This window comes from Xenopus tropicalis, chromosome 3 (genome assembly GCF_000004195.4).
Source record: "Xenopus tropicalis strain Nigerian chromosome 3, UCB_Xtro_10.0, whole genome shotgun sequence".
Taxonomy (NCBI): Eukaryota; Metazoa; Chordata; class Amphibia; order Anura; family Pipidae; genus Xenopus; species Xenopus tropicalis.
Genome location: NC_030679.2, coordinates 139,738,554 through 139,882,732, shown reverse-complemented (window position 1 = coordinate 139,882,732; position 144,179 = coordinate 139,738,554). Strand labels below are relative to the sequence as shown.

At 47.0% G+C, this 144,179-nt stretch overlaps 6 protein-coding genes and 1 pseudogene across 11 annotated transcripts in view; 4 read left to right on the top strand and 3 right to left on the bottom strand.

Annotated features, from left to right (window-relative positions):
- The first annotated feature begins 6,891 nt into the window (after window positions 1-6,891).
- LOC116409566 lies at window positions 6,892-7,599 on the top strand (annotated as a pseudogene).
- Window positions 7,600-12,242: 4,643 nt separating this feature from the next.
- On the top strand, window positions 12,243-12,915 carry LOC116409503. Its single transcript, XM_031898163.1, has one exon. The coding sequence runs from the start codon at window positions 12,343-12,345 to the stop codon at window positions 12,913-12,915; it is 573 nt and encodes a 190-aa protein (XP_031754023.1). The 5' UTR covers window positions 12,243-12,342.
- Window positions 12,916-43,675: 30,760 nt separating this feature from the next.
- lgals9 (galectin 9) lies at window positions 43,676-105,871 on the bottom strand. 2 transcript variants are annotated; one of them, NM_001127078.1, is given in 12 exon segments: window positions 43,676-44,127; window positions 45,520-45,715; window positions 48,883-48,971; window positions 49,824-49,871; window positions 50,434-50,553; window positions 50,842-51,037; window positions 52,321-52,409; window positions 53,757-53,807; window positions 54,286-54,405; window positions 54,983-55,175; window positions 55,593-55,681; window positions 105,789-105,871. In NM_001127078.1, coding segments are annotated over 11 exon segments (1,308 nt in total). In that variant the 5' UTR covers window positions 55,679-55,681; window positions 105,789-105,871; the 3' UTR covers window positions 43,676-44,007.
- Window positions 94,270-104,046, top strand: LOC105945375 (galectin-9). The gene is made up of 4 exons (XM_031899440.1): window positions 94,270-94,363; window positions 97,918-98,006; window positions 100,351-100,546; window positions 103,370-104,046. Exons 1-4 carry the CDS (start codon window positions 94,340-94,342, stop codon window positions 103,481-103,483), a joined length of 423 nt encoding a protein of 140 aa, XP_031755300.1. The 5' UTR covers window positions 94,270-94,339; the 3' UTR covers window positions 103,484-104,046.
- A 5,391-nt stretch (window positions 105,872-111,262) lies between the features above and the next one.
- Window positions 111,263-120,216, top strand: gcdh (glutaryl-CoA dehydrogenase). Of its 3 annotated transcripts, none has more exons than XM_012953159.3 (12): window positions 111,263-111,401; window positions 113,340-113,444; window positions 113,538-113,573; window positions 114,443-114,583; window positions 115,148-115,210; window positions 115,491-115,661; window positions 115,762-115,891; window positions 117,365-117,581; window positions 117,791-117,894; window positions 118,055-118,180; window positions 119,088-119,248; window positions 119,347-120,216. In XM_012953159.3, exons 1-12 carry the CDS (start codon window positions 111,278-111,280, stop codon window positions 119,418-119,420), a joined length of 1,452 nt encoding a protein of 483 aa, XP_012808613.1. In that variant the 5' UTR covers window positions 111,263-111,277; the 3' UTR covers window positions 119,421-120,216.
- Window positions 120,217-121,061: 845 nt separating this feature from the next.
- Window positions 121,062-127,306, bottom strand: syce2 (synaptonemal complex central element protein 2). The gene is made up of 4 exons (XM_018092692.2): window positions 127,186-127,306; window positions 124,626-124,722; window positions 124,049-124,256; window positions 121,062-121,434 (listed from the first exon to the last, which is right to left on the bottom strand). Exons 1-4 carry the CDS (start codon window positions 127,235-127,237, stop codon window positions 121,240-121,242), a joined length of 552 nt encoding a protein of 183 aa, XP_017948181.2. The 5' UTR covers window positions 127,238-127,306; the 3' UTR covers window positions 121,062-121,239.
- A 10,153-nt stretch (window positions 127,307-137,459) lies between these two features.
- Window positions 137,460-144,179, bottom strand: part of farsa (phenylalanyl-tRNA synthetase subunit alpha) — a 9,829-nt gene continuing 3,109 nt past the window's right edge. For 2 of the 3 annotated variants that reach the window (XM_012953178.3, XM_012953179.3), the window contains 9 exons: window positions 143,652-143,744; window positions 142,685-142,813; window positions 141,559-141,674; window positions 141,374-141,458; window positions 140,562-140,661; window positions 139,826-139,994; window positions 138,782-138,859; window positions 138,224-138,338; window positions 137,460-137,820 (listed from right to left, as the gene is read on the bottom strand). In XM_012953178.3, the coding sequence (XP_012808632.1) occupies window positions 137,715-137,820; window positions 138,224-138,338; window positions 138,782-138,859; window positions 139,826-139,994; window positions 140,562-140,661; window positions 141,374-141,458; window positions 141,559-141,674; window positions 142,685-142,813; window positions 143,652-143,744 (991 nt within the window). In that variant the 3' untranslated portion in view covers window positions 137,460-137,714. 3 annotated transcript variants of the gene reach the window in all.

The following is a 144,179-nucleotide window of genomic DNA, read 5'->3' as shown; positions in this document are numbered from 1 at the left end:
CGTGCACTGAGACTGTCTACTGGGCTGTCAGGAATATGTTACAGCAGGCTGTTACGGCTTCTTAACTAATGAGAAAATGCGACCTCATCCGTTATATCTCTTAACGTTGTCTCTATAGCTACTGCAAAACAAATACATCCATTGAAAGGAACTCTGTGACTATTGCCTAATAAACAAAAACCCTTAATTTTATGTGTGTGCAGTTTTTTATTTGTATATATTAAAAATGATGGAGACATTGTAACGAAGGAGCCTTTAGGAACAGAGACAGTGTAACGAAGGAGCCTTTAGGAACAGAGACAGTGTAACGAAGGAGCCTTTAGGAACAGAGACAGTGTAACGAAGGAGCCTTTAGGAACAGAGACAGTGTAACGAAGGAGCCTTTAGGAACAGAGACAGTGTAACGAAGGAAATTCTCTGCAAATCCATGCCTGCCAAAAAATTTGCTCATTACTACCCATTGTTTTTAGTACTTGATATGGCCCCTCCCAATTGGCTTCCCATGGTCCTGTTTTGTTAAAAGTATTTATGATACACCATGTTTCTGAGGTGTAGGTAAGAAAGGTTCATGAGAAAATGTCACCCTGTAATCAACTGAAAAGGAATATATTGGGTAGAAGACAAGGTTGTACATCTCATACTCATCAGAACTGCTGGTAATGCCTCTACCCAAGTGTTCCCTTTGTCAAGGAGCATCTTGATTGTAATGTTCTATTTATTCGTTCAACAATTCCCAAAGACTGTTGATGATACGCACAGTGGAATCGCTGTTGACTTTATAGAAGGGCACACGTTGCTTTCAATACATCCACAACCACTAATGCATCAATCTAACCATAACTCCCTCACGGTTCAGCCCTAAATGCAGATTTTGCTCTGGTGCCTTCAACACCGCCCGATCAAGATCTTTTGTCCTGTCCAATCAACAAGACGACCAATATCCCTTTTGCCATATCAGTCGTCTCATCGATCCACCGTGCAGAATATCGTAGAAAGCCTCGTCTGGTTGTTGGCAAATATTGGTGGCCCCACCCATGGGGTGGAGCTCTAGCCTATAAAACTGGACATGCACTCATAGCCAGGTAAAATTATAATATTTGCATTTGCAATAACTGCCGTACCGACTGTGACCAATCAAAATACAGACGGAACAAACTGCCTGTAAACGAATCATCCGCGGTACCAATGGCACCAGGAGAGATAAACTGCCTAGCGCCACTCGCCGTGGCCACAACTATTCTCTACTTGCTCGTACGGCCATCAAGCGCTACTTCCCAAGAATGCCGTTGGCCTGATAAAAAAGGAGAGAATATTGACAATGAAATACTCAAAGTCTTTGATAACTTGCAGCTCTACAAAGAGATTGAAGATGATTGTCATTTTGAAGTTCATGATATCGGCTTAATTAACGTCAGCTCTCCGGGGGAAGCTGCAGCCATGGTGCTCACAATCTTCAGGGAAACCAAGAACTTTTATCAGAAAAAAACACAACGTTTCAGACTACCTGAGGAAGATCGTAACTGGTTGCTATATCTTTTGACAGAAGAAATAGACCAGCTGGCTCCATGTGTAACAGACAAAGCCCAATATAAGGCTGTTACAGAACCCATCTCCAGAGAATACAGAGAACTACTGAAGAAAGCCTGGGAATGGGGTAACACTGCGTGCACTGAGACTGTCAACTGGGCTGTCAGGAATATTGTACAGCAGGGTGTTACGGTTTCTTCTCAAAGGAGAAAACTCGACCTCATCCGTAATATCTCTTAACGTTGTCTGTATAGCTACTGCTAAACAAATACATTCATTGAAAGAAACTCTGTGACTTTTACCTAATAAACAGAAACCCTTAATTTTATGTGTGTGCAGTTTTTTATTTGTATATATTAAAAATGATGGAGATATTGTAACGAAGGTGCCTCTAGTAACAGAGACAGTGTAACGAAGGTGCCTTTAGTAACAGAGACATTGTAACGAAGGTGCCTTTAGTAACAGAGACAGTGTAACGAAGGAGCCTTTAGTAACAGAGACATTGTAACGAAGGAGCCTTTAGTAACAGAGACATTGTAACGAAGGAGCCTTTAGTAACAGAGACATTGTAACGAAGGTGCCTTTAGTAACAGAGACATTGTAACGAAGGAGCCTTTAGTAACAGAGACATTGTAACGAAGGAGCCTTTAGTAACAGAGACATTGTAACGAAGGAGCCTTTAGAAACAGAGACAGTGTAACGAAGGAGCCTTTAGGAACAGAGACAGTGTAACGAAGGAGCCTTTTTTAATATAGGTTGCTCATCTCTTATCACATGCGCAAAAACACCTTCTCGTAAATGAGACCTCCTGAGTTGGCTACTTCAAAGATGAATTAAAGAAGGATACTGATATAACAATTCGCAGTTTACCACCTGTCACCTCAATGCCAAGGCCACCTCGCAAACTCTCCAGATCAACCATGGGCTGGAGACTTTCCATTAGGCGGTACCGCATCCCTTCCAGAGCGCTGACTCTAGCGCCAAACATCTTTAGAAAGCTCTTACCCAAGGTCTCATCTCTTCTGAAGTTCCTGCTGAAGCCTTTACTTGTCTGTATAACAATAATAAAGGAAAACCCAATAAAGATCTAACCAGAATAAGTGTCACTCACTGAATCAGGTTTTCATTTCTGACCGAACTATTATAAAGCTGGCCCACAAGCAGGGTAATAACACATGGACCTGGGACATTGTGTTATCTGCCATCACTGAGAATTTTCAACTAACAGAAGAATGGGCTCTGTTCATGGAAAACACAGTGGGGAACAAATATATAAGGGAAGGCACATCCAGATGGTACCTTCGACTAAAACGGCAGGGTAACGTCGCTTGTGTTCGTATATCGCTTGGTGTGTCAACAGCACGAATTTACGCTGTGTTGCTCATCTCTTAAAGTGCTTGCGAAAACCTTCTGAGTTGGCTACTTCCAAGACAAAGAAATGAACGATATGGATACCATGATTCTTGGTTTATTGCCTGGCACCTCAACGTGAAGGCCGCTTCGCAATCTCCCCAGAGAAACCATGCGCTCAAGCCTTTCCATTTGGCCCCACTGCATCGCTTCCAGAGGGCCGTCTCTGGCCTCAAATCCCTTTTAAAAGGGCTCGGCTGAATCTTACAAAAGCCAAGTTCTTGTCTGTTCTGAATATCCTGCTGAAGTCGCATACTGCCGATAGTTATTCGACTTACAAAAATATAGAAAAAATCTATTAAAGATCTAACGTAACACGGTGCCCCTCACTGAATCTGGTTTTCATTTCTGACCTATTATGCTACTGTATTATTATTTACGTTGGGGATTATTAATTAATGTTGGGGATCATGCATGGGAAACATTGTCTGGTGAATGAGCTGCTATAAAGGGGTTGCGTCGCTGCCCCTCAGCTCACTTTCTGAAAAGAAAAGGATTACTTACACGTCTGCCGGCAGGAGTATTGTTTACTGAGGTGCCTTCCCACTGAGTGGAAATTGCAAAGGGACCCGAAAGCGTGGGGTAAGGACATACGAGCCCAGGACATCACTTGGACTGCCATCGCTGAGGGTTTACACGACGGGCTGCCAAAGTGCTTTGAATTTCTCAACAAACAGGGATTACTAACACTACTCTCGGTAGAAGTAGTGCTCACCAACGTGCCTTTCCGCTGAGCAGAAATCGCCAATGGACATCATGAGCCGCACTCTGTCACTGATTCTTCTCATGGTACCGTTGCTTCTGGTACTGTCCAGTGGTGGCTCTCATGGGTGCCCACTTCTTAAGAAGGGCGGAGAGCATCTGCTAAATGAAATGCTGTCGACGAATGACCGTTTGGTGCTAGAGGAAATACACGAATGCTTTCCTAGGCTTCCTCGTATCAGCTGGGCCTTTGACACATACCAGGTGGAAGCTGCGGTTGGGGCAGCAATTCAATTCTTTAATGAAACCTTTCGCTTTTACAACGAAAACTTTGAGGCACTGGGATTGTCGCAGGAGCTTTGTCATGAGCAGTTACAGCTTCTACAGCGGCTAATAGAAGAATGGGCTCCGTGCGTTACCGACACAAAAGCGAATAAAGACGTCAGCCGAGGCATATCCAGATTCTACAGGCGGCTAAGAAAGCTGGTCCGAAAGCAGGGTAACGCTGCATGTGTTCTGAGTGTGATCAGCGAGAATTTATATCAGGTTGCTCATCTCTTATCACGTGTGCGAAAACACCTTCTCATAAATGAGAAAGGACATGACACGACAATTCTCAGTTTACCACCTGTCGCTTCAATGCCAAGGCCACCTCACAAACTCCCCATAGGAATTTCCATTGGTCGGTACCGCATCCCTTCCAAAAGCGCTGACTCTAGCACAAAACATTTTTCGAAAGCTCTTACCCAAATCTTGCAATAACCAAGCTCTCTCCTATTCTTAAGTTCCTGCCGAAACTTTACCTGTCTGCATAACAATAATAAAGAAAAACCAAATAAAGATCTAACCTAACAAAGTCTCACTCAATGAATCACAATGGCACCAGGAGAGATAAACTGCCTAGCGTAGATTGCCGTGGCCATGACTATTCTTTACTTGCTCGTACAGCCATCGAGTGCTAGTTCCCATGCCGTTGGCCTGATAAAAAAGGAGAGACTATTGACAATGAAATACTCAAAGTCTTTGATAACTTGCAGCTCTACAAAGAGATCGAAGATGATTGTCATTTTGAAGTTCATGATATCGGCTTTATTAACGTCAGCTCTCCGGGGGAAGCTGCAGCCATGGTGCTCACAATCTTCTGGGAAACCAAGAACTTTTATCAGAAAAAAACACAATGTTTCAGACTACCTGAGGAAGATCGTAACTGGTTGCTTTATCTTTTGACAGAAGAAATAGACCAGCTGGCTCCATGTGTAACAGACAAAGCCCAATATAAGGCTGTTACAGAACCCATCTCCAGAGAATACAGAGAACTACTGAAGAAAGCCTGGGAATGGGGTAACACTGCATGCACTGAGACTGTCAACTGGGCTGTCAGGAATATTGTACAGCAGGGTGTTACGGTTTCTTCTCAAAGGAGAAAACTCGACCTCATCCGTAATATCTCTTAACGTTGTCTGTATAGCTACTGCTAAACAAATACATTCATTGAAAGAAACTCTGTGACTTTTGCCTAATAAACAGAAACGCTAAATTGTATGTGTGTGCAGTTTTTTATTTGTATATATTAAAAATGATGGAGATATTGTAACGAAGGTGCCTATAGGAACAGAGACAGTGTAACGAAGGTGCCTTTAGTAACAGAGACAGTGTAACGAAGGTGCCTTTAGTAACAGAGACAGTGTAACGAAGGAGCCTTTAGTAACAGAGACAGTGTAACGAAGGAGCCTTTAGTAACAGAGACATTGTAACGAAGGAGCCTTTAGAAATAGAGACAGTGTAACGAAGGAGCCTTTAGGAACAGAGACAGTGTAACGAAGGAGCCTTTTTTAATATAGGTTGCTCATCTCTTATCACATGCGCGAAAACACCTTCTCGTAAATGAGACCTCCTGAGTGGGCTACTTCAAAGATGAATTAAAGAAGGATACTGATATAACAATTCTCAGTTTACCACCTGTCACCTCAATGCCAAGGCCACCTCGCAAACTCCCCAGATCAGCCATGGGCTGGAGACTTTCCATTAGGCGGTACCGCATCCCTTCCAGAGCGCTGACTCTAGCGCCAAACATCTTTAGAAAGCTCTTACCCAAGGTCTCATCTCTTCTGAAGTTCCTGCTGAAGTATTTACTTGTCTGTATAACAATAATAAAGGAAAACCCAATAAAGATCTAACCAGAATAAGTGTCACTCACTGAATAAGGTTTTCATTTCTGACCGAACTATTATAAAGCTGGCCCACAAGCAGGTTAATAACACATGGACCTGGGACATTGTGTGATCTGCCATCACTGAGAATTTTCAACTAACAGAAGAATGGGCTCTGTTCATGGAAAACACAGTGGAGAACAAAGATATAAGGTAAGGCACATCCAGATGGTACCTTCGACTAAAACGGCAGGGTAACGTCGCTTGTGTTCGTATATCGCTTGGTGTGTCAACAGCACGAATTTACGCTGTGTTGCTCATCTCTTAAAGTGCTTGCGAAAACCTTCTGAGTTGGCTACTTCCAAGACAAAGAAATGAACGATATGGATACCATGATTCTTGGTTTATTGCCTGGCACCTCAATGTGAAGGCCGCTTCGCAATCTCCCCAGAGAAACCATGCGCTCAAGCCTTTCCATTTGGCCCCACTGCATCGCTTCCAGAGGGCCGTCTCTGGCCTCAAATCCCTTTTAAAAGGGCTCGGCTGAATCTTACAAAAGCCAAGTTCTTGTCTGTTCTGAATATCCTGCTGAAGTCGCCTACTGCCGATAGTTATTCGACTTACAAAAATATAGAAAAAATCTATTAAAGATCTAACGTAACACGGTGCCCCTCACTGAATCTGGTTTTCATTTCTGACCTATTATGCTACTGTATTATTATTTACGTTGGGGATTATTAATTAACGTTGGGGATCATGCATGGGAAACATTGTCTGGTGAATGAGCTGCTATAAAGGGGTTGCGTCGCTGCCCCTCAGCTCACTTTCTGAAAAGAAAAGGATTACTAACACGTCTGCCGGCAGGAGTATTGTTTACTGAGGTGCCTTCCCACTGAGTGGAAATTGCAAAGGGACCCGAAAGCGTGGGGTAAGGACATACGAGCCCAGGACATCACTTGGACTGCCATCGCTGAGGGTTTACACGACGGGCTGCCAAAGTGCTTTGAATTTCTCAACAAACAGGGATTACTAACACTACTCTCGGTAGAAGTAGTGCTCACCAACGTGCCTTTCCGCTGAGCAGAAATCGCCAATGGACATCATGAGCCGCACTCTGTCACTGATTCTTCTCATGGTACCGTTGCTTCTGGTACTGTCCAGTGGTGGCTCTCATGGGTGCCCACTTCTTAAGAAGGGCGGAGAGCATCTGCTAAATGAAATGCTGTCGACGAATGACCGTTTGGTGCTAGAGGAAATACACGAATGCTTTCCTAGGCTTCCTCGTATCAGCTGGGCCTTTGGCACATACCAGGTGGAAGCTGCGGTTGGGGCAGCAATTCAATTCTTTAATGAAACCTTTCGCTTTACAACGAAAACTTTGAGGCACTGGGATTGTCGCAGGAGCTTTGTCATGAGCAGTTACAGCTTCTACAGCGGCTAATAGAAGAATGGGCTCCGTGCGTTACCGACACAAAAGCGAATAAAGACGTCAGCCGAGGCATATCCAGATTCTACAGGCGGCTAAGAAAGCTGGTCCGAAAGCAGGGGTAACGCTGCATGTGTTCTGAGTGTGATCAGCGAGAATTTATATCAGGTTGCTCATCTCTTATCACGTGTGCGAAAACACCTTCTCATAAATGAGAAAGGACATGACAGGACAATTCTCAGTTTACCACCTGTCGCTTCAATGCCAAGGCCACCTCACAAACTCCCCATAGGAATTTCCATTGGTCGGTACCGCATCCCTTCCAAAAGCGCTGACTCTAGCACAAAACATTTTTCGAAAGCTCTTACCCAAATCTTGCAATAACCAAGCTCTCTCCTATTCTTAAGTTCCTGCCGAAACTTTACCTGTCTGCATAACAATAATAAAGAAAAACCAAATAAAGATCTAACCTAACAAAGTCTCACTCAATGAATCACAATGGCACCAGGAGAGATAAACTGCCTAGCGTAGATTGCCGTGGCCATGACTATTCTTTACTTGCTCGTACAGCCATCGAGTGCTAGTTCCCATGCCGTTGGCCTGATAAAAAAGGAGAGACTATTGACAATGAAATACTCAAAGTCTTTGATAACTTGCAGCTCTACAAAGAGATCGAAGATGATTGTCATTTTGAAGTTCATGATATCGGCTTTATTAACGTCAGCTCTCCGGGGGAAGCTGCAGCCATGGTGCTCACAATCTTCTGGGAAACCAAGAACTTTTATCAGAAAAAAACACAATGTTTCAGACTACCTGAGGAAGATCGTAACTGGTTGCTTTATCTTTTGACAGAAGAAATAGACCAGCTGGCTCCATGTGTAACAGACAAAGCCCAATATAAGGCTGTTACAGAACCCATCTCCAGAGAATACAGAGAACTACTGAAGAAAGCCTGGGAATGGGGTAACACCGCATGCACTGAGACTGTCAACTGGGCTGTCAGGAATATTGTACTGCAGGGTGTTACGGTTTCTTCTCAAAGGAGAAAACTCGACCTCATCCGTAATATCTCTTAACGTTGTCTGTATAGCTACTGCAAAACAAATACATTCATTAAAAGAAACTCTGTGACTATTGCTTAATAAACAGAAACCCTAAATTTTATGTGTGTGCAGTTTTTTATTTGTATATATTAAAAATGATGGAGATATTGTAACGAAGGAGCCTTTAGGAACAGAGACAGTGTAACGAAGGAGCCATTAGGAACAGAGACAGTGTAACGAAGGAGCCTTTAGGAACAGAGACAGTGTAACGAAGGAGCCTTTAGGAACAGAGACAATGTAACGAAGGAGCCTTTTTTATACAGGCTGCTCATCTCTTATCACATGCGCGAAAACACCTTCTCGTAAATGAGACCTCCTGAGTGGGCTACTTCAAAGATGAATTAATTAAGGATACTGATATAACAATTCTCAGTTTACCACCTGTCGCCTCAATGCCAAGGCCACCTCGCAAACTCCCCAGATCAACCATGGGCTGGAGACTTTTCATTAGGTGGTACCGCATCCCTTCCAGAGCGCTGACTCTAGCGCCAAACATCTTTAGAAAGCTCTTACCCAAGGTCTCATCTCTTCTGAAGTTCCTGCTGAAGCATTTACTTGTCTGTATAACAATAATAAAGGAAAACCCAATAAAGATCTAACCTAACAAAGTGTCACTCACTGAATCAGGTTTTCATTTCTGACCGAACTATTATAAAGCTGGCCCACAAGCAGGGTAATAACACATGGACCTGGGACATTGTGTGATCTGCCATCACTGAGAATTATCAACTAACAGAAGAATGGGCTCTGTTCATGGAAAACACAGTGGGGAACAAAGATATAAGGGAAGGCACATCCAGATGGTACCTTCGACTAAAAAAGCAGGGTAACGTCGCTTGTGTTCATATATCGCTTGGTGTGTCAACAGCACGAATTTACGCTGTGTTGCTCATCTCTTAAAGCTACTTCCAAGACAAAGAAATGAACGATACGGATACCATGATTCTTGGTTTATTGCCTGGCACCTCAACGCGAAGGCTGCTTCGCAATCTCCCCAGAGAAACCACACGCTCAAGCCTTTCCATTTGGCCTCATTGCATCGCTTCCAGAGGGCCGTCTCTGGCACCAAATCCCTTTTAAAAGGGCTCGGCTGAATCTTACAAAAGCCAAGTTCTTGTCTGTTCTGAATATCCTGCCGAAGTCACCTACTGCTGACAGTTATTCGCCTTATAAAGATGAAGAAAAAATCCATTAAAGATGTAACGTAACACGGTGTCACTCACTGAATCCAGTTTGCCTTTCAGATTGCGTTATGGCCTCTTACACTACTTGCAGCTGAGCACGGTCTCACTAACGGAATCCTGAGTGAGACGGAACATCGTGCACTCTGTCTTTGATTCTACGTCCCCATGCCGGTCCCAGAATCCACAATGAGCAGCTCTCCTGGATGCCTGATGATCACTGCTGCCTCTGTTGCCGTGAGTGCTGCTTACCAGCGTGCCTTCTCGCTGAGTCGAAATGTATTGAGAACATCATAAGTTTCACTCTGTCCCTGATCTCCTGGTCGACCACAAATGGCTCCCCGGGATGCCCGATGATCACTGCTGCCTCTGTCGCCAGTAGTGCTCCTTACCAGCGTGCCTTCCCACTGAGTTAAGATAATGTCGGAACATCATGAGCTGCACTCTGTGCCTGATTCTCCTTGATAGCGACAAACAGCTCTCCGATATTGTGAAGAAGGAGCCTGTACGACAGTGACACTGTAACGGTTGAGCCTTACGAATACAGACTTAGTAACGAAGGAGCCGCAACTGATAGAGCCTTGTGACTATGGAACCATTATGGACTGAATACTGTAACAGAGGAGCCCAATGTTATGGGTGGAGTCTTATGATGGGAGGGTGTGACTCTGGGATGGAGCTTTTCTCTATAAAAATGGACTTGCATGCAAAAATCAGGTGCATTTATGCTATTTGCATTTGCTATATCTTAAGCTCTGACTGGGTCCAAATAACATTGCTTGGACATTGCCAGGACATTGCTTGGACTGCCAATGCTGAGGATTTATACGACGGGCGGCTAAAGTGCTTTGAATCTCTCAACAAACAGGGATTACTAACACTACTCTCGGTAGAAGTAGTGCTCACCAACGTGCCTTTCCGCTTAGCAGACATCGCCAATGGACATCATGAGCCGCACTTTGTCACTGATTCTTCTCATGGTACCGCTGCTGCTGGTACTGTCCAGTGGTGGCTCTCATGCGTACCCGCTTCTTAAGAAGGGTGGAGACCATCTGCTAAATGAAATGCTGATGAAGAATGACTGTTTGGCACCGGAGAAAATACACGAATGCTTTCCTAGGCTTCCTCGTATCAGCTGGGCCTTTAACACATACCAGGTGGAAGCTGCGGTTGGGGCAGCAATTCAATTCCTCCGTGGAACCTTTCGCTTCTACAACGAAAACTTTGAGGCACTGGGATTGTCGCAGGAGCTTGGTCATGAGCTTTTACAGCTTCTAGATCGGCTAATAGAAGAATGGGCTCCGTACGTGACCGACACAACATTGAATGAAGACGTCAGCCAAGGCATATCCGAATTCTACAGACAGCTAATAAAGCTTGTCCGAAAGGAGGGTAACGCTGCATGTGTTCTGAGTGTGATCAGCGAGAATTTATATCAGGTTGCTCATCTCTTATCACGTGTGCGAAAACACCTTCTCGTAAATGAGACCTCCAGAGTGGGCTACTTCAAAGATGAATAAAGGAAGAACATGACACGACAATTCTCAGTTTACCACATGTCGCCTCAACGCCAACGCGCAAACTCCCCATAGGAACCATGCACTGGAGACTTTCCATTGGGCGGTACCACATTCCTTCCAGAGCGCTGACTCTAGCACCAAACAAAGCTCTTACTCGAATCTTACAATAACCAAGCTCTCTCCTCTTCTAAAGTTCCTGCTGAAACCTTAACCTGTCTGCATAACAATAATAAAGAAAATCCCAATAAAGATCTACGTCAAGGCACTGGCGCTTTCTTGCGGGAGCTTTGTCAGGAACTGTTTCATATTGGGGTAACACCGCGTGCACTGAGACTGTCTACTGGTTCTACAATTCCCGCAGACTGTTGATGATACGGACATTGGAATCGCTATTGACTTTATAGAAGGGCACACGTTGCTTGCAATACATCCACAACCTCAAAGCACTTTGGCAGCTCGTCGTGTAAATCCTCAGTGATGGCAGTCCAATCAATCTAACCGTAACTCCCTGACGGTTCAGCCCTAAATGCAGTTTGGATGCATCGGATATATTAAAAACGTGTTGTTCATCTCTTATTGTGCATGTGAAAACACTGTCTCGTGAATGAAACCTTCTGAGTTTGCTACTTCAAAGACAAACAAACCAATACCATGACTCTTGGTTTATTGCCCGGCACCTCAACGTAAAGGCCGCTTTGCAATCTCCTCAGAGAAACCACGCGCTCAAGCCTTTCCATTTGGCCTCACTGCATTGCTTCCAGAGGGCTGTCTCTGGCGACAAATCCCTTTTAAAAGTGCTTGGCTGAATCTTACAAAAACCAAATTCTTGTCTGTTCTGAATATCCTGCCAAAGTCGCCTACTGCCGATAGTTATTCTAACGTTACACGGTGCCCCTCACTGAATCTGGTTTTCGTTTCTGATCTTACTATTGTATTACTGTATTTACGTTGGGGATTTTTAATTAACATTGGGGATCATGCATGGGAAACATTGTCTCGTGAATGAGCTGCTATAAAGGGGTTGTGTCGCTGCACCTCAGCTCACTTTCTTAAAAGAAAAGGATTACTAACACGTCTGCCGTCAGGAGTATTGCTTACTGAGGTGCCTTCCCACTGAGTGGAAATTGCAAAGGGACCCGAAAGCGTGGGGTAAGGACATACGAGCCCAGGACATCACTTGGACTGCCATCACTGAGGATTTACACGACGAGCTGCCAAAGTGCTTTGAATCTCTCAACAAACAGGGATTACTAACACTACTCTCGGTAGAAGTAGTGCTCACCAACGTGCCTTTCCGCTGAGCAGACATCGCCAACGGACATCATGAGCCGCACTTTGTCACTGATTCTTCTCACGGTACCGCTGCTGCTGGTATTGTCCAGTGGTGGTTATCATGGGTACCCGCTTCCTAAGAAGGGCGGAGAGCATCTGCTAAATGAAATGCTGATGAAGAATGACCGTTTGGTGCTGGAGGAAATACACGAATGCTTTCCTAGGCTTCCTCGTATCAGCTGGGCCTTTGACACATACCAGGTGGAAGCTGCGGTTGGGGCAGCAATTCAATTCTTTAATGCAACCATTTACTTCTTCAATGAAAACTTCGAAGCACTGGGATTGTCGCAGGAGCTTTGTCATGAGCTTTTACAGATTCTAGATCGGCTAATAGAAGAATGGGCTCCGTACGTGACCGACACAACAGTGAATGAAGACGTCAGCCAAGGCATATCCGAATTCTACAGACAGCTAATAAAGCTTGTCCCAAAGGAGGGTAACGCTGCATGTGTTCTGAGTGTGATCAGTGAGAATTTATATCAGGTTGCTCATCTCTTATCACGTGTGCGAAAACACCTTCTCGTAAATGAGACCTCCAGAGTGGGCTACTTCAAAGATGAATAAAGGAAGAACATGACACGACAATTCTCAGTTTACCACATGTTGCCTAAACGCCAACGCCACCTCGCAAACTCCCCAGAGGAACCATGCACTGGAGACTTTCCTTTGGGCGGTACCACATCCCTATCAGAGCGCTGACTCTAGCGCCAAACAAAGCTCTTACTCGAATCTTGCAATAACCAAGCTCTCTCCTCTTTTGAAGTTCCTGCTGAAACCTTTACCTGTCTGCATAACAATAATAAAGAAAAACCCAATAAAGATCTACGTCAAGGCACTGGTGCTTTCTTGCGGGAGCTTTGTCAGGAACTGTTTCATATTGGGGAACACCGCGTGCACTGAGACTGTCTACTGGGCTGTCAGGAATATGTTACAGCAGGCTGTTACGGCTTCTTCACTAATGAGAAAACTCGACCTCATCCGTAATATCTCTTAACGTTGTCTCTATAGCTACTGCAAAACAAATACATTCATTGAAAGAAACTCTGTGACTGTTGCCTAATAAACAGAAACCCTATATTTTATGTGTGTGCAGTTTTTTATTTGTATATATTGAAAATGATGGAGATATTGTTACGAAGGTGCCTTTAGTAACAGAGACAGTGTAACGAAGGAGCCTTTAGTAACAGAGACAGTGTAACGAAGGAGCCTTTAGGAACAGAGACAGTGTAACGAAGGAGCCTTTAGGAACAGAGACAGTGTAACGAAGGAGCCTTTAGGAACAGAGACAGTGTAACGAAGGAGCCTTTAGGAACAGAGACAGTGTAACGAAGGAGCCTTTAGGAACAGAGACAGTGTAACGAAGGAGCCTTTAGGAACAGAGATATTGTAACGAAGGAGCCTTTAGGAACAGAGACAGTGTAACGAAGGAGCCTTTAGGAACAGAGATATTGTAACGAAGGAGCCTTTAGGAACAGAGACAGTGTAACGAAGGAAATTCTCTGCAAATCCATGCCTGCCAAAAAATTTGCTCATTACTACCCATTGTTTTTAGTACCTGATATGGTCCCTCCCAATTGGCTTCCCATGGTCCTGTTTTGTGAAAATTATTTATGATACACCATGTTTCTGAGGTGTAGGTAAGAAAGGTTCATGAGAAAATGTCACCCTGTCATCAACTCAAAAGGAATATATTGGGTAGAAGACAAGGTTGTACATCTCATACTCATCAGAACTGCTGGTAATGCCTCTACCCAAGTGTTCCCTTTGTCAAGGAGCATCTTGATTGTAATGTTCTATTTATTCGTTCAACAATTCCCAAAGACTGTTGATGATACGCACAGTGGAATCGCTGTTGACTTTATAGAAGGGCACACGTTGCTTTCAATACATCCACAACCACTAATGCATCAATCTAACCATAACTCCCTCACGGTTCAGCCCTAAATGCAGATTTTGCTCTGGTGCCTTCAACACCGCCCGATCAAGATCTTTTGTCCCGTCCAATCAACAAGACGACCAATATCCCTTTTGCCATATCAGTCGTCTCATCGATCCACCGTGCAGAATATCGTAGAAAGCCTCGTCTGGTTGTTGGCAAATATTGGTGGCCCCACCCATGGGGTGGAGCTCTAGCCTATAAAACTGGACATGCACTCATAGCCAGGTAAAATTATAATATTTGCATTTGCAATAACTGCCGTACCGACTGTGACCAATCAAAATACAGACGGAACAAACTGCCTGTAAACGAATCATCCGCCTTTTTTAATATAGGTTGCTCATCTCTTATCACATGCGCAAAAACACCTTCTCGTAAATGAGACCTCCTGAGTTGGCTACTTCAAAGATGAATTAAAGAAGGATACTGATATAACAATTCTCAGTTTACCACCTGTCGCCTCAATGCCAAGGCCACCTCGCAAACTCTCCAGATCAACCATGGGCTGGAGACTTTCCATTAGGCGGTACCGCATCCCTTCCAGAGCGCTGACTCTAGCGCCAAACATCTTTAGAAAGCTCTTACCCAAGGTCTCATCTCTTCTGAAGTTCCTGCTGAAGCCTTTACTTGTCTGTATAACAATAATAAAGGAAAACCCAATAAAGATCTAACCAGAATAAGTGTCACTCACTGAATCAGGTTTTCATTTCTGACCGAACTATTATAAAGCTGGCCCACAAGCAGGGTAATAACACATGGACCTGGGACATTGTGTGATCTGCCATCACTGAGAATTTCCAACTAACAGAAGAATGGGCTCTGTTCATGGAAAACACAGTGGGGAACAAATATATAAGGTAAGGCACATCCAGATGGTACCTTCGACTAAAACGGCAGGGTAACGTCGCTTGTGTTCGTATATCGCTTGGTGTGTCAACAGCACGAATTTACGCTGTGTTGCTCATCTCTTAAAGTGCTTGCGAAAACCTTCTGAGTTGGCTACTTCCAAGACAAAGAAATGAACGATATGGATACCATGATTCTTGGTTTATTGCCTGGCACCTCAACGTGAAGGCCGCTTCGCAATCTCCCCAGAGAAACCATGCGCTCAAGCCTTTCCATTTGGCCCCACTGCATCGCTTCCAGAGGGCCGTCTCTGGCCTCAAATCCCTTTTAAAAGGGCTCGGCTGAATCTTACAAAAGCCAAGTTCTTGTCTGTTCTGAATATCCTGCTGAAGTCGCCTACTGCCGATAGTTATTCGACTTACAAAAATATAGAAAAAATCTATTAAAGATCTAACGTAACACGGTGCCCCTCACTGAATCTGGTTTTCATTTCTGACCTATTATGCTACTGTATTATTATTTACGTTGGGGATTATTAATTAATGTTGGGGATCATGCATGGGAAACATTGTCTGGTGAATGAGCTACTATAAAGGGGTTGCGTCGCTGCCCCTCAGCTCACTTTCTGAAAAGAAAAGGATTACTAACACGTCTGCCGGCAGGAGTATTGTTTACTGAGGTGCCTTCCCACTGAGTGGAAATTGCAAAGGGACCCGAAAGCGTGGGGTAAGGACATACGAGCCCAGGACATCACTTGGACTGCCATCGCTGAGGGTTTACACGACGGGCTGCCAAAGTGCTTTGAATTTCTCAACAAACAGGGATTACTAACACTACTCTCGGTAGAAGTAGTGCTCACCAACGTGCCTTTCCGCTGAGCAGAAATCGCCAATGGACATCATGAGCCACACTCTGTCACTGATTCTTCTCATGGTACCGTTGCTTCTGGTACTGTCCAGTGGTGGCTCTCATGGGTGCCCACTTCTTAAGAAGGGTGGAGAGCATCTGCTAAATGAAATGCTGTCGACGAATGACCGTTTGGTGCTAGAGGAAATACACGAATGCTTTCCTAGGCTTCCTCGTATCAGCTGGGCCTTTGGCACATACCAGGTGGAAGCTGCGGTTGGGGCAGCAATTCAATTCTTTAATGAAACCTTTCGCTTTTACAACGAAAACTTTGAGGCACTGGGATTGTCGCAGGAGCTTTGTCATGAGCAGTTACAGCTTCTACAGCGGCTAATAGAAGAATGGGCTCCGTGCGTTACCGACACAAAAGCGAATAAAGACGTCAGCCGAGGCATATCCAGATTCTACAGGCGGCTAAGAAAGCTGGTCCGAAAGCAGGGTAACGCTGCATGTGTTCTGAGTGTGATCAGCGAGAATTTATATCAGGTTGCTCATCTCTTATCACGTGTGCGAAAACACCTTCTCATAAATGAGAAAGGACATGACAGGACAATTCTCAGTTTACCACCTGTCGCTTCAATGCCAAGGCCACCTCACAAACTCACCAGAGGACTTTCCATTGGTCGGTACCGCATCCCTTCCAAAAGCGCTGACTCTAGCACAAAACATTTTTCGAAAGCTCTTACCCAAATCTTGCAATAACCAAGCTCTCTCCTATTCTTAAGTTCCTGCCGAAACTTTATCTGTCTGCATAACAATAATAAAGAAAAACCAAATAAAGATCTAACCTAACAAAGTCTCACTCAATGAATCACAATGGCACCAGGAGAGATAAACTGCCTAGCGTCGCTTGCCATGGCCACGACTATTCTTTACTTGCTCGTACGGCCATCGAGTGCTAGTTCCCATGCCGTTGGCCTGATAAAAAAGGAGAGACTATTGACAATGAAATACTCAAAGTCTTTGATAACTTGCAGCTCTACAAAGAGATCGAAGATGATTGTCATTTTGAAGTTCATGATATCGGCTTTATTAACGTCAGCTCTCCGGGGGAAGCTGCAGCCATGGTGCTCACAATCTTCTGGGAAACCAAGAACTTTTATCAGAAAAAAACACAATGTTTCAGACTACCTGAGGAAGATCGTAACTGGTTGCTTTATCTTTTGACAGAAGAAATAGACCAGCTGGCTCCATGTGTAACAGACAAAGCCCAATATAAGGCTGTTACAGAACCCATCTCCAGAGAATACAGAGAACTACTGAAGAAAGCCTGGGAATGGGGTAACACTGCATGCACTGAGACTGTCAACTGGGCTGTCAGGAATATTGTACAGCAGGGTGTTACGTTTCTTCTCAAAGGAGAAAACTCAACCTCATCCGTAATATCTCTTAACATTGTCTGTATAGCTACTGCAAAACAAATACATTCATTGAAAGAAACTCTGTGACTATTGCCTAATAAACAGAAACCCTAAATTGTATGTGTGTGCAGTTTTTTATTTGTATATATTAAAAATGATGGAGATATTGTAACGAAGGTGCCTATAGGAACAGAGACAGTGTAAGGAAGGAGCCTTTAGTAACAGAGACAGTGTAACGAAGAAGCCTTTAGGAACAGAGACAGTGTAACGAAGGAGCCTTTAGGAACAGAGACAATGTAACGAAGGAGCCTTTAGGAACAGAGACAGTGTAACGAAGGAGCCTTTAGGAACAGAGACAGTGTAACGAAGGAGCCTTTAGGAACAGAGACAGTGTAACGAAGGAGCCTTTAGGAACAGAGACAGTGTAACGAAGGAGCCTTTAGGAACAGAGACAATGTAACGAAGGAGCCTTTTTTATACAGGCTGCTCATCTCTTATCACATGCGCGAAAACACCTTCTCGTAAATGAGAACTCCTGAGTGGGCTACTTCAAAGATGAATTAATTAAGGATACTGATATAACAATTCTCAGTTTACCACCTGTCGCCTCAATGCCAAGGCCACCTCGCAAACTCCCCAGATCAGCCATGGGCTGGAGACTTTCCATTAGGCGGTACCGCATCCCTTCCAGAGCGCTGACTCTAGCGCCAAACATCTTTAGAAAGCTCTTACCCAAGGTCTCATCTCTTCTGAAGTTCCTGCTGAAGCATTTACTTGTCTGTATAACAATAATAAAGGAAAACCCAATAAAGATCTAACCTAACAAAGTGTCACACACTGAATCAGGTTTTCATTTCTGACCGAACTATTATAAAGCTGGCCCACAAGCAGGGTAATAACACATGGACCTGGGACATTGTGTGATCTGCCATCACTGAGAATTATCAACTAACAGAAGAATGGGCTCTGTTCATGGAAAACACAGTGGTGAACAAAGATATAAGGGAAGGCACATCCAGATGGTACCTTCAACTAAAAAAGCAGGGTAACGTCGCTTGTGTTCATATATCGCTTGGTGTGTCAACAGCACGAATATACGCTGTGTTGCTCATCTCTTAAAGCTACTTCCAAGACAAAGAAATGAACGATACGGATACCATGATTCTTTGTTTATTGCCTGGCACCTCAACGCGAAGGCTGCTTCGCAATCTCCCCAGAGAAACCACGCGCTCAAGCCTTTCCATTTGGCCCCACTGCATCGCTTCCAGAGGGCTGTCTCTGGCACCAAATCCCTTTTAAAAGGGCTCGGCTGAATCTTACAAAAGCCAAGTTCTTGTCTGTTCTGAAGATCCTGCCGAAGTCGCCTACTGCTGACAGTTATTCGCCTTATAAAGATGAAGAAAAAATCCATTAAAGATGTAACGTAACATGGTGTCACTCACTGAATCCAGTTTGCCTTTCAGATTGCGTTATGGCTTCTTACACTACTTGCAGCTGAGCACGGTCTCACTAACGGAATCCTGAGTGAGACGGAACATTGTTCACTCTGTCTTTGATTCTACGTCCCCATGCCGGTCCCAGAATCCACAATGAGCAGCTCTCCTGGATGCCTGATGATCACTGCTGCCTCTGTTGCCGTGAGTGCTGCTTACCAGTGTGCCTTCTCGCTGAGTCGAAATGTATTGAGAACATCATAAGTTTCACTCTGTCCCTGATCTCCTCGTCGACCACAAATGGCTCTCCGGGATGCCCGATGATCACTGCTGCCTCTGTCGCCAGTAGTGCTCCTTACCAGCGTGCCTTCCCACTGAGTTTAGATAATGTCGGAACATCATGAGCTGCACTCTGTGCCTGATTCTCCTTGATAGCGACAAACAGCTCTCCGATATTGTGAAGAAGGAGCCTGTACGACAGTGACACTGTAACGGTTGAGCCTTACGAATACAGACTTAGTAACGAAGGAGCCGCAACTGATAGAGCCTTGTGACTATGGAACCATTATGGACTGAATACTGTAACAGAGGAGCCCAATGTTATGGGTGGAGTCTTATGATGGGAGGGTGTGACTCTGGGATGGAGCTTTTCTCTATAAAAATGGACTTGCATGCAAAAATCTGGTGCATTTATGCTATTTGCATTTGCTATATCTTAAGCTCTGACTGGGTCCAAATAACATTGCTTGGACATTGCCAGGACATTGCTTGGACTGCCAATGCTGAGGATTTATACGACGGGCGGCTAAAGTGCTTTGAATCTCTCAACAAACAGGGATTACTAACACTACTCTCGGTAGAAGTAGTGCTCACCAACGTGCCTTTCCGTTTAGCAGACATCGCCAATGGACATCATGAGCCGCGCTTTGTCACTGATTCTTCTCATGGTACCGCTGCTGCTGGTACTGTCCAGTGGTGGCTCTCATGCCTACCCGCTTCTTAAGAAGGGTGGAGAGCATCTGCTAAATGAAATGCTGATGAAGAATGACTGTTTGGCGCCGGAGGAAAAACACGAATGCTTTCCTAGGCTTCCTCGTATCAGCTGGGCCTTTGACACATACCAGGTGGAAGCTGCGGTTGGGGCAGCAATTCAATTCCTCCGTGAAACCTTTCGCTTCTACAACGAAAACTTTGAGGCACTGGGATTGTCGCAGGAGCTTGGTCATGAGCTTTTACAGCTTCTAGATCGGCTAATAGAAGAATGGGCTCCGTACGTGACCGACACAACAGTGAATGAAGACGTCAGCCAAGGCATATCCGAATTCTACAGACTGCTAATAAAGCTTGTCCGAAAGGAGGGTAACGCTGCATGTGTTCTGAGTGTGATCAGCGAGAATTTATATCAGGTTGCTCATCTCTTATCACGTGTGCAAAAACACCTTCTCGTAAATGAGACCTCCAGAGTGGGCTACTTCAAAGATGAATAAAGGAAGAACATGACACGACAATTCTCAGTTTACCACATGTCGCCTCAACGCCAACGCGCAAACTCCCCATAGGAACCATGCACTGGAGACTTTCCATTGGGCGGTACCACATTCCTTCCAGAGCGCTGACTCTAGCGCCAAACAAAGCTCTTACTCGAATCTTACAATAACCAAGCTCTCTCCTCTTCTGAAGTTCCTGCTGAAACCTTAACCTGTCTGCATAACAATAATAAAGAAAAACCCAATAAAGATCTACGTCAAGGCACTGGCGCTTTCTTGCGGGAGCTTTGTCAGGAACTGTTTCATATTGGGGTAACACCGCGTGCACTGAGACTGTCTACTGGTTCTACAATTCCCGCAGACTGTTGATGATATGGACATTGGAATCGCTATTGACTTTATAGAAGGGCACACGTTGCTTGCAATACATCCACAACCACTAATGCATCAATCTAACCGTAACTCCCTGACGGTTCAGCCCTAAATGCAGTTTGGATGCATCGGATATATTAAAAACGTGTTGTTCATCTCTTATTGTGCATGTGAAAACACTGTCTCGTGAATGAAACCTTCTGAGTTTGCTACTTCAAAGACAAACAAACCAATACCATGACTCTTGGTTTATTGCCCGGCACCTCAACGTAAAGGCCGCTTTGCAATCTCCCCAGAGAAACCACGCGCTCAAGCCTTTCCATTTGGCCTCACTGCATTGCTTCCAGAGGGCCGTCTCTGGCGACAAATCCCTTTTAAAAGTGCTTGGCTGATTCTTACAAAAACCAAGTTCTTGTCTGTTCTGAATATCCTGCCGAAGTCGCCTACTGCCGATAGTTATTCTAACGTTACACGGTGCCCCTCACTGAATCTGGTTTTCGTTTCTGACCTTACTATTGTATTACTGTATTTACGTTGGGGATTTTTAATTAACGTTGGGGATCATGCATGGGAAACATTGTCTCGTGAATGAGCTGCTATAAAGGGGTTGTGTCGCTGCAACTCAGCTCACTTTCTTAAAAGAAAAGGATTACTAACACGTCTGCCGTCAGGAGTATTGCTTACTGAGGTGCCTTCCCACTGAGTGGAAATTGCAAAGGGACCCGAAAGCGTGGGGTAAGGACATATGAGCCCAGGACATCACTTGGACTGCCATCACTGAGGATTTACACGACGAGCTGCCAAAGTGCTTTGAATCTCTCAACAAACAGGAATTACTAACACTACTCTCGGTAGAAGTAGTGCTCACCAACGTGCCTTTCCGCTGAGCAGACATCGCCAACGGACATCATGAGCCGCACTTTGTCACTGATTCTTCTCACGGTACCGCTGCTGCTGGTACTGTCCAGTGGTGGCTCTCATGGGTACCCGCTTCCTAAGAAGGGCGGAGAGCATCTGCTAAATGAAATGCTGATGAAGATTGACCGTTTGGTGCTGGAGGAAATACACGAATGCTTTCCTAGGCTTCCTCGTATCAGCTGGGCCTTTGACACATACCAGGTGGAAGCTGCGGTTGGGGCAGCAATTCAATTCTTTAATGCAACCATTTACTTCTTCAATGAAAACTTCGAAGCACTGGGATTGTCGCAGGAGCTTTCTCATGAGCTTTTACAGATTCTAGATCGGCTAATAGAAGAATGGGCTCCGTACGTGACCGACACAACAGTGAATGAAGACGTCAGCCAAGGCATATCCGAATTCTACAGACAGCTAATAAAGCTTGTCCCAAAGGAGGGTAACGCTGCATGTGTTCTGAGTGTGATCAGTGAGAATTTATATCAGGTTGCTCATCTCTTATCACGTGTGCGAAAACACCTTCTCGTAAATGAGACCTCCAGAGTGGGCTACTTCTAAGATGAATAAAGGAAGAACATGACACAACAATTCTCAGTTTACCACATGTTGCCTAAACGCCAACGCCACCTCGCAAACTCCCCAGAGGAACCATGCACTGGAGACTTTCCTTTGGGCGGTACCACATCCCTATCAGAGCGCTGACTCTAGCGCCAAACAAAGCTCTTACTTGAATCTTGCAATAACCAAGCTCTCTCCTCTTCTGAAGTTCCTGCTGAAACCTTTACCTGCCTGCATAACAATAATAAAGAAAAACCCATTAAAGATCTACGTCAAGGCACTGGCGCTTTCTTGCGGGAGCTTTTTCAGGAACTGTTTCATATTGGGGAACACCGTGTGCACTGAGACTGTCTACTGGGCTGTCAGGAATATGTTACAGCAGGCTGTTACGGCTTCTTCACTAATGAGAAAACTCGACCTCATCCGTAATATCTCAATGTTGTCTGTATAGCTACTGCAAAACAAATACATTCATTGAAAGAAACTCTGTGACTATTGCCTAATAAACAGAAACCCTATATTTTATGTGTGTGCAGTTTTTTATTTGTATATATTAAAAATGATGGAGATATTGTAACGAAGGTGCCTTTAGTAACAGAGACAGTGTAACGAAGGAGCCTTTAGTAACAGAGACAGTGTAACGAAGGAGCCTTTAGGAACAGAGACAGTGTAACGAAGGAGCCTTTAGGAACAGAGACAGTGTAACGAAGGAGCCTTTAGGAACAGAGATATTGTAACGAAGGAGCCTTTAGGAACAGAGACAGTGTAACGAAGGAGCCTTTAGGAACAGAGATATTGTAACGAAGGAGCCTTTAGGAACAGAGACAGTGTAACGAAGGAAATTCTCTGCAAATCCATGCCTGCCAAAAAATTTGCTCATTACTACCCATTGTTTTTAGTACCTGATATGGTCCCTCCCAATTGGCTTCCCATGGTCCTGTTTTGTGAAAATTATTTATGATACACCATGTTTCTGAGGTGTAGGTAAGAAAGGTTCATGAGAAAATGTCACCCTGTCATCAACCCAAAAGGAATATATTGGATAGAAGACAAGGTTGTACATCTCATACTCATCAGAACTGCTGGTAATGCCTCTACCCAAGTGTTCCCTTTGTCAAGGAGCATCTTGATTGTAATGTTCTATTTATTCGTTCAACAATTCCCAAAGACTGTTGATGATACGCACAGTGGAATCGCTGTTGACTTTATAGAAGGGCACACGTTGCTTTCAATACATCCACAACCACTAATGCATCAATCTAACCGTAACTCCCTGACGGTTCAGCCCTAAATGCAGATTTTGCTCTGGTGCCTTCAACACCGCCCGATCAAGATCTTTTTTCCCGTCCAATCAACAAGACGACCAATATCCCTTTTGCCATATCAGTCGTCTCATCGATCCACCATGCAGAATATCGTAGAAAGCCTCGTTTGGTCGTTGGCAAATGTTGGTGGCCCCACCCATGGGGTGGAGCTCTTGCCTATAAAACTGGACATGCACTCATAGCCAGGTAAAATTATAATATTTGCATTTGCAATAACTGCCGTACCGACTGTGACCAATCAAAATACAGACGGAACAAACTGCCTGTAAACGAATCATCCGCGGTACCAATGGCACCAGGAGAGATAAACTGCCTAGCGCCACTCGCCGTGGCCACAACTATTCTCTACTTGCTCGTACGGCCATCGAGCGCTACTTCCCAAGAATGCCGTTGGCCTGATAAAAAAGGAGAGAATATTGACAATGAAATACTCAAAGTCTTTGATAACTTGCAACTCTACAAAGAGATTCAAGATGATTGTCATTTTGAAGTACATGATATCGGCTTTATTAACGTCAGCTCTCCGGGGGAAGCTGCAGCCATGGTGCTCACAATCTTCTGGGAAACCAAGAACTTTTATCAGAAAAAAACACAACGTTTCAGACTACCTGAGGAAGATCGTAACTGGTTGCTTTATCTTTTGACAGAAGAAATACACCAGCTGGCTCCATGTGTAACAGACAAAGTCCAATATAAGGCTGTTACAGAACCCATCTCCAGAGAATACAGAGAACTACTGAAAAAAGCCTGGGAATGGGGTAACACTGCGTGCACTGAGACTGTCAACTGGGCTGTCAGGAATATTGTACAGCAGGGTGTTACGGTTTCTTCTAAAAGGAGAAAACTCGACCTCATCCGTAATATCTCTTAACGTTGTCTGTATAGCTACTGCTAAACAAATACATTCATTGAAAGAAACTCTGTGACTTTTGCCTAATAAACAGAAACCCTAAATTGTATGTGTGTGCAGTTTTTTATTTGTATATATTAAAAATGATGGAGATATTGTAACGAAGGAGCCTTTAGTAACAGAGACAGTGTAACGAAGGTGCCTTTAGTAACAGAGACATTGTAACGAAGGAGCCTTTAGTAACAGAGACAGTGTAACGAAGGAGCCTTTAGGAACAGAGATATTGTAATGAAGGAGCCTTTAGGAACAGAGACAGTGTAACGAAGGAGCCTTTAGGAACAGAGACAGTGTAACGAAGGAGCCTTTAGGAACAGAGACAGTGTAACGAAGGAGCCTTTAGTAACAGAGACATTGTAACGAAGGAGCCTTTAGTAACAGAGACAGTGTAACGAAGGAGCCTTTAGTAACAGAGACAGCGTAACGAAGGAGCCTTTAGGAACAGAGATATTGTAACGAAGGAGCCTTTAGTAACAGAGACATTGTAACGAAGGAGCCTTTAGGAACAGAGACAGTGTAACGAAGGAGCCTTTAGTAACAGAGACAGTGTAACGAAGGAGCCTTTAGTAACAGAGACAGCGTAACGAAGGAGCCTTTAGGAACAGAGATATTGTAACGAAGGAGCCTTTAGTAACAGAGACATTGTAACGAAGGTGCCTTTAGTAACAGAGACAGTGTAGCGAAGGAGCCTTTAGTAACAGAGACAGTGTAACGAAGGAGCCTTTAGTAACAGAGACATTGTAACGAAGGAGCCTTTAGTAACAGAGACATTGTAACGAAGGTGCCTTTAGTAACAGAGACAGTGTAACGAAGGAGCCTTTAGTAACAGAGACAGTGTAACGAAGGAGCCTTTAGTAACAGACACAGTGTAACGAAGGAGCCTTTAGGAACAGAGACAGTGTAACGAAGGAGCCTTTAGTAACAGAGACAGTGTAACGAAGGAGCCTTTAGTAACAGAGACAGTGTAACGAAGGAGCCTTTAGGAACAGAGACATTGTAACGAAGGAGCCTTTAGTAACAGAGACATTGTAACAAAGGTGCCTTTAGTAACAGAGACATTGTAACGAAGGAGCCTTTAGTAACAGAGACATTGTAACGAAGGAGCCTTTAGTAACAGAGACATTGTAACGAAGGAGCCTTTAGGAACAGAGATATTGTAACGAAGCAGCCTTTAGGAACAGAGATATTGTAACGGAGGAGCCTTTAGGAACAGAGATATTGTAACGGAGGAGCCTTTAGGAACAGAGATATTGTAACGGAGGAGCCTTTAGGAACAGAGACTGTGTAATGGAGGAAATTTGCTGCAAATCCATGCCAGCCAAAAAAATTTGCTCATTACTACCCATTGTTTTTAGTACCTGATATGGTCCCTCCCAATTGGCTTCCCATGGTTCTGTTTCACGAAAAGTATTTATGATAGACCATGTTTCTGAGGTGTAGTTAAGAAAGGTTCATGAGAAAATTTCACCCTGTCATCAACTCAAAAGGAATATATTGGGTAGAAGACAAGGTTGTACATCTCATACTCATCAGAACTGCCGGTAATGCCTCTACCCAAGTGTTCCCGTTGTTAAGGAGCATCTTAAAAATTTTGGATTTTAATGTTCTATTTATCCGTTCTACTATTCACACAGAGTTTTGATGATACGGACAGTGGAATCGCTCTTGACTTTATAGAAGGGCACATGTTGCTGACAATACAGTCACAACCATTAATGCATCAATATAACCGTTACTCCCTGACAGTTCAGCCCTAAATGCAGATTTTGCTCGAGCGCCTTCAAAGGAACCCGATCAAGATCCTTTGTCCCTTTTCGATCAACAAGACTACCAATATTCAATGCTTTTGCCATAACGGCCGTTTCATTGATGCCCCATGCCGAATATCGTACAAAGCCTTGTTTACTCATTGGCAAATGTTGGTTGCCCCACCCATGGGGTGGAGCTTTTGCCTATAAAACTGGACATGCACTCATAGCCAGGTAAAAGTATATTCTTTGCATTTGCAATAACTGCCGTACCGACTGTGACCAATCAAAATACAGATGGAACAAACTGCCTGTAAACTAATCATCTGCTGTACCAATGGCACCAGGAGAGAGAAACTGCCTAGCGCCGCTCGCCGTGGCCACGACTATTCTCTACTTGCTCGTACGGCCATCGAGCGCTAGTTCCCAAGAATGCCGTTGGCCTGATAAAAAAGGAGAGTTTATTGACAATGAATTACTCAAAGACTCCATGAACTCTGGCTGGGCAGGGGATAGCCAACGCTTCAGCCCATCCTTCCCCAGGGCTCCTGGAACTCTGGCTGGGCAGAGTATTGTCAATGCTGCAGCCCGTCCTTCCCCAGGCTCCTGGAACTCTGGCTGGGCAGGGGATAGCCAACTCTGCAACCCATCCTTTCCCAGGCTCGTAGAACTCTGGCTGGGCAGGGGATAGCCAACGCTGCAGCCCGTCCTTCCCCAGGCTCCTGGAACTCTGGCTGGGCAGGGGATAGCCAACGCTGCAGCTAGTCCTTCCCCAGGCTCCTAGAACTCTGGCTGGGCAGGGGTTAGCCAACACTTCAGCCCATCCTTCCCCAGGCTCCTGGAACTCTGGCTGGGCATGAGACAGCCAGCGCCTCAGCCCATCCTTCCCCAGGCTCTTTGAACTCTGGCTGGGCAGAGGATTGTCAACGCTGCAGCCCGTCCTTCCCCAGGCTCCTGGAACTCTGGCTGGGCAGGGGATAGCCAATGCTTCAGCCCATCCTTCCCCAGGCTCCTGGAACTCTTGCTGGCAGGGGATAGCCAACGCTGCAGCTTGTCCTTCCCCAGGCTCCTGGAACTCTGGCTGGGCAGGGGATAGCCAACGCTGCAGCTTGTCCTTCCCCAGGCTCCTAGAACTCTGGCTGGGCAGGGGATAGCCAACGCTGCAGCCCGTCCTTCCCCAGGCTCCTGGAACTCTGGCTGGGCAGGGGATAGCCAACGCTTCAGCCCGTCCTTCCCCAGGCTCCTGGAACTCTGGCTGGGCAGAGGATTGTCAACGCTTCAGCCCCTCCTTCCCCAGGCTCCTGGAACTCTGGCTGGGCAGGGGATAGCAAACGCTTCAGTCTGTCCTTCCCCAGGCTCCTGGAACTCTGGCTGGGCAGAGGATTGTCAACGCTGCAGCCCGTCCTTCCCCAGGCTCCTGGAACTCTGGCTGGGCAGGGGATAGCCAACGCTGCAGCTAGTCCTTCCCCAGGCTCCTAGAAGTCTGGCTGGGCAGGGGATAGCCAACACTTCAGCCCATCCTTCCCCAGGCTCCTGGAACTCTGGCTGGGCATGAGACAGCCAGCGCCTCAGCCCGTCCTTCCCCAGGCTCCTTGAACTCTGGCTGGGCAGAGGATTGTCAACGCTGCAGCCCGTCCTTCCCCAGGCTCCTGGAACTCTGGCTGGGCAGGGGATAGCCAACGCTTCAGCCCGTCCTTCCCCAGGCTCCTGGAACTCTGGCTGGGCAGGGGATAGCAAACGCTTCAGCCTGTCCTTCCCCAGGCTCCTGGAACTCTGGCTGGGCAGGGGATAGCCAATGCTTCAGCCCATCCTTCCCCAGGCTCCTGGAACTCTTGCTGGCAGGGGATAGCCAACGCTGCAGCTTGTCCTTCCCCAGGCTCCTGGAACTCTGGGTGGGCAGGGGATAGCCAACGCTGCAGCTTGTCCTTCCCCAGGCTCCTAGAACTCTGGCTGGGCAGGGGATAGCCAACGCTTCAGCCCGTCCTTCCCCAGGCTCCTTGAACTCTGGCTGGGCAGGGGATAGCCAACGCTTCAGCCCGTCCTTCCCCAGGCTCCTGGAACTCTGGCTGGGCAGAGGATTGTCAACGCTGCAGCCCGTCCTTCCCCAGGCTCCTGGAACTCTGGCTGGGCAGGGGATAGCCAACGCTGCAGCCCGTCCTTCCCCAGGCTCCTAGAACTCTGGCTGGACAGGGGATAGCCAACGCTTCAGCCCGTCCTTCCCCAGGCTCCTGGAACTCTAGCTGGGCAGAGGATTGTCAACGCTTCAGCCCGTCCTTCCCCAGGCTCCTGGAACTCTGGCTGGGCAGGGGATAGCAAACGCTTCAGCCTGTCCTTCCCCAGGCTCCTGGAACTCTGGCTGGGCAGGGGATAGCCAACGCTGCAGCCCGTCCTTCCCCAGGCTCCTGGAACTCTGGCTTGGCAGGGGATAGCCAACGCTGCAGCTTGTCCTTCCCCAGGCTCCAAGAACTCTTGCTGGGCAGGGGATAGCCAACGCTTCAGCCCGTCCTTCCCCAGGCTCCTTGAACTCTGGCTGGGCAGAGGATTGTCAATGCTGCAGCCCGTCCTTCCCCAGGCTCCTGGAACTCTGGCTGGGCAGAGAATAGTCAACGCTGCAGCCAATCCTTCCCCAGGCTCCTGGAACTCTGGCTGGGCAGAGGATTGTCAACGCTTCAGCCCGTCCTTCCCCAGGCTCCTGGAACTCTGGCTGGGCAGGGGATAGCAAACGCTTCAGCCTGTCCTTCCCCAGGCTCCTGGAACTCTGGCTGGGCAGGGAATAGCCAATGCTGCAGCCCTTCCTTCCCCAGGCTCCTGGAACTCTGGCTGGGCAGGGGATAGCCAACGCTGCAGCCCGTCCTTCCCCAGGCTCCTGGAACTCTGGCTTGGCAGGGGATAGCCAACGCTGCAGCTTGTCCTTCCCCAGGCTCCAAGAACTCTTGCTGGGCAGGGGATAGCCAATGCTTCAGCCCGTCCTTCCCCAGGCTCCTTGAACTCTGGCTGGGCAGAGGATTGTCAATGCTGCAGCCCGTCCTTCCCCAGGCTCCTGGAACTCTGGCTGGGCAGAGAATAGTCAACGCTGCAGCCCGTCCTTCCCCAGGCTCCTGGAACTCTGGCTTGGCAGGGGATAGCCAATGCTGCAGCCCATCCTTCCCCAGGCTCCTTGAAATCTGGCTGGGCAAGGGATAGCCAACGCTTCAGCCCATCCTTCCCCAGGCTCCTTGAACTCTAGCTGGGCAGAGGATTTTCAACGCTGCAGCCCGTCCTTCCCCAGGCTCCTTGAACTCTGGCTGGGCAGAGGATAGCCAACGCTGCAGCCCGTCCTTCCCCAGGCTCCTGGAACTCTGGCTGGGCAGGGGATAGTCAACGCTGCAGCCCGTCCTTCCCCAGGTTCCTGGAACTCTGGCTGGGCAGGGGATAGCCAACGCTTCAGCCCGTCCTTCCCCAGGCTCCTGGAACTCTGGCTGGGCAGAGGATTGTCAATGCTGCAGCCTGTCCTTCCCCAGGATTCTGGAACTCTGGCTGGACAGAGGATTGTCAACGCTGCAGCCCGTCCTTCCCCAGGCTCCTGGAACTCTGGCTGGGCAAGGGATAGCCAACGCTGCAGCCCGTCCTTCCCCAGGCTCCTGGAATTCTGGCTGGGCAGGGGATAGCCAACGCTTCAGCCCGTCCTTCCCCAGGCTCCTTGAACTCTGGCTGGGCAGAGGATTGTCAACCCTGCAGCCCGTCCTTCCCCAGGCTCCTGGAACTCTGGCTGGGCAGGGATTAACCAACGCTTCAGCCCGTCCTTCCCCAGGCTCCTAGAACTCTGGCTGGGCAGAGGATTGTCAACGCTGCAGCCAGTCCTTCCCCAGGCTCCTTGAACTCTGGTTGGGCAGAAATTAACCAACGCTTCAGCCCATCCTTCCCCAGGCTCCTAGAACTCTGGCTGGGCAGAGGATTGTCAACGCTGCAGCCCGTCCTTCCCCAGGCTCCTTGAACTCTGGCTGGGCAGGGATTAACCAACGCTTCAGCCCGTCCTTCCCCAGGCTCCTAGAACTCTGGCTGGGCAGAGGATTGTCAACACTGCATCCCGTCCTTCCCCAGGCTCCTGGAACTCTGGCTGGGCAGGGGATAGCCAATGCTTTAGCCCGTCCTTCACCAGGCTCCTTGAACTACTCTGGCTGGGCAGGGATTAACCAAGGCTTCAGCCCGTCCTTCCCCAGGCTCCTAGAACTCTGGCTGGGCAGAGGATTGTCAACGCTGCAGCCAGTCCTTCCCCAGGCTCCTTGAACTCTGGTTGGGCAGAAATTAACCAACGCTTCAGCCCATCCTTCCCCAGGCTCCTAGAACTCTGGCTGGACAGAGGATTGTCAACGCTGCAGCCCGTCCTTCCCCAGGCTCCTTGAACTCTGGCTGGGCAGGGATTAACCAACGCTTCAGCCCGTCCTTCCCCAGGCTCCTAGAACTCTGGCTGGGCAGAGGATTGTCAACACTGCATCCCGTCCTTCCCCAGGCTCCTGGAACTCTGGCTGGGCAGGGGATAGCCAATGCTTTAGCCCGTCCTTCACCAGGCTCCTTGAACTCTGGCTGGGCAGAGGATTGTCACACTGCAGCCCGTCCTTCCCCAGGCTCCTGGAACTCTGGCTGGGCAGGGATTAACCAAGGCTTCAGCCCGTCCTTCCCCAGGCTCCTAGAACTCTGGCTGGGCAGAGGATTGTCAACGCTGCAGCCAGTCCTTCCCCAGGCTCCTTGAACTCTGGCTGGGCAGAAATTAACCAACGCTTCAGCCCATCCTTCCCCAGGCTCCTAGAACTCTGGCTGGGCAGAGGATTGTCAACGCTGCAGCCCGTCCTTCCCCAGGCTCCTTGAACTCTGGCTGGGCAGGGATTAACCAACGCTTCAGCCCGTCCTTCCCCAGGCTCCTAGAACTCTGGCTGGGCAGAGGATTGTCAACACTGCATCCCGTCCTTCCCCAGGCTCCTGGAACTCTGGCTGGGCAGGGGATAGCCAATGCTTTAGCCCGTCCTTCACCAGGCTCCTTGAACTCTGGCTGGGCAGAGGATTGTCAATGCTGCAGCCCGTCCTTCCCCAGGCTCCTGGAACTCTGGCTGGGCAGGGGATAGCCAACGCTTCAGCCCATTCTTCCACAGGCTCCTGGAACTCTGGCTGGGCAGGGGATAGCCAAAGCTTCAGCCCATTCTTCCACAGGCTCCTGGAACTCTGGTTGGGCAGGGAATAGCCAACGCTGCAGCCCATTCTTCCACAGGCTCCTGCGACTCTGGCTGGGCAGGGGATAGCCAATACTTCAGCCCGTTCTTCCACAGGCTCCTGGAACTCTTGCTGGGCAGGGAATATCCAACGCTTCAGCCCCTTCTTCCACAAGCTCCTGGAACTCTGGCTGGGCAGGGAATAGCCAACGCTTCAGCCCATTCTTCCACAGGCTCCTTGGACTCTGGCTGGGCAGGGGATAGCCAACGCTTCAGCCCGTTCTTCCACAGGCTCCTGGGACTCTGGCTGGGCAGGGGATAGCCAACGCTTCAGCCCATTCTTCCACAGGCTCCTGGAACTCTGGCTGGGCAGGGGATAGCCAATACTTCAGCCCGTTCTTCCACAGGCTCCTGGAACTCTAGCTGGGCAGGGAATAGCCAATGCTTCAGCCCGTTCTTCTACAGGATCCTGGAACTCTGGCTGGGCAGGGGATAACCAATGCTTCAGCCCGTTCTTCCACAGGCTCCTGGAACTCTTGCTGGGCAGGGAATATCCAACGCTTCAGCCCGTTCTTCCACAGGCTCCTGGAACTCTGGCTGGGCAGGGAATAGCCAACGCTTCAGCCCATTCTTCCACAGGCTCCTTGGACTCTGGCTGGGCAGGGGATAGCCAACGCTTCAGCCCGTTCTTCCACAGGCTCCTGGGACTCTTGCTGGGCAGGGGATAGCCAACGCTTCAGCCCATTCTTCCACAGGCTCCTGGAACTCTGGCTGGGCAGGGAATAGCCAATGCTTCAGCCCGTTCTTCCACAGGCTCCTGGAACTCTGGCTGGGCAGGGAATAGCCAACGCTTCAGCCCGTTCTTCCACAGGCTCCTGGAACTCTAGCTGGGCAGGGAATAGCCAATGCTTCAGCCCGATCTTCTACAGGCTCCTGGAACTCTGGCTGGGCTGGGAATAGCCAACGCTTCAGCCCGTTCTTCCACAGGATCCTGGAACTCTGGCTGGGCAGGGGATAGCCAACGCTTCAGCCCGTTCTTTCACAGGCTCCTGGAACTCTGGCTGGGCAGGGAATAGCCAATACTTCAGCCTGTTTTTCCACAGGATCTTGGAACTCTGGCTGGGCAGGGGATAGCCAACGCTTCAGCCCATTCTTCCACAGGTTCCTTGAACTCTTGCTGGGCAGGGGATAGCCAATGCTTCAGCCCGTTCTTCCCCAGGCTCCTGGAACTCTTGCTGGGCAGGGCATAGCCAATACTTCAGCCCGTTCTTCCACAGGCTCCTGGAACTCTTGCTGGGCAGGGAATAGCCAATGCTTCAGCCCATTCTTCCACAGGCTCCTGGGACTCTGGCTGGGGAGGGGACACCCAGCGCTGCAGCCGCTCCCTTCCCCAGGCTCCTGGAACTCTGGCTGGGCAGGGGACACCCAGCACTTCAGCCGCTCCCTTCCCCAGGCTCGTGGAACTCTGGCTGGGCATGAGACAGCCAGCGCTGCAGCCCCTCCCTTCCCAAGGCTTGTGGAACTCTGGCTGGGCATGAGACAGCCAGCACTGCAGCCGCTCCCTTCCCCAGGCTCGTGGAACTCTGGCTGGGCATGAGACAGCCAGCGCTGCAGCCCCTCCCTTCCCCAGGCTCGTGGAACTCTGGCTGGGCAGGGGACACCCAGCGCTGCAGCCCCTTCTCCCCAGGCTCCTGGAACTCTGGCTGGGCATGAGACAGCCAGCCCTGCAGCCCCTCCTCCCCAGGCTTGTGGAACTCTAGCTGGGCATGAGACACCCAGCGCTGCAGCCCCTCCTCCCCAGGCTCCTGGAACTCTGGCTGGGCAGGTCGGGCAGGTTTTGCAGGCTGACGTGCTCGGAGCTCACGAAGGCAGAGGTTTGTGATTTTTGCACTAAGTGTCAACCTCTCCTTGCTCATCTGCCGACACATGCCTGAAATACGTAGCATGGGAGTACTGTGCAGGGGGCCCTTCACCCAGGGCTGGCAGCTTCTCTCCCCAGGCTCCTGGAACTCCGGCCCGGGTGGCGCAGGCAGATTCGTTCTCATCGGGACTTCCAGGGAGGGCTTTCCGGCCAGGTTAAGCCCCCTTCCTGGGTTCCCTGGGCCCTGTTGGTCCCCGGGAAGGACTGCGGCCCCCATGCCCTTGGTCTGGCCATCCCCGCAGCGCCCCCCTGGTGGCCAGAGAGGGAATTAACCCTCAATTTCCCTTTATTAATTAATTTCCTCGATTATGTGCCCACCATTTCCCTCCCATGCCTTCTTATCTGGTGCCGGCGCCTGGGCATCCAGTTTTACACTGGGGGAGGCCAACCGTGCCCCTCCGGAGCGACCCCTGGTGGAGGAAAAAAAGTTTCTTCACATTTTTCACCCAGGATTGCCGGGCTCCCGTCGCGAGCTGCCGACCTCCTGGGCCCACAGGTGGCACCTCCGACCCCCGCACAGCGCCCCCCGGTGGAGAGAGAGAGAATTACCTTCAAATTTTTAGGCATTTCCTCATTTATTCAGTCGGTTATTTCCCAGCACTGTTGCCTGGGCGCCTGGCTTGGAGGTGGGGGAGGCTGGCTGCACTCCCTGGTGGTGGAATTTTTTTTTTATTATAAGCAATTTTTCGCACAGGACTACCGGCTTCCCTTCAGCCTCCCAGTCCTTGGGCAGCTGCCCAGCTGGGCCCCACCATGCCTGCAGCGCCCCCCATTGGAGGGGAAATTATTATTGATATTAAAGATATTTTTTTTTGTTTCTTTTCAATGTGGAAAATGCAATGGTGTAAAGTGTAACATTTGTCAGGAATACGGTGGGGGGGATACTCAAGCCACCCTCCAACCCCTCCTTCAGAGCTACCTACCCCCTGCAGCGCAGTGCAGTTTTCATGCAGCTGGAGCAGCCCAGTACCCAAACATGAACACCCCTCCCTTCCTTCCTTGGCGGTGGACCATCAGGCCCCAGGAAGGCACCGTCAGGCCCCAGGAAGACCTTGGTGTCCCTACTTGACTAACCCTTACTCGCACCTTGACACACTCTATGTGGCTCTATCCTGTCCCCATGGAAGTCTCAGTGGGTGACCTGGGAGTCCATACCCGGTCTACTACCCCCTGTTTGAGGCTGGAAGTCCCATGCGGGAGTCCCTGGGTGTCCAGAGTCCTTGGCGGTGGACCATCAGACCCAGGAAGGCACCGTCAGGCCCCAGGAAGCCATCGCTAGGCCCCAGGAAGACCTTGGTGTCCCTACTCGACTAACCCTCACTCACACCTTGACACACTCTATGTGGCTCTATCCTGTCCTCATGGAAGTCTCAGCGGGTGACCTGGCAGTCCATACCCGGTCTACCACCCCCTGTTTCAGGCTAGAAGTCCCATGCGGGAGTCCCTGGGTGTCCAGAGTCCTTGGCGGTGGACCATCAGGCCCCCAGGAAGGCACCACTAGGCCCGGGAAGACTTTGGTGTCCGTACATGGCTAACCCTCACTCACACCTGGACTCACTCTATGCGGCTCTCCCCTGTAAGCGTGGAAGTTCCGGGGGGGGACCTGGGACCAGGCTACTACCCCCTGTTCGTGGCTGGAAATCCATTGTGGGAGTCCCTGGGTGTCCACAGTGCATCAATTTTGCAGTAAGTGTCACCCCTTCCCTGATGAGCTGCCGGGACATGCCTAAAATAGGCAGCATGGGAGCACCGTGCAGGGGGCCCAAGAGGCTAGTGTTCCTCAACTCCTTCCCGAGGTCATGGAACTGCCATCAGTATAAGACATTCAAATCCGTTCTCATCGGGACTTCCATAATGGGCGTCACATGGAAGTCCCAGGGGGGTGACCTTGGCTCGGACCCCCAGTGCCATAGTAGCTGACTGCTGTCAAGTTCCAAACCCGGATGTGACGTGTATTCACTACCAGCAGGTGGAGCACTTTTGATGGGATCATAAATTTTATGATCTGCGGCAGGGAAATGGTCAATGGTTGTTTATTGCTGCAACTTTTTGCAAAATACATTGACTTGGTGAGCATGCTCAGTTCAGTTTGTCTCTGACCTGTGTAGGGGTAACATCTCTTCCCGAGAGCACAGCCCTCACTTGGATCATGGAACACAGTTTGATAATGGAACACAGTTGGATCACGGACCCTCTCTGGTTTAACTCTTTTACTGCCAACGACGTATGGGATATGTGCCGCCGCTGCAGAGAGCTTCTAACGATGACAGCCCCCCTGGGCAACGTGCCAGGGGGGCTGTCATGAGGGTCCTGTGATCGATCGTGTTACAGGACCCTCCAGGAAGCTTCCTGCTACCTTCTTCCCCCCCAGCGCCGGCCCACTGAGGAGGAGGCGATCGGGTCTTCAGGACAGGTAAGGAGTTTTTTTTTATTCTTGCATTTACACACTTACACACATTTATACACACTTACAGCACACATTTTAGCATTTTTTGTTTTTTATTTTTCACACTTTTATACACTTATTTACACTCATATACACACTTACACACTATAACACAACTTTTACACATGTACACACATGTATACACATTTTTCATTTTACCACTTTGTTTTTAGTTTCTTTTACCTAAAAACTGACTTATTTTGTTGTTTCACTGATGTGCACAATTTTTGTGGTTTTATCGCATTTTATCCCTATATAAGTGTTCCTAATCTGTTTTTAGCGTAGCTTTGCCATGTGTAACTTTGGTGTACAAAAATAACTTTGCCTATTTTGAATTCATCAGAATGTGTACTTTCCACAAATATATGGTTTTCTGGGGGTCTCTGTATAGTTGGGGGGGTTACTGCACATAATACGCTGTCAGGGGTCTCTGTGTGCAAAAGCTGAGTTGGCAGGCGAGAAATCCTTATGCTCTATTTTCATTTTGGGGTCAGTACATACCGCAGACTTTGGTATATGTATGCATATTGGGCATCAAACTGTTCAGTAGGCCTCTGGTGTTCCTATTTGGGGTGATTTGACTTTGTACACAAGAAATTGTGTGAGATAAATGCGGCAAATTGCAACATTTTTAGGCAATTTTCTGAAATGTTATAAAAACCAATAACTTTAGGAAAGCTTTGCAGATTGGTACTTTGGTGTAGAAAGGACTCTTTACCTTTGTTGGATTTGTCAGAATGTGTACTTTCCAAAAATATATGGTTTTGTGGGGGTCTCTGTATAGTTAGGGGAAGTTTCGGCACATAATACACTGACAGGGGGCTCTGTGTGCAAAAGCTGAGCTGGCAGGCGAGAAATCCTTATGCGCTATTTTCATTTTGGGGTCAGTACATACCGCAGACTTTGGTATATCTATGCATATTGGGCATCAAACTGTTCAGTAGACCATAGTTGTTCCTATATGGGGTGATTTGCCTTTATCTGATCTTTATCAAGAAATTGTGAGAGATAAATGCGGCAAATTGCAAAATTTTTATGCGATTTTCTAAATGTCATATAAATCTGCAAATTTAGGAAAGTTTTACAGCTTGGTACTTTGGAGCAAAAAGAAATGTTTACCCATTATAGATTTGGGGGAATGTGTACTTTCCAAAAATATATGGCTTTCTGGGGTGAGTGTACTTTTTTTGTAGCTTTATCCCACATAAAGGATGTAAATGTGTTGATTTTGCAGGAGCTGAAATAATACATCATATGGGGGTATGTTCCCATTGGGGCCCCTACATGCCACATACTTAGGTAAACCTATACATATTGGGCATCAAACTGTTCAGTGGGCCCCTGGCGTTCATATTTAGGGTGTTTTATCTTGGTACCTAATGCTATGTGGCATATAAGATGCTGCAAAGTGGAAGCTTTGAGGGGATTTTTGGAAATGTCATCAAAATTGCTAACTTTAGAAAGGCTCTGTGGCTTGGTACTTTGGAGTAGAAAGACATGGGTAGCCATTTTAGATTCGGGGGAATGTGTACTTTCCAAAAATATATGACTTTCTGGGATGAGCGTACTTTTTACTAGCTTTATCCCACATATAATGATGTAAATGTGTTGATTTTGCAGGAGCTGAAATGACAGAAATGACAGTACATATGGGGGTATGTTCACATTGGGGCCCCTACATGCCACATACTTAGGTAAACCTATACATATTGGGCATCAAACTGTTCAGTGGGCCCCTGGCGTTCATATTTAGGGTGTTTTATCTTGGTACCTAATGCTATGTGGCATATAAGATGCTGCAAAGTGGAAGCTTTGAGGGGATTTTTGGAAATGTCATCAAAATTGCTAACTTTAGAAAGGCTCTGTGGCTTGGTACTTTGGAGTAGAAAGACATGGGTAGCCATTTTAGATTCGGGGGAATGTGTACTTTCCAAAAATATATGACTTTCTGGGATGAGCGTACTTTTTACTAGCTTTATCCCACATATAATGATGTAAATGTGTTGATTTTGCAGGAGCTGAAATGACAGAAATGACAGTACATATGGGGGTATGTTCACATTGGGGCCCCTACATGCCACATACTTAGCTAAACCTATACATATTGGGCATCAAACTGTTCAGTGGACCCCTGGTGTTCATATATAGGGTGTACAGAGATAAGATACTATAGACTGGAAGCTTTTTTAAAAAAAATCACAAATTTTGATAAAAACCAATAATTTTAGGAAAGCATTGCGACTTGATAGTTTGGAGTAGACAGACAGTTGTGCCTATTCTGTATTCCCCAGAATCTCTTCTTTCCAAAAATGTACAATTTTCTGGGATAAACCTTCTGTTAGTGGAAATTTTGTCCTTGAAATCTAAAGTATGCAGCTTTCTGAAGCAGTGCTTTGGAAATTTGGTAGTGTACTGCTGGGAGTTTTTGACCTATACAAGTGAGAAATCTCCATAAAACTATATATATTTGGTATTGGCACGTTCAGGAGACATGGGACTTTCCAAATCAGTTGTATATTCATGCATAAAATAATTTTTGTTTCTAGTATGTGTGTTTATATTATGGAAAATTTGATTTTTTTTTGCATTTTTAGACATTTAGAAGCCTATATCTTGTTACAGAATTGGAATTACACAAAAATTCTACCATATTTTGAAAGCTTAGGTTGTTCTGAAAAAAACAATATATTGTTTTCCTGGGTAAACTAAAAGTCCCCCCGAGGAAAGGCCCCTAAAATGAAAGTGCAAAATGTTCAAAAACTGTCTGGCAATACAAGTTCCGCTTTGACCAAAACAGCTGGCAGTAAAAGGGTTAAGATGAAGTGAGCTTTAAGATCAAATCTGTGGCACTTTGTCTTGCGTAATGTCCGTCTCAATCTATGAAGCTGGGGCAGTCAGTCTCACTAACTGTCACTTCCTTCCTCCTCCATTTAGTGTGAGTGAGACAAACCCACCCGCAGTGTAAGGAGCTCTGATATCCTGAAACAGCAGCCCGTGTCTTTCCACTCTGTATGCTACTTATGTGCGTGCCTTAGGTTCCAAGACCTGGAAGAGTGCACTTCCCCAGTCTGACCTTCACCCAACCTGCACCCACAATGGTCACCCAAACTTTTACCCTGACCTGCCTGACCTAAGGGTAAACCCCCAGGTCCTGTGGGTTGTGGATCAACCTGTACATCATTAGTCTGTACAGATATCAGTGTTCCTACAACTTTTGTAGTTTGATCTTCACCCACAGTTGGGATCATAAAGGACAGTTGGTCTATGGTCCATCTATGTGATCCATTAAGTTTGTTATGAGATGTGCTCTGTCCCAGTCACAGTCCCTGTAACAAAGGGCAGTCGCTGTCACACACGGCACACTAACACCCACACTCTCTCGGGAAGAGATGTTCCCACTACACAGGTCAGAGACAAACTGAACTGAGCATGCTCACCAAGTCACGTCCCATTGGCTCAGTGAGAAACAGCAAAAGTGCCTGATCCATGAAAATGTCCAAAAAAAGCCTGAGCCCTGCAGGGTAAACCCTGTGCCCTACACCCTGTGTGCCTTGATATATGGAAATGTAACCAGTAACCCATGAAATCCATCAATACAACTAGTGGCATTACCCAAGCAGTGTCAGGGCTCGTGATGTTGGAATTTGGGGGGTTTTGTTATTTAATATAAAAAAAACCCCCACAAAAGTTCAGGTTGTGTTTCTAACACAAATATTCCAGTGAGTTTATTTGTATTATTTCCAAGAGCCATAGGGACAAAGTTAAGACAAATAGCCCTCGCTGGAAGTCCCGATGAGGGTGAATTCACTTCTTCCAGTCAGGGTAGAGGAGACCAAGGAGAGAAGCCAGCAGTCTGTGCTCTTGACCAGGCAGGCTTCCCCCACGCTCAAAAAGAAAATAAAATGCCAGCGCACATTTTGCCAGTTTACAAAAAAATCAGGTGTTAGTAGCACATATTGGATCCCCCCATGCTTGACCCACAGCCATGACCAGCAGGCAGATAGAGTTCCAATGTATGGCCACAGGGGGGCGCTAGAGTGGCATCCCCCCCCCCCCCCCCCCCCCGTGCATCACATATGCAATCCTAACACCCATATTCCCAAACCATGTTTTAGTTTCCTATTGAGTAGTGGTCTACCATACTTGTTACCTTTGGTGGGGGTGGCACTGATATAACCTACACCTGTACTATCCATACAAAGCTTAATTATTGTAGATTTTTATGCATTTATATAGTTATATTTTTGGTTTATAGTGTTCACTTTGGTTTCATGCAAAGAACATATATTAAAACTGATGGTGTATGGTTTTAAAGAAAGACATGCTTACTGTGCTACTATGTATATGGATTGTGTGATGCACAACAAGAGAACAGCGGGTCCCAGAAACTCAGTCAACATCACAGTTGAAAGATGTTGGGTCTGGGAGTGTATGGGCCGATATAAGCTGCTGTCTCTGTTGCTTATTGGACCTATGTAGGGGGTCTGTCTGACTGCTATCAGTGGGGCAGGTTTAAAAATAATGCATAGGGTGTTATTAGGCCGTTGTATAATCTGAATGCTGTTCCCTGAGCAAACAATAACAGCCCAATTAGGCCCAGTATGTAGGTAGTCACCAAATAAGTGGATTTGTACCCATTTTGGATTCCACAGAATGTTTAAAAAAATAGATGCTTTTCTTCAGCCATATTGTTATGGAGTCTTACAGCACATTAAACCCAAGGCATGCAGGGTTTTTATATTACAAAGCCCAAAATGTCAGCCATGAAAATTCATAGGCACTATTGTGATTTTTGGGTTTTTAAAATGGCACATTCTTTAGAAACCCTATACATGCTGGGCATCAAACTGTTCTGCAGGTTCCTGACATTTATATTTTGTAAAGTTTTGTCTTGGTACATAGTGACATAAAACTGTTCAAAAATTCAAAACTGCTGCTTTAACCAAAGCTTTGCTGATTACTGCAAATTTGTACTGCAATATATATACCTTACTGGGGGGGATCTCTATATGTCAAATACATTGATAATTCTATGCAAACTGCGTTTTACGTTGGTACCTAAAGGGATACTGCTATGATATTTATGGGGTTCTTTTTATTTCTAAATGACACTGTTACACAGCAAATAATTCCCTCTGCCATTTAACCTTTTATTCTTCAACCAACAAATGTATTTGTAGCTGTAATATTGGTGTGTAGGCGCCATCTCAGTGCATTGTGCCTGAGTCTGAGCTTTCAGCCAGCGCTACACATTAGAACTGCTTTCAGCTAACCTATTGTTTCTCCTACTCCCATGTAACTGGAGGAGTCCCAAGCCGGACTTGGATTTCTTACTATTGAGTGCTATTCTGATACCTACTGGGAGCTGCTATCTTGCTCCCTTCCCATTGTTCTGCTGATCGGCTGCTGGGGGTGAGGGGGGGGATATCACTCCAACTTGCAGCGCAGCAGTAAAGTGTGCCTGAGTCTGAGCTTTCAGTCAGCGCTACACATTAGACCTGCTTTCAGCTAACCTATTGTTTCTCCTACTCCCATGTAACTGGAGGAGTCCCAAGCCGGACTTGGATTTCTTACTATTGAGTGCTATTCTGATACCTACTGGGAGCTGCTATCTTGCTCCCTTCCCATTGTTCTGCTCATCGGCTGCTGGGGGGGGGGGGGTATCCCTCCAACTTGCAGCGCAGCAGTAAAGTGTGCCTGAGTCTGAGCTTTCAGCCAGCGCTACACATTAGAACTGCTTTCAGCTAACCTATTGTTTCTCCTACTCCCATGTAACTGGAGGAGTCCCAAGCTGGACTTGGATTTCTTACTATTGAGTGCTATTCTGATACCTACTGGGAGCTGCTATCTTGCTCCCTTCCCATTGTTCTGCTGATTGGCTGCTGGGGGTGAGGGGGGGGATATCACTCCAACTTGCAGCGCAGCAGTAAAGTGTGCCTGAGTCTGAGCTTTCAGAAGGAGCCAGCGCTACACATTAGAACTGCTTTCAGCTAACCTATTGTTTCTCCTACTCCCATGTAACTGGAGGAGTCCCAAGCCGGACTTGGATTTCTTACTATTGAGTGCTATTCTGATACCTACTGGGAGCTGCTATCTTGCCCCCTTCCCATTGTTCTGCAGATCGGCTGCTGGGGGGGAGGGGGGGTATCACTCCAACTTGCAGCGCAGCAGTAAAGTGTGCCTGAGTCTGAGCTTTCAGAAGGAGCCAGCGCTACACATTAGAACTGCTTTCAGCTAACCTATTGTTTCTCCTACTCCCATGTAACTGGAGGAGTCCCAAGCCGGACTTGGATTTCTTACTATTGAGTGCTATTCTGATACCTACTGGGAGCTGCTATCTTGCTCCCTTCCCATTGTTCTGCTCATCGGCTGCTGGGGGGGGGGGGGTATCCCTCCAACTTGCAGCGCAGCAGTAAAGTGTGCCTGAGTCTGAGCTTTCAGAAGGAGCCAGCGCTACACATTAGAACTGCTTTCAGCTAACCTATTGTTTCTCCTACTCCCATGTAACTGGAGGAGTCCCAAGCCGGACTTGGATTTCTTACTATTGAGTGCTATTCTGATACCTACTGGGAGCTGCTATCTTGCTCCCTTCCCATTGTTCTGCTCATCGGCTGCTGGGGGGGGGGGGGGGTATCCCTCCAACTTGCAGCGCAGTAGTAAAGTGTGACTGGAGTTTATCAGAACACAGGTTACATGGCTGTGGCACCCTGGGAAATGAAGAATACAGTATGTCTAGCCCCATGTGACATTTCAAAATGAAATATAAGTGTAGCCATTCAGCTAACATGGCTATTAAATAACTGTACAAAGTATATTCTGTGTATAATCATATTGCTGGGACTTGTAATTCTATTAATCTTCAGCACTGAAAGCTTCAGAATCTTCATAAACTGGAAGCAAACTACTTTATTACTACAGTGTGAAGGAAGCTGAGGCCGCAGTGATTGGCTGATAGTGGATCTAGTTTATTGGTAGCTTTATCATCTGCCCATATTGCAGCCCCGGCAGACTCACAGGCCCAGTTTTCAGTGAGTGATTCCTGTGGATTCTGACTTTGGCATAATCAGGCATTGCAGGGCCTTATACACCCAGTTACAGTGAGGGCTAGAGACAAGACTGTTATATGTGCTGGCCTATAATCTATTCTGAAGTGTATGGGCTTATTTAAAGAGGATTATTCATATATAGCAAATAATCCATCTTGTATCAACTGTGAAGCCTCCCACTGCAGCTTGTGGGTTACAAATACTGATATATATGAGCTCCAGCTGCCGGCCTTGCTGCTTATACTAACACAGTGTTCAGGGAACTTGATTTAAACGGTATCTGAGTGGATTAGATCAGTCTGCTTATATAGGTCCGTTATTTAAAGTGCACTCAACAAGTTATTATCATTTTCCATTGTATTCCTTTGCCACCAACGTTTGATATTGCATTGTTGATGTAACTGTATGTTCAGTCGCTATTTGTGGAAACATATTGCTGGAAGAGAGATCGTTCAATTTATCTTTATTACTGGGTCTCCAGATCTATGTGTTTCACTGGGGGTTGTGGGTGTCACCAGAGGTGGGTGAGAGCAGGACCCATATAACACAGCTACACCTATGGGTGTGCTACATAAACAAATCTGTGTCTTTAAAAAACAGATTACAGGATTCTGCTGGAGAAGCTCTATTAACTGATCTTGGGAAAAAAATGTGTTTTTTCATTACAGTATTCCTTTAAGATAGATGGGAAGTGAGTCCCTTTTCCTGAGTCTTAGCATGACTTTTGCAGTTCTACTGTTTGGCCATAAGGTGGCACTGTGTTGCAGTATAAAAGGATTAGCAGCCATGTGGGTACTAATCTTATTGAGCAAGAAACTGTTGCTAAGCCTCAGACAGTATATAAAGAGGTAAGAAAGATGTTGGCTTTGGGATTAACAGAGGAAAACCATAGTTATTGGCTAATGACAAACATGAAGCATAAACGGAGTCGTAAGATGAAAAGCAGCTTTATTGGTCAGGGCAAGAAGCCTGGCACATTGGGTCCATTGCAGACTTAATAGTGGGGATAAACATGCACTACAGCTTTATTTATATACTTAATCAGGTTTGCTTAGCCTTCTGGGCACCATAACAATAAAAGAAGGAAATGAAAATCACTGGTGCAAATGAGTTAGGCAACCCCAGGTCTGAACTGCTTTTCTGTAAAAACCTTACTGGCCCAAGGTACTTGTAGAGTTGCACCACCACCTCCATCTTCTCCAGTGCTCCCAGGTATCTGCTGCTTTGGTTACAGCCAAAATATCCGGACATGTGTGGCTTTACTCATGGCTCAGAGAAGGTAACGTTGGTAAGAGTAACATCCCCATTGATATACAGAGACTTGATGGCTTGGTAAGAGACACGGTGACGGTATTCCAAGACATTGTCTCCATTCACTGACACCTGGGAAGAAGAATGAAAAAGGTGAACGGCAGAAGGACAAGGAAAGTAAAATAGAGGTGACTGGCCAGGAACAAAGAAAGGTCACACTGGTAGCGATGAGCCAAAAGATTCGCGAAATGGCGAAAATGTTGAGCAGAAAAATTCTTGCGACAATTTTTGGACACCCGACTATTCTTGCGACAATTTTTGGACACCCGACTATTCTTGCGACTATTTTTGGACAAGAGACTATTCTTGCGACTATTTTTGGACAAGAGACTATTCTTGCGACAATTTTTGGACACCCGACTATTCTTGCAACTATTTTTGGACAAGAGACTATTCTTGCGACAATTTTTGGACACCCGACTATTCTTGCGACAATTTTTGGACACCCGACTATTCTTGCGACTATTTTTGGACAAGAGACTATTCTTGCGACAATTTTTGGACACCCGACTATTCTTGCGACTATTTTTGGACAAGAGACTATTCTTGCGACAATTTTTGGACACCCGACTATTCTTGCGACTATTTTTGGACAAGAGACTATTCTTGCAACTATTTTTCGACGTGTGACTATTCTTTTGATGCCCGGGACTATTCTTGGGACAATTTTTGGCCACGCGACTATTCTTGTGACAATTTTGGGGCGTGCGACTATTCTTGCGAAAATTTTTGGACGTGCACCTATTCTTTTGATGCCCGCGACTATTCTTGCGACAATTTTTGGCCACGCGACTATTCTTGCGACTATTTTTAGACGTGCGCCTATTCTTTTGGGTAATTGGGCCACAAGGCATAAGGGCCTAAAATAATTCACTATCCATTTCACCCTTCTGTCGTTATCATTTCAGGTAATTTCATCCATTCCTAAAATCTAACACAGGGATCCCCAACCTTTCTTACTCGTGAGCCAAAGACTTGGGGAGCAACACAAGCACCATAAAAGCTCATGGAGGAGCCAAATAAGGGCTGTGATTGGCTATTAGGGGCCTCTATGCACCCTATCAGCTTACAGGGGCTTTATTTGGTAGGGAATCTTGTTTTTATTCAACCAAAACTTGCCCCCAAGTCAGGAATTCAAAAATAACTCCCTGGTTTGGGGGCACTGAGAGCAACATCCAAGGGGTTGGGGAGCAACATGTTCCCCCCGAGCCACTGGTTGGGGATCACTGGTTTATACAAAGGGACTGTTCTGTTAATTATTAATCACAAAGGGGCAAGTTTTGGAGCCATTAATTGGGGAACATTGCACCCCCATGCCTAGAACACCTCATCCCAGAAAGAAATCATTTCATTATTTCCTCGGTCTGACCTATAGCATCCGTATACATTGTACTGAGCAGAGCAGAGAGAAATCTAGATATTTATCTATTATCTTTATTACTGGGCTGTAACAGAAAGTCTCACCTCAAACATATGCTCCAGTACGGTTATGGCTATCTGAAAGGGCTCCTCCTCGCTGAAGGGCATGTTAGGGATCCGTACTACTTTGCCCCACTTGTCGCCCAGCTTTGTGTTACATACAATAACATTGCCATCGTCAAGCCGGGGGTTAAAGTAAAAGGCGATATCATTGTTGAAGCAAAGAAAATTCACAGCAAACCTTAAAAAAAGAATAATTTTACATGAACACCCATAGCACAGAGTTACGTCTTCCTGCAACCCCTGCTCTTAGATTCATTTACTATTTAAACTATTAAAGTAGCCCACAAAATAATTCTTATTGTTCTGGTCAGTGCTATGGGTCGGTGCTATGGGTCAGTGCTATGGGTCAGCGCTATGGGTCAGCGCTATGGGTCAGCGCTATGGGTCAGTGCTATGGGTCAGTGCTATGGGTCAGCGCTATGGGTCAGCGCTATGGGTCAGTGCTATGGGTCAGTGCTATGGGTCAGTGCTATGGGTCAGTGCTATGGGTCAGTGCTATGGGTCAGTGCTATGGGTCGGTGCTATGGGTCGGTGCTATGGGTCAGTGCTATGGGTCGGTGCTATGGGTCGGTGCTATGGGTCGGTGCTATGGGTCAGTGCTATGGGTCAGTGCTATGGGTCAGTGCTATGGGTCAGTGCTATGGGTCAGTGCTATGGGTCGGTGCTATGGGTCGGTGCTATGGGTCGGTGCTATGGGTCGGTGCGTCAGTGCTATGGGTCGGTGCTATGGGTCAGTGCTATGGGTCGGTGCTATGGGTCGGTGCTATGGGTCGGTGCTATGGGTCGGTGCGTCAGTGCTATGGGTCGGTGCTATGGGTCAGTGCTATGGGTCGGTGCTATGGGTCGGTGCTATGGGTCAGTGCTATGGGTCAGTGCTATGGGTCAGTGCTATGGGTCGGTGCTATGGGTCAGTGCGTCAGTGCTATGGGTCGGTGCTATGGGTCAGTGCTATGGGTCGGTGCTATGGGTCGGTGCTATGGGTCAGTGCTATGGGTCAGTGCTATGGGTCAGTGCTATGGGTCAGTGCTATGGGTCAGTGCTATGGGTCAGTGCTATGGGTCGGTGCTATGGGTCAGTGCTATGGGTCGGTGCTATGGGTCGGTGCTATGGGTCGGTGCTATGGGTCAGTGCTATGGGTCAGTGCTATGGGTCAGTGCTATGGGTCAGTGCGTCAGTGCTATGGGTCGGTGCTATGGGTCTGCTATGGGTCGGTGCTATGGGTCGGTGCTATGGGTCGGTGCTATGGGTCGGTGCTATGGGTCGGTGCTATGGGTCGGTGCTATGGGTCGGTGCTATGGGTCGGTGCTATGGGTCGGTGCTATGGGTCGGTGCTATGGGTCGGTGCTATGGGTCGGTGCTATGGGTCGGTGCTATGGGTCGGTGCTATGAGTCGGTGCTATGGGTCAGAGCTATGGGTCGGTGCTATGGGTCGGTGCTATGGGTCGGTGCTATGGGTCGGTGCTATGGTCGGTGCTATGGGTCGGTGCTATGGGTCGGTGCTATGGGTCGGTGCTATGGGTCAGAGCTATGGGTCGGTGCTATGGGTCGGTGCTATGGGTCGGTGCTATGGGTCGGTGCTATGGGTCAGTGCTATGGGTCAGAGCTATGGGTCAGAGCTATGGGTCAGTGCTATGGGTCAGTGCTATGGGTCAGTGCTATGGCTCAGCGGGTCAGTGCTATGGCTCAGTGGGTCAGTGCTATGGGTCAGTGTTATGGGTCAGTGCTATGGTCAGTGCTATGGCTCAGTGGGTCAGTGTTATGGGTCAGTGCTATGGTCAGTGCTATAGGTCAGGGCTATGGGTCAGTGCTATGGGTCAGTGGGTCAGTGCTATGGGTCGGTGCTATGGGTCAGTGCTATGGGTCAGTGCTATGGGTCAGTGCTATGGGTCAGTGCTATGGGTCAGTGCTATGGGTCAGTGCGTCAGTGCTATGGGTCGGTGCTATGGGTCAGTGCTATGGGTCGGTGCTATGGGTCGGTGCTATGGGTCGGTGCTATGGGTCGGTGCTATGGGTCGGTGCTATGGGTCGGTGCTATGAGTCAGTGCTATGGGTCAGAGCTATGGGTCGGTGCTATGGGTCGGTGCTATGGGTCGGTGCTATGGGTCGGTGCTATGGGTCGGTGCTATGGGTCGGTGCTATGGGTCGGTGCTATGGGTCGGTGCTATGGGTCGGTGCTATGGGTCAGAGCTATGGGTCGGTGCTATGGGTCGGTGCTATGGGTCGGTGCTATGGGTCGGTGCTATGGGTCAGTGCTATGGGTCAGAGCTATGGGTCAGTGCTATGGGTCAGTGCTATGGGTCAGTGCTATGGCTCAGCGGGTCAGTGCTATGGCTCAGTGGGTCAGTGCTATGGGTCAGTGTTATGGGTCAGTGCTATGGTCAGTGCTATGGCTCAGTGGGTCAGTGTTATGGGTCAGTGCTATGGTCAGTGCTATAGGTCAGGGCTATGGCTCAGTGCTATGGCTCAGTGGGTCAGTGCTATGGGTCAGTGCTATGGGTCAGTGCTATGGGTCAGTGCTATGGGTCAGTGCTATGGCTCAGTGGGTCAGTGCTATGGGTCAGTGCTATGGGTCAGTGCTATGGGTCAGTGCTATGGCTCAGTGGGTCAGTGCTATGGGTCAGTGCTATGGGTCAGTGCTATGGGTCAGTGGGTCAGTGCTATGGGTCGGTGCTATGGGTCAGTGCTATGGGTCAGTGCTATGAGTCAGTGCTATGGGTCAGTGCTATGGGTCAGTGCTATGGGTCAGTGGGTCAGTGCTATGGGTCAGAGCTATGGGTCAGTGCTATGAGTCAGTGCTATGGGTCAGTGCTATGGGTCAGTGCTATGAGTCAGTGCTATGGGTCAGTGCTATGGCTCAGTGCTATGGGTCAGTGCTATGGCTCAGTGGGTCAGTGCTATGGCTCAGTGGGTCAGTGCTATGGCTCAGTGGGTCAGTGCTATGGCTCAGTGGGTCAGTGCTATGGGTCAGTGGGTCAGTGCTATGGCTCAGTGGGTCAGTGCTATGGGTCAGTGCTATGGGTCGGTGCTATGGGTCGGTGCTATGGGTCGGTGCTATGGGTCGGTGCTATGGGTCGGTGCTATGGGTCGGTGCTATGGGTCGGTGCTATGGGTCGGTGCTATGGGTCGGTGCTATGGGTCAGTGCTATGGAAGGTTTGTGAGTTCATTCTATTTAAGCATAAATACAAATATCACTTAAGTAAGATGAAGACCAATAGTAGTCTATAATGGATGTCCCTCATACAACACTCATTATTCTTCAAGAGAAAAGGACCTCTAGACTGTCACTTTTATTTCTCCTTCCCTAATTCCCCATGTATCTTTCCCTCTTTCCTTTGGTCACTTACCTTTTACAGCCGCTGTGTACCAGCCCCTCAATAGTCACTGTCTTGCCATCACTAATGCCCCCAAGTATGGCACACTGGAAGGGCTTGAGCTAAGAAGAAACCACGGGACAGTAATAAGTTAATGGATGATTAAAGTGTTGGATTATATCTAGAATACCGAACCTCTTCTATATCTGGTGCATTGTAAGGAGGACTATATAATCTCCACCATTCTTAAGGGCTCATACACTCACACTGGTCTGATTGCAGTTGAACTATTTATAAACTTAGCCCATCCATTGGCTTTTATCGGAGCTGAGTATCGGACTGGCCAACCAGGATACCAGGAAGTCTCCCGGTGGGCTCAGGTGTCAGTGGCCCCTCTTGCTTCTATCTATTTAGCCTATTGCATGGTCATTCCCTATTTCTGTATGGCAGGGATCCCCAACCTTTTTTACCCGTGAACAACATTCAAATGTAAAAAGAGTTGGGGAGCAACCCAAGCATGGGCTATAATTGGCTATTTGTTAGCCCCTATGGGGACTGGCAGCCTATAGAAGGCTCTGTTTGGCTTTACACTGGGTTTTATGCAACCAGGACTTGCCTTCAAGCCAAGTATTCAAAAAATAAGCGCTTGCTTTGAGGCCCCTGGGAGCAACACCCAAGGGGTTGGGGAGCAACATGTTCCCCTCGAGCCACTGGTTGGGGATCACTGCTGTATGGGAACAAGGAAGCTCGATAGATGGAAGAATAGAATATAGTATGTAGAGAAAAGAGATTAGGATAATAAAGAGTTTGATGGAGGAGAGGGGGAATTAGAGTTTTAAGAGTGTTCCATATTAAAAAAAACATGCTCTTCCTAAACTCTCTCTCTTATCTCTATAATTCTATATTATAAATGGATCCAAAGACAAGGAAAAGGCAAAACAGAATTCCCAGCGCAGGGTCAGGGCCGTACTTACATGACTTGGGGTGACTGAATATGGCGACAGCACCGGTGACTCTTGGGCCTGGAATTGTAATAAAAAGAGCATTAATGAAATCTGCAGGCATTGTATATATATATATAGTAGGTAATTTATATATTAGGTTACTGTCGGGGATCAAACAGGCTAAATACAGCAACTTTACAGTTAGAATTTGACCACACAAGATGGTGCTTCTCCAGCAGAATCCTGCATTGTAATCTGTTTTTCCCTTGGGCCTAGCCATATTCTTCATTTCCCAGGGTGCCACAGCCATGTGACCTGTGCTCTGATAAACTTCAGTCATACTTTACTGCTGCGCTGCAAGTTGGAGTGATATCACCCCCCACCGCCAGCAGCCAATCAGCAGAACAATGGGAAGGGAGCAAGATAGCAGCTCCCAGTAGGTATCAGAATAGCACTCAATAGTAAGAAATCCAAGTCCGGCTTGGGACTCCTCCAGTTACATGGGAGTAGGAGAAACAATAGGTTAGCTGAAAGCAGTTCTAATGTGTAGCGCTGGCTCCTTCTGAAAGCTCAGACTATTTTAGCTCTTCTAGGGGTCAGAATTCAGACTCTATTGCTTTATGCTTAGTACTTCACTTACCGGGGGTTCCGAGAAGGTAACGTTAAGAAGAGTAATATCACCCTTGACAAGGACTGACTGGATGCCTTGGTAAGAAACACGATGGTGGTATTCCAAGATACGCTTTCTATTCACTGAGACCTGGGTACAATGGAGCAGAAAAGCCAAGGTAAGAAAGGGCAGGACAAAAGAAAGGAACAGGGGTACAATAAAGGTAATTGGGGGCAATAAGATGAACAGAGTGGAAACACTGGTGAGTTATACTAAAGTATTATCCCCCCTTCCCCTTCTTCCAGAAAGAGATTCTTCCACCACCTCCTTGGTCCGACCTGAAAAGCTGGCACCCATATATGAACCAAAGGCAGCACCCACACACCTACATATTCCTATATTACTGATACAGACACCTGGCCTCAACAAATGTCTCACCTGAAAGACGTGTTCCATTATAATTATGATTATCTCAAAGGAGTCGTCCTTCTCGAAGGGCATGAGTTGTGTCCGTTCCACCGAGCCCCACTTGTTGTCCAGCTTTGTGTTACACACAATGGTATTGTCTTCATCAAACCGGGGGTTAAAGTGAAAGGCAGTATCATTGTTGAAGCAAAGAAAATTCACGGTGAACCTATAGAAAAGAATAACTTTGTGTCTTTCCTTGGCAGTGTTCATATCTTCCCACAGCCCCCTGTCTTTGCAGAAGGCCATAAAAACATTTCAGTTGTTGCTCCATTCAGTGCTATGGGTTAGTGGATTGGAGCAGAATTGTTCCCCAATACAGAACGATCCCATAGGGAGATATATGAGTGCCTCTGTATGAGAATGTCCATGTAACCATGAGTAGTGCATATGAGAATTCCATCATGTCTGGGGATGGGCTCCATCACTGATTTCAGTATAGCTTCTTATACATTACAATAAAATGATGCGGGTAAATTCTGTTTGGAGAAACATTTGAAAGGTCATAAAGGTGCCTTATCTCCTCTGCTAAATGGTATGGCTGTATCTCTTCTCCCTGCTACCCCTACTCCACCACTTACTTGGAAAGGCAGGCTTTAATAACTTCTTTATTTACAACTCTCTCCTTCCCTAAAGGTGCCCATACACGTGAAGATCCGCTCGCTTGGCGAGGTCGCCAAGCGAGCAGATCTTCTCCCGATATCCCCCATCTACGGGTGGGCAATATGGGGGGAAATGTAGGTTAATTCGATCGTTTGGCCCTGGGGCCAAATGATCGAATTATATTGGTGGCAAAAGGGCAGTCGGTTCGGGGACTGCATAAACGAGCTGATGGGGTCCTCGATCCTCGATCTTCTAACCTGCCCGATTGATATCTGGCAAAATTCAGGCCAGATATCGGTCAGCCAGGACCCTCTTTCCTGCCCCTACACGGGCCAATAAGCTGCAAAATTGGACCCATATCGGCAGGGCCGGAACTAGGGGTAGAGGTAGAGGCAGCTGCCTAGGGAGCAATGATTAGGGGGTGCCAGGCAGAAGCCTCTGCTGCTTACCACTAGTTCCCCTACTTTGCCATTGCCCCCGCCGCTAATGACAAGCGGCGGGGGCAATGACCCACGGCATCGCACCCCCCCCTCCCGAACTGCGCATGTGCGCCAACGGAGGGGGCGGGGCAGGAGAGGTGGCCGGCCGGGTTGCCTAGGCAGCTACAATCGGCCCGTTTATGGGGACCTTAACCCTTCATAGACTCTTCCTAGGACTGAGACTGCTTTTGTCCATTTGTCAGGTTCTTCATCGGGACATTTGGCCAGTGGACTGGGGGGGGTGAATTTTGGTTGTAAGTTGAAATTATTGGCCGGCATATCGGTCTGAGTTATGTTAATTCTTTCTTGTGAAGTTTTTACTAAAAACCCTTATCCCCCATGTATTACACCCTTTCCTTTTGCCACTTACCTGTTACAGTCGCTGTGTACCAGCCCCTCAATAGTCACCGTTTTGCCGTCACTAATTCTCCCAGGTATTGCGCTCTGGAAAGGAATGCTCTACAAGGAAACCATAGGACAAACCTTTATAGTTTAGCAATCAATCATATAGACACAAGCTGGGCAGACCTGAAATACTAGACTTCCACTATATATCTGTTAATAGAGTAAGTACCTTGGCCTGTGTTATAACCATCATTCTTCAGGGCTCACAAAAAAATTAAGGTCTGGTCAGAGGTTGGACTCAATCAGACAAAGAGCCCAACCCTTGGCTTCTGTGGCAGTTGGATGCATTTCAAGCTCTGTTCCGTCTAAGCCAAATACAGATACTTTGTAGTCACAAACACAAGGCTCGTGCACTGTGGGTATGAGGCTAGTACTGGAGCGTTAGAGGTGCAATACTGTGCTCCTTAGTGCCCCATACATTAGGCATTAGCCAATACTACAGTAGGGGTCACATCCACAGGCTTATTTATTGGCACTTTGGGTCTACTGATCCAACTGGCAGATGTGTTACAATTCTTCTGTGTTACCATTCATAGTTATTAGCAACAAAGTGGTTATCCTTATCTATCAGTTCTTACACATGGAACTTTCCCTACTTTACCCAACTGGAGAAAAAATATAAATACAGGTATGGGATCCCTTATCCGGAAACTCGTTATCCAGAAAGCTCCAAAGGCCCGTCTCCCATAGACTCCATTTTAATCAAATAATTCAGAATTTTAAAACTGATTACCTTTTTCTCTGTAATAATAAAACAGTACCTGTACTTAATCCCAACTAAGATATAATTACCCCTTATTGGGGCAGAACAGCCCTATTGGGTTTATTTCATGGTTAAATGATTCCCTTTTCTCTGTAATAATAAAACAGTACCTGTACTTGATCCCAACTAAGATATAATTACCCCTTATTGGGGGCAGAACAGCCCTATTGGGTTTATTTCATGGTTAAATGATTCCCTTTTCTCTGTAATAATAAAACAGTACCTGTACTTGATCCCAACTAAGATATAATTACCCCTTATTGGGGGCAGAACAGCCCTATTGGGTTTATTTCATGGTTAAATGATTCCCTTTTCTCTGTAATAATAAAACAGTACCTGTACTTGATCCCAACTAAGATATAATTACCCCTTATTGGGGCAGAACAGCCCTATTGGGTTTAATTTATGTTTTATTGATATTTTAGTAGACTTAAGGTATGGAGATCCAAATTACGGAAATACCCCTTATCTGGAATACTCTTGGTCCCAAACATTCTGGATAATGGGTCCTATACCTGAATATCTAATAATATGATCTTGGCATTTTTCAGAAGCCATAACTAATCCACATTGAGTCCCGATAGGAATCGTATTCTAAATGAATCCAAAGCAGAATAACAAACCCGCACCGTACTTACATAGTTTGGGGCCACTGAAAGTTGTTTTTCTGGGGCCGTCGAAATTTGGCTCTGAAATTATAATGAAAAGAGCAGGTATTGCATTTGGTCCAATATTTTATTCAAGAAGCTAATTGAGACGAGGTCATTGATGAGATTATAGTTTACTGCAAGGAATTCAGCTTTTTATGTGTAGGTGACAGTTCCCCTTTAATAGCTATCCATTAATGCCAACTAGATGTACTGTTCCTGGGAAAATAGTGGCCCCCCCATTCAATACACTGTAAAAAACATAAGGCCAACATTTTGGAGGCCATTGTGCACATCTCAAATTTTAGCCAATGATGTCCTCAAATATTCACATCTACCTTCTCAGCCGAACTCTCTGGGTCATGGTCTCCAAACAAACAAACCCCTCCCCCATTGTTCACCAGTGAAAGCGTTCATAGTAATCTTTCCCCCATAAAATCTGCAGTCTGAAGAAGAACATCAAGCTCCTATGGGGGTCACCAATCAAATTGTAATGTTTTACATGTAGTACATCACTTACTGGTGGATCAGAGAAGGTGACCTTGTTCAGAGTGATGTCTCCATTGAGCTGGAGGGACTGGATGCCTTGGTAGGAGATACGATGGCGGTATTCCAAGATATGGTCTCCATTCACTGACACCTGGGTACAATGGGGCAAGAACGAACAATAGACAAGGTAAACTGGGGTGCTTTTGCCTTGAGCTTTGCCTCAGGTGGGGGCAGTAAAAAGCCACCCATGGTAACCTGAAGATCAAAATGTCTGTAATTGTTTTTTTTTTTCAACTGGGAATTCTTCTCCTTTTAAGGGCAATTGTGCTCTCCTAACTTAAGGTGGCCATACACCTTCAGATCCGCTCGCTTGGCGAGGTGGCCAAGCGAGAGGATCTTCTCCCGAATGCAGGCTAATTCGGTCATTTGGTCCTGGGGCCAAATGATCGAATTAGAACGATGATGATAGGCAAATTCGGATTGGGGACCGCATCAACGAGCCGCTGCGGTCCCCAATCCGACTACATTTTTTAACCTGCCCGATTGAGATCTGCCCGATTTCAGGCCAGATATCGGTTGAACAGGCCCATCGGTAGTGCCCATACACAGGCCGATTAGCTGCTGAATCTGTCTAAGGGATCCATATCAGCAGCTACAATCGGCCCGTGTATAGTTGGACCAACCAGAAATCTAGATCTTACTCATCCCCCTTCAATGCAACGTCTCACCTTAAAGGCGCTTCTCAGCACAGTTATGGTTATCTCAAAGGCCTCGTTGTGACCGAAGAGCATGTGATCCGTCCGTTCCTCTAGGCCCCATTGGTTGCTCAGCTTGGTGTTGCAGGCAATGTTGTCTTTGTCGAACCGGGGGTTAAAGTGAAACGCAACATCGTTGTTGAAGCAAATAAAATTCACAGCAAATCTGAATGAAATAAAAAAATAGCCAGTTTACTATTTAAACTATTGCAGTTCCCCGAAAAAAAACATCATTTTCGTTCATTATTCTATTTGGGGCTATGGGTTACTATACGGCTCCCTATAAACGATCCCAACCTTTTATTCTTCATGGAGACAGAAAGGCTGCTGGGAGATGTGTGTGCATAGCCACTCTCCTTTATTATTAACATTTATTTATAAAGCGCCAACATACCCCGCAGCGCTGTACAATAAGTGGGTTTCATACATTGGACATACAGAGTAACATATAAAGCAATCAATAACCGATACAGGAGGGGAAGAGAGCCCTGCCCAAAAGAGCTTACACTCTACTCTCCTTTCCTAATTCCCCCCATGTGTAACATTCCCACATACTTATCTATTATTTCCCTCTGCCACTTACCTTTTACAGTCGTTATGTACCAGCCCCTCAATAGTCAGTGTCTTCCCTTCACTCAGTCCCCCCGGTATTGCGCTCTGGAAGGGCATAAGCTACAAAGAAACCATAGTGGTCAATACATGGCACCTGTACAGTGTTATCATTCATTTCTCATACAGACCAGGGTCAGACTGGGGGGTGCAGGGCCCCCACCCGACGTCCTCCCCAAGCACGTATAAATTCAACGCATCAGGGGAGGAACAGTCAGAAGGGAGAGCGACGGCAAAGGTCGGACTGGGCCACCGGGGCCCACCGGAATTGTTCCCGGCGGCCCAGTCCGACCCTGATACAGACCCAAGCTGGCCAAGGTTACAATACTAGACCTTTGCTGTAAATGACAAGTCCATGTTGCTAGGGCGTCTCGCTGATCAAGCTGTGAACTTGTGCAAACTCACCCCATAACCAATGCATTTATTCAGTCCAACATAGGCAGCAATTAAACTGGCTGCAGGGGGGCCTAGGAAATCACAGGGCCACGAAAGAGTCCTGATTGAGTTATAATCTCAATATATACCATTGATATTATGTAAAGATGGCACAAGTTCCTGTATAAGTAGAATGGCGCCACTATCTAGGCCAGGGATCCCCAACCAGTGGCTTAGGGACAACATGTTGCTCACCAACCCCTTGGATGTTGCTCTCAGTGCTCCCAAACCAGGGAGTTATTTTTGAATTCCTGACTTGGGGGCAAGTTTTGGTTGAATAAAAACAAGATTTCCTACCAAATAAAGCCCCTGTAAGCTGATAGGGTGCATAGAGGCCCCTAATAGCCAATCTTAGCCCTTATTTGGCTCCTCCATGAACGTTTATGGTGCTTGTGTTGCTCCCCAAGTCTTTTTACATTAGACTGTGGCTCCCGAGTAAGAAAGGTTGGGGGGCCCTGCTCTAGGCTATGAAGGTTCTCTCAGCCAACTTGGGTGAGAAGGTATTCCCACTGGAGAATTCTTTTTGGAAACATTTTACAAAGACAATAAGTTTTCCACTCCATCACCTGTGTACCTGTGTGATCTTTGGGTTGCCTGTTCCTAACACATCTATCCACCCTTCTTGGGCAGCTGACTACAAGTGTAAAATATCTCCTTTAGGGCCTGTACCCATCAGTTCTGAATGCAGAAAGAAATAAGCATGACCTTACTTTAAAGGGGAACTTAACTCACCATGGTTTTTTAAATGTTTGACACAGCGCACAGTACTCCCTTCCCAACTGCATCACCTCTATTACCCCAAGTAAACTTTGTGTTGGGGCTTGGAGAGGGGTTATACCTACCTGAAGTCTTCCACCAATCAGCTGTGGGGAGCCTTTTGCACTTGTTGTCTAAGCACAGGTTTTGTTTGAAGAATTGGGGTTTTGTGGAAAGCTTTTTTCAATCAGTCGGTGAGTTTCAGCTATCAGTTAGTATTTGACCTTGGCCTGTCCAACATTGATTTGTGGTGACCCTTGGGTGCCACGTTGTCAAGTTATTGGTTACGACCTGGTTCTGTTCTAGTTTCTGCCCCTGGTACGTTGCTATTGGTTCCCCCCTGTGCAGGATCCGTCTAGCCTCCAGACTATGCTCCTGTCTCACCCATAGTACCATTGCTCCCCCTTGTGTATGAATAGGCCCGTCTGCCCATTTCTTCACTCCAGCTATACTCACAAGGAGCTGGTTAATATAATTCCTGGCTCTGTTGTGGGAATATATATCTAATAAGAACCTTGAGTTTCTAGGTTCCCATATTCTATTCTGATATTACAGGCTCAGCCCCTGGGATCAGGGTCAGACTGGGCCACAGGAGCACCGGGAAAAAACCCAGTGGGCCCCAGCCAAGTGGGCCTTGGCAGGTAAGACCCAATCCCTGCAGGGTGCTCCCCCAAGCTGCCAGTCTCCCTCAGAGGAGGGGGTCAGATGGGTAATGGGGGCCCTTGCTGAGGTGTGAAGGCCATGGCTGGGGCCCTTTGGGGGGGTGCAGGGGCCCCTAAGACAGTAGCCCCTGTGGACCCTGCCTGGGCTTCAGCACTTAGTGCCTTAAACCCTAACACTTTGCCCCTGTACCTGCTCCTGAACTATTGATCTGCATAGTGACATTGGCGGTGGTCAAGCTGAGCAGTGGTGTTGGCACAGGGCAAATGCTCTTGTCCACATCTTGCAACTTAGCAATGGTAGGGATGCTGCCAACAGTGCTTTTAGAGCTAACAGTTAAAAATTGATATGGCAGGTTACCCCATGTCCATGGCTAATTCTCCTTTGCTTAGTTAAACACTGTCAGGAAATGTTTACAGAACATGTAGCAGTATTTCTGTGTGTTGGTATTCCCACTATTAAATCATGCAGTGCCCTTACTGTCCATGGGAGGGAGCGAGAGAGCCAGCGGAGCAGTGTACATGATACACCGGGCCGGGGACCAGTGCCGGGCCGTGGGCTGTGCTGAACTGGGCCACCTCTGGTCCTACATACCTGATATGTCAATTCTCCAATGTGTTACACAGCCATGACAACAGCAATGTGAAGCCCTGGAAGCTTTCTACTGATCGCGACAAGGGCCAAAGTACTTAAAGTTCCATACTAAGCATCAGAGGATGTCAGCACTTACGTGGGAGTAAGAAATGCAAGGGTGCTGGGCGCATCTAGTTGCAGGGAAACAAGCTCAGGTCACCCACTCAGTTTGCATTATGATGAGCTGTATTATATTTTATAATATAATAATAATAATAATAATAATAATAATAATAATAATAATAAATTAAAGTTCAATAATAATTATATTTACATCATATATGTAATAATTCAATTATATACTATGCATTGGCTGCGCCAACCCCCCAACCACAACCCCGGTCCTTGGAAAAATTGACTTGCTTGAAACTGGTCCGTGGTGCAAAAAAGCTTGGGGATCACTGTGATACAGGTCTACAGAGGAGCAAAGCTGCCCACATTATGTCCATTATCTCCCTCTAGTGTCCATGTATGGTTACTGCCATCTCTTTTCATGGGAGTGTTAGTTGGAAAGAATATAGAGCAAAGCAAACAATACATTATTTTTAATCACTTGCGGATGTTTAATGTTTTTTAATATTAAGTATAAAAAACATTTAGTTTTCACTTTTCTGCCTATTTTAGAGCACAAAACAAATCACATATCACATCACACTGGTTCATAGCTAATACGAACCAGTGTACTTTAGTGTAGCTGCAAGTCTGATCCCTGCCCAAAGCCCAGCCCAGCAAGGCAGAAAGCCCGGGAGCATGCTTGGGATGAGATTCAAAGCACTGAAAGCACTGAATGGCCCAAGCTGCCTCATACAGGCCCAGTATAAAGTTGTGCTCTGTGGCAGCTTGCAGCAGCCCTTGTGCCATTTGCCAGTCTGGGCCTGGGGCAGTTAGGGTTGGTACAGCCTGGCAAGGGGTGACAATGACCAACAGCTAAATTACACAAAATGAAAGGTAGCTGGGAATCACAAGTTGGAAGGAAGGAGTTAAGACAGGAGAAGACTTTACTGGAGGGGAGGAATCAGTTAAGACAGAAGAAGACTTTACTGGAGGGGGGGGGAAGAGGTTAAGACAGGGGAAGACTTTACTGGAGGGGAGGAAGAGGTTAAGACAGGAGAAGACTTTACTGGAGGGGAGGAAGAGGTTAAGACAGGAGAAGACTTTACTGGAGGGGGGGGGAAGAGGTTAAGACAGGAGAAGACTTTACTGGAGGGGAGGAATCAGTTAAGACAGAAGAAGACTTTACTGGAGGGGGGGGGAAGAGGTTAAGACAGGGGAAGACTTTACTGGAGGGGAGGAAGAGGTTAAGACAGGAGAAGACTTTACTGGAGGGGAGGAAGAGGTTAAGACAGGAGAAGACTTTACTGGAGGGGAGGAAGAGGTTAAGACAGGAGAAGACTTTACTGGAGGGAAGGAAGGAGTTAAAAAGGGGTTAAGAGAAGACTACTGGAGGATAAAGGAAGATGAGGAAAAGAGATGATATTAGAGAAAGGTTGGGCCTTTTTTCTTGGCATGGCAGTTTCTATAATGTGTTTTTTCATTTGAGCATAAATGGAAAGAACCCCCCCCCCCCATGATATAGTGATCTGCCCATCTGCTTCTTGTTATTGCAGTGTAAGTGTTAGGGGCCAAGTGGCCAATCCTGCCAGTTCTGGGAATGCCCGTGTGATGCCAACCTGGATTGGAACTGATCCGCGTGTATCTTGGCCCTGCCTGCCCCCAGCGCACCCCAAACATTCCCCCCATTGCACCCCAGCGCACCCCAAACATTCCCCCCATTGCACCCCAGCGCACCCCAAACATTCCCCCATTGCACCCCAGCGCACCCCAAACATTCCCCCATTGCACCCCAGCGCACCCCAAACATTCCCCCATTGCACCCCAGCGCACCCCAAACATTCCCCCATTGCACCCCAGCGCACCCCAAACATTCCCCCCATTGCACCCCAGCGCACCCCAAACATTCCCCCCATTGCACCCCAGCGCACCCCAAACATTCCCCCCATTGCACCCCAGCGCACCCCAAACATTCCCCCATTGCACCCCAGCGCACCCCAAACATTCCCCCATTGCACCCCAAACATTCCCCCATTGCACCCCAGCGCACCCCAAACATTCCCCCATTGCACCCCAGCGCACCCCAAACATTCCCCCCATTGCACCCCAGCCCTGGGATGCTCTCTAGGTACATTCCCCAAACAGTAATGCAACTTATATACATTTGTTAAAGCTGTTTATGGAACACCCAGCGGCACTTACCATATGGGATTAGACAGAGCTGTTATTATACATCAGTTTATGCACTTTAGGAGTAAACTACATTACACACAGGGCTGCTGGCTAATAGGATGAACATGACCTTCACTGGGATTTGCTATGGCCCCCATGGGAATCGGGTTGGTAGGAATAGACACAGGGCAGTTAGTGTTGGAGAGAGGGGCACTTACCGGATTGCAGATAGAAGCTGAGCCGGCCATGTTATCCCTGCTGGGAGCCCTGTGCTGCTGATGCTGCTGGCACCCTGCTCATTCAGGATAGAATCAAAGGGAGGGGCAGGGAGTTGCATTGCAGTATAGAAGCACATGACAGAGGCTGCATCAAGACCCCACCCAGTACCACTCCCCGCACCCAGTAACCTTCCCCTCACCCAGTATCCTTCCCCTCACCCAGTACCCCCTCCCCTCACCCAGTACCACTCCCCTCACCCAGTACCCCCTCCCCACACCCAGTACCACTCCCCGCACCCAGTAACCTTCCCCTCACCCAGTACCCCTCCCTGCACCCAGTACCCCCTCCCCTCACCCAGTACCCCTCCCCGCACCCAGTACCCCCTTATCCCCAGTATCACAGGCACAGACTTATTGGGATAAAAAGTGCACTTTAATAAAGGGCAAATAAAGTTATTATAAAATGTGTTACATAGTAACATAGTAACATAGTAAGTTGGGTTGAAAAAAGACATACATCCATCAAGTTCAACCATAATGCCTATATATAACCTGCCTAACTACTAGTTGATCCAGAGGAAGGCAAAAACCCCATCTGAAGCCTCTCTAATTTATCACCGTACATATATGAGAATAAACTTAGCCCAACATAACAAAAAAGTTTTAAGTTCTTCATCATATAGCCATACACGCAAACAACCAAAATTGTGCAACAAACTGCCATACTGGCCTAGAACCATCTTCCTCCCCAGGGTTGGAGCGGCCCCTGGATACCAGGAAAAAATCCAATGGGTCTGCCCCCCCCCCCCAGGTCTACCACTGTCCATTCACCATTCACTGGTAGCCACACGTTTGGGGACCACCTTGGTGCAACATGAGGCATGGAGAGGATCTGTGACATGATGCCACGGTCAGGTCCCTGGTGGGCCCAAGTTACTCAGTCCCACACTGTTCCACCCCAGTCTCTTCTGTTTCCTTGGATGTCTACTTACCCCTGCCAGCTTCCAATTAATTCTGCAAGTCCCCTACTCACATACCCACCGGGTCCCCGTCCCCTGATCAATAACCAGTCTCCTTAAATAGGTAGGGGGGTGGGATACTAGACTAAGCTGTCTAAAATAGAATGGGAAGAAGCCCACAGAAACCAATATCCCTTTAACTGTCCAAACACGCGCCCACTTCCATTCCCCACAGATGGCTTATTCACTCACATCTCTGTTTCACTTTAGCCCAGCGACTGCCAACCTGTCTGTCTGGGGTAGAGCAGCCATGCTTAAACTCTTGCCCACCTTCCAGGCTCAGGTCCAATGGTGGTTTATGTCAGTTCAAAGCAGGTAGTGTAGTGTGTGACAATTGCAACCTGTTGCCCATCCTCCACCAAGGCTGACTGGCCCACGTGCCTTGCTTTACACATGTTCTCAAGTTCACGGTGCAGCACTTTTTGAAAAGCTACCCGGTGTTGGGCGATGTGTTGGAGAATGTGTGTAGGGTATTCAGCAACGTCAGCAGGTCTCCCCACCACCGGCATGTCTTTGGCTCAGATGCACCACCAACTGCCACCCTACCGGCTGAGTTGTGACTCTACACATGGAGTATCTTGTAAAGTAGCACTAGGGGGTCAGCAAATACCTGCTGGGGCACAATGCCAGGGGTACCTGAGATGCACACTTGGAGAGCAGCTGGGCAGATGAGGCAGTTATAAGCACCACAACCCCTCTTTGGTGTATTTTGTACTCCTGTGGGACATATGTGGTTGTAGCACTAGTTCCATTCAATTTCTGGCTGAATGGTAAAGGGTTAACTAACTCCCTGCACCCTGACTATGGGGTTCCCTATATGGGTCTTTGTTCTACAGGTGGAACCCTAGCTCCCTATTTGTACAGATCCACAGGAACACTCACAGGAATCTCAGGCAGCTCTCAGTAGTATTAGGCCATGTTTTTCTTCTATTCCTCTACCTGGAAAAAATCTGCCTCACTTTCATATCTTTTTGGTTCCAAAAACTCTTTCAGGGACATCACAAGTGTAGGGGAAGGAAGTGAGGAGGAGGAGCCCCCACCCTCTGTGTGAGCCGACAGGAAGGAAGTGAGGAGGAGGAGCCCCCACCCTCTGTGTGAGCCGACAGGAAGGAAGTGAGGAGGAGGAGCCCCCACCCTCTGTGTGAGCCGACAGGAAGGAAGTGAGGAGGAGGAGCCCCCACCCTCTGTGTGAGCCGACAGGAAGGAAGTGAAGAGGAGGAGCCCCCACCCTCTGTGTGAGCCGACAGGAAGGAAGTGAGGAGGAGGAGCCCCCACCCTCTGTGTGAGCCGACAGGAAGGAAGTGAGGAGGAGGAGCCCCCACCCTCTGTGTGAGCCGACAGGAAGGAAGTGAGGAGGAGGTGCTGCTGGGAACAAGGAAGCAGAGAGACAAGCAAGGTGCTGGGAGCTCACACAGTGTTCTGTATAAGAAAGTAATTGGGAACCCCCCAGTGGCAGAAAGCGCGCTCTCTTAGGGTGCGGAAGGAAAGGGGGTCCTGTACAGGGCTCTGAAGAACAAAGCTCTTCAAAGGGAGTTCTTCTCAAAACTCTGAAGCACTTGCCCCATAAGTTGGGGATTCCCCTCAGCAGTTCAGAAAGTACCAGCTATGTTATGTGAGTCAAGTTGCCCCTGGCTGGCAGGCTGTATCTATCTCTGCTAATTTAAAGGTATAGCGTCCTGCCAATAAATCCATCAACCTTTCCTGTGTGTGTTGTGGATCAGAGAAGTTTCCCAGGGAGGGTACCGCAGTCCAACCTGCCCTGACCCTGGGTGGAGGCACGTCAGTTTATAGAGTACCTGCTCTTCCATATAGAGGGGGCACAGGGCTCCTGTAGCGCCACACGCAGGTGAATGTGTGCTAGATCCCATGCAGCAGTGAAAGAGGGCTACACAAGGTCAGACGGCAATTCCTACTGCTGATTGGGCCAGACTGGGAACTGTCCCTTTGTAGTACAGTCAGCAGCCATGTTTTAGAAGAGGCTGAGTGCAGTGAATACAAAAGAAGCCCCATAAGGGCTGTGTGGGTAATAGGCCGGATGAAATCAGTCTGGGGGGGTTTATTAACTGATGCACAATGGGTGATGGGAAATAAGAGGCTGTGTGCAGTGTCTGCAAAAGAAGCCCCATAAGGGCTGTGTGGGTAAGCTATCAGAAGTGGGCTCTGTGGGGGCTTTTTGTTGATTAAAAAAGAATAGGTTGCTGGTAAGGCACTAAAATAGGGAAACTAGTCTGGGGGGTAATTTTGTTGATTAGAAAACAATAGGCCCCTGGGGGAGCACTAAAACAATCAGATTAGTCTGGGAGGTTAACTTTGTTGAGTAGGAAACAATAGGCCTCTGGAAAGGCACTAAAGCAATCAGACTAGTCCGGGAGGTTTTTTAACAATAGGCTGTTTAGCAGGTGGGGAAAAATCTGGGGGAGGGATTTGGTGTATCAAGGGTACGTAAAGTGGTGGCACACAGAAAGGGATCATAACTAAGTTGTGTTTTTTCTCCCACCCTCCCTCCCTAAGTTTTTCTAGGTTGATATAAACATGAAATACTGCTTAGCCGCAGGAGAGAGGCAGAAATGCGGGCCCCATATGGTGGTTGGCAGGCCCTGTGTGGGGGCAACCGCTGGGAATCCACCTGGCACGGATTCTGCTTTCTGGCCTTGGGGATAAACCAAGAAAAGCCCATATTTAACGGAGGGGCAACCACTGAGGGGCTCACTGGCACTGGCTCTGCTTCCAGGCAGGAGCAATCCGTACAGGAGAAGCCCAAATGTGTTTTTGGAGGGGCAACCACTGAGGGGCTCACTGGCACTGGCTCTGCTTCCAGGCAGGAATCCCTACAGGAGAAGCCCATATATGTCTCCTATGATAACTGGTGGTGGGCCTGCCCATTTGCAACGGTGCAAATTGTGTTCTCCCTTAAATGGGAATGATTTGGGGCCCGCATTTTTTTCGGTCAAAATTTTTAATAAACATGACCTCCCCGTTTTTTCCAAAAACTAATTATGTTGTCTGAAACGCAGAAATTCACCATTGTCTAATTAAAGGTCAGAGTCACATCAAAATAGGCGCAGTCGTGCATATGTCAAAAAGTTTGCCCGCGATTACCGGCCTCCCGTCGTGAGCCACCAACCTCCCGGGTCCGTGGGCAGCCGCCGGCGTCCTGCCGGCAATAATGGAAATCGCCGGTGGGATGGCAGACGTGTTGCTACAATTTGCCGACTGCTACAGTCGCTGCCTCAATCTTATTTGCAATTTTCTAGGAAAGTGAAAAGTGCTTGATGCGCTGCTCATGTGTAAAACCGCCTGACCTTGTGCCTGTGCCTATTGCAAAAATATAAATAAACTCATTGGAATTATTGCCTCAAACACAAAACCTGAACTTGTGTGTGTGTTTTGTATTATTTGTGTGTATTAAATAACTGAATGCCCCAAATGTCAGCATCACGAGCCCTGACACTGCTTGGGTAATGCTACTAGTTGTATTGATGGATTTCATGGGTTACTGGTTACATTTCCATATATCAAGGCACACAGGGTGTAGCACACAGGGCTCAGGAGTTGCGGCCAACTACTTTTATGATTGCAAAGTGTAGGGGTAACATCTATACACAAGGAAGGAGGAGAAGGAAGTTCAGAATAAATAAAAGTTGTGACAGTTTTATTTCTGTACGGGTGAATGGCCCCAAAGCTGGGTTTGTAGCGACTCTGTCTGTCTGAAATGTGTTCTTCCCGGCTCCTCTATAAACTGAACCCAAGAACAAACGGCCCAATGAGCTACAGCCCCCGGCACTGAAACAGCAGCCCTGCCGGCCTTACGGCATTTTTAGCTCCAGTCATTGTTACAGATTGTCAGTTCCTCCCCCATTTAGTGCGAGTGAGACAAACCCGCCCGCAGTGTAAGGAGCTCCGATCCCCGGCACTGAAACAGCAGCCCGGCCGCTCACACAGCAATTTGGACATTTTGCTCTGTCCCAGTCACAGTCCCTGTAACAAAGGGCAGTCGCTGTCACACACGGCACTCTAACACCCACACTCTCTCGGGAAGAGATGTTACCCCTACACAGGTCAGAGACAAACTGAACTGAGAGACAGTAAAAGCCTGTGGCCCGCGGCAAAGTTCTGAGTACATGGATCAGGCACTTTTGCTGTTTCTCACTGAGCCAATGGGACGTGACTTGGTGAGCATGCTCAGTTCAGTTTGTCTCTGACCCGTGTAGGGGTAACATCTCTTCCCGAGAGAGCGTGGGTGTTAGTGTGCCGTGTGACAATCAATAGCAGCAGCTCCTGTACGAATAACATTTCTGCTGAAAGTCTATCTATTCCCCATGAGTTGCACTTTGTAGCCACGGGAGCCCTTTCTCAGGGAAATACACAAGGAAGGAGGAGAAAGAAGTTCAGAATAAATAAAAGTTGTGACAGTTTTATTTCTGTACGGGTGAATGGCCCCAAAGCTGGGTTTGTAGCGACTCTGTCTGTCTGAAATGTGTTCTTCCCGGCTCCTCTATAAACTGAACCCAAGAACAAACGGCCCAATGAGCTACAGCCCCCGGCACTGAAACAGCAGCCCTGCCGGCCTTACGGCATTTTTAGCTCCAGTCATTGTTACAGATTGTCAGTTCCTCCCCCATTTAGTGCGAGTGAGACAAACCCGCCCGCAGTGTAAGGAGCTCCGATCCTCGGCACTGAAACAGCAGCCCGGCCGCTCACACAGCAATTTGGACATTTTGCTCTGTCCCAGTCACAGTCCCTGTAACAAAGGGCAGTCGCTGTCACACACGGCACTCTAACACCCACACTCTCTCGAGAAGAGATGTTACCCCTACACAGGTCTGAGGGAAACTGAACTGAGAGACAGTAAAAGCCTGTGGCCCGTGGCAAAAGTTCTGAGTACATGGATCAGGCACTTTTACTGTTTCTCACTGAGCCAATGGGACGTGACTTGGTGAGCATGCTCAGTTCAGTTTGTCTCTGACCTGTGTAGTGGTAACATCTCTTCCCGAGAGAGCGTGGGTGTTAGTGTGCTGTGTGTGACAATAGCAGCAGCTCCTGTACGAACAATATTTCTGCTGAAAGTCTATCTATTCCCCATGAGTTGCACTTTGTAGCCACGGGAGCCCTTTCTCAGGGAAATACACAAGGAAGGAGGAGAAAGACGTTCAGAAATCAGGCAAATTCAACTTCATCAGGACTTCCAGAGACTGCTGCCCTGACTCGCCCCCCCATTTCCCTGCCGTGCGTCTTTTTAAGGGCCGCCATCAGGGGGACAACCTTATGAAAGGGCCTGTCTTCTTTCCGCAGTCAAAAGTGCAGAGACGTCGGCCAGGAAGGACCTCACCGGAGGAGCCTGAAGCCACTGCCGAAGGAGCCGCTGCCGCTGCCGAACATGCTGGAGGAGCCAAAGAAGATGAAGAAGATGCCGGATGTGACTTGCCCCCCGTTTCCCTGCCGTCTTTTTCAGACGCTGTCTCCCGGGCGTCTGGCTTTGCACTGGGAGAGGCCAACTGCACCCCTCTGGAGCGCCCCACCGGTGGAGGAAAAAAAATTTCGCTCGGAATTACCAGCCTCCCATTGTGCAAAAATATAAATAAACTCATTGGAATTATTGCCTCAGACACAAAACCTGAACTTGTGTGTGTGTTTTGTATTATTTGTGTGTATTAAATAACTGAATGCCCCAAATGTCAGCATCACGAGCCCTGACACTGCTTGGGTAATGCCACTAGTTGTATTGATGGATTTCATGGGTTACTGGTTACATTTCCATATATCAAGGCACACAGGGTGTAGCACACAGGGCTCAGGAGTTGCGGCCAACGACTTTTATGCTTGCAAAGTGTAGTAGTAACATCTCTTCCGGAGAGAGCGTGGGTGTTAGTGTGCCGTGTGTGACAATCAATAGCAACAGCTCCTGTACGAATAACATTTCTGCTGAAAGTCTATCTATTCCCCATGAGTTGCACTTTGTAGCCACGGGAGCCCTTTCTCAGGGAAATACACAAGGAAGGAGGAGAAAGACATTCACAATAAATAAAAGTTGTGACAGTTTTATTTCTGTACGGGTGAATGGCCCCAAAGCTGGGTTTGTAGCGACTCTGTCTGTCTGAAATGTGTTCTTCCCGGCTCCTCTATAAACTGAACCCAAGAACAAACGGCCCAATGAGCTACAGCCCCCGGCACTGAAACAGCAGCCCTGCCGGCCTTACGGCATTTTTAGCTCCAGTCATTGTTACAGATTGTCAGTTCCTCCCCCATTTAGTGCGAGTGAGACAAACCCGCCCGCAGTGTAAGGAGCTCCGATCCCCGGCACTGAAACAGCAGCCCGGCCGCTCACACAGCAATTTGGACATTTTGCTCTGTCCCAGTCACAGTCCCTGTAACAAAGGGCAGTCGCTGTCACACACGGCACTCTAACACCCACACTCTCTCGGGAAGAGATGTTACCCCTACACAGGTCTGAGGGAAACTGAACTGAGAGACAGTAAAAGCCTGAGACCCCTGTGAAGTTCTGAGTACATGGATCAGGCACTTTTGCTGTTTCTCACTGAGCCAATGGGACGTGACTTGGTGAGCATGCTCAGTTCAGTTTGAGACAAACCCGCCCGCAGTGTAAGGAGCTCCGATCCCCGGCACTGAAACAGCAGCCCGGCCGCTCACACAGCAATTTTGATATCAGTGTTTGAAAACTGCACAATATTCGCATGTAGTGATCTGTGCAGATATGTGCGTCCTACAGATTCCCTGCTCATCCTCTGCCTTTCAGTTACACTAATGCCCACTAACGGGAAGAGATGTTACCCCTACACAGGTCAGCGACAAACTGAATTGAGAAACAGTAAAAGCCTTTGGTCCACGGCAAAAGTTCTGAGTACTTGGATCAGGCACTTTTGCTGTTTCTCACTGAGCCAATGGGACGTGACTTGGTGAGCATGCTCAGTTCAGTTTGTCTCTGACCTGTGTAGGGGTAACATCTCTTCCCGAGAGCACAGCCCTCACTTGGATCATGGAACACAGTTGGACCCTCTTGTGCCCAGCGTATCTTATCGGTTGTCGGGCATCAAATATACCGGGCTGCTCAGCTTTCTTCTGTAACGTTAAAACACCAGCTCATGAGCCCGAACGTTGTAACGAAGAAGCGCTACGAGCCCGAACATTGTAACGAAGAAGCGCTACGAGCCCGAACATTGTAACAAAGAAGCGCTACGAGCCCGAACATTGTAACGAAGAAGCGCTACGAGCCCGAACATTGTAACGAAGAAGCGCTACGAGCCCGAACATTGTAATGAAGAAGCGCCCACCTGCCCGCCCGTCTAACAGCCTGCCCGCCCACCCGCCCAAAAGCCTGACCACCCGCCCGCCCGCCCAACAGCCCGCCCGTCCAACAGCCTGCCCGCCCGTCCAACAGCCTGCCCGCCCACCCACCCAAAAGCCTGCCCACCCGCCCGCCCAAAAGCCTGCCCACCTGCCCGTCCAGCAGCCTGCCCGCCCGCCCAACAGCCTGTCCGCCCGCCCAACAGCCTGCCCGCCCACCCGCCCAAAAGCCTGCCCACCCACCCGCCCAAAGCCTGCCCACCCGCCCGTCCAACAGCCTGCCCGCCCGGCCCGTCCTGCAGCCTGCCCGCCCGCCCAACAGCCTGCCCGCCCGCCCAACAGCCTGCCCGCCCACCCGTCCAACAGCCTGCCCGCCCGTCCAACAGCCTGCCCGCGAGCGCGAACATTGTAACGATGCATCAAAATATACCGGGCTGCTCAGCTTTCTTCTGTAACGTTAAAACACCAGCCTGCCCACCCAACAGCCTGCCTGCCCGCCCGCCCAACAGCCTGCCCGCCCGCCCGTCCAACAGCCTGCCCGCCCGTCCAACAGCCTGCCCGCCCGTCCAACAGCCTGCCCGCGAGCGCGAACATTGTAACGATGAAGCACGACGAACAAAAACATTGCAACGAAGAATCGTGACGAACGCGAACATTGTAACGAACATTGTTGGACGGGCGGGCAGGCCCGCCCGCCCAACAGCCTGCCCGCCCGCCCAACAGTCTGCCCGCCCGCCCAACAGTCTGCCCGCCCGCCCGTCCAACAGCCTGCCCGCCCGTCCAACAGCCTGCCCGCCCACCCGTCCAACAGCCTGCCCGCCCGCCCGTCCAAAAGCCTGCCCGCCCGTCCAACAGCCTGCAGGCTGCGGGCAGGCTGTTGGACGGGCGGGCGAGCCCATCCAACAGCCTGCCCGCCCGCCCATCCAACAGCCTGCCCGCCCGCCTGCCCACCCGCCCAACACCCTGCCCGCCCGCCCAACAGCCTGCCCGCCCGCCCGTCCAACAGCCCGCCCGCCCGCCCAACAGCCTGCCCGCCCGCCCGTCCAAAAAATTGTCCCCGAGATTACCGGCCTCCCGTCGTGAGCCGCCGACCTCCCGGGCCCGTGGGCAGCCGCCGGCGTCCTGCTTGGCAGTGGGCCCTGCCGGCAAGAATGGAAATCGCCGGTGGGATGGCAGACGTGTTGCTACAATTTGCCGACTGCTACAGTCGCTGCCTCAATCCTATTTGCAATTTTCTAGAAAAGTGAAAAGTGCTTGATGCGCTGCTCATGTGTAAAACCGCCTGACCTTGTGCCTGTGCCTATTGCAAAAATATAAATAAACTCATTGGAATTATTGCTTCAAAACCTGAACTTGTGTGTGTGTTTTGTATTATTTGTGTGTATTAAATAACTGAATTCCCCAAATTAATTTCATGGGACAACCGCAAACATCGTAACGAAGAAGCGCAACGACCGCGAACATCGTAACGAAGAAGCGCAACGACCGCGAACATCGTAACGAAGAAGCGCAATGACCGCGAACAGGCTGTTGGACGGGCGGGCAGGCTGTTGGACAGGCGGGCAGGCTGTTGGACGGGCGGGCGGGCAGGCTGTTGGACGGGCGGGCGGGCGGGCAGGCTGTTGGACGGGCGGGCAGGCTGTTGGACGGGCGGGCGGGCAGGCTGTTGGATGGGCGGGCGGGCAGGCTGTTGGACGGGCGGGCGGACGGGCAGGCTGTTGGACGGGCGGGCGGGCAGGCTGTTGGACGGGCGGGCAGGCTGTTGGACGGGCGGGCGGGCAGGCTGTTGGACGGACGGGCGGACAGGCTGTTGGACGGGCGAAGCGCAACGACCGCGAACATCGCAACGAAGAAGCGCAACGACCGCGAACATCGTAACAAAGAACATCGTAACGAAGAAGCGCAATGACCGCGAACATCGGAACGAATAAGCGCAACGACCGCGAACAGGCTGTTGGACGGGCCCGCCCGCCCGTCCTGCAGCCTGCCCGCCCGTCCGTCCAACAACCTGCACGCCCGCCCAACAGCCTGCCCGCCCGCCCGTCCGTCCAACAACCAGCAACAACCAGGCTGTTGGACGGGCGGGCGGGCAGGCTGTTGGACGGGCGAAGCGCAACGACCGCGAACATCGTAACGAAGAAGCGCAACGACCGCGAACATCGTAACAAAGAACATCGTAACGAAGAAGCGCAACGACCGCAAACATCGGAACGAATAAGCGCAACGACTGCGAACAGGCTGTTGGACGGGCGGGCAGGCTGTTGGACGGGCGGGCAGGCTGTTGGACGGGCGGGCGGGCAGGCTGTTGGACGGGCGAAGCGCAACGACCGCGAACATCGTAACGAAGAAGCGCAACGACCGCGAACATCGGAACAAAGAACATCGTAACGAAGAAGCGCAACGACCGCGAAAATCGGAACGAATAAGCGCAACGACTGCGAACAGGCTGTTGGACGGGCGGTCAGGCTGTTGGACGGGCGGGCGGGCGGTCAGGCTGTTGGACGGGCGGGCGGGCGGTCAGGCTGTTGGACGGGCGGGCAGGCTGTGGACGGGCGGGCAGGCTGTTGGAGGGGCGGGCGGGCAGGCTGTTGGACGGGCGAAGCGCAACGACTGCGAACATCGTAACGAAGAAGCGCAACGACCGCGAACATCGTAACAAAGAACATTGTAACGAAGAAGCGCAACGACCGCGAACATCGGAACGAATAAGCGCAACGACCGCGAACAGGCGGGCAGGGCAGCCTGTTGGACGGGCGGGCCTGCCCGCTCGCCCGCCCGCCCGTCCTGCAGCCTGCCCGCCCAACAACCTGCCCGCCCGCCCGCTCGACAGCCTTGCCGCCCGCGCAACAGCCTGCCCGCCCGCCCGTCCGTCCAACAACCTGCCCGCCCAAAACCTGCCCGCCCGCCCAACAACCTGCCCGCCGTCCGCCCAACAACCTGCCCGCCCGCCCGCCCAACAACCTGCCCGTAACGAAGAAGCGCAACGAACGCGAACATCGTAACGAAGAAGCGCAACGACCGCGAACAGGCTGTTGGACGGGCGGGCAGGTTGTTGGGCGGGCGGGCAGGCTGTTGGACGGGCGGGCGTGCAGGCTGTTGGACGGGCGGGCGAACAGGCTGTTGGACGGGCGGGAGGGCAGGCTGTTGGACGGGCGGGCGGGCGGGCAGGCTGTTGGACGGGCGGGCGGACGGGCAGGCTGTTGGACGGGCGGGCAGGCTGTTGGACGGGCAGGCGGGCAGGCTGTTGGACGGACAGGCTGTTGGACGGGCGAAGCGCAACGACCGCGAACATCGCAACGAAGAAGCGCAACGACCGCGAACATCGTAACAAAGAACATCGTAACGAAGAAGCGCAATGACCGCGAACATCGGAACGAATAAGCGGAACGACCGCGAACAGGCTGTTGGACGGGCGGGCGGGCAGGCTGTTGGACCGCGAACATCGTAACAAAGAACAGCCTGCCCGCCCGCCCGTCCTGCAGCCTGCCCGCCCGTCCGTCCAACAACCTGCCCGCCCGCCCAACAGCCTGCCCGCCCGCCCGTCCGTCCAACAACCAGCAACAACCAGGCTGTTGGACGGGCGGGCGGGCAGGCTGTTGGACGGGCGAAGCGCAACGACCGCGAACATCGTAACGAAGAAGCGCAACGACCGCGAACATCGGAACAAAGAACATCGTAACGAAGAAGCGCAACGACCGCGAACATCGGAACGAATAAGCGCAACGACTGCGAACAGGCTGTTGGACGGGCGGGCAGGCTGTTGGACGGGCGGGCAGGCTGTTGGACGGGCGGGCAGGCTGTTGGAGGGGCGGGCGGGCAGGCTGTTGGACGGGCGAAGCGCAACGACTGCGAACATCGTAACGAAGAAGCGCAACGACCGCGAACATCGTAACAAAGAACATTGTAACGAAGAAGCGCAACGACCGCGAACATCGGAATGAATAAACGCAACGACCGCGAACAGGCGGGCAGGGCAGCCTGTTGGACGGGCGGGCCTGCCCGCTCGCCCGCCCGTCCTGCAGCCTGCCCGCCCGCCCGTCCTGCAGCCTGCCCGCCCGTCCAACAACCTGCCCGCCCGCGCAACAGCCTGCCCGCCCGCGCAACAGCCTGCCCGCCCGCGCGGCCGTCCAACAACCTGCCCGCCCAACAACCTGCCGCCCGCCCGTCCAACAACCTGCCCGCCCGTCCGCCCAACAACCTGCCCGCCCGCCCGCCCAACAACCTGCCCGTAACGAAGAAGCGCAACGAACGCGAACATCGTAACGAAGAAGCGCAACGACCGCGAACAGGCTGTTGGACGGGCGGGCGGGCAGGCTGTTGGGCGGTCGGGCAGGCTGTTGGACCGGCGGGCGTGCAGGCTGTTGACGGGCGGGCGAACAGGCTGTTGGACGGGCGGGCGAACAGGCTGTTGGACGGGCGGGAGGGCAGGCTGTTGGACGGGCGGGAGGGCAGGCTGTTGGACGGGCGGGCGGGAGGGCAGGCTGTTGGACGGGCGGGCGGGCAGGCTGTTGGACGGGCGTCCATCCAACAACCTGCCCGCCCGCCCGCCCGCCCGCCCAACAACCTGCCCGTCCGTCCAACAACCTGCCCGCCCGCCCAACAACCTGCCCGTCCGTCCAACAACCTGCCCGCCCGCCCGTCCAACAATGACCGCGAACATCGGAACGAAGAAGCGCAACGACCGCGAACATCGGAACGAAGAAGCGCAACGACCGCGAACATCGGAACGAAGAAGCGCAACGACCACGAACATCGGAACGAAGAAGCGCAACGACCGCGAACAGGCGGGCACCGCCCGCTCGCCCACCCGTCCAACAGGCTGCCCTCCCGCCCGTCCTGCAGTCTGCCCGCCCGCCCAACAACCTGCCCGCCCGCCCAACAACCTGCCCGTCCACCCAACAACCTGCCCGCCCGCCCGTCCAACAACCTGCCCGCCCGCCCGTCCAACAACCTGCCCGCCCGCCCAACAACCTGCCCGTAACGAAGAAGCGCAGCGAACATTGTAACGAAGAAGCGCAACGACCGCGAACAGGCTGTTGGACGGGCGGGCAGGTTGTTGGGCGGGCGGGCAGGTTGTTGGACGGGTGGGCGGGCAGGCTGTTGGACGGGCGGGCAGGCAGGCTGTTGGACGGGCGGGCGGGCAGGCTGTTGGACGGGCGGGCGTGCAGGCTGTTGGACGGGCGGGCGGGCGAGCAGGCTGTTGGACGGGCGGGCGGGCGGCAGGCTGTTGGACGGGCGGGCAGGCGGCAGGCTGTTGGACGGGCGGGCGGGCGGCAGGCTGTTGGACGGGCGGGCAGGCAGGCTGTTGGACGGGCGGGCGGCAGGCTGTTGGACGGGCGGGCGGGCAGGCTGTTGGACGGGCGGGCGGGCAGGCGGGCGAACAGGCTGTTGGACGGGCGGGCAGGCTGTTGGAACATCGTAACGAAGAAGCGCAACGACCGCGAACATCGTAACAAAGAAGCGCAATGACCGCGAACATCGGAACGAAGAAGCGCAACGACCGCGAACATCGGAACGAAGAAGCGCAACGACCGTGAACAGGCGGGTAGGGCAGCCTGCCCGCCCGCTCGCCCGCCCGTCCTGCAGCCTGCCCGCCCGCCCGCCCGCCCGTCCTGCAGCCTGCCCAACAACCTGGCCGCTGCCCAACAGCCTGCCCGCCCGTCCGTCCAACAACCTGCCCGCCCGCCCGTCCAACAACCTGCCCGCCCGCCCGCCCAACAACCTGCCCGCCCGCCCGTCCAACAACCTGCCCGCCCGTCCTGCAGCCTGTCCGCCCGCCCAACAACCTGGCCGCTGCCCAACAGTGGGGTAACCCTGCTTGTGCCCAGCGTATCTTATCGGTTGTCGGGGATCAATTATACCGGGCTGCTCAGCTTTCTTCTCTAACGTTGAAACACCAGCTCATGTGTAAAACCGCCTAACCTTGTTCCTGTGGCTATTGCAAAAATATTAATAAACTCAGGAGCCAAAGAAGACGAAGAAGATGCCGTATGTTACTTGCCCCCCGTTTCCCTGCCGTCTTTTTAAGGCGCTGCCTCCCGAGTGTCTGGCTTTGCACTGGGAGAGGCCAACCGCACCCCTCTGGAGTGCCCACCGGTGGGGGGAAAAAAATAAATAACTGAATGCCCCAAATGTCAGCATCATGAGCCCTGACACTGCTTGGGTAATGCCACTAGTTGTATTGATGGATTTCATGGGTTACTGGTTACATTTCCATATATCAAGGCACACAGGGTGTAGCACACAGGGCTCAGGAGTTGCGGCCAACGACTTTTATGCTTGCAAAGTGTAGTGGTAACAAGGAAGGAAGTTCCAAAACTGAATTTAGACACAGTAAAAGCCTGTGGTCTCCGGCAAAAGCCAATGGGACGTGACTTGGTGAGCATGCTCAGTTCAGTTTGTCTCTGACCTGTGTAGGGGTAACATCTCTTCCCGAGAGCACAGCCCTCACTTGGATCATGGAACACATTTTGATAATGGAACACAGTTGGACCCTCTCTGGTTTAGGATGAAGTGAGCTTTAAGATCAAATCTGTGGCACTTTGTCTTGTGCAATATCCGTCTCTAATCTATGAAGCTGGGGCAGTCAGTCTCACTAACTGTCACTTCCTTCCTCCTCCATTTAGTGTGAGTGAGACAAACCCACCCGCAGTGTAAGGAGTAGTGATAAGTAAATCTGTCCCCTTTGGCTTCCCCGGAAAATCTGTGACTATTTTGTTGCTGCATGTCAATTTTTTTTACATGGGCGATAATCTTTTGATGCATGCCGAATTAATTTGATGGGTTACTGGTTACATTTCCATATATCAAGGCTCAGGTGTTGCGGCCAACGACTTTTATGCTTGCAAAGTGTAGGGGTAACATCTATACACAAGGAAGGAGGAGAAGGAAGTTCAGAATAAATAAAAGTTGTGACAGTTTTATTTCTGTACGGGTGAATGGCCCCAAAGCTGGGTTTGTAGCGACTCTGTCTGTCTGAAACACCAGTTGTTGTTAAGGAGCTCCGGACTCCGGCCCGGCTGGCGCAGGCAAATTCAACCTCAGGGGGACAACCTTATGAAAGGGCCTGTCTTCTTTCCGCAGTCAAAAGTGCAGAGGCGTCGGCCAGGAAGGACCTCACCGGAGGAGCCTGAAGCCACTGCCGAAGGAGCCGCCGCCGCTGAAGATGCCGGAAGAGCCAAAAAAGACAAAGAAGATGCTGGATGTTACTTGCCCCCCATTTTCCTGCCGTGTGTCTTTCTCAGGTGCTGTCACCTGGCTTTGCACTGGGGGATGCCAATCGTGCCCCTCCGGAGCGCCCCCCGGTGGATGGAAAAAAAATTGTCGCCCGGGATTACCAGCCTCCCATTGTGAGCCGCCGACCCCCCGGGCCCGTGGGCAGCCGCCGGCGTCCTGCTTGGTGGTGGGCCCTGCCGGCACCAGTTTTATTTCTGTACGGGTGAATGGCCCCAAAGCTGGGTTTGTAGCGACTCTGTCTGAAATGTGTTCTTCCCAGTTCCAAAACTGAATTTAGACTAAGTAAAAGCCTGTGGTTTGCAGCAAAAGCCAATGGGACGTGAGTTGGTGAGCATGCTCAGTTCAGTTTGTCTCAGACCTGTGTAGGGGTAACATCTATACACAAGGAAGGAGGAGAAGGAAGTTCAGAATAAATAAAAGTTGTGACAGTTTTATTTCTGAAATGGGTTCTTCTCAGTTCCAAAACTGAATTGAGAAACAGTAAAAGCCTGTGGTCTGCGGCAAAAGCCAATGGGACGTGAGTTGGTGAGCATGCTCAGTTCAGTTTGTCTCAGACCTGTGTAGGGGTAACATCTATACACAAGGAAGGAGGAGAAGGAAGTTCAGTATAAATAAAAGTTGTGACAGTTTTATTTCTGTACGGGTGAATGGCCCCAAAGCTGGGTTTGTAGCGACTCTGTCTGAAATGTGTTCTTCCCGGCTCCTCTATAAACTGAACCCAAGAACAAACGGCCCAATGAGCTACAGCCCCCGGCACTGAAACAGCAGCCCTGCCGGCCTTACGGCATTTTTAGCTCCAGTCATTGTTACAGATTGTCAGTTCCTCCCCCATTTAGTGCGAGTGAGACAAACCCGCCCGCAGTGTAAGGAGCTCCGATCCCCGGCACTGAAACAGCAGCCCGGCCGCTCACACAGCAATTTGGACATTTTGCTCTGTCCCAGTCACAGTCCCTGTAACAAAGGGCAGTCGCTGTCACACACGGCACTCTAACACCCACACTCTCTCGGGAAGAGATGTTACCCCTACACAGGTCAGAGACAAACTGAACTGAGAAACAGTAAAAGCCTGAGACCCCTGTGAAGTTCTGTGTACTTGGATCAGGCACTTTTGCTGCTTCTCACTGAGCCAATGGGATGTGACTTGGTGAGCATGCTCAGTTCAGTTTGAGACAAACCCAGGAGTAGTGATAAGTAAATCTGTCCCCTTTGGCTTCCCCAGAAAATCCGCAACTATATTTTTGCTGTACATCAATTTTTTTACGCGCACAAATTTTTTTATCATGCGGGCAAAAATTTTTTAATGCATGCCGAATTGTGCCGCGTTGAATCTTGTGCCTGTTTTTTGAAAAAAATCTGCTAATGGCAAAACGAAGAAATTTACCATTGTCTAATTAAAAGTTACAGTCACATCAAAATAGGCGCAGTCGTGGCAAAAAAGTTTCAAAAAGTTCGCCCGCGATTACCGGCCTCCCGTCGTGAGCCGCCGACCTCCCGGGCCCGTGGGCAGCCGCCGGCGTCCTGCTTGGTGGTGGGCCCTGCCGGCAAGAATGGAAATCGCCGATGGGATGGCAGACGTGTTGCTACAATTTCCCGACTGCTACAGTCGCTGCCTCAATCTTATTTGCAATTTTCTAGAAAAGTGAAAAGTGCTTGATGCGCTGCTCATGTGTAAAACCGCCTAACCTTGTGCCTGTGCCTATTGCAAAAATATAAATAAACTCATTGGAATTATTGCCTCAAACACAAAACCTGAACTTGTGTGTGTGTTTTGTATAATTTGTGTGTATTAAATAACTGAAATCCCCAAATGTCAGCATCACGAGCCCTGACACTGCTTGGGTAATGCCACTAGTTGTATTGATGGATTTCATGGGTTACTGGTTACATTTCCATATATCAAGGCACACAGGGTGTAGCACACAGGGCTCAGGAACCCACCAACAAACGGCCCAATGAGCTACAGCCCCCGGCACTGAAACAGCAGCCACAGCAATTTGGACATTTTGCTCTGTCCCAGTCACAGTCCCTGTAACAAAGGGCAGTCGCTGTCACACACGGCACTCTAACACCCACACTCTCTCGGGAAGAGATGTTACCCCTACACAGGTCAGAGGCAAACTGAATTAAGAAACAGTAAAAGCCTGAGACCCCTGTGAAGTTCTGTGTACTTGGATCAGGCACTTTTGCTGTTTCTCACTGAGCCAATGGGACGTGACTTGGTGAGCATGCTCAGTTCAGTTTGTCTCTGACCTGTGTAGGGGTAACATCTCTTCCCGAGAGAGTGTGGGTGTAGTCTTGTGTAATGTCCGTCTCATAATCTATGAAGCTGGGGCAGTCAGTCTCACTAACTGTCACTTCCTTCCCCCTCCATTTAGTGTGAGTGAGACAAACCCACCCGCAGTGTAAGGAGTAGTGATAAGTAAATCTGTCCCCTTTGGCTTCCCCGGAAAGTCAATGCCGCGTTGAATTTTGTGCCTGTTTTTTGAAAAAAATCTGACGATGGCGAACTACTGCAAAATCTTGCAGCAAAAGAGGTATGGTCGCATTAAAAAAAGTCACAGTCACATCAAAATAGGCGCACTCGTGGCAAAAAAGTTGCATACGTCAAAAAGTCAAGTGGTACAAATTTCGCAATTTTTCACTAATCTTTGCAGTTTCACAAATTATTCGCCAAAGCAAAACAGGACAGATGCGCTCATCACTAAGCTTGTATGAATAACAGTGCCTACAAAATGGCGCCGGCCTGCTGGCTGTGATTGGTCATTCCAGGACTGAAGGATTTATATAATTTATATAGTGTAAGGGGCGAAGACACACGGGGCGGCACTACTTTTTAAAAAGACCGTTGCTAATTAGGATTCGGTTTGGTATTCGGCTGAATTTTTCTCAGGGGGATAGTTCTTCTATCCAGGGGATAGAATCAGGTATTGAAACCACCCCTTATGGAATCTAGAATCAAGAATCCTAGAACCCAGGGGTCGGGAACCTTTTTGGCTGAGAGAGCCATAAACACCACATATTTTAAAATGTAATTCCGTGAGAGCCATACAATATGTTTGGCCTTGGATGCAGCGGGGCAAGGTAGGGTGGGTCCCAAGGATGCTGGATGCGGAGGAGGGCGTGGCCTGCACTTGGCGGATAGAAGACGTGTTCTTAGGCTTAGAACACGTCTTCTATCCGCCAAGTGCAGGGGCAAGGTAAGGTGGGTCCCAAGGATGCCCGAAGCAGATGAGATGCGGAGGAGGGCGTGGCCTGTGCTCAGCGGATAGAAGACGTGTTCTAAGGCTTAGAACACGTCTTCTATACACCGTGCGCAGGCCACGCCCCCGTTATTTTTTTATTAACGATTTGGCAGCGAGCCAGATGCAGCCATCAAAAGAGCCACATCTGGCTCCCGAGCCATAGGTTCCCTACCCCTGACCTAGAACCTCAGATTCTTCCATGCCTTGGACAATAACAGGTTTTGGAGGAGAAAGAATCCATTCAGGGCAAGGATTTTGCCAACTGTTCTTCCAAAGTGAAACATGGAAAACTGGATGGATGTGAAGATTTACATGCAATTTCAACTTGAAGGTTCTCCAATTAACTTGTTTAATTATGGGGAAAGGGACCAAAAATTGTTTTCCCAACTTTTTGAAAGGGGAAGAAAACTTCCATGTAGAGAGTCGGACAAGGTCACTTACTTTAAAACCAAGAGGATTCCAAAGTTTGTCAGCAAAATCCTTGATACTTATCTCAGCCTGTCGGAGAATGTGTTTTATAATTCCCAGTTAGAAATGAGTCTTGGGCAGCTGGGACAGAGAGTTGGTGTGAAATCTGAAGTTAACAAAGAACGGAGTCTGTTGGAAGAAGTGAAAGAAACCAGTGATGAGCAAATTCTTTCACCAGGCATGGATTCGCAGCGAATTTCCGCATTTCGCCATTGGCGAATTGTTTCGCAAAACTTCCATGAAAATTGCCCACCCGTAATTTTTCTTTTGTCGCACGTCAAATTGGGCGTAGTTGTGTCAAAAAAGGGCGTGGTCGCATCAAATCTGGTGCGGCCCCATCAAAAAAGGAGCGTTCGCGGCAAACAGGCCCAGTATCGTCAAAAAAAGCATGACATGAGCGATAAAAATAGACGCGGGCGACAAAAAAAAGTCATGCGACAAATGCGTTTTGCGAATTTTTCACCGTTCCACAAATTTTCTTGCCGTTTTGCGAATTTTATGGCGAAACGGGACTAGAAGGAACCCATTATCTTGCATATAAGAAAAGAAACAACTGATATATTGTTTGAGTATCTGATTGTCCATTTAGTCTGCCCATTAGTTTGGAGATGAAAAGCTGTAAATAATGAAGGGTGAATGTGAAGACCATGACATAGAGACTTCCATAATCATGAAGTAACCCGAGGGCCACAATCAATGCGCCATTTTAGACAGACTGTCCACTACATCGAAGATTGCGTTAAATACAGAAAAAGGAAGCAGATCCACAATGAAATCCACAGAAATGTTTTCCCGTGGTCTCTCGGGAACCAGAAGAGAGTCCAGAGGAACGTGAGTGAGGACTCACATGAGGACAAAGGGTGAGAAGCTTTGAAATGGGCAGAAATGTCACAGGAAAGAACATATTGCTGACAGTCCTTAACCAAATCAGGCCACAAAAAATAACGCTTAGCCAATTCCAAGGTCTTACAAATGCCAAAGTGACCTGACAATGGATGATCATGAACAAATTAAAGTACTTCTAACTCACCATACCTAAATACTGCAAGTTCTTGTGTTCAGAGTAAACCAAGATATGCATAGTCACCAAGGGCCACATAAAACAACCAGCTTTGGCCCGCGGGCCTTGTGTTTGACTAATGTAGGGACCCATAGGGTTAAATGGCCCCTATGGCTTTAAATCCCTACAGGTTCAGTTCCCTTAGATGCTGGGCAGAAGGGAATGTATCTAAGTGAGTTCATTATCATATATGTGCTATTGGTTAGAAGGTATGGTGACCACTTCCTGTCTCACTTTGGTATAGTATTGGGAGAGGAGTGGCACCTTCCTGTTTGCTTCCACCTGAGGAACAGGGTGGGTGCTGCTGTGAGACCAGGGCATGGGCCCAGGCTCAGTGAAGTCGGGGAACAGGGGCCGTGAATGAGGCATTAGATAGTGGCAGGTGTAGCTCCCTTTATAGTTCCACTCTAGGGGTGTAAGGCAGTTAGGGCTGAGCCCCTGTATACTACCACTCTAGGGGTGTAAGGCAGTTAGGGCTGAGCCCCTGTATAGTACCACTCTAGGGGTGTAAGGCAGTTAGGGTTGGACCCCCGTACCAGCACCACTCTAGGGGTGTAAGGCAGTTAGGGCTGAACCCCTCTATAGTACCACTCTAGGGGTGTAAGGCAGTTAGGGCTGAACCCCTCTATAGTACCACTCTAGGGGTGTAAGGCAGTTAGGGCTGAACCCCTCTATAGTACCACTCTAGGGGTGTAAGGCAGTTAGGGTTGGACCCCTGTACCAGTACCACTCTAGGGGTGTAAGGCAGTTAGGGCTGAGCCCCTGTATAGTACCACTCTAGGGGTGTAAGGCAGTTAGGGCTGAACCCCTCTATAGTACCACTCTAGGGGTGTAAGGCAGTTAGGGCTGAACCCCTCTATAGTACCACTCTAGGGGTGTAAGGCAGTTAGGGTTGGACCCCTGTACCAGCACCACTCTAGGGGTGTAAGGCAGTTAGGGCTGAGCCCCTGTATAGTACCACTCTAGGGGTGTAAGGCAGTTAAGGCTGAGCTAGAAAGAGCAGTTCTGAGCTCCTGCGTAGGATTGGAAGTTTGGAGGTATCTCTCCCAGGCCACATTGCCTGTAGTGTAGGCGATCCAAGTGAATAGGGAATCAGGATAGAGAATTCCCTGAGGGATCCACTACGGGGTGGGGCAGAGGGGCAGTGAGGTTCCTGCCAAGTTTGTACTCAGGGGAGTGTCAGTCTGTATTACACTCGGTATGTGTTGCCTGTACCACTGGCCCCTGAAGCTGTATTGTGAGTAACCCTGTGGATGTTCAATAAACACTTATTACTTTGTTATCTGCAAGAACCTCTGGCGCCCTCTGTTTTCATTTTTCTGCATAGCAGCAAGAGAGGTGTAGTTGCATAAAAAACCCTCACCTTCCTCTTCCATTTAGTGAAGGCCCATTCTGGGTAAGAGAGCACAGCCTAACCCATGTTCTACTGGTACTAGTCCGGGAAGGCAGCTATTGAGCTGAAATAGAGGTTACACTTATGTGCCCTGGGCAATGAGTCAAGGTGGGCTGACCTGATCACACATGCATCTGCGGTTAGTGCTTCCTTCTCAAGCTCCCCTGTGCCCGCCCACGCACTTCCTGCCTGCTACTCTCTGCTACATCCTGGGACCCTCATTGCTGGGGTAACCCTTTCGTGGCACACTCTTGTACAAGTGGATTACACTCACTCCTTTCTGGGCTGTTACCTATAAATCTGGAACCCAGTAGACTGGTCCCCCTTGCATGAAGGGTACTGGGATATGGGAATTACAGCTCAGGGCCTCCACCTAGTGGACACTGAGGAGCACACCTTGGGGGGGGGGGGTCCCACTAGGAAATAAATCACACACTATTGCAGCAAAGATTAACTTATAAAAGCGTTGAAAAATGCAATGGGCATCTAATACAGAAACAATCCTGCACTGGGGACACTTGGGGACCTATCTGTCGCTCTCTAGCACATATATGTCAAACACAAGGCCCGGGGGCCAAATCCGGCCCGCCTGGCTGTTTTATGTGGCCCTTGGTGAATGTGTCTGACCATCCAGGCTCACATAGTAACTAAGACTAAGGGGTATATTTATCATGCTGTGTAAAAAGTGGAGTGAAGCATTACTGGTAATGTTACCCAAGGCAACCAATCAGTAATCAGATTTCAACAGTAGCAAAGCATCTATTGGCTGCTATGAGCAACATTGCCGGTAATGTCTTACTCCACTTTTTACACATTGTACATTATACATTAGTATCTTACTAAGTATATTAATAAAAAATTTGGCCCGCGACTAAGGGCTCTGGCACACGGGGAGATTAGTCGCCCACGACAAATCTCCCCGAAATGCCATCCCACCAGCGAAAATGTAAATCGCCAGTGGGATGGCATTAGCGGCGACGCGATTTCAGAGAAATTGTGGAAGTTGCCTTGAGAGGAAACGGCGTATGCCATCCCACCGGCGATTTACATTTACCGGCATTTTGGGGAGATTAGTCGCCCGCGAACAGGGAAATTTGTCACGGGCGACTAATCTCCCCGTGTGCCAGAGCCCTTAGCCTGTGTATTAGATTTAGGCCCCCTTATGTGATTGAGTTTGACACCCCTGCTCTAGCAGGTAATACACACTGACTGACTAACACAGTCCCGCAACTCTGGATGGGATTAATAATGCACAGTTCAGTTAAATGCAGAATGTCCCTTATACCCCAGGTAGCACTACCTGCCCCAAAGTACCACAGCCTGGATTTAGTAGCTGCTCCCGCGTAGCATATTCCCCTCAAAGCTTCTACTATGCAGCATCTCCTACAGCTTATTAGGTAGTTATATAAAACACCTTAAATATGAACCCCATAGGTCCACTGAACAGTTTGATACTCAATATGTATAGGTTTATCGAAGCACATGGCACTTAGACACCCCAAAATATACCCTGTGCCCACTAATTCCATGGCTTACCTTTACCTACTTGATAAACACAGGGCAGTTTTTTGAGGGGTGGTGGAGGAAGCAGGTACGTGGGGCAAATAGGAAAGGAAACTGAATGGTGGGTAAAGTGAGGAATCATAAATATACTTGGGGAGAGAGGGAGTTGGGAGGTTAATACACATGATAGAGAAATGTATGGGGCAGATTAAATTTTTCTGGGTTTAAATGGCCTCATGGGAAGGGAGAATGAACTGGGCCCAATACAGAACCAATACAGGTACCCCAGAACCTTACTCCAAGTAGAGAATGTACCAGTAACAACCCCCCTCTGTACCCGAGCCTGTAGCCAGTTTCCTATCCATGTACAAACAACATTGCTAAGACCAAGAAATCATGTGTGGGACACTGTAACAAACACCCTGAGAAAATCCAAACAGATCCCATCTACTGCCCCCACTGTCCAACTTCTTACTCACCTCATCATAAAAAGTCCTAATTCTGAGTCACCTGGACTGCGCTTTATAAAACCATACTGATTATTACCCATAATGCTATTCTCCAGAACATAATCTCAAAAGTGATCCATTAATAAGCCTTCAAATAACTTGCCCACCACAGCCGTCAGATTTGCAGGCCTGTAATTGCCAGGCAGATATCATAACACCTTGTAATCCCTGTAATCCCCAAATATTGTATATGTATGTATGTATGTCTTTATTTATAGAGCGCTACTTATGTACGCAGCGCTGTACAGTAGAATACATTAATACAAACAGGGGGTTATTAAAATAATAATAGATAAATACAAAGTATAACAATAAATACAAATAAACACAAATGAAGAGGATGGAGGTCCCTGCCCCGTAGAGCTTACAATCTATATAATGTTGGCTAAACAATCATTACCATGATTTTCTGTTTGGGATCATGTTTGAAAAAAAAAAAAAAAAAAAGAGTAGAAATATGGGCAAATTTTAGGTGGCAGGGTTTTGTTATTTATGAAAAACAAAATTGCAGAATAAAATTGCGAACAAGAAAATCTGACTTTCTTGTCAAACCTGAAGCTTGAAAACTTCAAAATCTGCCCCTTAATGGCTGAGCAGTACTGTTGGGGGCAATTCCCCTAAAGGAGTCTATACAAGAGGAGCCAGGAACTTCTTCTTTGGTCTGACTGTAAGAGGTTGGAAAAAATATAATGTAAGGTTGTAATTATACGAGTGTAAATGATTGTTGAACTGTTTGTGTATGAAACTGTTTGAATTGCTTGTAATGTGGAAAACTGTAAAGGGCAATTGTATTATATAATGAGGAAAGAATGTAATGCAGGATACTGGCCACCAGGGGGAAGCATAGTGCAGAAGGTATAACAGGCTGCTGTGTAGGAGACACAGGGCCCAGAGCCCAGAGGCAGCCATGGGTAGCTAGGAACAGCCACAGCAGGTTAGCAGCTTTACTAGCACAGACTAGCTGTATGAGGCAGTTATGCACAGAGCTATGCACCTACACATTTTTTTTAATAAGAAGCTACAGTCGCACATAGGGGCCCATTTCCATCAGGTTTTTTTTATTTTTCTCTAATCTGATTTTTAGCGATAAAATGATTAGATTTACTACGCATTTAAACAGCTAAAAATCCAAATCAGACAATTCGCTGGGTTAAACCTTGCAGAGTAAAAGTAGAAGTCCTTTGCCTGGACGATCCTTCTTTCGTTTTTGGATTTAGTAACAGAAAATCAAGTATAATTGTCGGTGATTTAATGGTATTACCTATTGGCCGGTGCTTAGCCCAAGCGAGGGCTCAATGGCACTCTGCAGCTCCAACCCGGCCCAAGGAAAGTCTCCCATAGGGCTCAATGGCACTCTGCAGCTCCAACCCGGCCCAAGGAAAGTCTCCCATAGGGCTCAATGGCACTCTGCAGCTCCAACCCGGCCCAAGGAAAGTCTCCCATAGGGCTCAATGGCACTCTGCAGCTCCAACCCGGCCCAAGGAAAGTCTCCCATAGGGCTCAATGGCACTCTGCAGCTCCAACCCGGCCCAAGGAAAGTCTCCCATAGGGCTCAATGGCACTCTGCAGCTCCAACCCGGCCCAAGGAAAGTCTCCCATAGGGCTCAATGGCACTCTGCAGCTCCAACCCGGCCCAAGGAAAGTCTCCCATAGGGCTCAATGGCACTCTGCAGCTCCAACCTGGCCCAAGGAAAGTCTCCCATAGGGCTCAATGGCACTCTGCAGCTCCAACCCGGCCCAAGGAAAGTCTCCCATAGGGCTCAATGGCACTCTGCAGCTCCAACCCGGCCCAAGGAAAGTCTCCCATAGGGCTCAATGGCACTCTGCAGCTCCAACCCGGCCCAAGGAAAGTCTCCCATAGGGCTCAATGGCACTCTGCAGCTCCAACCCGGCCCAAGGAAAGTCTCCCATAGGGCTCAATGGCACTCTGCAGCTCCAACCCGGCCCAAGGAAAGTCTCCCATAGGGCTCAATGGCACTCTGCAGCTCCAACCCGGCCCAAGGAAAGCCTCCCATAGGGCTCAATGGCACTCTGCAGCTCCAACCCAGCCCAAGGAAAGTCTCCCATAGGGCTCAATGGCACTCTGCAGCTCCAACCCGGCCCAAGGAAAGCCTCCCATAGGGCTCAATGGCACTCTGCAGCTCCAACCCGGCCCAAGGAAAGTCTCCCATAGGGCTCAATGGCACTCTGCAGCTCCAACCCGGCCCAAGGAAAGCCTCCCATAGGGCTCAATGGCACTCTGCAGCTCCAACCCGGCCCAAGGAAAGTCTCCCATAGGGCTCAATGGCACTCTGCAGCTCCAACCCGGCCCAAGGAAAGTCTCCCATAGGGCTCAATGGCACTCTGCAGCTCCAACCCGGCCCAAGGAAAGTCTCCCATAGGGCTCAATGGCACTCTGCAGCTCCAACCCGGCCCAAGGAAAGCCTCCCATAGGGCTCAATGGCACTCTGCAGCTCCAACCCGGCCTAAGGAAAGTCTCCCATAGGGCTCAATGGCACTCTGCAGCTCCAACCCGGCCCAAGGAAAGTCTCCCATAGGGCTCAATGGCACTCTGCAGCTCCAACCCGGCCCAAGGAAAGTCTCCCATAGGGCTCAATGGCACTCTGCAGCTCCAACCCGGCCCAAGGAAAGTCTCCCATAGGGCTCAATGGCACTCTGCAGCTCCAACCCGGCCCAAGGAAAGTCTCCCATAGGGCTCAATGGCACTCTGCAGCTCCAACCTGGCCCAAGGAAAGTCTCCCATAGGACTCAATGGCACTCTGCAGCTCCAACCCGGCCCAAGGAAAGCCTCCCATAGGGCTCAATGGCACTCTGCAGCTCCAACCCGGCCCAAGAAAAGTCACCATACTGAAGCTTGAATGAATCCGAAACTTTCGTACTCAGCGCGAAAGCCGAACGCTACGAAAAAGTTGCGACTTTTTGCGAAACATTCGGAATGGCTACGAAAAAGTCGCAACAATTTTGCGAAAAATCGCAAAATACCGATCATTACAACAAAAACGCATTCGGACGCATTCGGCCAGTTCGTGGGTTAGTAAATGTGCCCCTTGGTGTGCGAGTGGTAAAATTAAATTAACCAATATTTAAATTTGAAACTAGTTGAGTAAATGATCTTTGCTGTGATTTTCGCAAATCACAGCAGTGATTGTTGAGAGCTGGATACAGTACTGTATTATATCATCATTACAGGTTCTGAGCCCAGAATATCAGTATTCAAAGCTCTTCCAAACAAAATCTCATGTGGGGACAACCCATGTTTTGCAGTGGGGGTGGAACGGATAGACGTGAGGACTCATGGGAGAGCCTCTATCCATGAGCACCCCAATGTCTTAGTGGCTTTGGCCAATTTGGCCTTAATAATTCCAATCGTCCATTCGTCAAGCTGATGTCTGTAGTCTCTTTGGGGGGCAAGGAGTTGTTGGTCAATGTTGAGGACTTTACAGACTGTGGACATTATGGTATTATCAAAATGAGTACCCCAATCTGAACTTATTTGCAAGGGGACACCAAATCTAGGTATTATTTCATGAATAATCAATTTGGTTGTAGTGGTTACATCAGCTTTAACTACTGGAATCACACACTAAGACAAACCTATACTGTTGGCATGGGGGCATTTCAATATAAGCAATTCGATTAATTCTTCTGTCTGTGGGAGGTGGCTGGGAGAGGTGGAGACAGGGCGCCAGGCATATAGGGCATACATTTTTGATGGATTGGGCAACAGAAGAAAAACCAGGGGCATGCCAGAATTTAGAGATAGATCTTTTCATCCCCCGTTTTTCCCCCCTTCTCCAAGCACTATGGGAAACACTGGCAAGGTGGGGGAGCAAGGACTAAGGGGCCACTAACAAATGGTTGCAGACATAGACACCTTCTGGGTTTGGGGTACAACCTTGCTTAATCCATGACTGGACTTCATTAGGGTTGGCAATTTGTTGCGGAGACTTGAGCTGGGCAGTGGAGAGTGGGAGAGGAATGCCAATGGGAATGGATGCTAAAAGAGGAGGGTTATCGGCGATTTGACAAGCCGGTGATTTGAATCTGCAACATAATCAGAACCATGGGTGTGGGCAGAACACTTAACAAAAGCTAACGCAAAAGGTAATAATATGGCATTCAGTAAATTAGAGACCAAACATGATGTGCAATAGGTTTGCCAGATCAAGTGAGGTTGCCCCGTTCTTTCCATAGGGATACGAGCCACCCCTACGTCATAAGCAGAGTCAGAGGAAATGTTTACACTCTTTCCTACGGATATTTCACAGGCTCAATGAGGGTAATTCTTTTCAGCATGAGTGTCAGGGGTGGCACCTGTATGAGCTCTGTCCCCCCATCATTAGGCCCTCGGTGCTGCTCTAAGCCTGAGGTCCGGGAGGGGCAAAAGCGGAGCAGTTACGTGCAAGATGGCCCGGCAGACTACACGCAGAGCACAGACGGGGCTTGTAATACGTGGCTTGTGGTTGTGTAGGGAGAGGAGGAAGGGTAAACTCAGTCAGTCACGAACATCCTAATCTGCCTAATAGCAGTTACCCTGGCCCAGTCATGGCCTGCAGGGAAAATCTCAATCAACTGTTCTGTAAGGGTTTCTACCCCTGCACCTACCCCTGTATCTGTAAAGCCGCCAGCTCCTCTGCCCTTCACATGACATTTCACCATGACTGAACCACTTTACACACCATAAAGTGTGTAAACTCTAGCGCCAGGCTAGATACCCTGACCTTATGTCTCGGCCACCCTCCCTTTTAGAATGTAAGCTCTTGCGAGCAGGGCCCTCCCCCTCCAATCCTTATCCAAATGTAACTGTAACCCATTTTTGGGAATTGTTTATATGTACACGTTAACTGTTCTGTCTTCTGTACCCCTCTATTCTGTACAGAGCTGCGTAAACTGATGGCACTATATAAATAATAATAATAATAATAATAATAATAATAATAATAATAATAAAAAATTAATTTTTAGCAACTGCCACTTGAAGTAGTTGCCAAAAATCCACCCAATTCGGGTTGTACAGCAAAACCAGATGCTCAGTCCCCTTAGGGGTTTGTTCGGGATCTGGGAGATCATTTACAAGGGAGTCAAGGCCCTTTGGGCTCCATGGCACATGGCCAATTGGGTTTTATCATCTGGTTGGGGAACAAGAACCTCTATTAAGGGGAATTTGTAAGTGGTATCATCCTCAACACCAGAATGGGCAACAGGCCTGGGCACCCTTCCTGACTGAGTAACAAAGGGACCCTTGGGGGTAAAAGCAAATTGATTTAAATATACCCTGGGATGCAGAAGCCCAATCTGCAGGTGGGACAGGGAATTGTGCAGGTAACTGAGAATATTCACCATCTGTGGTTACAGATTTGTTACTGACTGCAGAAAGGAATTTAGGGCCTTAAGCTCTCTAGCCGTTCCACTTATAGTCTCCTCAGCTTGGGACATGGGTGACTGAGACGAACTTGGTTGTGATTTAGGGCAGTAGGCTCAGGGTGCTACTCGGCACCTTCCAGTTTAATGGTTTTCACAGAGAAAGATCTGGGAACTGAAACTAAATTGACTTTATAAACAGGAACTTCGACCTTGGTTTTTTATGTTTATGGGAAAATGCAGTAAAAGGAAGGAAGCATTTACTGGTCACATGTTTCTTATTGGTAGATATGGGTTACCGCATCTGGGAAACCTAGAGCCTTTTCTTACAAATGCAGTTAAAATCACAGTTTTCCACAATTTTCTTCCATTCATACTTTGCTATTTGTGCAAATTGTTTTTTTTCATGGTTTCAAACAAATATAAATACGGAAAAAAAAACAAGTTTTAGTAAATCCCCCCTGTCATGGGCTTATATCCTATCACTGTGTCTTATACTTATAAATTGATTTACTGTGGGTGGTTCAAGTGCTATGTGTCACAGGCCAAATTCCACGGAGATAGATTGAAATAAACTTAATAAAATAAACCTCATTCCAATACAAACTTAACTTGCTTCAGGACATTAACATTTTATAGACCCCCTTGTTACTATTTAGATTAAACAAGCTCCGCTATGGCATGAGTATCTTTACCTGTAGGGGTTTGTATGAGGGGCTAGTGGGGAGAATGATCTCTGTGACACTGTGTGGGTAGGGCTAGGGAGAAAAAGAGTGTTTTAGGTCTGTGAAAGGATAATAAACTCATACCTCCCAGGGACAAAAATATATGACACTGGTAGTGCGGCAAAAATGTTTTGGCCACGCCTGCTTTGTGACCACACCACACCCACTTTACATGCCCCAGATGTGCCAGTATAATCACTAAATAAAGAGAATAAAGGACATATTAACTTCAAAGGTGCCAGTATGACTACATTACGTTGATAAAGGGCATATTAACCCCAGACATGCCAGTAAAATTAATAAATGAAACTGATAAAGGGCATATCAACTTCAGACATGCCAACAGTTCTGTGCATTTTCCAAAGTTATAAACGGGGCCAATTCCAGTGGTACATAAATTTCCTGAAAGCAAAACAATATTAATGTACCACTAGAAGTTCTTGCCATATTAAAAAGGCCTAAGGTTCCCAGACTTATAAGGGCCCCTTTTAAATGTCTGCTATATTTTATGAATGAGCGATACCTCTTCCCCTGCATGCTGTGCTCTGCCAGAGATCCCCAGGAGTGAGAGAGATATGTTAGGGGTGGAAAGGTGAAACTGTGCAGCACACAAATAAAGGCAGCAGCCTCTTCTGCCTGATAAAAGATCGGGGCACCCTCAGCCCCTGACCCCGTGAGAAGGAGCAGGAGAGGAATGCCGCCAATGCCGATAGTTGACCCTTGCCTGTCACAAATGCTCCTCCCAGGACAATTAAAAATCAAGGTAAACCTGTGAGCTTGGGGTAGCAGGGGAAATTCAAGAGTTAAGGGGGCGGGCTTTTTTCCCCGGAGCAGAGCAGGCACAGCAATCAATTAAATGGCAATGCTGAGAAGCGGGACATCTAACAGTGAATCCGGGACAGCGGGCAGTGCCATAAATATCGGGACTGTACGGTTGGGAGGTATGAATAAACTGCTTACGGGTTAGGCTAATTCAGTCATTTGGCCCTGGGGCCAAACGATCGAATTAGAACGAAGGTAATAGGCGCAATCGGTTCTGGGACTGCATCAACGAGCCAATGCAGTCCCCAATCCGACTAAATTTTTTAACCTGCCTGATTGATATCTACCTGATTTGAGGCCAGATATCAGTCGGGCAGACCCGGTGGTAGTGCCCATACACGGGCCGATAAGCTGCCGAATCGGAGCAGCTAGAATCGGCCCGTGTATGGGGACCTTTACTGTGGCTGACCAGCATACATGCTAATAAGGAGGCCAATGCACTGATCGCTGTTTTTACAAGGGTTGGAATTCCTAGTGAAATCCTATCAGATCAGGGCAGCCAGTGTATGTCTAATCTTATGCAGAGTCTCTGGCAGAGATGCCCGGTGCGAGCCCTTCAGACTACCGCCCACCATCCTCAAACCAACGGACTTTTTTGTTCCTAAAAATGATAGTGGAGCAAGATTTTGTGTAGACTACAGACATTTAAATAATTGTACAATTACGGATGCCTATCCAGTGGAAGTTGCAGGTTGTTTAGTGGATTAACGGGCCGATTCTAGCTGCCGATGGGTCCCTTAGACAGATTTGGCAGCTAATTGGCCCGTGTATGGGCACTACCGACGGGCCTGCCTGACTGATATCTGGCCTGAAATTGGTCAGATCTTGATCGTGCAGGTTAGAAAATGTAGTCGGATCGGGGACCGCAGCGGACCGACTTTTCCTATACCCATCGTTATAATTCGATCGTTTGGCCCCAGTTTTTTTTTTTTTACCCTGGATTCTCCCGATATTGCCCACCCGTAGGTAGGGATATCGGGAGAAGATCCGCTCGCTTGGCGACATTGCCAAACGAGCGGATCTTATGGTGTATGGGGACCTTAAGAATTCAGGCAAAGAGATACAAAGCAGCATTTTTGTGTTACTGAGATAAAAGTGCTTCAGCATTTACTGGTTGCTCTGGTGGAATTAGGTTTTGCTGTGAGAAAGAGGCTTCACATCACCGGACCAGTGAAAGTTTTTGGAAGCAGAAAATATGGTGGAAGGTATGTGGGAAAAGTGTGTGTAAGTCTTATTGGTGCTCAATGATATACTGGTTGCACTGGGGGCTGCTATTGCCTTGCTGAGAGTGAGGGGCTTCAGATCTCCAAGCCAGTAAATACCTTGAGCTGGGAAATAAGTTATATAATGAAAAATGTTTTGTTTTCATAAAATTGCTTCAGGTATACACTGGTTACTGGGATAAGGAGCCATATCATGGGGGAGCAAGAGGCTCTTACAAACACGGGACTAGTTATTAACCTTGGAACCAATGGAAGAAATGTCAGTTTCATATAAAAGTGTCTTTCTGCTAGCTATGCCAGATAATTGTCTGCTTCCATTGGTGGAAGCGCTGACTCTGCAGATAGCAGGGGGCTTGGGAACACCAGACCAGACATTTTGGAAGTGAAACAGGAATAACACTGCTGAATGTACTGGTTTCACTGGTGGGGGTTTCAATCTTGTGCAAGCAAGAGGCCTCAGGAACAGGATAGCAGTCTACTGTATAGTCAGTCTGCTTTGTGTAGAAACAACTAGCTGGACCCAAACCCCTTAAGACCAGGAGAATGGCGTGCTGCCTATACCCTCCTGTATGAGTGAGGATTCTCTGGTAATTGCTCAGATCTATTACTGCACCTTCATTTAGCAGCATCTGCTAGGATTCAGCAACAACATAACCCGGCAGCCTGGTACCAATGTCATCTTGTTGTCATATAACAACACAAAATGTATAAGCAAATACTGTAAAACCCTGAATACCCAAGTTCTACCCATTTGGAGAGATCTTGGAGGAGGGAAGGTGTCTTACTATCACATGTATTGTGTACTTATAACTTGATTTACTGTGGATGATTCAGAGCCATGTGTTACAGATATACAGGGTTAAATGATTCTGTAATTTGGATAGTAATCTTGTTATAGCCATTAGAGGTACTGGTGCCATTCTGCCTGCTGAACCCAATATGGGAGCTCCACCCCCTATTGCAGTGGCTCTTAAGCTTCCTAATGCCCTTTGACCCTTTAATACAGTTCCTCATGTTGTGGTGACCCCAAACCAAAAAATTATTCCTAAAACCATCGGAAATATGTGTTTTCCGATGGTCTTAGGTGACCCCTGTGAAAGGGTCGTTCGGCCCCCAAAGGGGTCCCGACCCACAGGTTGAGAACCACTGACCTATTATGTTTCCCGTCCATACCATGTCCAGTAGATTTCAGGAGTTAAGCTGGCCATACATATCCTGATAGTAAACCATTTTGTGCGATATTCGGTGCATATATGGTGGATCAACGAGGCAACCAATATCACAAAAGCATCGGATAATGGTCATCTCAGCGACTGGGTGGGACAGAAGATTTTAATTGGGTGTTGTTGAAGGCACCCAAGCAAAATCTGCATTTAGGGCTGAATTGTCAGGTAGAGGTAGAATCCCTATTGTTTCTACCTCCATATCTGATGATTCAGTCCTGAACATCAGTGGATCAATGGAAAGATCGTAATTGTAAGGTGTATGGCCATCTTTAAGCCCCTTGAACTCTTATGGAACCATCAGCCCCACTGGATCTGTGTAACCTGGAGAAACCATAACATCAAGGACTGCAGTATATCAGCCTATCTGTGGCTTGGCTACACACGGACTGTCTGTGGGGCACTCTGGGTAAATCCTGCCAGTTGGTGGAGCTATCTCTTTTGAACATATGGCTTAAAATGGCACCAATATCTTGTGCTACTTACTGATTAAAATTACTAGAAAATTCTATCCCTGACCTCTACGTTCTCTTGCCTGTATACAGTATTGTGGGACATGGGTCAAAAAGGCCGGTTACACCCCCTTGTGTTGATTGCAGGGTGTATCCCCCACCCCTTCCTATCTGTTCTTATATATTGCTTGACTTACTGGAAAATGAAAGAGACTTTTCCATCAGCAGCATCAGCACAGGACTCCCAGCAGGGATAACATGGCAACTTCTATCAGTAATCCGGTAAGTGCCCTCTCTCCCTCTCCAACACTAGCAGCCTTGTGCCCAACCTCTTGTCAAAAACTGAACCTTCACCTTAAGGCCTCACCACTTGGTTAAATGCTACAAGACATAAATAGTGAAAATAGCCACAACACAAATGCTAAAAAACCCTCTTTCAAATTTCTATGCACAACTAACACAAGTTGGAAGCGTATCCCTGAGCAAATTGTACACAAAATGGCTGATGGATATCCCCCAGCTCACTACAGAGCAATGGGAGGATATCTTAGACTCAGCCTTTGATGGGGTCATTAGCAGTAAGGATAAGAAGACTCAACTGAATTATCTACATAGAATCTACCTTACTCCACAGAGATTACATGACATGAATCCCAATATATCTCAAAACTGCCCAAGATGTCAACACGCTCCTGCAAATTGTATGCATATGATATGGGAACGCCCCACAATTAAGCCCTTTTGGGGAAAAGTCATAGAGCTGATAAGAGAAGGGGTTGCCCGGATAAATTCTATAAAGTTTGGGAACTCTGGATAGACCCTTACACGAGGAATATATAGACTCGGTATTGTTATATATATTGTATTTCTGAAACTCCTCCCAATCAGATCAATAGCCATAAATCAATGGAGGGACAAAACTGCAATCATTTTGCTATATATATGTAAATAATATCCTGTAATGCTCAATAAAAGAATTGTTAAAAAAAAAGAAAATGGCCACAAGATATAGGGTCATGTAATAAAAGGCACTAGTCAGCAGGTAGAATTTCCATGTCACCAGTTTAAATTAAAAAATCTTATTGGTTAGTATGGGTTCCTGCTACTTAGTGCCTTTTATTACATACGGGGAATAGTCTGTTGACTATTGATCGTGCTGACACCGCAGCCAAAACCTATTACTTTTACCTATGGTACTAAAATGCATGGCTTTGTATTGCAAGTAAATATGCTCTTTACCTACCCTGCCTTCACTCTAGGAGTAGGGTTGCCACCTTTGTGTGCCATTAATATTGGCCTTCGGGATGGGCTTGGGTAAGTGACATAATGGGGCAGGAAAATGGGCAATGGGCAGAGGCAGGCTTGTGGTTAAAAAGGGGACAGGGATGAATCCATAGGCTAATGCATGTATGGTGCCGGCAAGTTGCCTGACCAAGTTGCCTAAGGTGCCTGCCTGGCACTGGAAGTACATCTTTAATTACCCAGACGGGCCAGGAGAAGCCAATGTGGTTCTGTATTAGCAATTAGCGTTCAGGGATGAGCAATGGTGATCATTTATATGAATCCACAATAGAATTATGTCATGCATTTTGTTTCACAACAAAAACAACACAAGAAAAAACACAGATTGACTCCGATGCATTTAGTACAAGAAAAAACACAGCCAAAGATGTCACCCTAATAACCTAATTATTTCACCCTAATCACCATTTTCTCAGTGCTGTACAATGGCACCGGATAAGAGTTAGCATCTGGGCAGCTTTGCTTCTATCTACAGTGCAGTAACGGGTGTACATAGCACTGCTGGCTCCCTGGCGCCCTCCCATGGAAATTAAAAGCATTGCATGAGTTAGTAGCAGGGATACCAACCCACAGAAACATTATTACATTACAATCTATTAACAATTACTGATGAGAAAGAAAAACATTCTGTGTATGCAGAACCCCCCCATGACTGCTCTCAGGCTTGCTTTGGTGACTCCCACCCTAGCAAGTCTGATGTTTGTAATAAACCTAGTCCAGCTGACCCGTCCTTTGGGCTGGTTCAGTTCCTATAATCTAAAGGGGAGACCTCTGGTGCACTGATTGTTTTTATGGGAAAATAGAACCCCCCTCTATCTGCCTATAATCCCCTCTAATGTACTTGTACAGAGTAATCATGTCCCCTCGCAAGCGCCTCTTTTCCAGAGAAAACAACCCCAACCCTGACAGTCTAACCTCATCGTCTTATCCTTCCATTCCTTATACCTGCACATCTCTGTGCTCCTTTTAGTCTATTAATATCCTGGGACCCAAAAAGGTGAGGCCTAGGGATGTATAAAGAGTAGAGGTCCCACCCCAGCTCCTGTCCCCAGGCAGCTCCTGTCCCCAGGCAGGGGTATGTGTCTTGGCACCAACTGTTGAGAGTAGTAATTAGCTCATCTGTCCCGTTTCATTTTGCCGAAAAATTCACAAAATGGCAAGAAATACATTGAAGGCAATGGGTGTTTTTTTGCACTTTTTTTAACCACTCAACAATTTTTTACTTTTTTTTTCACCCATTGGAGTCTATGAGCATCTTTTCATGGTGAAAGCTTGCAAACAATTTCGCTCATTACTAGTTCGAGTCTAGAAATCACCCAAAGAGCCCCTAAAGATCAGTTTGATCAAAGAAGGAAGATGTATTGCAACAACAAGCTCCAAATACAATTGTACTCAGGAGAGCTCTCCCTCTCTGACCATTACATGACTTTTTATAGCATAAAACCACTTTACTATCATATTAAGACCAATATCTTTTGATTGGGACAAAACAACCCATCACATTCTTGATCCAATGCTAAAACACCTCGGTACTACAGGGCACAGGTCTCCCCTCTCTTCTTCTTTGTCCTTACGGGTTTGTCCTCCATGTAGGAGGTCCTTTTTTGTTTTTAATTGTACCTCATTAAGTGTTTTTTTGTAATAAATCTGGGGATACCGCTATCCTTAAATCTGAGTACCATATCGTCTGCTGTACAGGACCCCCCCCCCCCCACTGGGTCACCGATTCTTCTCCTCGCCCGAGTAAACTCTAATTTGGTAAAGACCATTTGAATCTGGATGGGTGGAAGCTTTCAAGATGCAATAGAAGTTGAGTGAGGTTGTGTCATGTGTCATAGTGAATTTCAGTGTTTCCAAATCAACATTGTGCATGGAACAATATACAGATTATATTCCACCATAAAACAATAAAGGCTGGGGGGGGGCTGGAAAGACCAGTCACTATTTTTTTTGGGAGAGCAGACTCACCTCCAGAGTAATCCAGGTGCCCATAATGGTGAAGGAAGAGGCGGGTAAGGTGTTTCTAGGGTAAATACTAGCCCTCCCTTAGCACTGGCAACCAATTCTGCACCCCCATGTAATAAATCCCAGGTTTCCCTCCACTCCCAGCATCTCCCCACAGTCCGGGGCACCCTTCAATATTATTATTACTATTATTTATATAGTGCCATCAATTCATGCAGGGCTTTACAGAATAGAGGGGTACAAAAGACATAACAGTTAACATGTACATATAAACAATACACAAAAATGGTTTGCGGTTACATTGGATGAGGGTCGGAGACACTTCTGGAAATGTGCATCCAGTTGCATAGAAGCCAAGGGATGGACTAAGGTTCAGATTATCAGCCCAACAGCAATCAGACCCAATTTGCAGCACAAATGAGCCCTAAAGAGTGGTGACAATTCCATAGTTCAACTAATACATATACAAGGCACATAGCAGAGGCCTAGTGTTCTCAGCTGGGGCAGTTTGTGCCTACATGATAGGTATATAAAGGTTCCCATGTTGTTATTACTGTTCTTTTCCATAGACTATGCCTTTCCAGTGTGCCATACCTGGGGGTATACGTGGTGGCATGACAGTGACTATTGATGGGACAGTATTCAATAACTGTAAAAGGTAAGTGGCAAAAGAAAGGAGAGTTACACATAGCGGAATTAGGGGAGGGGGGTGCTTAGCCAGGGGCAATTGCACAGTCAGACCAAAAGAAAAGTGACCCTCTGTTAGTAAGTAGTAGTTAGTAACATAGTAAGTTAGGTTGGAAAAAGACATACGTCCATCACGTTCAACCATAATGCCTATACTGTATATAACCTGCCTAACTGCTAGTTGATCAAGAGGAAGGCAAAAACCCCATCTGAAGCCTCTCCAATTTGCCGCAGAGGGGAAAAAATTCCTTCCTGACTCCAAGATGGCAATCGGACCAGTCCCTGGATCAACTTGTACTAAGAGCTATCTCCCATACCCCTGTATTCCCTCACTTGTACTGAGAGCTATCTCCCCTACCCCTGTATTCCCTCACTTGTACTGAGAGCTATCTCCCCTACCCCTGTATTCCCTCACTTGTACTGAGAGCTATCTCCCATACCCCTGTATTCCCTCACTTGTACTGAGAGCTATCTCCCCTACCCCTGTATTCCCTCACTTGTACTGAGAGCTATCTCCCCTACCCCTGTATTCCCTCACTTGTACTGAGAGCTATCTCCCCTACCCCTGTATTCCCTCACTTGTACTGAGAGCTATCTCCCATACCCCTGTATTCCCTCACTTGTACTGAGAGATATCTCCCCTACCCCTGTATTCCCTCACTTGTACTGAGAGCTATCTCCCCTACCCCTGTATTCCCTCACTTGTACTGAGAGCTATCTCCCCATACCCCTGTATTCCCTCACTTGTACTGAGAGCTATCCCCCCTACCCCTGTATTCCCTCACTTGTACTGAGAGCTATCTCCCATAACCCTGTATTCCCTCACTTGTACTGAGAGCTATCCCCCCTACCCCTGTATTCCCTCACTTGTACTGAGAGCTATCTCCCATAACCCTGTATTCCCTCACTTGTACTGAGAGCTATCTCCCCTACCCCTGTATTCCCTCACTTGTACTGAGAGCTATCCCCCCTACCCCTGTATTCCCTCACTTGTACTGAGAGCTATCCCCCCTACCCCTGTATTCCCTCACTTGTACTGAGAGCTATACCCCCTACCCCTGTATTCCCTCACTTGTACTGAGAGCTATCTCCCATACCCCTGTATTCCCTCACTTGTACTGAGAGCTATCTCCCATACCCCTGTATTCCCTCACTTGTACTGAGAGCTATCTCCCATACCCCTGTATTCCCTCACTTGTACTGAGAGCTATCTCCCCTACCCCTGTATTCCTTCACTTGTACTGAGAGCTATCTCCCCATACCCCTGTATTCCCTCACTTGTACTGAGAGCTATCTCCCCTACCCCTGTATTCCCTCACTTGTACTGAGAGTTATCTCCCTACCCCTGTATTCCCTCACTTGTACTGAGAGCTATCCCCCCTACCCCTGTATTCCCTCACTTGTACTGAGAGCTATCTCCCCTACCCCTGTATTCCCTCACTTGTACTGAGAGTTATCTCCCCTACCCCTGTATTCCCTCACTTGTACTGAGAGCTATCCCCCTACCCCTGTATTCCCTCACTTGCTAAATACCCACCCAGCCCCTACTTGTACCTATCTAATGTATCAGCCAGTACAACTGATTCGGGGAGGGAACCTCACAGCAACAAACCCTTTCCCAATATTTAAATGGAACCTCCCTTCTTCTAAACGGAGTGGGTGCCCTCGTGTCCGTTGGAAGGACCTACTGGTAAATAAAACATTAGAAAGGTTATTATATGATCCCCTTATATATTTATACATAGTTATCATGTCACCTCTTAAGCGCCTCTTCTCCAGTGTAAACAGACCCAACTTGGCCAGTCTTTCCCCATAACTGAGACTTTCCATACCCTTTACCAGCTTAGTTGCCCTTCTCTGGACCCTCTCTAACTCAGTAATGTCCCGTTTGAGCACTGGAGACCAAAACTGAACAGCATATTCTAGATGGGGCCTTACCAGCGCTCTGTAAAGGGGAAGAATAACCCCCTCCTCCCGTGAATCTATACGCAATAAAGTCTTTACCACTGTAGTAGCCATTGGCACTGAATGGGACCATGAATGTAAAATCACTGAACTCCTGCAGTGATTTACAAAGTAATGCTGCTGACTGAACTGAATTATATGCAGCCATGCAGCATCTAAATTAATTGCTAACTAGCCATGTGGATTCAATATGTGGCCAATACGAGGGCTCATACAGACGGGCGTTTCATTCTGTATTCCCACGCGCTGACATCTGTTCCTGCTTCCCCCTATGGTGGATCCTTCCTGCGTTGCAGCCCTTTATTGTGAAAAACAGTAAATATAATTGTATTTTTTTTTTTTTTTTTAAGGTTTGCAGTGAACTTTAAATGCTTCAACAATGACACTGCCTTTCATTTTAATCCGCGGTTTGATGATGGCAACATTATTGTATGCAACACAGAGCTGGGCAACAAATGGGGCTCGGAGGAACGGATGAACCACATGCCCTTCATCAGGAATCGCTACTTTAAGATAAACATAACTGTACAGGAAGACGTCTTTCAGGTGAGACTTTCTGCTGAATGAGTTTAATATCTAGATTTCTGTCTTGCTGTTCTCAGTGTGATAAACTATAGTAGGGTTTCTGTAGCAAACACTCCAGCTGTACCAGTGCAGGAATGGCTGCCCCCGGGGCTACACAGCGGGGTATTTATATAAACTATAGTAGGGTTTCTGTAGCAAACACCCCAGCTGTACCAGTGCAGGAATGGCTGCCCCCGGGGCTACACAGCGGGGTATTTATATAAACTATAGTAGGGTTTCTGTAGCAAACACCCCAGCTGTACCAGTGCAGGAATGGCTGCCCCCGGGGCTACACAGCGGGGTATTTATATAAACTATAGTAGGGTTTCTGTAGCAAACACCCCAGCTGTACCGGTGCAGGAATGGCTGCCCCCGGGGCTACACAGTGGGGTATTTATATAAACTATAGTAGGGTTTCTGTAGCAAACACCCCAGCTGTACCAGTGCAGGAATGGCTGCCCCCGGGGCTACACAGCGGGGTATTTATATAACCTATAGTAGGGTTTCTGTAGCAAACACCCCAGCTGTACCAGTGCAGGAATGGCTGCCCCCGGGGCTACACAGCGGGGTATTTATATAAACTATAGTAGGGTTTCTGTAGCAAACACCCCAGCTGTACCAGTGCAGGAATGGCTGCCCCCGGGGCTACACAGCGGGGTATTTATATAAACTATAGTAGGGTTTCTGTAGCAAACACCCCAGCTGTACCAGTGCAGGAATGGCTGCCCCCGGGGCTACACAGCGGGGTATTTATATAAACTATAGTAGGGTTTCTGTAGCAAACACCCCAGCTGTACCGGTGCAGGAATGGCTGCCCCCGGGGCTACACAGAGGGGTATTTATATAAACTATAGTAGGGTTTCTGTAGCAAACACCCCAGCTGTACCAGTGCAGGAATGGCTGCCCCCGGGGCTACACAGCGGGGTATTTATATAACCTATAGTAGGGTTTCTGTAGCAAACACCCCAGCTGTACCGGTGCAGGAATGGCTGCCCCCGGGGCTACACAGCGGGGTATTTATATAAACTATAGTAGGGTTTCTGTAGCAAACACCCCAGCTGTACCGGTGCAGGAATGGCTGCCCCCGGGGCTACACAGCGGGGTATTTATATAAACTATAGTAGGGTTTCTGTAGCAAACACCCCAGCTGTACCGGTGCAGGAATGGCTGCCCCCGGGGCTACACAGCGGGGTATTTATATAAACTATAGTAGGGTTTCTGTAGCAAACACCCCAGCTGTACCAGTGCAGGAATGGCTGCCCCCGGGGCTACACAGCGGGGTATCTATATAAACTATAGTAGGGTTTCTGTAGCAAACACCCCAGCTGTACCAGTGCAGGAATGGCTGCCCCCGGGGCTACACAGCGGGGTATTTATATAAACTATAGTAGGGTTTCTGTAGCAAACACCCCAGCTGTACCAGTGCAGGAATGGCTGCCCCCGGGCTACACAGCGGGGTATTTATATAAACTATAGTAGGGTTTCTGTAGCAAACACCCCAGCTCTACCGGTGCAGGAACGGCTGCCCCCGGGGCTACACAGCGGGGTATTTATATAAACTATAGTAGGGTTTCTGTAGCAAACACCCCAGCTGTACCAGTGCAGGAATGGCTGCCCCCGGGGCTACACAGCGGGGTATTTATATAAACTATAGTAGGGTTTCTGTAGCAAACACCCCAGCTGTACCAGTGCAGGAATGGCTGCCCCCGGGGCTACACAGCGGGGTATTTATATAAACTATAGTAGGGTTTCTGTAGCAAACACCCCAGCTGTACCGGTGCAGGAATGGCTGCCCCCGGGGCTACACAGCGGGGTATTTATATAAACTATAGTAGGGTTTCTGTAGCAAACACCCCAGCTGTACCGGTGCAGGAACGGCTGCCCCCGGGGCTACACAGCGGGGTATTTATATAAACTATAGTAGGGTTTCTGTAGCAAACACCCCAGCTGTACCGGTGCAGGAATGGCTGCCCCCGGGGCTACACAGCGGGGTATTTATATAACCTATAGTAGGGTTTCTGTAGCAAACACCCCAGCTGTACCGGTGCAGGAATGGCTGCCCCCGGGGCTACACAGCGGGGTATTTATATAAACTATAGTAGGGTTTCTGTAGCAAACACCCCAGCTGTACCGGTGCAGGAATGGCTGCCCCCGGGGCTACACAGCGGGGTATTTATATAAACTATAGTAGGGTTTCTGTAGCAAACACCCCAGCTGTACCGGTGCAGGAATGGCTGCCCCCGGGGCTACACAGCGGGGTATTTATATAAACTATAGTAGGGTTTCTGTAGCAAACACCCCAGCTGTACCAGTGCAGGAATGGCTGCCCCCGGGGCTACACAGCGGGGTATTTATATAAACTATAGTAGGGTTTCTGTAGCAAACACCCCAGCTGTACCAGTGCAGGAATGGCTGCCCCCGGGGCTACACAGCGGGGTATTTATATAAACTATAGTAGGGTTTCTGTAGCAAACACCCCAGCTGTACCAGTGCAGGAATGGCTGCCCCCGGGGCTACACAGCGGGGTATTTATATAAACTATAGTAGGGTTTCTGTAGCAAATACCACAGATTTTTTTGTTGTTACTGTTACTTTAAGGCACAACCAGTGGGCAAACATGCAAGGTGCATTTGCCCCATGTTTTTTTTCTAATTGGGTCATTAAAAAATCAAGGTTTTTGCTGCATGTTTGTTTCCCACACCTCATACTCATAAATGTTATTCCTTTCCTGGTTTCTTCGCTTTCATATTGTCTAGTTCTGATACTGTTCAGTTTTTTCATCCTTGCTTTACTGTATTCCCCCAGGTCTCAGTGAATGGAAATCATGTCTTGCATTACCGTCATCGTGTTTCCTACCACAGCATCAATTCTCTCCAACTCTGGGGTGAAATTACTCTTAGCAACATTTCCTTCTCTTAGTCAGTGAAGAACTGGGCCCAAGGCACTAGAATCTAAATTCTGACTACAAAAGAAATTAAAGGCATGAAGTCCCCCACTGAAAAAATGATTGTTTGTGGGAAAGACAATATTCCCAAGCTGTTGCTTGCGTGTAGCTCTGTCCCCCATTGCTTTGCCTGCTGTCCTGTATTCTGAAAATGATATGCTGTGTAATAAAGTTCCAACTCCAACAGTAAATACACCAGTGTCATGGTTGTCCGAGCCCAATACCCACTCATGTTTGACCCTTTACTGTTATTAGAATGAGCTCTATAACCAAACTCATTGCAGCACTTTGTCACAAACATAAAGTCCATGTATAGCCCCCCCCCGGCACTAAGGGCCAACAGCAATCACTTGTCTCTAGAGCAGGGGAACCCCAACGTTGAGACCACTGGGAGCAACACCCAAGGGGTTGGTGTGCAACATGGCGCCCCCGAGCCACTGCTCTACAGAATCACAAGACACCTCTATATTACTTTTTTAATTTGTTTTTATTTTATTTTGCATGCTTAACGAACAAAATAAATTAAACTAACATCGAATCTCAGTTGAGTTTGATATAAATATCAGATGTTTAGTTAGCACAAAGTAATACATATAGTTAGGGCTGAAGTCCATCAAGTTCAACCCTTTCAAGTGAAACCAGCACATACTGACCTATCTATCCACTCGCATACAGAACCATACTGACCTATCTATCCACTCACATACAGACCCATACTGACCTATCTATATACTCACATACAGACCCATACTGACCTATCTATCCACTCACATACAGACCCATACTGACCTATCTATCCACTCACATACAGACCCACACTGACCTATCTATATACTCACATACAGACCCACACTGACCTATCCACTCACATACAGACCCACACTGACCTATCTATACACTCACATACAGACCCACACTGACCTATCTATATACTCACATACAGACCCATACTGACCTATCTATCCACTCACATACAGACCCACACTGACCTATCTATCCACTCACATACAGACCCATACTGACCTATCTATCCACTCACATACAGACCCACACTGACCTATCCACTCACATACAGACCCATACTGACCTATCCACTCACATACAGACCCACACTGACCTATCCACTCACATACAGACCCATACTGACCTATCCACTCACATACAGACCCATACTGACCTATCTATCCACTCACATACAGACCCACACTGACCTATCCACTCACATACAGACCCACACTGACCTATCCACTCACATACAGACCCATACTGACCTATCCACTCACATACAGACCCATACTGACCTATCTATCCACTCACATACAGACCCATACTGACCTATCTATCCACTCACATACAGACCCATACTGACCTATCTATACACTCACATACAGACCCATACTGACCTATCCACTCACATACAGACCCATACTGACCTATCCACTCACATACAGACCCATACTGACCTATCCACTCACATACAGACCCACACTGACCTATCCACTCACATACAGACCCACACTGACCTATCTATCCACTCACATACAGACCCACACTGACCTATCCACTCACATACAGACCCATACTGACCTATCCACTCACATACAGACCCACACTGACCTATCCACTCACATACAGACCCACACTGACCTATCTATCCACTCACATACAGACCCATACTGACCTATCTATCCACTCACATACAGACCCATACTGACCTATCTATCCACTCACATACAGACCCATACTGACCTATCTATACACTCACATACAGACCCACACTGACCTATCTATCCACTCACATACAGACCCATACTGACCTATCTATCCACTCACATACAGACCCACACTGACCTATCCACTCACATACAGACCCACACTGACCTATCTATCCACTCACATACAGACCCACACTGACCTATCTATCCACTCACATACATAAACTATATATACAAGCATTAATACTAACTGTAGATATTAGTATCACAATAGTCTTGGATATTCTGCTTGTTCAAGAGCCCATCCAGGCCCCTCTTATAGGCATTAACAGAATCTGCCATTACAACATCACTAGGAAGGGCATTCCCCAACCTCACTGCCCTCACCGTGAGGAACCCCCTACGCTGCTTCAAATGAAAGTTCGTTTCTCCAGTCTAAAGGGGGGGCCTTTGGTGTGCATGGAACATCGGTATAATAGTGAAATGTACCAGGGGAACATGTATAGAAACTAGCCTCTTCCACCACCAGTATGTTTCAATATAAAATAAAGACAATAATACCTACATTATTTATGGGATGTTCCCGATCTTTAATGTGCTGCTCGAGTCACAAAGCAGGATCAGAGGTTTGGGGAGAATAGTAAGCCCTTCCTCATGTGATAACCCACCATAGAGATCCCAACCCTTAAATACCTCACAGTGCAGTGACATCTAGTGGAATAACACCAAACATACAGGTTTATATATAATAATACAAATCCATTATATAATTGCAGAAATCAAACGTATAGTCCATAGTTGCAGTCCAATATATATTCCAAAGGGAGTGTCCATTATGTCCATATTCACAATGTCCATTTTTATACAGACAAATTTACCCAATTCACATTAATATCAAGCTGATTACTTGAGGTAGCAATTAGATTGGTTAACATACAAGATTAATATACTTACTGCCTGTCTGTGGAGAATGGACATTTCCTATCATACTTTCATCTGTATTCTCCTTCCCTGAAAAAATAAATAAACCATAAAAAATAAGGCATTAGTTTACATAAAGAGGAGAGAGAGGACTGCAAGGCAACTGGGACTGTGGTTTCTGATCCGTATTATTGGAACTGGAAGCCGCCCTAAGGAAAACGCTATATTCCTGGCTTGCCTAGAGAAAGATTTACAGAGATACACATACTAGAACCTACATACTTGTTTCAGTGAATGGTGCCGCCATCTTGTGCAGCGTGTCTGTATGGGCTGAAAAGCACAAGCCAGCCCCCCCTCCATTCCCCGCTCCTGCCACCTGCCCCCCCTGCTCCCTGCTCCTGCCACAAACCCCCCAAGCTCCCCGCACCTGCCCCCCCGCTCCCCGCTCTTGCCACAAACCCCCCCAAGCTCCCCGCACCTGCCCCCCCGCTCCCCGCACCTGCCCCCCCGCTCCCCGCACCTGCCCCCCCGCTCCCCGCTCTTGCCACAAACCCCCCCAAGCTCCCCGCTCCTGCCAAACTCTCCGCCGCTCGCCGCACCTGCCCCCCCACTCCCCCCACGTGCATGTCGCAGAGTTCTCCAACGCTGCGTCGCCATGGCAACCAGATGCTCCTGCTGTGTGCGCATGACAGCCATGTTGGTTCTATTTACATGAATGGATGCATATTGCCTACCATCTGAATACATTGCAACAGGCTGTTCAGCTCTCATCTCTAAAGACTGAAAATTATCTTATTTGTAAAACTCCTTATCCTTGTTCCTTTGGCCACTGCATAAATAAAAATAAACAGAAACAGAAACCCAAACTTCTGTGGGGAGTTTTTCTCTTTAATTTAAATATATTAAATAACAGAAACCACTGAATTTCAGCATCTCTAGCCCTGACACTGCTTGGGTAATGCCGCTAGTTGTATTGATGGATTTCATGGGTTCCTGGTTATATTTCCTTATATGAAGGCACACTTTTGCTGTCTCTCATTGAGTCTTGTGTCTTAAAAGTTTCTTTGCATATTTTTGCCATCTTGCAAAAAATTTATGACACGGCAAAAAATTACGCATTTGGCCGCTGGTGAATATTTTTGAGAAAATTTCACAGTGAGAATTTTCTATACAGAAAAACATGCTGACAAACCACCCATTCACAAAGTCCTCTGACTTCGTGAGGAAAAAAGTCTCTGTGAAAAAAACCCCATTGACTTCCATGTGTTTTGAGAATGTTTGCCTCCTCACAAATTTCCCCACAGTTTTGCACATTTTTTTGCCAAAGCCAATCAGAATAGATTCGCTTTGCCTTGCGCAGCCCTGGTTCTGACCAAGCAAATGCTCCCCTTGTGGCCATGTCTAGCAGCCGGGTGGAGTTTCAACCTATGTCCATAAAGAATTAACTGCAATAGTGTGGGCCCCCCAGAATCCCCCAGGGCAGCCAACCTCCCCCAGCCTCCCCTGGGGCAGAACAAAAACCCAAATGCAGGCCTGTGGTGAGGTGAACGGTTGATAAAGAAGAGTCCAGTAACAGGCAAAATGGTCAGGGCTGGCAGAGGACTGGCGAGGATCATCTTGGTTGCTATGTGGGAGATATGGTGCTTGAAAGTGTAAGGTTTGATGCGATTTTCAGGTATTTCATCAAAACCGCCAATTTTAGGAAAGCATTGCAACTCTGGAGTTTGGAGTAGAAAAGCAGGGGAACCCATATTGAACTGACCCGAATGTGTACTTTTGGTCTTTTTTTGCACTTTTGGTTTAGGGGTGTCAACATATTTTTATTGTGTTTTTACCCCCACAAAAATGCAGTAAATGTATTGAATTGTCAGTAGCTAAAGAGATCTCTGGGGCAATTTGTATGAACTAACTTCATTTTGGGGTCTCTAAATGCCAGATACTTTGGTAATCCTATGCATCAAACTGTTCAGTGGACCCTTGGCTTTCATATTTAGGATGTTTTTTCTTGGTTCAGCAGCTCTTCAGTTTGCAATTTCAGCAGCTATCTGGTTGCTAGAGACTTGTTTGCCTTAGCAACCAAGCAGTGATATTTTTTTGGCTGCTGTGGTCAGTGACACCCGATTTGGAAGCTGGGAAGATGTAAAATAGGAAGGTAAAATTTTCAAAAACTACAAAAAATAAATAATGAAGACCAATAGTAAAGTTGGCACTTTCCCAAATAAACACAACCTGATATGATCCTTGGCTGTAGTTTACTTCCCATTGCATAGGAAGGTGCAAAGGAGGAAAAGTCCCAGTTTAGTGGCCCTGAAATAATGTTGCTGTGGGGCCCAACTCACTAGCAATGCCAATGTCAGTAGCAGTAGCTAAGGGATCAGTGACATTTACATGGAACAGGAGCCTGTGTGTTTAAAACAGAAATAGATTTTGCTCCCAGCATGCTCTTGTTCAAGATCTACTTCCAAATTTGTCTTCACACACCCCTACCCCTCTCCAATGGGAAGTAGTTCACTCCTGTCTTTTCAAATGTTATTGTTGTGCTTTACACTGCCGGTACTGTGGATGCCAGGCATTTCTAATTAGGGTTGCCAGCTAGCCTGCATTTTACCGGCCTGGGCATTAAAAATAATGCTTAATGCCAATGTTATGAATAGGGATGAAAGGTACAAAATATAGGAAGTTCAGTATTTTTTTCCAAAAAAGTGGGCAATCTTATTTACAATTCAAAGTTGAGGCAATAGTGGGCTCTTGTCATTATTACACATCAGATAATATAACTGCGCAGACACAAAATGCTATTAGGGTTGCTTTACTGGCCTGGCTGGTAAAAATAATGTTCAATGCCAATGTTGCTAAAAGACAAAGATATTGTAAGGCCTGTGTTTTTTTCCAGAAAAGGTGGCACCCCTATTAACATTTTATTATTAACATTTATTTATAAAGCGCCAACATATTCCGCAGCGCTGTACACCCCTAGCTAAAATACAGAATTTGTAGGGTGCAAACTGTGCAACTTTCCCATTCAGGCATCCCTTTACTGAAGTTCATTATTATTGCCTATAACTCGTTGCCCATCTATGCTGCAAATGTATTTGCTACTAAATGAACGCAGCTCCCATGTTGCATTAAATTTGTCTTCTAATTGCTCTGTTATAATGACACATCACAGCTAATTATCCTATTATTTCTGCCAAGTTCGTTGGCATACATTTAGGTCAATCCCATTTTCTGCTTTCAATATGGTGGCTTTTTTTTTCCTGGGCAGTGTTGCAAAAGAAAACTGTAATGAATAGATATATTTTATTGATAAAATACTGATAACAAGTACATAATTATTGGCACATTATCAATGTGTTACCAAATTATTGCAAATTCATTTTATATGTGTAGAGCTGTCAACCTCGACGCTTATGGTTCCAGGGGGGAAATGCCACATAAACCAATGAAATTTTACTGTGTCTCATACCACATGGCACTTATTCCCTGTGCATTTATGCTTATTTATTATAACACTTGTCCTCCCTGTGTGTAATTGTGTATACTGTAAGATTGTACAGCGCTGCGTACCCTTGTGGCGCTTTATAAATAAAGTTATACATACAGTACATACAATTTTGCCTCGATACCCATGATGTCATGAGCAAAATTGCGACTGAAGCTGAAGAATTCTAACCGCGCCTGGAATTCACCGAAGGACTTTGGAACAATTCGAAAAAATTGGGAAAATGCTGCTCTGGGACAAGAGACCGCGGGAGAGTAGTGTTTTCACATGGCCGGTAAAAATGAGGCTTAATCATACCTCCCAACTGTGGCGATTTTCTTGGGACAGTCCCTCTTTTGACAGCTCAGCCCGCAGTCCCAGATTCTCACTGAAAAGTCGGTCATTTCCCTTTGATCTCCTGCACTGAAGCTAAAAAAGACAAATTTAATTAAAAGTAGCTTTTGGCAGAGCCCAGAAATCTTAACCAGCGTCACCTGCACTTAGATACATTGTTTCTCACATTTAATTAAATAAGTAGCTTTTGGCAGAGAGCCCAGAAAGGTAAAAAGCCCCCCTGCACTGAGATACAAGTGTAACTAATAAGCTAAACAGGTCTCTTGGAGGAACTGAGACTTGCAGCCTAAAGGGCAACTTCACCTTTTTCAGTAAAACTGTAATAACACATCAAACAGGACCCCAAAACCCCCAGAAATGTGTATAAACTTTACAAAACCTGTCAAATTTAGTCAAATGGGAGTGGTATTTAGGGGGTGTGGTCGCAAAAATGGGCCTGGTCAAAAAATTTGCCGCGCTGTGGGCCATTTATTTTTGTCCCTCTTTCCGTTTTCAAAATGTTGGAAGGTATGGGGAAAATGCTGCATCCATCACCAACATTTTGCCTTGATACCCAGGGTCGGACTGGGCCGCCGGGACACCGGGAAAAATCCCGGTGGGCCCCGGCCCTAGTGGGCCCCAGCGGCCCAGTCCGACCTTTGCCGGTGCTCCCCCTACTGATTGTTCCTCCCCGACGCGTTTAATTTATACGCGCCCGGGGAGGACGTCAGGCGGGGGCCCTGCGGGGGGGTTAGGGGGGCCCCTGGGGGGGGTTAGGGGACGCGGCTGGGGCACCTGCAGGGCCTCTGGGGCGGGAGTCCCCCAGTCCGACCCTGTTGATACCCATGATGCCATGAGCAAAATCGCGACTGAAGCTGATAAATTCTAACTGCGCCTGGAATTCACCGAAGGACTTTGGGACAATTTCCAAAAAATCTGGAAAATACCGGGGGATGGCCGGTAAAAGTGAGGCTTCGTGGCAATGTTATTAATAGGGAAAAAAGATACAAATATAGGAAGGCTGGTATTTTCTTCCAGAAAAGGTGGCACCCCTAGGGGAGAGTTACCTAAAACCCCCCAAAAATAAGGGGGTTGACAGCTCTATATGTGTTCCCTCCAGACACCTCAAAAATAAAAGTAATTGCACTTTATACCTCAGAGACTCGTTATTTATGTTGTTTTTAAAAATAAAAAAAGGCCAGCAGGTTAAAATACCCAGTCGTAAGAAACAATGATATATATACCACTCAGCTTTTCAGACAATACCCCTAAACTGTGAAAAATACCAACTACTGAGCAGCGCTACTGCCACACGCAAGATGGCGGCGAAAGCCGGTCTGGGTAGTGACGTCATGCGAGCGACGCTAAACTCTTCCAAAGGGGAGGTCCGTGGGCTGTCAGTCTCCCAGTCAGTCGCAGGGATCTGCTCGGCTCCTGGGCAAGGTGAGCGTTGGGTTTTGGGTAGATTGTCTTGTTGTCTGTCCCTGAAAGGTGATAGAGCTGCTGCTTCCTTGTATTAAACCCGTGTCATTGCTCACTTGCCTACTGATATGTGTCGGTGATACAACTATGTGGCACTTTGGGAATCTTTCCCTTATTGGTCTGTTCCTGGTGTTTGGGCTGGAGTGTAAACTGGGGTGCTGATTGGTGGTTTGGGTTTTGGAAGGGACCCTATAAAAGGTATAGGGAGCAGCGCTAATAGCTAGAGGGGCATAGTGTCTGTATATAGGGTATAGCGCACTGCTCGCCATAACATGCATTAATGCTCCTTACATCTCATTGGCTGAGGCAAGGGGCAGCGTCACATTCTAGTGGTTCTGATTGGTGGGGAAGCTGGTTAACTATTTAAAGGGACTTTGTCCTCCTTTACACAACTTTAGCAGAGGGGTCAAGTGCTGAGTGCAGCACAGTAAGGGTATACACATATATATATATATATACACACACACACAAGTGCAGGATAATGTGACCCTGCTTGGGGTTTAATAAATACATCCAGGCCTGCTGTTTGTTCCCAAAATTGTATTGTGTACTGATCAGGGTATTATGCAACCAAGGGACACAGATACAATACAGGGAACCATTGGGAGAAGGGAGTCCTGTCCTGCAGAGCTTACACTCTAATATACAGAGGGACACAGATACAATACAGGGAGAGGGAACCATTGGGAGAAGGGAATCCTGCCCTGCAGAGCTTACACTCTAATATACAGAGGGACACAGATACAATACAGGGAGAGGGAACCATTGGGAGAAGGGAATCCTGCCCTGCAGAGCTTACACTCTAATATACAGAGGGGCACAGATACAATACAGGGAGAGGGAACCATTGGGAGAAGGGAATCCTGCCCTGCAGAGCTTACACTCTAATATACAGAGGGACACAGATACAATACAGGGAGAGGGAACCATTGGGGGAAGGGAATCCTGCCCTGCAGAGCTTACACTCTAATATACAGAGGGACACAGATACAATACAGGGAGAGGGAACCATTGGGGGAAGGGAATCCTGCCCTGCAGAGCTTACACTCTAATATACAGAGGGACACAGATACAATACAGGGAGAGGGAACCATTGGGAGAAGGGAATCCTGCCCTGCAGAGCTTACACTCTAATATACAGAGGGACACAGATACAATACAGGGAGAGGGAACCATTGGGAGAAGGGAATCCTGCCCTGCAGAGCTTACACTCTAATATACAGAGGGACACAGATACAATACAGGGAGAGGGAACCATTGGGAGAAGGGAATCCTGCCCTGCAGAGCTTACACTCTAATATACAGAGGGGCACAGATACAATACAGGGAGAGGGAACCATTGGGAGAAGGGAATCCTGCCCTGCAGAGCTTACACTCTAATATACAGAGGGGCACAGATACAATACAGGGAGAGGGAACCATTGGGGGAAGGGAATCCTGCCCTGCAGAGCTTACACTCTAATATACAGAGGGACACAGATACAATACAGGGAGAGGGAACCATTGGGAGAAGGGAATCCTGCCCTGCAGAGCTTACACTCTAATATACAGAGGGACACAGATACAATACAGGGAGAGGGAACCATTGGGAGAAGGGAATCCTGCCCTGCAGAGCTTACACTCTAATATACAGAGGGGCACAGATACAATACAGGGAGAGGGAACCATTGGGAGAAGGGAATCCTACCCTGCAGAGCTTACACTCTAATATACAGAGGGACACAGATACAATACAGGGAGAGGGAACCATTGGGAGAAGGGAATCCTGCCCTGCAGAGCTTACACTCTAATATACAGAGGGACACAGATACAATACAGGGAGAGGGAACCATTGGGGGAAGGGAATCCTGTATAATAGCAGACATACTGTTAAACTGATATCCTGATATTTCCCAGCAGTCAGAATGTCGGTGATGGGCAGAACGTTGCTGCTGCTGAATGCAGGGAGACGAGGGGTTGGAATCTGCACAGTGAGGGCTCAGGGCACAGCAGCAAAACAGAAAGGTAACAACTGCCGGTATCTGGATTTCCATCTGTAAAAATATTAGATATGTTATGTGGGCCTGAGTGATCAACCCCCCTGTGTTTATTGTACAGATATCCAGGCACAACACGAGAAGAAGAGCTCAAAATGTAAGTGTTCTATTGGTTCAGCCCTGGGACTGTGTGTATATAAGGTATTTGTGTTTTACTGGCAGAGATAAACCTGATCTGTGTCAGGAGCCCATAGGTCAGTCATCCCCAACCAGCGGCTCAGTCGCTCCCCAACCCCTTGGATGTTGCCCCCAGGGGCCCCAAAGCAGGTGCTTATGTTTGAATTCCTGGCTTGGAGGAAAGTTTTGGTTGTACTGCCAAACAGAGTTTCCTATAGGCTGCCAGTCCCCATAGGGGCTACCAAATAGCCAATCACAGCCCTTATTTGCACCCCCAGGAACATTTTCTATGCTTGTGTTGCTCCCCAACACTTTTAACATTTGAATGTGGCTCATAGGTGAAAAAGTTTGGGGATCCCTGCTATAGGTTCGAGTTTGTTTAGATTATACCAACTCTACTGTTATACTTTATAGTCAGGAATGCCACCTAACCCCTTCCCATGATAATAATCCACTCCGGGCTTTATTTCACCACCTAAGATGGCCATTTACGGACCCATTTTAGCTGCTGATATAAGTCCTTCAGATTGATTCAGCAGCTTATCTGCCTGTGTATGGGCACCACAGATGGGCCTACCCAACCAATATCTGACCTAAAATTGTCCAGATCTTGATTGGGCAGGTTTGATTTCTCGTCGGATCGGGGACCACATTGGCTCATTGATGCGGTCCCTGAATCACTGGCGCCTATACCCACTGTTTTAATTCAGTTGTTTGGCCCCATATTGCCCACTTGTAGGTGGGCATATCGGGAGAAGGTCCACTTGCTTGGTGGCCAAACAAGGGGATCTTACAGTGTATGGCTAGACTAGTAGCAGGCTTCTGTTATACTGTGTTGTCCTCTCACAGCCCGAGTCCAGTTCGACTACCAGGATGCCCTCAGCCTGGACTCCCAGCTGACAGAAGATGAGATTATGATACGGGACAGTTTCCGCGCTTACTGCCAGGAGAAGCTTATGCCACGGATCCTTATGGCCAATCGCAAGGAAGGTAGATTGAGTCCATCTGCTTATAGTTTTGCTGCCTATTGTGTGTGTTGCTTCTATCAGCCTGAGGCCTATGGCAATTTTTTGTGTATTTTACCCACCGCATACAAAGGCCACTTCATTATGCCTTAAACGGGTTCTGTACCTTTAAATTAACTATTACTATGTCTGAGACAATTTGCAGTTGGCTTTCATTTTTTATTTGTTACGGTTTTTCAGTTATTTGGCTTTTTGTTCAGCAGCTCCCCCGTTTGGAATTTCAGCAACTATCTGGTTGCTAGGGTCTTGTTTACCTTAGCAACCAGTTAGAGGCTTGAGTGGGAGACTGGAATATGAATAGGAGAGGGACTGAATAGAAGGATAAGGAATAAAAAGTAACCATCACAATAAAATTGTAGCTTCACAGAGAATTAGATTTTTGGCTGCCGGGGTCAGCGACCACCATTTAAAAGCTGGAAAGATATAGAAGAGAAAGGCAAATAATTACATTTTTTGATTCACTTATTGATATTGCTGTTACCTGAGCACACTAGGCACTGGCTGACCCAAATGTCTCTCTTGTTGGCAGTATTTGAACGGGACATCATCTCCGAGATGGGAGAGCTCGGTGTTCTGGGATCTACAATTAAAGGTAACTGGCTGGGAGGCCCAGATTTATGGATCCGTTATCATTGTGTGTGTGTGTGTCCCTTTCTTTCCTGGGGGTGAGATATATTGGCCTTGTACTGTGAGACATCCCTAACAAGTGTGCCACTTGAACCAAAGGTACTTTATATTGCTTAATGTATAATGGCTATTTTAAAGGGGAAGTTTACATTTGCTGCCCTTAGTAAAGATGATTTGGAAGGTCAGAAATCTGTAGAGTTGTTGGTAAATGTATGTGTAACTCATGTTGTTCTTGCATATACCAGGATATGGCTGTGCTGGGACATCGTATGTGGCCTATGGGCTGTTGGCACGAGAGGTAGAGCGAGTGGACAGCAGCTATCGGTCAGTTATGAGTGTCCAATCGTCTCTTGTTATGCATCCTATCGCTGCATATGGGAGTGAAGAACAGAAGCAGAAATACCTGCCCAGGCTGGGTATGTGAGCCACACAGGCATTGGCCACAGGGATAGTCGGCACTGCTGAAACATGGCTCCCTATACATGGTGGCTATATACAGTATTCTCTTTCTTTCAGCCAGCGGAGAGTGGTTGGGGTGTTTCGGTCTCACAGAACCAAACCATGGAAGTGACCCAGCTGGAATGGAGACCAGAGCCAGATACAATCCCTCCAGCAAGACCTACACGCTGAATGGCGCCAAAACCTGGTAGGAGTTCTCTTTGTTCTCAGATATCTGATTGGGGTTTTGCTGGCAGAATCCTGTGGGACAGAGTGCTTCGGCAGGACGGGTTTCTGCAAAAGTGGGTATTTAGTGGGTTACAGCAGGATTCAGGATGTCATGTCTGTACAGTGAGCAGAAAGCAATGTAAAATACTGGTGACTCTGTTATAACCTGAGGGATTAAATTACAACCAATCACCAGAAATAAATTTAATCAACATATAAGGATATTATAAGTCGCCGAGGAGTTCTATGACCATATAAAAGCACAAGGCCAAAGGCCTTTATTTATTATAATAAATAATGGGTTATGTGACAGAAATTACATCACTAAGCACCGTTTATAAGGATATAATTTACAGTTTGGTCTCATAAGGAAATGACCAGACTGTATATTATAAATAAATAAATTACCTCTGTGTGTGTTATTCCAAATGGCCACTAGGTGGCACATTGTTTATGGAAAGCAGGTAAAAGCCTCAATGACTTTTCCTGCGTGTATGTATGTGTATATTTAGATAGTGCTACTGGTAGGCACTGCTCTGTTAATCACTGGGGAGCACCTTGACACACAGAGAAAGGTGGCATGGCCACACTCTGCATTAAAGTGCATTTAAATAAGAGGCCCCTGGCAATTGGTTGGTAAGTGGATCATTGGGGTGCCTGCAAAAGTGTCTTACTCCCTAGTCTATACAGTGATGTTGAGTTCCACCTAAGCGACCATGTGGGTGCAACCAGGCCCAGACTGGCAATCCGTGGATTCTGGCAAATGCCAGAGGGGCTGCTGTAAGGTGCCATAGACGCTCACTATTTATTTGGCCTATGGGGGGGGCTGTTTGGCCTCTATGTACTGAAAATCCAGCCCGGACTGGCAATCTGTGGGTTCAGGCAAATGCCAGAGGGGCTGCTGTAAGGTGCCATAGACACTCACTATTTATTGGGCCTATGGGGGGCTGTTTGGGCCTCTGGGTACTGAAAATCAGGCCCGGACTGGCAATCTGTGGGTTCAGGCAAATGCCAGAGGGGCTGCTGTAAGGTGCCATAGACACTCACTATTTATTGGGCCTATGGGGGGGCTGTTTGGGCCTCTGTGTACTGAAAATCAGGCCCGGACTGGCAATCTGTGGGTTCAGGCAAATGCCAGAGGGGCTGCTGTAAGGTGCCATAGACACTCACTATTTATTGGGCCTATGGGGGGGGCTGTTTAGGCCTCTGTGTACTGAAAATCAGGCCTGGACTGGCAATCTGTGGGTTCAGGCAAATGCCAGAGGGGCTGCAGTAAGGTGCCATAGACCCTATATTGTGGGCTGTTTGGGCCTCTGTGTACATGAAATGCCGGGGTGTATTTGAATCCAAGTCCAGACCTGGGTGAAAGCTGTAAGTACAGTGACAATGAGCCCCACGTTACTGTTAATGCTGTACAGTGATTAGTTAATATTGCTGACGTTTCCCCTAACAGGATCACCAATTCCCCAATAGCAGACCTGTGTGTGGTGTGGGCGATATGCGAGGACGGCAAGGTCAGGGGGTTCCTGATAGAGAGAGGAACGAAGGGACTGTCTACCCCTAAAATAGAGGGCAAGTTCTCTCTCAGAGCCTCAGCCACTGGCATGATCCTGTTGGAAGACGTGGAGATTCCAGAGGAAAACCTCCTCCCTAATGTTTCTGGGCTGGGGGTAAGTAATGAGTTATTACTCCCACTGCTTTACCCCTACCTTTACCTTGGTCCTGCTCCATCGAGCCCCTCCATCTTGGTTCTTATTCCCTTTCTAACTCTCCCATCTGCCACTTCCAGCTCCACACAACCCCACCATGTTCTCTCCACATAATCTGACCTTTGCCTTTTTCTTGTTAAATATTAATTTTCACATTTTTCTATGTGCAGGGCCCCTTCGGTTGTCTCAATAATGCTCGCTATGGCATTTCCTGGGGGGCGCTGGGTGCTGCAGAATTTTGCTTTCACACAGCCAGACAGTACACCTTGGATAGGTAAGGGACTAGCATTTAGTTCTGCAAACAGGGCATACGTGGTTTGCCTGACCAACTGCAAGGTGGCACGGGTGCCGGTGACAGCGCCCCCTACAGACATCGACGCCTGCTCCTTTAACTACAGTGCAGCTGATTTCCAGCTCTTTCGCCTTTCCCACAGGATCCAGTTTGGCGTTCCTCTTGCCAGGAACCAGCTTATCCAGAAGAAGTTGGCAGATATGCTGACAGACATCACCATTGGGTTACAGGCCTGCCTGCGGCTGGGGCGTTTGAAAGATGAAGAGAAGTAAGTGCCAGTGGCAGACTGAGCAATTTAGTGTATCTAGGGGTGTGGTTTCCTTTAGTGATGTAATGATAAAATTTAACACATTAGATTGGTTGCTCTGCGGTGCAGGTTCCCCCTTCATTTTGGGTCTCTTCGCACAAAGCATTTTATCTTGCACGTAAGGCCGATAACAGCTGTGAGATTAGTCACCCCGCGAATAATCTCCTCTAGGGTTGGCGGCTAATCTCGAAATCGAGAATGTAAATCGCCAGTAGGAAAACATATGTGTCGCATTGGCTTTCCGAAGTTTCCTCATGAGTATTGTGTTCTTGTACAGCATTATATATATACAAATATACATGCATACACATTCACACAGAATGATAGGTAAATGTGCACATAAAATGCAGTTTGAATGTGAAGTTCTGCAGTGTAATGTGTTTCCCTAGATCCCCCAGTGACTTCTAATATCCTTATCATTTACAGTAGGGGGTACATTATCCCTTATAATACATGAGTGATACTCAGAGTTCCCTGTATAACTCAGCCTGTAGCCTTGTGCCTTTATATGGGCACAGAACCCCTCAGTGACTGCTAATATCCTTATCATTTACAGTAGGGGGTACATTATCCCTTATAATACATGAGTGATACTCAGAGTTCCCTGTATAACTCAGCCTGCAGCCTTGTGCCTTTATATGGGCACAGAACCCCTCAGTGACTGCTAATATCCTTATCATTTACAGTAGGGGGTACATTATCCCTTATAATACATGAGTGATACTCAGAGTTCCCTGTATAACTCAGCCTGCAGCCCTTTACCTTTAAATGGTCACAGAACCCCTCAGAAGTGAGTTAATGTATAAGCAATGGCTTGGGGGGGTGGGTGCACAGGATTTGGTAACTCACTCTAATGCCTGTGTTTCAGAGCCACTCCAGAAATGATCTCCATGCTGAAGAGGAACTCATGTGGAAAGGCCTTAGATATTGCCCGACAGGCGAGGGACATGCTGGGGGGGAATGGGATTTCAGACGAGTACCACATCATCAGGCACGTCATGAATCTGGAATCGGTGAACACTTACGAGGGTAGGTACAGCCCCCTGGATCTGGCAGCATGGAGACTCCTTGGGAGCATGTGGTTACAGTGTTTAGCCGAGGTGTAACGAGGTTATGATTCCTTGCAGGTACCCACGATGTGCATGCACTGATCCTTGGCAGAGCCATCACAGGGCTGCAGGCATTTACTGTAGGCAAGTGATTCCGCTCCACTCGGTTCCAGATTCCTCCCACCGTCTGCAGCAACTGTACAGCATTCTGCCATCGCTCACGATTCCACTGTAGAGAGAAAACATTCAGTTTCCATTAAAGGGGTTGTTCGCCTTTAGAACAGTTTGCAGTTCTTTTTTTTTTTTGTTCTGCAGTTTGCAATTGGTCTCTACGGTCCCAATAAACATAGCATTGAGGCAGTGGTTTGAATGACAGACTTGAACCAGGCTAAAGGTCCCCATACACGGGCCGATTCTAGCTGCCGATATTGGCCCCTTAGACCAATTCAGCAGCTAATCGGCCCGTGTATGGGCACTGCCAATGGGCCTGCCCGACCAATATCTGGTCTGAAATCGGCCAGATCTCAATCGGGCAGGTTAGAAAATCTAGTCGCATCGGGGACCGCATTGGCTCGTTGATGACAGGGTTTCCCCCACATCTGTTTCAGGGGTGGTTAAGTCTGGTGTAAAAACTATAGGCTGGGGGATAGATATATGCAGTATCCAAGCCTGAAGTCACTCTTAAGGTAGAGCAGGGGGAGTCAAATAGAGGTAATTGGGGTTTTAAAATATGAAATTGGTGCCCAGTAGTTTTTCAGGCTTTGCTGACTCATTCTGTTATAACCTGGGCTGTCGGAAGCAATGCCTATTCCTGTACAGCGGAGTCAAAAATCTGTTGTTTGTTCAATTTAGTTTAATTATTTTTACTGTAATGTTTGGGTGTGAATGGTCAGGCTTGCAGGCCTGTATATAATATTGTAATAAAGTTTCAATTGATATAAACATCTAGCATTTCACTCGTTTCCCAGCTCTTAGTTGTATCTGCCGTGCTTTATTTCATGTTTTTCATGATCCTAAGGATTCCCGACTGCATATGGGAAGGGAGCAAGATAGCAGCTCCCAGTAGGTATCAGAATAGCACTCAATAGTAAGAAATCCAAGTCCGGCTTGGGACTCCTCCAGTTACATGGGAGTAGGAGAAACAATAGGTTATCTGAAAGCAGTTCTAATGTGTAGCGCTGGCTGAAAGCTCAGACTCAGGCACACTTTACTGCTGCGCTGCAAGTTGGAGTGATATCCCCCCCTCACCCCCAGCAGCCGATCAGCAGCACAATGGGAAGGGAGCAAGATAGCAGCTCCCAGTAGGTATCAGAATAGCACTCAATAATAAGAAATCCAAGTCTGGCTTGGGACTCCTCCAGTTACATGGGAGTAGGGGAAACAATAGGTTAGCTGAAAGCAGTTCTAATGTGTAGCGCCGGCTGAAAGCTCAGACTCAGGCACAATGCACTGAGATGGCGCCTACACACCAATATTACAGCTACAAATACATTTGTTGGTTGAAGAATAAAAGGTTAAATGGCATAGGGAATTATTTGCTGTGTAACAGTGTCATCTAGAAATAAAAAGTATGCCATAAAAATCATGACAGAATCCCTCTGTCCTGGGGGATGCTCAAGGCTACCCTGTCCAAATAAAATTCATCCTAAAAAAATCTTTAGCTAGGCTAGGTCAATGGCAAGTTATACCTGTAATTTAGGGGGTTTCAACAGATAAACCTTGTTCCTATGAGTACAAGTACAGAGCTACCAAATCCTAGTCAATGATGGGGCCAATTTGACACTTGGATAGAAGAATAATTAATGACGGTTTTAGGAATTTGTTTTGTTTAACACTGTTGTTTTATTTGAGAAACAGTAGAACCAAGTTGTAACTGGAAACAAAACCATACATGAACAGGCAGATACTTGAGTAAGGGGTTTGAGTAAGCTTAGCAGAATATAGCCATAGGCATTATGAACGTTTTGGTGATTAGACGTCGGGATGCACACAGATGTCCTGGTAGACAGTAACGACAGTTTGGCACACTTGTTTCAGCTCTGACTGCAGCTCTCCAATCCTGTCCATGATCTCTGGTAGCTCTTGAAGCCTCTCCTGCAGCAGTTTGTTGTGCTCATCATACATGCAGTACATTCTGGCCTCCAGGATCTTGGACAGCTCGGCAACCTGATATTTAAAAGAAAAACTGCATGTCAGATTAACAGCTGAATTTTCAATGTAACAAAGGAGTTACATTAGATATACAGGTATAGGACCTGTTATCCAGAATGCTCAGGACCAACGGTATTCTGGATAAGGGGTCTTTCTGTCATTTGGATCTTCATACCTTAAGTCTACTAAGAAATCAATAAAACATTAATAAAACCCAATAGGATTATTTTACATTCAGTAAGGGGTAATTATATCTTAGTTGGAAACAAATACAAAGCACTGTTTTATTATTACAGAGAAAAGGGAATCATTTAACCATGAAATAAACCCAATAGGGCTGTTCTGCCCCCAATAAGGGGTAATTATATCTTAGTTGGGATCAAGTACAGGTACTGTTTTATTATTACAGAGGAAAGGGAATCATTTAACCATTAAATAAACCCAATAGGGCTGTTCTGCCCCAATAAGGGGTAATTATATCTTAGTTGGGATCAAGTACAGGTACTGTTTTATTATTACAGAGAAAAGGGAATCATTTAACCATTAAATAAACCCAATAGGGCTGTTCTGCCCCAATAAGGGGTAATTATATCTTAGTTGGGATCAAGTACAGGTACTGTTTTATTATTACAGAGAAAAGGGAATCATTTAACCATTAAATAAACCCAATAGGGCTGTTCTGCCCCCAATAAGGGGTAATTATATCTTAGTTGGGATCAAGTACAGGTACTGTTTTATTATTACAGAGAAAAGGGAATCATTTAACCATTAAATAAACCCAATAGGGCTGTTCTGCCCCCAATAAGGGGTAATTATATCTTAGTTGGGATCAAGTACAGGTACTGTTTTATTATTACAGAGAAAAGGGAATCATTTAACCATTAAATAACTCTTTCTCTTTCTTTGGCAGGAGTCTCTTCTAAAACTTATATATAAGCATGACTCTTTGTACTTTTTATTACTCAAGGTGGCGTGGGGGGGTGATATTATATATATATTAATTCTTGCCGGTCCTATGAGAAGGGAGGGAGAGTTAACCAGGCATGTGATGCTGTATAAGACATCAAGGAAAAGAGTTTTGCCAGCAGCCCCTGGATGATCTCAGCTTGTTATATACCATGGCTTCTAACGGTGTTATTTACAACTATAAGCAATTACATTTACAAATAACTTTAAAATAACTGAAAATTCATAATGAACACAAATTGGAAAGTTGCTGAAACTTACCTTTGCTTTCATTATGCAAAAAAGGTCATAACTTGGATGACCATCTCCTTTATAATTAAATAATATTCTGACATCCACACCTATTAAACCCCAGTCGTTATTCATTTCATCACTTGTGCCAAACGATTATATTGATGTGCTGCCTCAAAACTAAATGAAAAGCTGAATAAACACAAAATTGTAATGCAAAGTGTATTGCTGGGCTGCAAATCCTTTACTTTTTCGTAACAGCTGGTGCTAAATCATCCAGCCCCATGAATTGCAAATCCAAACGCAGGACGTTATTGTGAGGCTTTCCACCTAATTGCTCCTGCTACCTGCTCTCTTGGGGGATTAAGGGACGTTAGAATAATGTGCTCAAAGCTGATTATATAAAAATGCTGGAATCACATTAGGTTTAGAATAATTTATGCTCAGAAAAACACCTTAGCAAATGAGCCGGTGTGCCCTTGTTTCACCAGAGACAAGGAAATTATGTTTTTATTAAATGTTCCTTACTTAAGGGCAACAAGAAAATAGGTTTTATTGCATCCGCATCTCTCTGCTTCTAGCTGTGTAGCAGATAAATACAGGCAGCTTGAAGCAGCACAAGTAAATAGGTTTATGGCAAACCAGAAACGGAACCAAATCAACATAATACAACTCATCTGGGGATATCAGTTGTCCATATAAAACAGTACTGAACTAAAAATTTGCAGTACCACCTTCTCCTCTTTCTATTCTTTTTACCTGCAGTAGCCCCTTTTTGTGCTTATTGAGCCTGACCCAATGCTTCATGGGCTTCTCCCCGGGGCAAAAGTAACTGCTAGGTCAACATGTATGAAGAGATGTAATTGATACGTTGTGATAAAATCATCACAACACTTACATGTAGAAACTAGGGTGCCATCCGACACCCTGCTGAAAGTGGCAAATAACTGAGCAGTTACTATTAGTGATGAGTGAATCTGTCCCATTTTGATTTGCCAAAAAAAAATTGCAAAATAGCAAAAGTTTGCTGTATTTTTTCACAGTGAAACAATTCACTATTCACTGGTTACTATACATTAATTTCCCTATGGATTTTCCTAATAGACTGAATTAAGCACTCAATATATTAATTTCCCTTTTGCTTTATTTGCCTAAGCTTCTATAAGCACATTACTGACTGACCCTTGCAGTTTCATCATTGTCAAAACTTCATTGTCTCTCATAGGCCTGCTATGTTTTTTTTTATATTTTACTTCACCTACAAGCCCACCAATAACTGTGTGTGTGCAGAACTATTTCTACTGCTGAGTCAAACACGCAGATTTTGGTGGGCTGGGGGATAAGAAGCCATCACAATTAAGAAAATAGCTACACTTAGATGGACCACCCTGTGGTCCACATATGTATATGTATATATAAATATATAAGGCACCTTCTTGGCAAGGCTTTCATTAAAGTTTTTCATTAAAGCCTGATCTTTATTCCGTCCCTCGTTAATTTTATCAATCAAGATCTGGGCTCGGTTCTTCAGGTCCTCCACCGTGGCATCCAAAGCAGAAAAATAGTTGGAAGATTTTGCCTCCAAAGAGCTGCTAGAAGTCAGATCTGGTGCTGGGTTGGATACTGAAGGGCTATGAGGTCTGATTGAAAAAAAAGAAAAGGTTGTATTAAAACTCAGTTGAAGAAAAACGTCAGTTCAGCAAAAGCTAATACTCAGATACAGGGGCATTTTTGGCCCCTAAGCCGCCCGAGGTGGATCCTCCAATGCCGCACCGATAGTGTAGAGAAGAGCTCCTGCACAATCCCTTAGTCGGTGGGCAAAAGCGATCAAGGGAACACATTTTGAATAGTTTAGTTTTTAGAAGCCTTTAGTTTTCGGTTAGGATATTAAGAAAAAAAAATTGAAAATCGGCTGCAAAATATTTGCAGATGTGCAGAATGGAACGAGGCAAAATAAACTCAGCGTGCAATCAGACATTTGTATTTTTTTTTAATCATTTTTGTCTCACCTAGTTGATGTCTGGGTGGAAGTTTGTCCCTCGCTGGCAAAACTGGGACCAAAACTCTTCTCTTTCCATTCACCGATTTCAAGCTCAGCCTTTTTATCTAAAGAAAAAAGAAATTACACCTTATTATGGTGGCAGAGAAAAATAAATCCAGTGATTAGGTGCATAACACATCATATTTCAGTTAATACATCATGGAAATATCCAAAACTCAGTGGGCCCCATGGCAACCGCAGACCCAGGCCTTCTCCCCCAACAAGGAAAGGAGTAAGTGTGATACGTGGTGGGGGTTGATTGAGGGTAGAAGCTCCCAATTGGGTGGGGGCCACAGACACTTAATGGCTTATAGCAGTTCATACAGATGCATGCCACAAACCGAACTGGTTTTCTTTACGGCACTGCTGTGTGCTTCTAAATGAATTGCTAATTACCAATTCAATGTGTGGATTTTATGAATGTTTGGCTTAAAATGGGGGGAAAAAAATGAACATTTAAGTTATCTTGTTCATAAGCCTTTACACATGGGTGATTGCCAGTGCACAAATAAACAGCAGTCCGTTCTGAAGTGAAGCTAACTGTGCATTGCAATCTAATTATCTACCTCGCAAGGACCAAACATGGAGTTGCTTTAGCTTCCCTGTTAAGCTCAAGAAATAATAAAAGACACTGATTTTTCATAACAACAGGCAAAAATATCGTTCCACACATGTCCTATTCATTGCACTCATGTCCCAGGAATATTTCAGTGGTATATTTTAGTTTACAGAGACCAAAATGGCTGACACACTTTCTATAAGGAAATAAAAAAGCGACTGTGGTGTTTATGGGGGTCACTGACCCCACCCAACACAGGGTCCGTGCAGAAGTGAAGGATCAGCAGTGGTATGATTCTGGGGTGAATATCTCTTTAGCCGCGCACTTTTTGTTACCTATGTATATGGAAAATGTTGTTCTATTAATGTAAACTGTTAGATTTGTGTATGTTGTACAAAGGGGAACAACCTCTTTAAAGGCGTGAGGTGGCAACCGTACTAATCAGTAAGGGCTCTGGCACACAAGGGAGATTAGTCGCCCGCGACAAATCTCCCTTGTTGCAGGCAACTAATCTTCCCGATATCACATCCCACCGTCGAAAATGTAAATCGCCGGTGGGATGGCATACGTGATCGTCGAAGTTGCTGCTCGAGGCAACTTCGGCGGTTTCCGTAAATCACTGCACCGCGTATGCCATCCCCCCGGCGATTTACATTTTCGCCGGTGGGATGTCATATCGGGGAGATTAGTCGCGGGCCAAAAGGGAGATTTGTTGCAGGCGACTAATCTCCCACATGTGCCAGAGCCTTAGGGAATGACAATGTGAGAGATTGTAGCGCGGGGGTGGGTGGCCTAGAGGTGGCCACACATGTGGCGATTTGCGATCGATCGTACAATCAGCCACAAACAGTTCAGGGCTGAAACGGCAGATAAGGAGGTAGAAACAATAGGATTTCTACCTCCTTCTGCCGATTCAGCCCTGACAGCAGATTTTGCTCAGGCGCCTTCTATGGCACCCAATCAAAATCATTTAACCTGGCCGATCGGCGAGTCGACCGATATCAGCAGCCTCCTGCGATATCGGTCGACTCACCGACTTGCCATACATGCACCGAATATCGTACGAAACGAGGTTTTGTATGATATTATCGGTGCGTGTGTATGGCCAGCTTAGGGGGACACCATATGTAAACCCGGCCCTGAAGGCAAGTGACCGGTGGCAAGTAGCCAATGTCTGACTGCTGCTAGCACAATAAAAATGACCCAGGGGACAAAAATTTTTTTTATCCCATACAAGGATTCATCAGTAAGTTTAGCAAGGCAAAGGGAACCGTTCCACTGTGGTTCTAAGGGGGACACAGATTGCAAGTGTGCTCGAACAATCACTCTATAAGGGCTCTGGCACATGGGGAGATTAGTCGCCCGCGACAAAACTCCCTGTTCGCGGGCGACTAATCTCCCCGAGTTGTCATGACCCGCCATCCCACCGGCGATCATGTAAGTCTCGAAAGTCTTTTTCGGGAAATCGCGCCGCCGCGTGTGCCTGCGTGTGGCAGGGGAAGGCAACTCGGGGAGATTAGTCCCGCGAACAGGGAGTTTTGTCGCGGGCGACTAATCTCCCCGTGTGCCAGAGCCCTAAAGGTTTCCAAGTGATATTTGTTACATTACATACACCAAACAGGAAAACTAAAGCCTTCATTTTGTTGCTGTTAATTTATAGCTCCCAAAGTGTTTGGGGGCCAACAAGAAGCGCAACAAAGGCGGGGCTACAAGACTGACTGGATGAATACACACTACAAGTTCCCCTTTAGCTGGCAGCCATGTTTGTACACCCAAGGGGTTTGTACACCCAAATGTATTTGTTGCCTCAGCTCCACTTCAGAAAATGAAACTATTGCATCAAATGGTATAACCCAATCCCGCCTGTAATACTGAATGGGAATATTAACATTTGGGTAACAGGCTACTGCTCCCTCATATAAAGTGCAGAGGGTCTCCGTGTGACACTATTCTGTTTTACTCCATTCACCTCCACTGCTACCGGGGAAGACTGGGGCAGGGAACTTGGGAGACGTCGCCATCTGTGGGGACCTAAAAGCCTCTGCAAATGACAGGAGAAAAGCGGGAAACGCCCAGCGGGAATCAGAAGCGTTTCATTGGGTAATAGAGTCCGGCGATGGGCGGAGCTAAACACCGTAGCGAAGTCTCTATTGGTGCCGCCGTAGTTTAGCCGTAAGGTTGCAAAATGGCGGGAAGTGCGAAGTGAAATGGTTTTCTGTAATTTAACTCTCAAATGATAAAGGCATATAGAAAATGAAAAATAAAATATAATCTTCTTGATTTTAAACTAAATTACATGCATGCTTGGTGGCTTCTTACTGAATCAATTGTAGCTTAATGACTGAGTAAAAGCTAGTCATTTGGCAAGGGTTGTACTATTGCCTACAGCTATTGGGTACGGGGGCAAAAGGGGGCACAGCTCCACAGAATATGTTTATTGCAGTCGCATCAGTACTTTGTGTAGCCCACTTAGTTTTCCTGACAGGATGTAATTAGATAATGTTATCTATCTATCATCCATCTACTGTCTGTCTATCTATCTATCTATCATCTATCTACTGTCTGTCTATCTATCTATCTATCATCTATCTATCTATCATCTATCTACTGTCTGTCTATCTATCTATCTGTCTGTCTATCTATCTATCATCTATCTACTGTCTGTCTATCTATCATCTATCTATCATCTATCTACTGTCTGTCTGTCATCTATCTGTCTGTCTATCTATCTATCATCTATCTACTGTCTGTCTGTCTGTCTGTCTGTCATCTATCTATCTACTGTCTGTCTATCGGTCATCTATCTGTCTGTCTATCTATCTATCATCTATCTACTGTCTGTCTGTCTGTCTGTCATCTATCTATCTACTGTCTGTCTATCTATCATCTATCTGTCTATCTATCTATCATCTATCTACTGTTTGTTTGTCTATCTATCTAATTATCTATCTATCATCTATCTGTCTGTCTGTCTATCTATCTATCTATCTATCTATCTATCATCATCTATCTCTCTGCTATATATCTGTCTATCTATCATCTATCTGTCTGTCTGTCTATCTATCATCTATCTATCTATCTACTGTCTATCTATCATCTATCTACTGTTTGTCTGTCTATCTATCTAATTGTCTATCTATCTATCCGTCTGTCTGTCTATCTATCTATCTATCTATCTATCTATCTATCTATCATCATCTATCTCTCTGCTATATATCTGTCTATCTATCTATCATCTGTCTGTCTGTCTATCATCTATCTATCTATCATCTATCTACTGTTTGTCTATCTATCATCTATCTATCTATCATCTATCATCATCTATCTCTCTGCTATCTATCTGTCTGTCTGTCTATCTATCTACTATCTATCTATTTATATATCTATTTATTATCTATCTATCTATGTATGTATCTATCTATATGTCTGTCTAAAGGTGGCCATACACGCACCGATATTATCGTACGAAACCTCGTTTCGTACGATAATCGGTGCGTGTATGGCATGTCAGCGAGCCGACCGATATCGCAGGAAGCTGCTGAAATCGGTCGGCTCGCCGATCGGCCAAGTTAGAAAATTTTGATCGGGCGCCATAGAAGGCGCCTGACCAAAATTCTCCCTTCAGAGCTGAATCGGCAGAAGGAGGTAGAAATCCTATTGTTTCTACCTCCTTACCTGCCGATTCAGCCCTGAATGGTGTGTGGCGGATCTGACGATGTTTCGTGCGACCGACGGTCGTACGAAACATCGTGAGATCGCCACGTGTATGGCCAGCTTTATAGGTAAGTATCTGTTACAATAATTGAGTGAGTAGAGAGAAGGAAAATAAAGAAAATGGAATATGTGTTATTTCTGGAAAATAAAAACTTGCAAATTGTAGGTATCTATTCTGTCCCTATATTGCGTCGGTGTCTCACACCCGCACACACCCGGTGACGTCCCGTTTCCATTCCTGTGAAACCAACAGCAGAACACGGAAATGTTCCAATGCTGAGCGTCACGCAGCATGATACGGTGATAATTAATTCTGTCGCCTTTAGGAACACTCAGCGCAGTTAATGGGTCTCCGTATACTCGATGCTGAGCGTTACGGCGCTTGCTCCTGTAACACAGTTATACGGGATATAGCAAATTCATACTGATAATAAATCACAGTAATAAGAGAAATCATCAGATTTATCCACCAAGGCGTTGTTTAAAAATGTATTTGTGTTTACATATATTTTATTGCCATTATTTTATTCTTTTTATTCATTTTAATTCTTTACCCGAGCCTAAAGGATATTTTTCTATTGCAAGATGCTGTCCCATGCCAGGGTCGGACTGGGGGGTGCAGGGCCCACGGGGGATGCTGCCTCAGGGGCCCCAAGTGGTGCCACAGCCTTCACACCCCCTCAGGGTACGTAAATTAAACTTACCTTCAGCGCATCGGGGGAGGGAGAGCGGCGGTTTGGAGGAGCGTCTGGCGGGGATCAGGACCGGGTTTTTTTCAAGTCTCGGTCCAGATAGGAAAGTTACATACAGTAGTTGCACACACAACCGACACCTACCAATCTATACACTCACATACATAAACTATATATACAACCACTAGTACTAACTGTAGATATTAGTATCACAATAGCCTTGGGTACTATGCTTGTTCAGACTGTATAAAACATGGGTTATTTGGATGGACAGAGAAAATGTCAGTTTGAGGCAGGGTTGGACTGGAACGGCAAAACACAAGGAAAAAACACCTAGATAAGCAGGGTCGGACTGGGGGGTGCAGAGGCCCCGTCCCCTGCACCCCCTAACCCCCATTATAATTAATATCATAATTTTTTGTAGCTATACTAATGTAAGGGGGCAAGGATTAAGCTGTCACAGAGGTGTACAGTGTAGACATTGATATTCTGAGATAATTTGCAATTGGTCTTTCAGTTGTTAAGTTTTTTGTTCAGTAGCTTTCCATGTGATATTTTAGCAGCTATCGGGTCACTAGGGTTTTATTTATTATTATATAATGGAAACCAATGGCAAAATTGCTAGGAATAGGCCATTCTATAACTTACTAAAAGTTACCTTAAAGCTGAACCACCCCTTTATAAGAGTGTTTTGGGGTTTTTTTACAATAAAGGACATTTCCCCACACAGTGGAAATAAACCACACAAGGAGCAGCTGCAGGGCTTGAACAGTAACAGTGGCATCTTTTTCATTGCCCTGGGGCGGAGGGGGTTAAACCTCCTGTGCCCTGTAATCCTACATTGTGTTATGTAACTGTATCACAAGGCTCGGGCGATAACCGGGAGCAGGCAGTGACGAACAGTAAGGAGACGGCACTTGGTCCCTCACAGGCTGCAGCGCTGGCATCTGCTGGGGATTGGGAAAAAGACATTTATACCTCCTTTCTGGGCTTGGAGCGGTAAGGATTTCATGCTGACCCCTGTTATTATTATTATTATTATTATTATTACCAATATCTTGTTCCTTCAGCTCATACAAATTCATTTATTTTAGAAAGACGGGGGGGACCATTGGGAGAAGGGAATCCTGCCCTGCAGAGCTTACACTCTAATATACAGAGGGACACAGATACAATACAGGGAGAGGGAACCATTGGGAGAAGGGAATCCTGCCCTGCAGAGCTTACACTCTAATATACAGAGGGACACAGATACAATACAGGGAGAGGGAACCATTGGGAGAAGGGAATCCTGCCCTGCAGAGCTTACACTCTAATATACAGAGGGACACAGATACAATACAGGGAGAGGGAACCATTGGGAGAAGGGAATCCTGCCCTGCAGAGCTTACACTCTAATATACAGAGGGGCACAGATACAATACAGGGAGAGGGAACCATTGGGAGAAGGGAATCCTGCCCTGCAGAGCTTACACTCTAATATACAGAGGGACACAGATACAATACAGGGAGAGGGAACCATTGGGGGAAGGGAATCCTGCCCTGCAGAGCTTACACTCTAATATACAGAGGGACACAGATACAATACAGGGAGAGGGAACCATTGGGAGAAGGGAATCCTGCCCTGCAGAGCTTACACTCTAATATACAGAGGGACACAGATACAATACAGGGAGAGGGAACCATTGGGAGAAGGGAATCCTGCCCTGCAGAGCTTACACTCTAATATACAGAGGGACACAGATACAATACAGGGAGAGGGAACCATTGGGAGAAGGGAATCCTGCCCTGCAGAGCTTACACTCTAATATACAGAGGGGCACAGATACAATACAGGGAGAGGGAACCATTGGGAGAAGGGAATCCTGCCCTGCAGAGCTTACACTCTAATATACAGAGGGGCACAGATACAATACAGGGAGAGGGAACCATTGGGAGAAGGGAATCCTGCCCTGCAGAGCTTACACTCTAATATACAGAGGGGCACAGATACAATACAGGGAGAGGGAACCATTGGGAGAAGGGAATCCTGCCCTGCAGAGCTTACACTCTAATATACAGACAGACACAGAAACAATTAAAAATAGAAAATGAATGTAGTCCCTATCCTGCAGAGCTTGCAATCACCCATGGGGCACCTAACACAAGACTAGACTGATGTATTTTCTGACGGCATTTGCTTAGGAAACCTTATGTAATGCTTTCTCTCAGCAGAATATGGAACTCTTCTCTGACCTGCCAGCTGGTAACTTCACCTTGTACCGTGGCCAACCTGTCTACCAATTCGCCATTGCCAATGACAATCCCACCTACGCTGACTTCCGGCCCCCCCACAGAGAGCTCGTCCCTCTGCCTAAAGCTGTCCTCTACCTCCTCATGGCAGCTTTGTTTGTCGTTGCGGCCGTCTATGCCATCGTTGGACACCTCATAAAGGACTTAGCCCATGATATCGCAGGTCAGTCATATGTGTAATATGTTCCAATATTTTCAATTAGAAGTGAAGTAGCCAATCAGAAATCAGAATGCTTCCGTAAAATGAGGGGGAATGAACCAAAAAAGTTCTTTAATTATTTGCCCACTTCTTTCAACTTTTTGCAGCTTTCCAATGGCCCCGGCATCCCAAAAAACTATTGCTCTGTAAAGTAACGATTTTATTGTTACATTTTATTACTTATTTTTTTAATTCAGGTCCTCTTCTATTTATATAACAGTCTCTCATTCAAACCACTCCCTGGTTGCTAAGGTCATTTGGACCCTAGCAACCAGATAGCTGCTGAATCACCACAATCAAGAGCTTCTGAACAAAAAGTGAAATAATTAAAAAAAAACTACAAATAATAAAAAAATGAAGACCAATTGCAAATTGAAATAATTTATAAAACTACAGATAATAAAAAAAAATGAAGACCAATTGCAAATTGAAATAATTTAAAAAAACTACAGATAATAAAAAAATGAAGACCAATTGCAAATTGAAATAATTGAAAAAACTACAAATAAAAAAATGAAGACCAATTGCAAATTGAAATAATTGAAAAAACTACAAATAAAAAAATGAAGACCAATTGCAAATCGAAATAATTAAAAAAATTACAAATAAAAAAATGAAGACCAATTGCAAATTGAAATAATTAAAAAAACTATAAATAAAAAAATGAAGACCAATTGCAAATTGAAATAATTAAAAAAACTACAAATAATGAAAAAATGAAGACCAACTGCAAATTGAAATAATTAATAAAACTAAAAATGAAGACCAACTGCAAATTGTAATAATTAAAAAAACTATAAATAAAAAAATTAAGACCAATTGCAAATTGGAATAATTAATAAAACTACAAATAAAAAAAATGAAGACCAATTGCAAATTGAAATAATTAAAAAAACTAAAAATAATGAAAAAATGAAGACCAACTGCAAATTGAAATAATTAATAAAACTACAAATAAAAAAATGAAGACCAACTGCAAATTGAAATAATTAAAAAAACTATAAATAAAAAAATTAAGACCAATTGCAAATTGGAATAATTAATAAAACTACAAATAAAAAAAATGAAGACCAATTGCAAATTGAAATAATTAAAAAAACTAAAAATAATGAAAAAATGAAGACCAACTGCAAATTGAAATAATTAATAAAACTACAAATAAAAAAATGAAGACCAATTGCAAATTGAAATAATTTAAAAAAAAACTACAAATAATAAAAAAATGAAGACCAATTGCAAATTGAAATAATTTATAAAACTACAAATAATAAAAAAATGAAGACCAATTGCAAATTGTCTCAGAATATTACTCTCTATGTCATTATTAACATTAACTCAAAGGCAGACAACCCCTTGCAAACATCTGATTAGTTGCTGTTACTAATTATCAATGACTAGACGAGGGTGACCATGTAAATCTTTATTACATCACCTAGTTACAGGGCTGCTATCAGGGGGAGAAAGGCAGGACACAATTTACGTAACTTCCATAAAAACTGCCTCGACTTACGTAACTTCCATAGACGTAACTTACGTATCTCCTACCTGAACTTTTCAGCTGTGGAATGACTGGCTATTGGGCCCCATCCAGCAAGTTCAACCATTATTTGTGTAGTGCACAAGGGGCGTGGCCAAATATTTTGGTTCTGCGTGCTTGCGTTCATGGGGCGGGGCATACAAGTAACATGGATGGGGCCCCCGAAGTTTCTGGTTAGAATTTTATGTTTTAATGGCCCAAAGTCTATTGACCAGTCGTATGTTTGCTTCCACGATTCCAGCTAAATTACACAAGTGACAGCTCACTGCTGAATGATTGCTATTGGTCAGGGTTGGACTGGGCCTCTGGGACACCGGGAAAAATCCCGGTTGACCCAGGCGGCCCAGACCGGATGCTTGCTGGCGCTCCCCCTGCCCGACCCGTTAGGGGCACCCCCCAGTCCGACCCTGCTATTGGTTACTGGACTTGGACAAACATTGACCACACAGGGCAATTCAGCCAATAGGCACAATGGAAGTTTTTGGATTTTTGGGGGGGGATTTTTTTTGCAAACTGGCTTTTAGGCTTCCCCCTTTTATTGTTCTGACTCCCCAACCTCATTATATGGCAATTGCTGCTTTATGGTGACTAGAAAAGCGTTAGCGGGTAAAGCAGTGTCTGTCGTTCTGCCCATCTAATCTCATCTATATCCCGCAGGCTGTATCCTGGGAATTCACAAAGTCGACAAGAACCAAAGTGCCAACGTCGCCAAGTCCACCAAAGACTTGTTCTTTCCCCCGCCCACATACAAGATGAAGGCCTACAGTCTCAGCGGGCACAGTGACGTCTGCATTCCCATCGTGGAACCCACCAACAGCCAGCAGCTGCCAATGTCACCCAATGAGAACTGCGCCGAGATAAAAGCGTGAGCTCTTCAGAGAGAACGTCCTGAGGTGTCATGGTTGCGTTTTTAAAGGGAAACTGTCATGATTTTTATGGGGTATTTATTTTTTCTAAATGAGCAAATAATTCCCTCTGCCATTTAACATTTTATTCTTGAACCAACAAATGTATTTGTAGCTGTAATATTGGTGTGTAGGCGCCATCTCAGTGCCTTGTGCCTGAGTCTGAGCTTTCAGCCAGCGCTACACATTAGAACTGCTTTCAGCTAACCTATTGTTTCTCCTACTCCCATGTAACTGGAGGAGTCCCAAGCTGGACTTGGATTTCTTACTATTGAGTGCTATTCTGATACCTACTGGGAGCTGCTATCTTGCTCCCTTCCCATTGTTCTGCTGATCGGCTGCTGGGGGAGGGGGGGATATCACTCCAACTTGCAGCGCAGCAGTAAAGTGTGCCTGAGTCTGAGCTTTCAGCCAGCGCTACACATTAGAACTGCTTTCAGCTAACCTATTGTTTCTCCTACTCCCATGTAACTGGGGGAGTCCCAAGCCGGACTTGGATTTCTTACTATTGAGTGCTATTCTGATACCTACTGGGAGCTGCTATCTTGCTCCCTTCCCATTGTTCTGCTGATCGGCTGCTGGGGGTGAGGGGGGGGGGATATCACTCCAACTTGCAGCGCAGCAGTAAAGTGTGACTGAAGTTTATCAGAGCACAGGTCACATGACAGTATTCCTTTAAAAAGGCCTTGACTTTTGTTCAAACAGTCTATGTCTGCTTATCCGGTTATAACCCTGACCAGCAGGAAGGACTACAAGGTTAAGCTAGCCACAGTAGCCAACTTGTGCTTCCTTATAACCGACAGATGCTGGTTGGCACAGCGCTGCCCAAGAGCTGGCAGAGGTGGGCAGTGGCTGGACGTTTGCGGGGTCTTTTGATACCAACATAGCTAAATGCAATCCGTAGCCCTACATGGGGGTGTAACCAATCACACCAAGCAATGTGAATTCAAACGAAAGCCGGCAATGTGATTTGTGCCAAAGTCTGTATTAGGTGAATACAAGGAAACAGGAGGAGAAAGGGAATACATAGCCTGTATATAATGCTGATAGGTTAGTCTCTCATATTTTCTGTATATAAAACACTAGAGCAATGAATAGCCTGTAATATATATCCATGTGATTAGTGCTGTTACTTGTGTCACATGACTCAAAACTTGTGTAATAAAATTAAATTAAAATAGGATTTCGTTTCCAGTAGAACAGGAGTTGCATAGCCGAGGGAATATCCTTGTTTACCCTGGGATCACTTATCCGGAAACCTGTTATCCAGAAAGTTCTGATTTACAGAAAGGCCATCTCCCATAGACTCCATTATAAGCAAATAATTTTTTTTTTTTTTAAATGATTTCCCTTTTCTCTGTAATAATAAAACAGTACCTGTACTTGATCCCAACTAAGATATAATTACCCCTTATTGGGGCAGAACAGTCCTATTGGGTTTATTTCATGGTTAAATGATTCCCTTTTCTCTGTAATAATAAAACAGTACCTGTACTTGATCCCAACTAAGATATAATTACCCCTTATTGGGGCAGAACAGCCCTATTGGGTTTATTTAATGGTTAAATGATTCCCTTTTCTCTGTAATAATAAAACAGTACCTGTACTTGATCCCAACTAAGATATAATTACCCCTTATTGGGGCAGAACAGCCCTATTGGGTTTATTTAATGGTTAAATGATTCCCTTTTCTCTGTAATAATAAAACAGTACCTGTACTTGATCCCAACTAAGATATAATTACCCCTTATTGGGGCAGAACAGCCCTATTGGGTTTATTTCATGGTTAAATGATTCCCTTTTCTCTGTAATAATAAAACAGTACCTGTACTTGATCCCAACTAAGATATAATTGCCCCTTATTGGGGCAGAACAGTCCTATTGGGTTTATTTAATGGTTAAATGATTCCCTTTTCTCTGTAATAATAAAACAGTACCTGTACTTGATCCCAACTAAGATATAATTACCCCTTATTGGGGCAGAACAGCCCTATTGGGTTTATTTCATGGTTAAATGATTCCCTTTTCTCTGTAATAATAAAACAGTACCGGTACTTGATCCCAACTAAGATATAATTACCCCTTATTGGGGCAGAACAGCCCTATTGGGTTTATTTAATGGTTAAATGATTCCCTTTTCTCTGTAATAATAAAACAGTACCTGTACTTGATCCCAACTAAGATATAATTACCCCTTATTGGGGCAGAACAGCCCTATTGGGTTTATTTAATGGTTAAATGATTCCCTTTTCTCTGTAATAATAAAACAGTACCTGTACTTGATCCCAACTAAGATATAATTACCCCTTATTGGGGGCAGAACAGCCCTATTGGGTTTATTTCATGGTTAAATGATTCCCTTTTCTCTGTAATAATAAAACAGTACCTGTACTTGATCCCAACTAAGATATAATTACCCCTTATTGGGGGCAGAACAGTCCTATTGGGTTTCATTCATGCTTTATTGATATTTTTGAAGGGAAAATCAGATTATAGTTTAATTCCCTGGGGAATATGTTTTGCCTTTCCCTAGGTGTAGCAGGTAACATACTCAAACAGAATTAGGGGCAAGTGGGTGGGGACTGTATATAAAGTATATGAGTTGTTACACATATGTAGGTTCCACCTTCACCATTTTGGTTATACCATAAAACAGGCCCTATCGGAAACAGGCCCAGTCCTATCATTTACACCATGTGACACATAAAAGATGGCTGACTACATAGGAGAAAAGACAGAATGAGAATGAACGTGCCCTGCTGGGGGTTGTGCTATAAGGAGTTACAGAGAAACAAAGGGGCAGAGCAGGGAGAGAAGCTTCTACGAGTCCCCAGGCCTTGCCCAAACCTTACTAAAGCAATGCCAGAGCTGTGCCCAGAGGGCATAGAGACAAAACAAGTGCTGTTTAGAGCAGAATAAGATTTACTTGGTGGATATGGAGCCTGCCCTAGCACACTGGCCAGCAATAAAACCAATACAGGAGTTATGCTAAAGGTTTATAAAAGTGGCTCTGAGTCTGTATAAAGTCAGACTAAATAGAAAAAGTACTGCCTGTCCCCCATGTACAAGTATAAATAAACAATAGCGTTGTATCCTATCCCAAAGCCCCGTGTGTTGCCCCTGTGGGCAGGAAGATCCTGTACAGCGCGTTCTTGCTCCTCAAGCATCCAGGCGGCAGATAGGGCTGTCATACACCATCTGCAAGTTGACTTTGTGTCCCACCAGCTCCCGGATGTTTTTTATACCGTATCGGATCATCGTTGGCCTTGAAAAGGGAAGAAAGAAGGGTGGTCATGAACATCAATAGGATTTTTACCTCACCAGCCAATAGGAATGCTACAGCTATAAATATGGGCCTAGTTGCACAGTCCAGAGCAGGCCCAGCCTACCGGAAACAGGCATTATGTCAAGTGCTGGGGGGCCAGGACAATGGCCCAAAATGGATGTGAGTTGCAAGATAGATATAGGTAGATAGATATAGGTAGGTAGATTTAGAAAGGTAGGTAGGTAGATAGAATTATTTATTATATCTATCTACCTATCTATCTACCTATATCTACCTACCTACCATCTATCTGTCTACCTACCTATCTAAATCTACCTTTCTACCTACCTACCTATCTATCTATATCTATATATACAACATTTGATACTATAGTGCATCTCACCTTTCCAGTGACAGGCCCCAACCAAGCACGTTCACGTCTTCCGGCAGACCCATCGGCAGCAGCAACTCCGGCCTAAAGAGCCCAGAATTCCCAACTTCCACCCATTTCTGTAACCCTGGGGAGCAGAAGGAAAAAGTTAAGGCGCGGCGGTTTCATAACAATTCAGATTAAAACAATTCTCTGTATAGAATCTGTGACGAGGGCTAGAAAATCCCCCCACGGCTTGTGAGCAGCTGTGTGTTATGTAACAGCCCCAAATCCCCCCGGAGACCAGCGAGAGAAAGGAGAGAGGATATTCCCTGAGCGTTTGCACATTACAGGTTCTGGATTTAATCACAAGAGGATTACCCGCGGCAGATTGACTTGCCTGTATATGGGATATTAGCAGGAATAAATCCCCCCCAAATAATACTGAATGTTTCCAACCATGGTGCCGGCTTTCCATTGGTTGGAGAGGCCAGTGCCGGGGCTTATAAACTCACCCAGAAGCAGCTGTTAGAGTAAGTATCAATGGGCTGGCCCAGAACATGTGGGAGACTTAAGCGCAGGATTACCCACCTTCATGGTAACTGAACACTTCCATGCTGGGCTCTGTGTAAGGGTTGTACGCCGGCTTGAAGCGCAGTTTTGTGATTCCTATAAAGAGAAGAACATTAGTAACAGGAAGTATGAAACCTGCTTTATATACAGAATAAGGGCGGCTTTGTTGGTGGAGACACTAAGTTATAGTTATATCTATAGTTATAGTTTCTGTACAGAAAACATACCTTTCTCCCTGCATCCAGATTTTCCGTCTCTATTACAGTCAGTTCAACTGCAGCTCTTTTTCTGACTTCCTTGTCTAGATTGAAGCTCCACCCACTTATGCTTTCTGAGCCCTCCTCTGTCCCACTATGATGACCTAAAAGAGAAGCCTACTGCACATGCCTGATTGATTTTAATTGGAGCAGAGGCAGTGAGCATGCCCAGTAGGCACCTCTTTGAGGTTGTCATATTTGGAGAGAGGAGGGCTCAGAAAGAAAAAGGGGCAGAGCTTCACACTAGATAAGGAAGTCAGTAAAAGAGCTGCAGTCCGGGTGCTTGTAATATAGAAATAAAATAAATCTGCATGTAGGGGGAAAGGGATGTTATTCTGGGGGCCGTACAAAGTAATTTTAGGGGATTTAAAAATAAAGACTTATTTGTATAACATCTGATACAGAGGAAAATAAAAACCAGGGACAAATGCAGACATTTTCATACGCAGCAGTCCCAAATCTCAAATATAGGGGGTTTCAGGGAGATGCAGTTCAGCTGGAGGGCCACATGATGGATATACCTAACACAAAAACTAAACCCTAAGGCTAATGGCACGCAAGCATTCTGAGCACCTCTGCCCCCTGGTGGAGAACAGCAGCAGGTAAAATACCCCTGTCCCCCTGTAACCAATGCTGAGTGGAAGGAACCCTACTGAATGCACATAAACACCCCAAAATGGCATCCATTAGGCCCAGAATAGTCAAGGCTGTAGGGTTACATGTACAGTAACTAACACAAGCCCCTGATTAGATTTACTTCCCCAGGACAATAAAGAGAAGTATAACGTGGGCAGGCAGATCTTACCCAGCTTGTGAAAGAATTCTTTTAGGACTCCCATAAGGTTCCCCAGAGTCAAACCCCGATCTGCCACGACCCCCTCAATCTGGTGGAACTCGGCCAAGTGCGTCGCGTCGAGCGTCTCATTCCTGAACACCCGGTCAATGGAGAAATACTTCACGGGGGAGAACTCTTTCTAGAGGAGAGAGAGATGAGGAGATTCTGTGAGAGACCAATGGGGTGAGTGTCTATGACATGTGTAAGGGCCAAGACACATGGGGGGACAAAGTTTTAAAAAGTTACGCTGACTAATCGCCCTGTGTGTCTTCCCTCTTACACATGCCATATACACTCTGCTGCCATACAAGTCAGTGCGACCAATCGCAGGCCGTTTGCGGTGTGCCGTTTAGTCAGAGCAACTTTATTACTCCCAATGCGTCTTTTCCCTAAGTGAAGACACACAGAGCTACTAGTAGCAGCTACCTGTCATGGCTACTAAAAAAGACAATGCTGATCATTTACTGATAATTGTCTCTACGTGTGTTTTAGCAGAGGTAATTCTCAGTATTGTTTATGGCAGGGGATTTGCTGGGGTTTTGTAGCCGTGACAAGTAGCTGCTACTAAGTAGCTCCGTGTGTCTTCACCCTAAGAGATTTCAGGCAAGAGAGAAAAGTGAAAAAAAGTGAAAACAGTTACAAGAGGCCAAAGACGCTGACAAAACACAGGGGTATTTGATATTACAAAACAAAGATCTGTATTTACCTGCTGTGCCAACTTGTACAGCATCCGAGCGCTCACTGCTGTAGTGTGTGTCCTCAGGATGTTCTTTTGTGCCTCGTGGATGCTCCAATCGTATTTGTACCTGAATGTAGGGCAGAATGTCACTGGTAGTATGGCACTGCCATGGGATTGCAGGGTAATACAGTGGCACAGACAGGAGGGGGCTATGGGACACGGAGTCTGCCCCTCCCACTGCAGGGTGACACAGTGACACAGACAGGAGGGAGCTATGGGACATGGAGTCTGCCCCTCCCACTGCAGGGTAATACAGTGACACAGACAGGAGGGGGCTATGGGACACGGAGTCTGCCCCTCCCACTGCAGGGTGATACAGTGACACAGACAGGAGGGGGCTATGGGACACGGAGTCTGCCCCCCCCACTGCAGGGTGATACAGTGACACAGACAGGAGGGGGCTATGGGACACGGAGTCTGCCCCTCCCACTGCAGGGTGATACAGTGACACAGACAGGAGGGGGCTATGGGACACGGCGTCTGCCCCTCCCACTGCAGGGTGATACAGTGACACAGACAGGAGGGGGCTATGGGACACGGCGTCTGTCCCTCCCACTGCAGGGTGATACAGTGACACAGACAGGAGGGAGCTATGGGACATGGAGTCTGCCCCTCCCACTGCAGGGTGATACAGTGACACAGACAGGAGGGAGCTATGGGACATGGAGTCTGCCCCTCCCACTGCAGGGTGATACAGTGACACAGACAGGAGGGAGCTATGGGACACGGCAGGGTAATACAGACAGGGAGGAGGTATCAGACACAAACTGCACTCTTACCCTTGGGAACCATATCCTCCTTCAGAATGAACCTTCTTTACTTTTTCTAGATATTCCATGGGAAATTCTGTGGCTAAGGCTGGATCTATAAGACAATGAATAACGGATGAATAAAACATCACACTATACCCAGAGGAAGTGATTATACACACACACACATATATATTATATGGGGAAGGACTGACCTTGTAGGAAGAAGGTGTCGTGCTGATCCCGGGCAGGGTGCTGCTGCGGCTGGAACAGTGCGTCAAAATTCCAGAAAGAGCTCTCTATGAAGTTATTGGTGGGCATCTCTGTGAATCTGAAACAGGAAGCAGCCAATTAGAGGACAAAGAGCTATCCCCCTTAATGTTTACACCAATATAAAGGGCAACATGAACCGCGTAGATATACAAAATAACTATCCCATAAAAATACTTTTTCAAGATTTCAATAACCCTAAAGGGAAAGTATACCTGTCCTCTTATTTGTTATCTGCCTATGAATGTTCAGTACCAAAGAGACAAAAAGCCTTCTCTGCATATTTATTTCAAGTCAGAAACTCATACAGTGCCCTCTAGTGGCTAAAGGGGTTGTTCACCTTTTCATAAACCTTTAGTATGATTTAGACATTGATATTTTGAGACAATTTTCAATTGGTCTTCATTTTATTTTTTGTTACATAGCTTTTTTTGTTCAGCATCTCTAGTTTGGTATTTTAGCAGCTATCTGGTTGCTAGGGTCTTGTTTACCATAGAAAGCCAGGCAGTGGAGTTAGTAAGATGAATAGGAGAGGGACTGAATAGAAGGATAAGTGATAATAACAATACAATTGTAGCCTCAGAGAGCAATACTTTTTGGCTGCTGGACCCCCATTTGAAGTTGAAAAGAGGCAGAAGTAAAAGGCAAATAATTCAAAAACTATAAAAAAAATTAATGAAGACCTTTCCAGCTTTCAAATGGGGGTCACTGACCCCGGGAGCCAATAAACTATTGCTCTGTGAGGCTACAATTTTATTGTTACTCTTGTTTTTTATAACCAATTCATATACCAGTCCTATTCATATAGCAATTTCTCATTCAAACCATTCCCTGGTTGCTAAGGTAATTTGGACCCTAGCAACCAGATAGCTCCTGCAACTTCAAACTGGAGAGCTGCTTAACAAAAATTGAAATGATTACAAAAACCACAAATAAAAAATGAAGACCAATTGCAAGCTGTCCCTACACTGAACGTTAGGTGAACAACCCCATTAAATACAATGCTACATACATACATACATAGAGCTTTTCCTGACCATAAGGTGCCGGGAGGGGCTGCGCTCTACTCACCCCATCTCCAGGAAGATTTGCCGGAACTGGGTGCGCACCTTCAACAAAGGGTGCAAATGGCCGCACTCTGGCATCACTCCCAGAGCATTGAAGTTATAGCCCTTGAACTGCTTCTCTCTCCAGGATCCGCTGGTTGTGTGTACAGGCGGGTAATGTAGGGTAGAAAGGAGAGGAAAAAGCATGAAATTAAAGAAAAACTATATATATATATATATATATATATATATTATATATATAAATAAACCATTTTCATATAAATATACTATTTTAGCAGTATGTGCCATTGGGTAATCCTAAATAGAAAACTGCCATTTTAAGTACTAAGGGCCACCCCCTGGGATCATAGGACTCACAGCGCTCACAAACAAGCCAAGGCACACATACATGCTAGGTCCCATCAGCCAATGAATGGGCAGAGTTCTGCCTTTTTCTCCCACACTACTTCCTGTTACAGTTAGAGCTGCATCACTTCCTGTCAGCTGATCTCTGAGGGAGCACACAGCCCATCACTAAATGGCGGCTCAAGGGAAAGGATATAAAAGGCCAATATTTACTGATAGATATATATATATATCTATATCTATATATCTATATATATATATATATATATCCCAGTTTGGCGAGATTCTTTAATAGGCCACTTAAGATAATATAAACTGTTTGTTGGTTACGTATTCATTCTGGGGGGATAGTTTTCCTTTAAACGGGGGAAAAGGGCATAAAGGGAGCAGCCAATGACAACACCCCCCTGTGTAGGCAAATCATTATATGCCATGTCTAAAACAAGAGTGATAGAATGACAAATACTAGGAGGTCCGCAACCAGGGGGGCCCAGTTTGGACACAGGACCCCCCACCCCAACAGAAGGGGGCATAGGGGGCCACGGGCAGACAAGGCAATGCCTCTCTAATGAACCTTTGGAAATGGAAATGCTTTCTTTTTATTGGCTAGTCTTCTTGGCCTTTACCTGGCGATCATTTCGGGGGTCAAGTCGGTCTCTTGCTTGGTGATGCTTGTGCTAAAGCCGGATCCCTTCGTTACCCAATAGGATTTAACCGTCCTGCAAAAAGAGGAGGAGACATTAAGAACAGAGCCACTGCCATCAATAGCTTGGCTTCTTTTGAGCAGGGCTCTCTCAAATGCCCAGGAGCAACCAATCAGATGTTTGTTTTTAAACAGGTGACCAGTAAATGCTCTCTGCTGATTGGCTGCTATGGGTTACTTCCCCTAGTTGTACCAGTGCAGGGCAACAGTACACTGAAATTATTAAGTAATTAAAATATATTTTTTGGTGTTACTGTTCCTGTAAAAGGTTCACGTTATTGGTTAATGGTAAAGGACACGTTGCTGCTTTATAGGAGATGGCAGATTCATGAGTTTCTGTCTAAGGGATGAGTGAGCTCCGGCTGTTACGTAACATGGGGGGGGGGGGGTGTTACTCAGAGCTATTATTAGGCAGCAGCCAGAATGTCAAAAAGTTGCCAAACTCATTCAT

Coding starts and splice junctions, on each gene's coding strand:
- LOC116409503 (XM_031898163.1), top strand. CDS start 12,343: ATGAGCCGCACTTTGTCACTGATTCTTCTCACGGTACCGCTGCTGCTG.
- lgals9 (XM_012953145.2), bottom strand. CDS start 60,573: ATGGCCGGCTCAGCTTCTATCTGCAATCCG. Junction 54,406..54,982: donor TGCTGAGAAGCGCCTTTAAG/GTGAGACGTTGC, acceptor CATTGTACCCAG/GTGTCAGTGAATGGAGACCA. Junction 53,808..54,285: donor TCACCTTCTCTGATCCACCA/GTAAGTGATGTA, acceptor TTATAATTTCAG/AGCCAAATTTCGACGGCCCC.
- LOC105945375 (XM_031899440.1), top strand. CDS start 94,340: ATGGCAACTTCTATCAGTAATCCG. Junction 98,007..100,350: donor GTATTCAATAACTGTAAAAG/GTAAGTGGCAAA, acceptor TTTTTTTTTAAG/GTTTGCAGTGAACTTTAAAT. Junction 100,547..103,369: donor TACAGGAAGACGTCTTTCAG/GTGAGACTTTCT, acceptor GTATTCCCCCAG/GTCTCAGTGAATGGAAATCA.
- gcdh (XM_012953158.3), top strand. CDS start 111,278: ATGGCGGCGAAAGCCGGTCTGGGTAGTGACGTCATGCGAGCGACGCTA. Junction 113,574..114,442: donor CGAGAAGAAGAGCTCAAAAT/GTAAGTGTTCTA, acceptor GTCCTCTCACAG/CCCGAGTCCAGTTCGACTAC. Junction 117,582..117,790: donor CTAATGTTTCTGGGCTGGGG/GTAAGTAATGAG, acceptor TTCTATGTGCAG/GGCCCCTTCGGTTGTCTCAA.
- syce2 (XM_018092692.2), bottom strand. CDS start 127,237: ATGGCGACGTCTCCCAAGTTCCCTGCCCCAGTCTTCCCCGGTAGCAGT. Junction 124,723..127,185: donor CTTCCCCGGTAGCAGTGGAG/GTGAATGGAGTA, acceptor TTTTTTCTTTAG/ATAAAAAGGCTGAGCTTGAA. Junction 124,257..124,625: donor TCCACCCAGACATCAACTAG/GTGAGACAAAAA, acceptor TTTTTCAATCAG/ACCTCATAGCCCTTCAGTAT.